The sequence below is a fragment of the Chlamydotis macqueenii genome, chromosome 3 (assembly GCF_036417535.1).
Source record: "Chlamydotis macqueenii isolate bChlMac1 chromosome 3, bChlMac1.mat, whole genome shotgun sequence".
NCBI classification, from domain to species: Eukaryota; Metazoa; Chordata; class Aves; order Otidiformes; family Otididae; genus Chlamydotis; species Chlamydotis macqueenii.
This window is the reverse complement of record NC_141558.1, coordinates 85,751,905-85,896,083: the sequence shown is the minus strand read 5'-3', so window position 1 is coordinate 85,896,083 and position 144,179 is coordinate 85,751,905. Positions and strand designations below refer to the sequence as shown.

General features: G+C 40.9%; 1 protein-coding gene and 1 long non-coding RNA gene across 2 annotated transcripts; one reads left to right on the top strand and one right to left on the bottom strand.

The window, feature by feature from the left end:
- Positions 1-60,346: 60,346 nt before the first annotated feature.
- Positions 60,347-94,830, bottom strand: KCNK5 (potassium two pore domain channel subfamily K member 5). Its single transcript, XM_086745585.1, has 5 exons — positions 94,297-94,830; positions 67,364-67,475; positions 65,732-65,898; positions 64,372-64,540; positions 60,347-63,539 (listed from the first exon to the last, which is right to left on the bottom strand). Exons 1-5 carry the CDS (start codon positions 94,480-94,482, stop codon positions 62,719-62,721), a joined length of 1,455 nt encoding a protein of 484 aa, XP_086601711.1. The 5' UTR covers positions 94,483-94,830; the 3' UTR covers positions 60,347-62,718.
- Positions 94,831-96,642: 1,812 nt separating this feature from the next.
- LOC147601340 (uncharacterized) lies at positions 96,643-121,146 on the top strand. Its single transcript, XR_015258260.1, has 5 exons — positions 96,643-96,709; positions 97,515-97,560; positions 104,202-104,309; positions 106,079-106,335; positions 121,010-121,146. It is a non-coding gene; the product is annotated as an uncharacterized LOC147601340 (long non-coding RNA).
- The last annotated feature ends 23,033 nt before the right edge of the window (positions 121,147-144,179 follow it).

Here is a 144,179-nt window from a genome sequence, read left to right as displayed (position 1 = left end):
TAAAAGCAAGCAGACATCATAAAGAAAGGGGAGACCATAAGGAAAGCAAGCAGAAGGAGCACTTCAGTTAAAGTAAAATACAAAGGCTTTGAGCGCACACACAAAAAAGCCCCAAATAAAAAAAAAAAAAAAAACCCCACACCTCACCAATACCCATGCATAACATGCATGGAGGCAGGGAAGAGAGAGCTGCTCTTTGGGTGCGACCCATATATGCTGGGGCAGTACAGATATTGCAGTTCGGTCTTGCCAATCCTCCTGTCACTGCTTGCCATCTTTACCTTTTTGGAGGCATAAGGGAGGATACGAGCTATCCTGGGGCCACTCTGGTGAGCGGTTACACTTCTGTCAGCTGCAGTGGGCAGACTTATTTTTCAGTCATTTTCTGGTTTTTGTTCTACAAAATGTCTTTTTGGTTCTGGCAGATTTTTCCCTTTTCTTCCTGGTGAGTGCTGAGGTGAAGAATCTGCTCTGTTTCCCAGTACTATCTAGCGCATCCATGGACAACTTCCCCTTGGCTTAAGTAGTCTCTCACAGACCTTTTATTCCTGACAAAATTATAAAAGTCCCACTTTGTCTTCACAGACAGACTTCAGCCTTTGTTTGTCACATCTTTTGTTGCCTTCCTTCTGGTTTGGTTGACCTTTTTCTGTCATTTTCCTATTTCCTTGGGTTTGTGATGTTGCGTTGATCCTGCTGATTTATGGGGTTTTTTTAGTGTGTCTTTATCTATTCCACACCCCAGCATTGAGATAACTGTGGAATAGTTTCTTGTTCATCAAGTACTTCTGACTTGGGAATAAATATCTTGAAGTCCCTATTACTTTCCCACTCCAAGCTATTCTTTGCTGTGCTCAGTGAAGTCCATAGCCCTCCCTCAGAAGGTCAATGAAAGTCATGTTTGTGCATATCAGGACAGAATTTGGCAACAAAAGCTTACAATTTTCCATGTTTTACTTTGCGGAAACTTAAAAATAGAAATATAAAAAAAAAGTGATTTTTTTTTTTCCCAATCCACATTTCACATCAGAGCATAGATGTTTATTACCTTAGTGATGTGTGTTTCACTTGTATCTGCAATCCTGCAATCCCAAAAGCTCCAGATGGGTGTTTTTCAGGGGAGCAGGACACGTGAAGTCAGTGAGTGCTTTCCTGGGACACTCAGGGCCCCCAACTTCGAGCATTCACCTACCTGCAAACCTGAGATTGGCTGCTTTTCAAATATTTGGGAAGGTAAAAGGAACAATATGCATTTGGGTAGGTACCTGCATATAAATATTCAGTAATTTTTCCTCATAACAGAGTTGGATCGAGAGCTTCAGTTCCTTGTTCTGGATTCTAGCAACAGCTTACTGTGGGACACTGGAAACACAGAAGATTGCTACACTAGCACAAAGATCTTGAACTGGAAGATTCGATTAAAAGGCAACAGAAGATTAATTAGTATCATGTTATCATATGTGTTGCAGGGTTTAATGCAGGGAATGGATTTAGTACAAAAGATGAGCCTGAATGTCCTCAGTAGGCAAGAGGACATTCATGGAAGAGGGACAAATAAAGGAAATTCATATGCAGGTGAAATCGTTTGAATTTCCTTATTTTTGTTTGCCATTGCATTGATTAGATAAATTCTCCATTCTAAGCAACATAACAGCCATATTTGTGCTCTTTACTCTAAAACAAACAACCAAAAAAGTGTCTTACCTGAGTTGTTTAGAAAGTTAAATTGTATGTCATAGGTATGAGTACAATACCACCTTCATTTTTTTTTCAGTCCTGGATGCCATTTTATTTAAGAGAGCATTAGTTAGGGCAAGTAATCAAGGTGAAGAGGATACATGATTCTTAACAGTTTGTTAGAAAAATTTTGTAAGATCAACAAGACAGACCTCAGGCTGCTGTATTGAGTCCCATCAGAGACTTTCTTATTTCATATCTGGTAATCGTGTACCACCTGAAGGCAAACCTTTATTTTTGTGCTCTGAGCTATGGAAAAAAAGTTTGCAATATTTTTTAAATTACTTTACCTGCAGATGTAGTTTACTGAGGTCACATAAACACATTTCAGTAATTTTTCATCAACATGCTGCCCAGGAATTTGTATTCTTCTTTATACAACACTAACAAATCCACAGCTGCTTGCTTACAGGCCATATTCACAGGCTAAGCTTCTCAAACAAAAGATTTCATGTTTTGTTCACTTTCTTGCTCTACTTTTACAAATTATCTATTTAAAATCGATTGCCAGTACTGAAACATGAAACATAATTGAAAAAACCAGAAATATTAAAATTGGCCTAAGGATATAGTCACAGCAATGTCTGTAGGTATAGCCTACATGGGAACTGTCTAGTGCCTCAACAAGAGAAATGCATTTTTCAAGAAGAGTTTATACTTGCAGGGGCATGCATATACACTGACATTTCTTCCTATGCAATTTTTCATAAATGTTTCTAACAAATCGCCCCACTGAAGAAGAATACAGATTCATTTAAAACAATGCATAGTTCTTGTTTCTGGTCATAACATGCATATAATATTTTAAAAGAATGATCATGTATTAATAGGTTTTGCAAAGCCATGGTAATACTTTCTTACATTATCTGAGAGCAAATTAGTAGGCCATGTTTGCAATTATTGCATTTCATATGGTGTTTAGTAATTTCTGTAGAATTGATTTTACAGACTCATTAAAACACACTCAGACTTGAGTGTTAAGAAAAAATATTTAATTTGAAAATATGAGTGTAGGGGTTTTTTTATGTAGTGTTGCACCTGCAGTAATGGCAAACAATATGGGAATGTACAGAAACCTGGATGAAGTTGTTAGTATCTCCCACTACCTATGGTTTATATTTAGAAACAAGAAATTATGATCGAAGCCATTGTTACAATTCTGAACTGTGCTTTGCATAGTTGAACATGTGTTCAAAGCCCAAGTTTGCCTAAAACAAGCAGTCAGCCTGAGATCAAATGTTCCCTTTACAGGGAATGGGAAGCACTGAGAAATTTGGACTCTGTGAGTTTGAGTTTCTGCTGCGTTGCTCTGTGTGCCACCTCTATGGCATGGGAGTAGGAGAGAAGGCAAGGATGGTGGGAGGGTTTCACAGGTGGTTTCTGATGGTCTGGAACAAGAGGAAGGGACTAAGAGGAGAGGCAAGAAAGTGACTCTGGTTGTCTTTTGGTCCTGAGTCCTACTTTGAGGTGTCCAAGTGAGAAGGGTAGATGAGTAGGGACAAGAGTTGCTCATTGGTAGCCACAGTCCCACCTGACCCAGAGGTCCTTGTAGCCTTGAGCACCCTTCTAACCTATCCTGCTTCTGACCTACACTCCTAGTCCCCAGTACTTTCCCTCTTCTGACTCCAATGTCATATCCCTCACTTCCCTGCACTGCAGTGACCAACTGAGAGCTCAAATGACCTAGCTGCGTTCACTCTACAACTTCTTCCTCTGTTCTCATCACCTCCTTTCCTTCCAGTTTTCCTCCAATCCCAAATCCCTTCTCACCACTCTTGTTTCAAATATCCCACTTCCCCTCTCCTCAAATGTCCAATAAGTTAACCACAGTGCCCTCAGCCTCTCTCATTCAAGAGCATCTCCTCATTAAGCCCTCTCTTTTTTCAAGACCAGACCTCGCAACTCACCCTGGAGCCTCTTACTGGCTGCTTTTCACTCCTCCCCTCACCCCTAATCCTCTATCTTGCTCTCAAATTCTCTTCCAGCTCACCTCCAGCACATACACACATGCCTTTATCTGCAGCTCCTTTCCCACTTATGCTCTTATCTCAGATCACCAAACCTGCTGTAGCTTTTCAGTTCTTCCTGCTTAGCTTTGGTGATGTGCTGGTCTGCCATACTCTTCCCCTGTAGCTGCGTGGTGCAGCAGCGAAAGCTTCCTCCTTTCTTGGTAGTCCTTACAGAATAAAAGGAAGGAATCAGAGCCCCTTCTTTTTCCAAGGTTTTCAAAAGCTCAGTCTGCCCTTACCAGATGCCGACAAGAACAAAATTTTCGAAAGAAAATATTGGGGTGAGGAAGAGGATGTAGAGTAGTCATATTTATCAAGAACAGTCTCTGCAGTCCAGGTATCTGTCCCTGATTTGTCATAGGAGGTGGAGAGTGGAAAAGGGAATTTGCCTAGAGGAAGAAGTAGGACAGGAAACTTTGGCCAGGTCATTCCCCTAAGCAAATCCCTGGAAAGGTAGAGGGGATCAGAGCAGGACATCTCCCATCTCCCTCAAGTCTGCATTTCACTTGGTTCTCCAGCACGTCCGAAGCAGCTCTACATGCATCTTGTTTGAGCTCCATCGCTGGTCAGAAGGAAATGGGGCCCTGGACCCCCAAGTCCTTGGGAACAGAATGAAGCAACCCATCGGGGACCTAACTGAACCAACAGGGGAAATTTCTGGTTTGGATTTTGAGAAGCTTGCAACACAGGCCATAAAAATTTCCCCAGAGCTATGTATGAACAACTGCAATGCAGCAGCCCGGTGTTAGTTGTAGGACATTATGATGGCAACTGGAGAATTCCTTCATGTATATTGTTGCAAAATGGTACTGAGCAATGTTTATGAGTATATCCTTGAACATTTTTCCATCACTGAAAGTGACTAATCCTGTGCAGGTTTAGCCAAACTTTCTCAGAATGCCAGGCAGTGCTGAGAAGCAAAGCAGTTGAACCATTACGTGAACTACAGTGTAGCTGTTAGCAAGGACAGTTGGCATGAGAGAAGGGAAAGGAAAAAAAAAACAAAACAGTCTCCCTTCTGCTTGAGTAGAATTTCTTGACAAGGTAAAGTTCTTTCCATAGAGAATAAAGGGGCTCTTCACAACGACTGAAGAAGAGTAATTTCTGCTGAGAACAGACATCCAGGTTCTGGAGGAGAAACAAAATAGTCAAATGATCAATCTATTGTGAAGAGCACTACTTTAACAAACTTACTTACCTATTTCCAGCAAATGGCTAGGACATATTCAGACACTCCAGATTCCTTCTCATAGATGTCACGTGCACAGACACTACCCTTCTCATTATTGTACACGTGATTTGTACATTTTTCTGCTGGTATTACTGAAATATCAGTTTTAAAACAACAAACAATATTTCCTCCACATGCCAAAGTAAACAGGAATTTTAACATCTTAAGCCTTCCCTAGAGATGGCAGGATTCCCTTGGTTTGTGTGTTTCTCCACAGAGTTGCACATCGTGCCAATGTGAGGGAGGGACAACTGCTCTGTTTTTTTCCACTTATTTCCCAGTGAGGAGCTCTTTGTCCACAAACTCCTATGACAAGGCTCCTTCTTTCCTGGATGTGCTTGTAATTTCTGAATCTCCTAGGTAGAGTAGTTTTGTACAGGGGTGTAAAAATGTTGCATTTGCCCACACTCATGTGGCGAACAGCGGGCTTGAAAGGAGGAAGCATGGCAGGTTAAGGCTAGCTGGGCCTCCCTCAGCTTTGGTCCTTCTTCAGGAAACTCCTTTCTTCCTACCAGGCAAATGTTTCTGCTCCTTATCTGCTCACCTCTCCATGTAATCTCTGGTTTCCCTCTGCCACCAAGATCTGTGTGTGGGCTGCTTCTCGAAGGACAAATGTTCAGTTCCAGCAGCAGCCAGCCGACCCTCTGCAATCAGGGCACTGCTCCTCTGCCTGACTCTGACTCAGAAACAGCTGGGAGTCCTCCTACCCTTGGTGCTTGGCTCCCCTTGCCCCACGTTTGTCTCCCATCACACAGTGCCATGCTGAGCTGCCAAGTATTCCACTTAGGTAACACTTGGCATTTCCAGCCCCAGGGCCTCAGCACTGACGCAATTTCCAAAATTATTTTTTAAAAAGCCACAAATATTTTGAATTCCTAGCAACTGAGAAACCCCAAAAGCAAGAAAGCAGCATTATTCTGCCAGGAAGGGAAGAGGAAAGGCAATGGGGAGAAGACTGGTGGATTGAGAACTGCTTCATCTTTCTACTCCCTCCTCCTCTTTAAACTTACTGGTAATGCAAGGTCAGGACAGAGGGGAGAAAGAAAGGGAGGAAAAACTGGGGTGGGGAGAAATAAATTCTGGAATCCTCTCCCCAGGAGTAGAAATGGAAAAGATCACAGAAAACAATGGCTGCATCTTTCCCTCTCTCTTCTCTAGCTTCCCACCTCCATAAAACCCATCTATTGATACAGGTGAGAGACAGATGTTATTAATTTTTCCACTTCTTCCTTCATTGAAAATAAATAATCAGAGGCATAGTTAATGGTTAATGCTGCTGAGTTCATGGAGCAAACAATTCTCTTTTCCCATCTTGCCTTTAGTTTAATGATGAACTCAGGCTGCCTTTAGGCTACAAAGGGCAAGAAAGCAGGGAATACATACACCCAGAAATGCAGTCAGTGTTTGATGTCTCTGAGCTAAAATTTAAAAAAAAAATGCGGTGGAGAATAAAAGCAATATGCAAACCATGGAGCTTGGAGTCAAGGGGAGAAAAAGAAAAAGAAAAAAAACCAAAACAAAACGTCTGAAGACAGCTGAGCAACTATCAACATGTAGGACTTCCAAATTCAGCAATAAGGCTGGAAACCTGTTTCTCTGAAGGTTTTTTAGTAAATGGTCTTCTAGGTAGTCTCAGATTAAAAAATAAATAAGTGAGCTGTGGCTTCTGTAAGCATGGCCTCTGTGCTTGCCAACACTGAACAAGCAAGGTAAGAGGAGAAAAATCAAGACCCCAGAGTCTGGAGTCAGAAGAGTGACAGAGAAACCCAGAAAACCTGTTGGGGGTGCAGAAGAGCCAGAGAAAGTGGTGTATCCCAGCACTCCTCCAAAACACACAGGGAACTCCAGGATTGCCTTGGAGTATGTGGTGCTCTGAAGCACTGAACATCAGACCTCAGTATTCATCTGTCAGGGAGGTGAAAGCAGAGCTGAAGGACCACATTGGATGAGGACGCTTATACAAATCTGACACTCAGCAGTGCCATGAGCAGTCACTGTATGACTTCACAGCCACAGAAACTTTCCAATTCCTGATGCTGCAGGAAGGAGAGGGCAGCTTTCTGTCTGGGTTATTCCATGGTGGGAGAGGACAGCAATTACAGAAGCCTGCCAGAAGGCAAAGAAGGATTTGGAACTTTAGTGCAAATCAAAATTAGTCCCCAAAATATTTCCTTTAAGTGTGATCCACATTTTTCTGCTGCCCAAAGCAAATTGGAGCTCCTAATCTCAGCATCACAGCTAAACAAGGAGTTGATCCAAAGTTCAGTAAGCATCAGAGAAGTGAATTGAGCTTGCCTTTGGATACAACAGGTGGCTGTTGTATTTATAAGGAATAGGAGACACAAAATAGCTGACTTCACGGAACGTATAAGGTCACTATTATTTGCAGAAGCCATAAAACATGATTAATAACATAGATATGCTCAAAATTGTTAGGAATGCAAAATTAATCATTATAAGTACCTGATAACACGTGGAAAGATTGCTTTCCGAAAGTCAGGCAGGTAGGTAGTCAGGCCGATTTCTAGGAGAAACTCCAGGGAATATCTCCCATAGTTTAACATTAAAAGAATGGAGAATGAGACTGCTGCTAGAAATCCTGCACATGAGAGAACTGTAGATACTGAAGACATAACACCTACAGACCGCAGATTCTGAAAACATCTAGCTGATGCAGAGTAAAAAGATACCCTAATTTTAACTAGTTTTGTAGAACTCAGAGAGCTGTCTGCCTGATCTGTGCCTTTCCCTGTATCATCTAGTGAAATTGCCTTGTTAATCGGCACATGAGTTTTCTAGAACAACTGAATCCTAAGGGAACACTATAGAAAGGATACAGTTTTGACACGGGAAAAAAAAAAACAACAAAAACATGGGGAAAAAAAAAAACAACAAACAAAAACCTCTAAAACATAAAAAAAAAAAAACCACAATCCAAATTGCTGCTTTACGGTCTTACCTCTTTAATACATAAAGATGATATTTCAATTTAGATGCTGGTATCCAGATCACAGGCAGTAATATTTACATATGCCTCCCAAAATCTAACTATCTTGATACAAAAAAGAGTCCTTAAGCAACATGAGGAGAAAGAAAAAGCAACTTGTGGCACAGCACCTCACGAACTTTGAAATGGTGATATACATTATATACATTTAAAACTAAGACTGAGTAGAGGGGCTTTCAGTGATGTTGGAAGCATATCCCTTGTTGTTAGAACAACCATGGGGTTTCAAACAGGACCCTGAGTGGGTTACTCAAGCCTCACTGCACATTCACAGTATAGGAAAGGAGAACCCAGAGACTTTTGTGAAACAAGATGGAGAGAATATATACTCCTTTCTTTGGTTTTGGAACCGTTAGCACAGGTGATCAGACTATAAGTGAGATGAATTAATTTTGGAAAAAAAGACAAGCACAATAGTGTATTAATGCATGGTCAAAGGACAGCACATCATTAACCTAATAATATACTTGAAATGCTTTATTAAACAAAACCCATAAGTACAATCTTTTCCCTATCAGAAAGGTGACTAGTGAGATTTTCATAAAAGTTGACATGATTTGCATATATTTTTATAAATTATTTTTTTTTTTGCCAGAATACCAAGTCTCTTCTCTGTGAAGGATCTGACCACTAGTTGGCATTGTTACTTCATTCAAATAAAGAGCCTTTAAATGAGGTGTTCAGCTGCAAATACCGACCCCTGCATTTTTGAGCTCTAAGTTTCGCTTAGCAACATCTGAGAAAGGTGATGAGGAAAAATGGAGGAAAAGGTAATACTTTACTGGAAAAAATATTTCCTCCTCCACACCTCATATATCTCTTTCAGCAAATTTTTAGTTCTACCTAGAATTCTGGAGGAAGGACTTTGTGTATTTGTGGAAAACAAACAAACAAACAAACAAACACCCCATAGCCATAGTCACGCTTCAGCAGTTAAGTCCGGGCTGTGAGTGTAGACCCTGTGGTATTCTCAGGTGAGGAAGCTTAAATAATAGAAACACAACTGTTGAATGCAAATGTGAAATAAAAGCACCATATATATCATTCCCGTGAGCTGCTCCTTCTGTTACAACCCCAGTGTTACAGGGTGCTTTATGTCCTGTTCTACCAGCTCTGAGCTGCTGGTAGTAAACTAAGTGACACCTTTTCTGCATGGAGTTTCTGTCATTTTTAGAATAAAAGGAAGAGTTTTTTTATTCATCTTGTCAGAAAAGCAGGGTGCTACGTTTGTCAGTTGGAGTGCAAAGAGGCCTTTGGGGCAGAGTCTGCCCGCGCTGAGGCTGCTCAGCCCCGAGTCCGTTCGATCGGAGGCTGCGTTATCACACACAGGGTGAGATGCCGGATTCCTCCTGGCTGTGCTACCCGTAGCTTGGCCTTGCACAACTGGGGAGTGTCTCCAGGGTTCAGCAACGCAAGTCGGTTACGGGGGTCCCTGCAGACAGGCAAGTGGCAAACAGAACAGGTTGTCTCTCTGTGCCCTGTCGGTGGGAGAAGGAGAGGGGATTTCCACCTGTTGGAGTCTAACTTCTAGGGCTGATTTTGAAACAGTTAATGTTTTGCTTTAGCTATAAAATGGGCTTCCTTTCAATTAAATTAACATTTCAGTAATGTAGAAGCAAGCTTTCAAAAATATCCACTTCTCAAAAGAAAATGAACACAACCCAAAAGAGCTGCTTTAGAACAATAAGAAAGATCTAATCTCTATAATACTGCAAATCCTGGCTCGTACACAAACCCACAGACTGACACTACTAGCACATTAACTGCAGTGAGTCACAGAAAGATTCTCAAATTAAATCCTCATCTACACTACTGACACACTTTATGGCCTTAGGTATGTCTCATTGACACTCCTGAGCTCTAAAATACACGTAACACTTACCCAGCATTAGGGAGATTAATTCATTAGTGACTGCAAAGTGCTAAGTAAATATTTACAACAATTAACAACCAAGTAGGATGTTTTCATCACCAAAACAAAAAGAAATGTAAAATGCAAGCAGCACCAATGTGAATGGTGGAAAATAAAATTAAAGCAAAAACTTCCTTCTGTTCTAATGAATGTTGGAAAGCCAAAACAACAACAAAAAGCAGTCAATCAACCAGACTGTGGGTTTGAGTAACTTGGGTAGCTTGACATCAACCCTTTAAGAACGCACTGTAGGCTGATATTTAAGAAAATTTAAACAGACTTTGCAACTGCTTTGCATATACAACTTTATAAAGTCTCCTAATAAAAAGCAGCTGATCCTACAATATCCAAGATATCCTCTATTGCCCTAGATTTAATTAAATTAAACTACTCATAAGATTATGCTATGCCACAGGGCAATCCGTGAACGATCAGAGAAGCTATAGTAAACCATCCCCAAATTTTCCACTATCAAATATCTTAGCTATTGTTTTCTTTTGAAGAAGCTGCACATTAGAAACACTCAATGGGTTGGAGATAGCAGATGTAATGCTGCTTAAGGTGCACAAGTCCATGAGACCTGATGAGATCCATCCGCGGGTCCTGAGGGAACTGGCGGATGAAGTTGCCAAGCCACTGGCCATCATATTTGAGAAATCATGGCAGTCTGGTGAGGTCCCCGGTGACTGGACGAGAGGGAACATAACTTCTATTTTTTAAAAGGGGAACAAGGAGGACCTGGGCAACTACAGGCCGGTCAGCCTCACCTCTGTGCCTGGCAAGGTCATGGAGTAGATTCTCCTGGAAACCATGCTAAGGCACATGGAGAGCAAGGAGGTGGTTGGTGACAGCCAACATGGCTTCACCAAGGGCAGATCGTGCCTGACCAATTTGGTGGCCTTCTATGACAGGGGCACAGCATCGGCAGACAAGGGATAAGCAACAGATATCATCTACCTGGACTTGTGCAAAGCTTTTGACACTGTCCCGCACGACATCCTTCTCTCTAATCTAGAGAAGCATGGGTTTGATGGACGGACCACTTGGTGGATAAGGAGTTGGCTGGATGGCCGCACTCAGAGAGTGGTGGTCAACGGCTCGATGTCCAAGTGGAGACCGGTCACGAGTGGCGTACCTCAGGGGTCCGTGTTGGGCCTGGCCCTGTTCAACATCTTTGTTGGAGACATGGACAGTGGGATAGAGTGCACCCTCAGCAAGTTCGCCGATGACGCCAAGCTGTGTGGTGCCATCGACATGCTGGAAGGGAGGGATGCCATCCAGAGGGACCTTGACAGGCTGGAGAGGTGGGCCCGTGCCAACCTCATGAAGTTCAACCAGGCCAAGTGCAAGGTCCTGCACCTGGGTCATGGCAATCCCAGGCACAAATACAGGCTGGGCGGGGAATGGATTGAGAGCAGCCCTGAGGAGAGGGACTTGAGAGTGCTGGTGGACGAGAAGCTCAACATGAGCCGGCAATGTGCCCTTGCAGCCCAGAAGGCCAACCGCATCCTGGGTTGCACCAAGAGAAGCATGGCCAGCAGGTCGAGGGAGGTGATTCTCCCCCTCTACTCTGCCCTGGTGAGACCCCACCTGGAGTACTGTGTCCAGTTCTGGAGCCCCCGACTGGACCAGTTGGAGAAGGTCCAGAGGAAGGCCATGAAGATGATAAGAGGGCTGGAGCACCTTTTCTACAAGGACAGGCTGAGAGAGTTGGGGCTGTTCAGCCTGCAGAAGAGAAGGCTCCGGGGAGACCTGATAGCGGTCTTCCAGTACCTCAAGGAGGCCTACAAGAAAGATGGGGAGAGGCTGTTCAGTAGGGCCTGTTGTGATAGGACGAGGGGCAATGGTTTTAAAATAGAGGAAGGTAGATTTAGATTGGATATTAGGAAAAAATTTTTTACAATGCCAGTTGTAGAACACTGGAACAGGTTGCCCAGAGAGGTGGTGGAAGCCCCATCCCTGGAAATGTTCAAGGCCAGGCTGGATGAGGCTCTGAGCAACCTGATCTCGTTGGGGATGTCCCTGCTCCTTGCAGGGGGGTTGGACTAGATGACCTTTGAAGATCCCTTCCAACCCTAACCATTCTATGATTCTATGATTAAGACACCCATGTGTGCAGTCTGCTCTCATTCCTCTCAGTGAGAAGCAACTGAAGCATGCATGATGGCTCCTAGTGTGTAAAACAGACTGGAGTCTGATATCCAGTTGTACTCATTATCAAAACCTATATAAATGCTGTCCAAATTATTTAGTATTAAAAGCTTCCATCCTTTGAAGATAAACAGGTTAACAAGCTTTAAAATCATTAATGAAGTAAGGCTTGAGGAATATCCTTCTGAGCTGCGTAAACATTGGCTCAGTTAACATCTCATGCCATCAACAAAGAAAGATCACTAGCAGACCCAGGCCAAGATGCTGTGGGAAATAAGTGGAAGGCAATAACAGCTGGAAATATTTGGCACATACAATAAAGTTTTGAAACCCTTTGGATACTGGGTTTCCAAGCTTTTTTTTTTTTTCTTTTTTAACCACAAAATATTTCATTACCACTTGCATGAGAAATAAGGTCAGCAGCACCCAGGTGTGCTATGACATTTTTGCCTGCTCTGAGATGGTACAAACATCCCTCTCCTTCCTCCCTCTCCCCCTCCAATTATCTGTTTGACAAATGCATGTAACAGTACATCTTCAGAGCTAATGTTATACCTCTGGGTAGGCATATGTATCTGCCTGTATATATTACATTTGGGAATCCAGTCTTCTTAAGGTGATTTGCTGATGAATAGTGCTGTGTATCAGTCCAGCTTTGCATTTCCTAATGGTTTCCAAATGTGACAGGCAGTTTTAGCTGCATTTGCTGGACGGATTGAGGAGTTCCCAAATTCTTACAGTGCTGCAGGAGATCTGCATGAGGATTCCAGCAAGTGCCCCTGTTGAGGGAAAGGCCGCAACAGGGAATTAGCAGCTTCCTGCTGAATTGGGTCAGGGAGGACACGTACAGCTCAGAACAAGGCATTGCATGCACTGCTTTTGCCTATACAGTAGTTCAGAGGAAGATGAGAGTATGTATGCAGGGAGCAGAAAGGCAGGGAACACTGAAAGGGGAAGAAACATATTGGTGGAGGGCTCCGAAGAGGTGCAACGGTTAAATCTGGAGGGTTTTTTAAAAATTAATTTATTTATTTTTACTGGTCAAAAGTTAGGATCTAGGATGCAAGACTTGGGGGAACTAAATTTCTGCTGCTCAGGAGAAAAACAGTTTCTTTCTACTGCAATAGTTCCTAACTATTTAGACATCTCACTCAATCAGATGAAACTGCTTGTTCCCTGATCAGTGTGATGGGAGATGAGAAAAGTAAGAACACAAATATTTGTCTACTGTGGTACAGTAGTCCCAGGCACCGCATGGACCTAGCTATGCTCTCTCCACAAATGTAAATAGAAAAGATTATTCCTGTCCTAAAACAAATTACATAAATATTTTTCCTGTCTGCCCTAAAATAGTGAAACCCAAACTAAACATAAACCAACCACCCTCTTTTATGATGATTATAGCCTTGCTGGATTCAGTGCACAATAACAATGGCTTGAATTATTTGTTAAAGGTTGCAAGGAAAAGTACAGCAGCAAGACCTTGTAGCTGGCAGTGTTTTTGTTCCTCAGCGTAAAGCATAGACAGTAGCTGGCTACATAGCAAGTGCTTTTAAACAGCAATCGCTACAGAAAAAAAAAAAGGAATTAACTACGCACTATTGAGCAAAGTAAAGCAGTAGATAAAGGTATGAGTGGTACTCTCTGAAATTTCATAGCTATTTCACCCGTGCAAAAATCAAAGTACAAAAGCCATCAGAGAAAAAAAGTAAACAACTCTGCTCCTTGCCTGTGTGTCCTAAGGAGGGGGATCACTCCTGCTGTCATTACAGTTACATACAGAGCTCTGCCATAACACTAGGACACAAGGAATATTTAAGGAATCCAGAGAGTGCTCCTCTCCCATGATTTTTTTTTTTAACGCACCGGAAAGGAAGAATAACTGAGGCAAAATCAGTACAGCATGACAACAACTCAGTTGTACTCCAGGCCTTTGCTTGTGTAAACAGCGATGTGTCTTGTGAAATGTTCAAAACAAAAATCAAATAGCCTTTAAAGACACAAACTATGTGTATAAACAGAGGGCGGGGGAACACTACTGGATTACCAGCACCTTTCGAGGGAAAAAGAAATCAGCAGCTCTCCCTTTTAGCAGGAGTGTAGAACTGGGATGCAGATGCTGCAGCAAGGCTTCCAGCAATCCCAGGAAAGCATGGGACAGATGTCCAGGTACCCACTTCCACACAATACCTGCCAATATTCATAACCAAACAAGGACCTAAGTAACAGCTCAGACAAAACCGCTGTAGACAGCAGACAGCGAAAGAGAGACTGAAGGCACTGCTGATGTGCTAGATCCCTGCAATAAGCAAGAAATCTGTTAAACAAAGTTTGCTAAATAGTTTAGAGGGACAAATCTCTGCTGATCCCTCCAAGAAAGGGGTAGAAGTCTTAGCACAGGATTACAAAAAAAATAAATACAGTGCAAGCAGTGATCTGGTTTCCTTTTGAACCTAGCAGATACACATGGATTCTTATCTTCAGGAATTCTCCAAATTAGTTACACAATCCCTTCCATAGGCTTATCGCACTCAATCTCCCAACAATTTAAACTCCTCACTCCCTTCAGTCCTCTTTGCATCTTCACTCTGCATGTGTTCAGGAACCTTCCAGTTTCCAGCCTAAAGTATCCATAACCAGATAACAAACACTCCAACTAGGGGTAATATTATCCTCTTATATAGGATTTTTCCCTCCTTGAAACACAGCCCTCCAATCCATTTACAAATAGTTGTCCTATCCGCTTATAAGCTTCTGCCTGCCAGGCTAAACAAATCAAGGCATTTTTATCTCTCTGTAAGGAGTAACAGGGAAATGTTTAATCCATTCCATTCTTCTAACCAGCCTACTAATCCTTATCTGCACCTGCCTGAATTCACAGTAAGCTTTGTTAAAGCCAGGTGATCTCAGCTGTATGTGAAACTTCATCATTGCCACATACAGTGGCTTGGACCTCTCTCCTAAAAACACCTCGCTTAGCGTGCCCTAAAAGCACATTAGGATTTTTGCTTCTGCTTCACGTGGTTTGCTCATGGACATCCAAAAATTTGATTAACCATCATATTATCTTTTTTTTTCTCCTACATTCTTACTTGTTTCAAAGACCCAGCAGCAAGTACAAGCAAGGCAGTTCACTGCAGAGGACGGCTCTTGTGCGGCTTCTGCCCTGCCGCAGGGCCTGCAAGATACGTGTTGTATTCTGTGCCGCTTTCTTAAATCAAGTGGCGGGATTAGCACACCAGGTGAATGGATTTAGGTATTGCAGAAGTACAATACTCCCCTGCAATAAGGAATTAACTTTCTCAATATTTCTACATCAACAGATACTTGTGGTTGTATGTAAATGGATAGGGAAAAATTCACCTAGTTTTGCATGCAAAACAACCAACAGGGAATAACATTTGCATACGGATAAGTAATATATTCAGCTATGGAAGAAGGAAATGTACACTTAATTTGAGATTAAAAAAAAAACCCAAAACCTCAAAAAAACCCCCACTATCAGGATATTTCTCAATGCTTCGACAGTCAGCAAACACAACAGCGTGGCACTAGTAGAGAGCACACTCAAAGCCCTAAATCGGGTAGCAGAACTAAACTTTTGTAAGTCAGAGAAATAGAATAATACATTTCCTAGGACAGCCACAGAATAGTTCATTATGTTTAATACAACATGTTCAAAAGGTTGTTCCCCCCTGAGAAACAAGGGCATGTTTTTATTGGTATGAAGAGAACATATTTACTCCAGCTCCAAAAAGACACCCCTGTCCAGAAACAAATCTCCAAAGCCAGCAACCAACCAGCCAGCTTTTTGCAGCAGCCTCTGGACTGATATTCGATGCCTCCGCCTCAGGTTTGGCAGGCAGGCTGCGGTGCTTCGGGTCGAAGGAGGGAACAGCATCACTGGAACTGTGCAACTGGAAAACAACAGCAGCAATCCCCTCCCAGAAGCCCAAGAGAAGCTCTGCAAGATAATTTCAGGAATGAGCAAAGTTAGATTGGCACCACTTTAGGTCAGGTGAAGCATTTATTTTGGTGAAGTTGTACTGATTTATTCAAATGGAAGACACAGTTTGTGAGTTGAAAGACTCGAGGAGAAAATGCAAGTCCATTTTCAACAGTTGTGAGAGAGGTGAAAGGCAAAGGATCTGATCTCAGAGATCTTACAAACTTAAATGAGACCCACTGGGATGTGAAGGCAGAGATCAAACAAGTGCCTAATAACGGGGAAGACTTGAAGACCAGAACGGAAAGTTACAGGAATTTACAGAAGTGTGAAGGCAAAACTCTAGAGACGTCTTTGAAAAAGACATTTAAAACTGCCGAATGCAACACAAGTGAATGACAAAGCTCAAATGAATGACTGAAAAGCAGAAAGGCACTCGCAACATTGAAAATTGGCCTGCCAGCTGCACTGCCCTATCATGGCTACTGAACACCACCAGAAAGTTCCCAGTCATGACTAACAGTATAGAAGTAAGAACAAGATAAATTGCACAATTCCTTTTTAAGGTGGTGTTTGTTTTTTTTTTTTTTACTTTGAGTATACAAGTATGTAAGACTGAAGTAACACATTTCCAGTAAAACAGTTTCATTAGCTTCAAACGCATACACATGCTCGCAATGGTCTCAGGGAAAAGTATAAGGTTTTGGCCTTCAGCAAGTCAAGGACATATCAAAGAATTATTAAAGAAAATGAACTTAAAGTTGAGGAGAGCCAGAGCTAGGATTTTAGCTGCTTCTTAAATTTGAATTATGGCCTGCTTCTGGATAGCATGGCGCCACAGGGGAGAGAAGTAAAATATTACATAAAAGGATTGTTTTCAAGTGAACTCAGACACCCAGCTCTTCATGACCTGCAGGCAAGTAACTATGAGAAGTGATCTGCTATAACTTTTGCCACAGGTTGGTTTGGTTATAGCACAGACTATAACAACAACCTTCTAGGAAGCTAGGAAAGATCTTCTTAGGCACCTGGCTCATGAGAGGAGCGTACTACAAATACACCTTACTACCTGTCATGCTAATTAACCAGAGAGAAGACTTCTGTGCTACTCTGCCCCTGCACAAACTTAATACCACTACTAATTTCCTTTCTTTCCAACATTCACATTTATTTATGAAATACATAAGCAAAACACTACCGAGCACAAGAGGAAGCGCTTTCTATGGTCATGATGCCAAGCTTCCTTCCAGCTGGTAGCTGAACCTGGAGAGCTCCTTCCCTCTCTCAGCTTCATGCTTCAAATAAATCTGCATTATGTTTCTGTAGGCTTTCCTTGGCTGCTGCTCTCCTAGCCTTACACTTCCATAGGAAGATCAGCACCAGCTTTGGTTTTTGTTTGGCTGCTCAAACTCTGCCGACACAGTTTGCAGTGTCATTGAGCTTTCTATGAGACCTATACTTTGAATAGTGCTGCTTGTTATTTCATCCATGCCAGAACAGAGACAAATAACTTTCTTACACTTATCATGGAAGTTTCACCTAACTCTCCTACCACTGATTTTTCCACAGACTCTATTCATGCCCTCCCCCAAGTCACAGAACATTTCTGATGATTGGCTAAAAGACAAGGCAGAGGACCATCCCCTTTTCACCTTTGCTCGCTGTGGTTATTTTCTGCACAGGAGTCAAAGGGGCAATTCTGGTCTTGAGCTTGAATCTAGAGTCAAGGCAAGCTCTGTGTTCCCATTCCTTTGAAAAGGACCAGTCACCAGAACTACTGAGAGCGATGGAGTTAGGCAGAGCTGAATTAATCCCCTCCCAGCCCCCTCACTCTCTCACTAAAAACCTTGGGAAAGGTCAAATACAAGCTTGATCTCTAGGTACAATATGTGTCAAGGCCACAAAGTGCAAGCTTGCAACTAAAGGTGCTTTGAATACACAACAGATTTCCCAGATGGGAATTTCCTCCATTATTATTTTTAATTTTCCATTTCCTAACATTCAAATACCAAAGAATACATCCAAGCATACTTGGCTTTGAAGAAAGCAGTTAAGCAAGGACTAAACTAGGAAAGAACACTTGGCCATCTGCAACATGGCCATTACATTAACTCCTCTGAGAGCTGGTCTTTTGAATCCAAATACAGTTTGTTTTTTTAAAGTCACTAGCAATTATCAGAGGAAAAAAATAATTGTTGGGAAAGGCTTGTTTTATTCACTGACCAACATAACATTTAACTCCATCCCAAGCTCTCTGCAGCATGATACATTACAAGATGATGGTATGCTGTACTCTGAGGATCAGCTTCAGGAAAAAACAGTCACCCAGAACATGAGTTCAAAGGAAAAGCACAGTTAATTTTTGGAATGGAATGACTGTTGGGCACATAGCATTAAGATTGAACTCTGGCAATATAAAAAAAAAATACTTATTTTTATGTATAAATGAATTCTATGTACAAGTTTAAATAAGGAATATTTCTTCAGGCTGTTCTGTGGGCTCCAGGACCAACAAAACCAATTTTTTAGAGCAGCATTTAAAAAAAGAAAACCACAAAAATCTTTTCAAGAAACCCTAAAGATATGCAGCTAAAACCCTAAACTATCTCCGTAACTTGTTTTCTTGCTTTCATTATCACTAAACATCAGAGAGAAAAAAAGCCAAAAAAAAAGAGATTTTTTGTTTTAGGACCCTTCCAGAGCAAGCTGTATGCATCAACTGCAGACTCACAGATTTTCCTCTTTTAAGCCAAATTTGCTCCAGCTGAAAGCTTTTTACAATCTGCAGCTAGATCAGAAAGCTTAGATCAGAAAGGATCAAAGGGGCAATGGCCAATATAATGCCAGGCCTAAATGTAACTTGAGGTTTTGACAGTGAAAGCTGGTATTTTCTGAAAGGACAAGCACATCAGTGTCATCCAAGTCTAAATGTTCAAATTAACTGCAGCTGTAACCCTTCTTCACCCAAAATGAGGTATAAGTAGTGAGACTAAGTCTAAGTGATGATAGTACTGCCCATGTCCGGGAGAAAAGGCCATGTTCTTCCAAGCCCACAAATATAGAAAGAAGCCCCATAACTTTTGATAAATGCAAAAACATTACATGGAAATATAAACTCAGCTGTTTGTCTGAGCGTATCACCACAGTAAAATGTGCTTATAAGCAGAAAACTTGATCTTTAGTCAAGAGATGTTATAATCATTTCAGTAACTGGATGCTTCTGCGATTCCAGGACTACATTTAATTGTATTTACTGACTGTGTTTTGCAAAATGGTCATGGAGGGCCAAAAGAGGTTCTCCTCCACCCTGTGTGCCTCTGCCAGCATAACAGTCATTGCTGCCTCATTAGGTACTGCAAAATACGATGATGAAAAGAAGCACTCTCATGCCACATGAAAAAAAGGAAGGAAAACAGGTGAAATTGCCCTGAAATATTACTAGGGAGGAAAAAGCATTTCCTCCTCTTTTCAGAGTGTTTCTAGTTTTTGGCTTTTTATTATAGTGCTATTTGTTTTAAATATCAGAAAATGTCATTCCCAGGGTGAGGTGAAACTGAAATCCTGAAAAGTTCCTCTGATCGTGGCCCATCAGTGAAAGCAATTTTAAATGTCTGCTTCTACTAAATGTTTTGTTTGGGTAACTTCCACTAGGGATTAAGTCTTAATGCTTTACTTGTATTAGTATGTCCTTTGCACAGGATTTTATAAAAGCTTAAACAAAATGAGAAAACACTTTAGGTCAGAACTTGTTCATAGCAATGTTTCTTCAAGACTTTATTAGCCTGGGATTGAATGAGCTGGATTGTATCAGCTGACAATCAGTAAGTAAAAGTCTGGGTAATTCTGATTATTTTTTTTTCAGTTCAGTGGCCCTTCCACAGCAACTCCAGCGAGGGACCTTGGTAAGCAGGAATGTAAAGTCCTTCACTGAGAAGAAATCGGAAAAAGGTATAGTTGCTTGCTGGTACGCATACAGCCGTGCATACATGGTACCTCAGAATACAGTCTGCTGAAAATAAGTGCAGCAGATTTTGCAGTCTGCAGGTCAAGTTTTGTTCACATTTAGACAGGCTTGTATCCAGGTCACATCCATAATCTCACTGAATTTAAAGCCACAGCTAAACTTTAAACTGGATCAACAAAAGCACTGTCTGGGTCTCCAAATCCAGCAGGGAGAATCAAAAGGAATTTAAAAGTGTTTGAAAAGAAAATCCTCATCCTTTAGCATTTCATTGTATGGATTAACAAATAAATTAACAAAAAATTAATGAAACTGCCAGTAGGCAAGTGTGAGAGAAGGTCACCCTCCCTATCCTGCACACTTTAAGACTTAATCCAATTTCTAGCTGCTAGAGATTGGGATGTATAAATCACAGAATCATTACAGAAAATGACCTCTAAGATCATCAAGTCCAACCGTCGTCCAAAAATGTATCACCCTTTCCAAACTTTTGTTAGTATTATTTATTATACCTCTTCTGGTATCCCCTTTTCCTTTCCACAGTGGGCTGCAAAGAAGTGAAGTATACAAATATTCCCCTGGCCACAGAAGGCCTTAACAATCTGCTTGTACAGAGTATTTCCCTGCAGGATGCCCCAGCCGGTTTTCACCATATCAATGAGGCAGAGAACCAAATCAGTAATCCATAAAAGGGGAAATATTGTCATAGGAAATATGTTGCCAGAGCACACGTGCTTTCTGACAGCAGTGAAGAGGTTAATCGTGACAGCACTGGAGCATATGATTCCATGGTTACAGCCCTGAAAATTAGTCCTACTATGAAAGCCTCTCTATATTTCTTCTTACATTGTAATCTTTAGTGGAAAAAAAAAGTTAGTCCCCTGATTTGCAGTAAGTTACAGCTCCGAGCAAAAACTTCACCAGAAGAGAAACATTTCTGACCATCAACTTTTATCTATACACAAAATGCAATCAGTTTCTGTTGCAGAAAGTTTCCAGCACACTTTGTTATAATTTCATCCAAGGTTAACTAGCATCCCCCAACCCTCCCCCCGGCTTCAAACCCTGGACTTGCTCTGGAGCTGCAGCGTTGCTCTAGAACATGCTGGTGATTTTCCACTGTCTGTACAACATGCAGTCTCTGATGTTTCTCAGGTGTCTCAGCTACATGGCTTAGGATTTTCTACCCAGACAATCCATTTCTTCATGATGCACCATGCTTGAAACTACGCCTTCTTCAGCGTAGGTTGCAGGTTCTCACTTCTGATACCAAGTCTTACCTGTTTGTTCAACTTGTCCCAAGAAAATAAGTTATTAATAAGTTATTAAAATAGCTTCCGCTTCCTCACGACAATTGCTTTTTGTAGACATTCTTCCATATTCATCTGAAGTCTTCTCAAAAATCACTGCCCTTTACTTTTTTTTTGTTACATGTAGGGGACAAAAGGGAAGCATTTTGTAGGACACATTTAGACAAGTGAGGGCTATGGAGGCGGCTCAGTTTTGCGGTGCTGTGAGAAAGGCAAGGTTAAATACTGCATGAGAGATTTGAGACTGTCCTTTTTGATGGCAGGGGGAAGTGTCGTTAAACGGAGACCCTCACAATACAGCCCTCTGCTCCCTGTGCTTGCTCTTCTATTCCCCACCAGCCTTTAGCAGCCCCTAGAAATGCAACCTGCTCTTAAAAAAGCAAACAAAAAAAAAAAAAAAAAAGCCCCATTCCAGCTCTTTGTGTTCCTATCCCACCCTGACAGCACTGCCTCTTTCCAGCCCTGGTTTCATCTCCCATCCAGTACAGCTTCTCTGCTCAACCATGAAATGTTACAATCAGCCGCAGCCTTTCCTGCCGTCTGCCCGATCATAGGGAAAGGTGAAAGAAATTCACTCAGACCAGCTGTCAGCCTACTGTCCTAACAGCACGACTCTCAGGTACACAGATGACCTTGGTTATCGTTGCCTTTTACCTGTACTGTTTACCTTAATTCCAAGTGCTTGCAAAACAGCTGCCAGCAGCTCCTAAGGGAGGCTGGCAGACTACACACTGTACGGAGATTCCAACTTGGATATCCCAGGAATCCCTCCACCCTCCAAAAAGCAATATGTGGCATCTGCTCTGGAAAAGAGCAAGCTTATTTACAATCTCAAATCAACTCCATTGCCTGCTTTATTTGTCTGCATCAGGCACAAAAAGGTTCAGAGGGAGACTTTCTGCTGCAGCTCCCATGCAGGGAAAATGTTTGCCAAATGCAGAACTCGGAGGTCCTCTTGGAGTCAGGTTCAGTGAGGTTTTCTTCTCATCCTCACAGAGGTCTTGTATCCTCCAACCCTTTTTTTTTGCCCTGACATCCCCAAATTTGCATTAAACTTCAGTTGTGTGTTTGAATAACTGTAATGTGACTTCTCTGACTCTCTAGGATGGCCCCTAGGAGCTGCCAAGGAAGATACCTGACCAGTATCTTCATGTTTTTCCAGATTTGACTGAGGGGCTCACAGAATCTGAGCTTATCAGGAGGCATACAGAGTCAAAAACATTTTAACTGTTCTGAGTTCAGAGTCACAATCTTAAGACATATTTTATTTGTTTATTAAACAGCATTATGATGTCCTGGGAAACTTTTTTAGTTGCTTATATCCTATGAAGTGACATCACTGAAATGAAAGAGCGGGTCACAGTGTCACAGCTGGGAACCTTGAATCCATCATAACAAGATCTCCAAGTTTCCAATTCAAAAGCTCTAGAGTGCTGAAGTATTTTTCCTCCTGAGGGTATTTAGCTCAGGATTCCACTTTCAATGGTTCATTGTGAAGAGGATTTGGTACTAAGCTATATATAGGATTACTTCTCGAAACCATAGCAAGAGCACTGTGTATGAAAAAGGGCAGTGTCAGAAGCTATGGTACAGTCCCATCCAGCCCCAAAGGCAGTGTTACATTGCCATGTTGCCATGCCACAGGGTCTTTACAAGCTTCAGAAGTGTATGAAATACAGGTAAACAGTCCAGGTTTGATGACAGATAAGTGCAGGCTTAGGTGAGGGTGCAGACGTATGACACAGACATGGCTTGGGGCAAAGCAGGAGTTACAGACTTAGGATCAAATAAGAGATCCAGAGAGATAATGGAAGAGGGTCTTCTAAAATATGTACTGTGTCAAAAAGATGTTCATCAAGACATAGAGTGCAGCCATGCAGATAAATGCTTGGAAGAGGTCCCTTATACAGAAACATCTTATGCTCAGCTTTTTCCTGTTTAACACGTGGAATTCAATGTTCTTGCATCTTTAGGAGGTTACAGATGACAAGAGGGGTACAAAAATCATGTTGAAGTAATTTGGATAGGCCTAGGGACTAAACCCTTCAGATTTTTCAGAAAGTGGGTAAACTTGGACAGCAATGCATACACTTTCTGCAAATGCTTGTGGATGAAGTAATTTACAGAGAACTTAGTTCAGCCTATCTAGCATCAGTTGTCTAAATATTCTCTTCTCTACTAAGACAGCTAATGGGGACAATATTTTTGCTAATAGACTTGCCACAAAACTAGCATCTAATTAATGTGGAAGCCCAAATCCAGCAGGAGATTTATGCCTACTCCTTGGAGGTACAAAATTCCACCTTGCCTCACCAACCACAGAGTGGTTCAGGTTTTCCCTCAAGCCCTTTTACTGACTATAGTTCACTTCTGAGATAAATATTTTCTTGAAAATCACTTAAGATGCTTCTGGGGGGGGGGCAGAATTAAGTCACATGCTTCACCAAGAGAAACTCCTAAACCGCTCAGAAAAAGCTTCCAAAGATAAACAGATTTCCCTACATGACTTAATGGCCCAGCTAGGATTAACCAGCCCAACCAGAAAGATTATTAAAAATGTTTTAACCACAAAAACTACCTGAGAAATTTCAGCATGATCTGGAGGAAGAAAAGTTAAGTAATGAGTATTCTTACCCTCACATATAAAATACAAAAATACAAAGATAAAAGCTGCAAGAACAATTATTTTAGTGCCAGCTCTAGCTGTCTGGAGAACAAGGAGTAACCTAGTAAAATCTCAAGTAAGTCTGATACTGTCGGCTATCCACTCACTGTAGCCCCTTGTTATTTTTTTAGCCCTATGGCTCATGTCTCAGTGAAACAAAAAGAATGGGGAGATGGTCAGAATTGAAGGTGTCCTTCAAGAAGGAAAAGAAGCATGAAGCAGCTAGGTGACTCATGTGAAGTCACCAAGAAATTTTGGACAGAAAGAAGGAATGAAGTCAGCTCCAATTTCAACGTTAGTGACTGAGAGAGAAAATAGTAATCTCTCTCATCTGTCTGTATCTACATACTGGCACCAAAACTCACTATGTACCAGCAGAAAATTCTGCCTATAGAAAACTCCAGAATGAAAAACAATTAAACATTCAATTTCCCAATACATCAGGGTAAAATTAATACAAAAAGATGATTTTACTTCCTGAAAAATTGAGATTTCTCCATCCTTCAATGCAGTACAGCGGGGGGTGGAGGGAGGAAAAAAAAAAAAGACAAATCCCCCCCCTGCATAAACCTGAAAGAAATTTTCTTCAAGAGCTGCACAGCATTCTGCCCCTCTAAAAGCTATCAAGAGAACAAAATAAAATCTCTTCCCAGTATTTCACACTCTTTCATATAACACATTTAAAGAGAAACAAACAGGTTGTATGGGACACTGATGAGCCTCTGAACAATCCCGCTTTTCATCAGGATCCAAACTGGGTTTCAAAAGCTGCTTGGGATATGCCTAGCTATTTCTGTTTCACAGCAATACAGTCATGGAAAGTTTTCCATGTACCACAGCAAGGCCACAAAGCAAACAGTTTATCACTGGAGTGTCTGAGCTTGCACGATAAAAAACAAACAGGGAGTAATATATGACAAAACCTTGAAAGCAGAATTTTGGACTCTTAATTACCTGGTCAGAGGCTCTTTTGAATGGGTTGTGTGGGCTAATAAATTTCTTGTTTAGAGAACAAGAATAAGTCTACTTTGTCTGGACTCTAATCTTGGTTTTATAGCAGATTGTTATCAGTGCTTTTTCCCTGGAATTTAGTTTCTCTGCAGAGATTTAAAAGAATTCCTTCTATTCCTTCAAGGCAATAGCATGTTATGTAGCTGCTCCTGTATACTTTTTGCCCGTATTTGGGGTGAATAGCCACTGGCTTGATTCTCACTTATGCTTCGGTTTCCTTCAGCTTTCCGGCAAGATGAGCCCACAGAACACCTACAGAAGGCCTCCCTCTATAGCACTGAATTGGCATTGAGGTTCTACAGTATTTTTTTCCTTTTCTGTTCTCCTGTGGAAAGATTTTAGTAGGGAGCCACTTGACACATCTCCTGTACCTTCGGGATCCGGCAGTAGGGAGCTCAGAGTAGTTCACAGGCAGAAGGTGGCGGGGCTTCTTGTGACCCAGAGATGTTGCCTGGTGGGACTGACAGGCAGCTGCGTTCAAGAGTAAATGAGCAAATTCAACTCAGTGATTCTTGCTGTGCCATATCTCACAGCTGAGGACCTGCAAAGCTCACAACTTCCTGCTGGTATACCTTGCCTGGTCAGATGCCACAGCACCAATGTGGGAGCAACAACATTGCTTAAGAGCTATGGGTTTGGCTTCTCCCAGGCCATAATGGTTTAAAAGCATGAAGGACAGTGAGAATCGGGACATGGGATTTCTCTAATTTTTATACAGATCCAAGGGAAAACACAGAAAGCAAGGATCACTTGCCCCACTTTGTTATCCACCTTAAGGGCATATGGAGTCAAGAGGACAAATGGCCTCATATTTTCATGCATCTCATTAAAGTCTTTCCATGTCTTCCCTTTGTTTTGTTTTCTACACCAGTCTCACTGAAGTACGTAGGGAAGGTCCACTTGACCGTTCTGTGATCATGTTATCACAAATGTAGGACTGTTCCAAAAGAATAGATGTGCCAAACCAGCCCGAGGATGCCGAGTTGAATGGAAAGTACGTGCTGATCAAATATTTACTATTGCTGCTGGAGAGGGAGCAGAGAGGTGGCGTTTCCATGACATTTTGTTCCTGTAAAGCCAAGAGCTGTTCTATAACCTTTGAATGTCCCTTGAAATTGTTAATGCCACACCAGAAGCAAGTTGATAGATTTAGATTACTTAGTCTCAAGCCATGGTATCACACATGAATAACACTTATTAGTGAATTTCATTAATAAATGAATCCTCATTATGACTATGAGAAATAACTGATTGTAACAAAAGAATTACAGCTTAAGAGTAGGGTTACATAGAGACTCTGGGCAAGGTTATCTTCCTCTCTCCTGTAGTAATAGGCACATGTGCTTAGCTGAAAGTTTACTTTAAAAAGCATACTCATATCAGTAGTTTACAAATGCTAGGTGTTTCCGTATCATCTAAAAGCCAGAGTTCCCAGGGCACTCTATAAGAATCAGTGAATTTAAAAGTTTTTACCACCTTGCTTCTCATCATCCCTTTGAAAGTTGCTGTTAGAGATGTGGCCTGACGTCCAAGCTGGTTGGACTTGCGTAGAAAGGAAGCAGGGACAAGAAATATAAAATACATGCCATGTTCAAGGAAGTAACCATGGAGGGACTCAAAATACAGATGAAATGTTCAGAGATTAAAATAGTTCCAGCAGATGATTTTTCTGGTAGAACAGAAGTCCAGTTTTTCTCTTTTAAAAATGCACTAACAGCTGCCTTATGAAGCTGCTTCCTTTACCCACTTTTTTTGTTCCTTCAGCACTCCTCTTGGGATGCAGTACACATATACCTACACCTTCTTTATCAGGCATCACAAAATACCTCGATTCTATCAAGTTCTTCACCCTGTGAAAAATGCAAGACTGCTACCTATCCTACATGTGCCAAGTGGTTTAAAACTGTCATGAAGGATAACTCAGTGCATTTGGTAAATGGTCTTGTGTAAACCTGTAAGAGCAGGCTTCTACTAAGGGAGATCTGTTATGGAAGAGGGAATAAAGGCAAAAAAAATCCCAAACCAAAACAAGAAAAAACTCTAATGCAAACTCACAAAAATCTCTCCCAAAAAAAAAGAAAACCATGTAAGACTAGAAATTAAAAAAAAAAACAAACCCAAAAAAAACCCTGTTTACCACTGAGCCCAAGATGTCGCACCTGCAGCCCGTGGGGACTACACGTTGGTTTAAACTATGATTAGTTTTGTGATAGATGCCAATTTCACTTATCCCTTTATACCTTATTTTATATACAATCTCCATTTCATTATCTCAAGTATCCTGTCATTGTTACAACACAGAAAAGAAAGTCAGGATTGTTGGGGTGACTTTATACAGCTGTTTCTACTCTGCACCCCTGTGCCTCCATGCTTCTGCAGAGATATGGAATTTATCACAGTGGGCACAATACTTCTAAAATTGCTGTTAATGAAACAAGAGTCCTACACTGTGATTTCCCTGAATCAAAGTCTCCCATAAAATGGAGATTTACATAAAATTGCTTTCATTCTGCAGAACAGGAGAAAGCAACAAGTCAAATTTTCGAAGAAAGCAACAAGTCAATTTTCAAAGAGAAAGATTTTTGCAGATTCTGCCTGCTTCTCACAGCAGCCCAGCTCACCTCCAGCTAGCGAACATCACATTTTTTAAAACAACTTGGAGACGTCTTTGCACCCCTCACTAAAGCATCATCAAATTCCAGTAAAAGTGAAAAAAAAAAAAAAAAAATAACCAAACACTGCAGTATTTTTCTTGAACATTTTCCAAACAACTCTGTACATTCATCCAAGCTCATGCATACAATATTTAGCTGTTTTCACTAACATCTGATTTAAATGTGGCCATTAACTTCTGGAGAGTACTTTAAAATGCAAACTAGAAAATCCCTTTTTTCTGTCATTATGTTGTTTTTGTGTGTAAAGACTCTTCCCTCTGGGAATTTGCTGTGGTCAGAAGTCTTCATCACAATCTCACTGTACTACATTTGCTGTAAAAACAAGAAGTCGGAGCCTTCTCCATTTCCTTTTCAAGAGCCATGGTTTATGATGCTTTAATTAATCTCCTCTTAGCTTAACAATTTAAGAAGTAATTTGAACATGCTTTCAGTGCTTTATTACTACTACAACTTCAAAGCCCCTGGTCATTGGTAGAGGAGCCTGGGTGCTCAGTATATATCCCTAGGTGGGTTCATTTCTGGATGTACCGTGCAACAGCCTCCTCTTTTTCTTCCTCAGGATGGTCCCATAACATACAGATATTTAAAATTTAACAAGCATGAAAAGACCAGAGACTGTGCTATCCTTATCATCAGATTCTGGGAGCTCCAAGTAAAACAAAGATAGCTTGAGCTGTACCATGAAATAAAAGCCAATTGTTTCAAAATCAATGCTGAGACAGCTTTGATATTTTCCAGGGATGATTTATAGCAAAACTTACAGTGGTAACAAGGATGTAAGAATGCCCAGTGTAGGCAAAGCTTAAGAACAGATGAGAGAGAGAATCTAGTGTTTCAGATAAGAGTGAGAAACAAAAAAAACACCCAGTGAATCCAACTGTACTATCTGGTAGTAGAATTACCATAGGGCTAGAGGAAGCCCATCACTTTTTTAGTCTCCCAAGAATCAGAAGTATTTGGCAGACACTTGAGACAGGAAACAAATAAGTTTTATTTGAGGCCTCAAACATTATTTATAAAAATGTCAGCTCATAGTAATCTTCCATGAAAACCTTATACTATCACAGCTGTAAAATGTATATTTTAAGGCATGGCTTTAGAGTGGCAGAGTTTCCTGAATCCTCTACTTCTCTGTCTCATATATATATATGTGTGTGTGTGTGTATGTAGGTAGGTATACATGTATCTATAAAGCAATTTATTTGCCTTTAAAATGTATTTCTCGTAAGTCAAATCATCCTCTTGATTGCACTAAATTGTTTGGTTTAAACATTGATCTCTAGGGCACTGATAAACAGTATTTTTGTGGGTTTGGGAAAGCTGCAAATATTTGCACTTTAAAAATCCCATATTGCAGAAAAGCAATGTTTCAGCAATTAAGAACATGTCCCGTTCTCTGAGCATGATTCACTGTAGCTAAGCCCCCAAAGAAGCAGAGCTAGTGGACGAACGCCAGTAGTAGCGTATTCTAGAAAGGTTAAAAAGCCCTGAAAACATAAATTGGTGCTGTTTAAAACAAATTATGCACAAGTATCATTCACAGACCGGCAGCCAGTGTTACACTGTAGTCCAGCCATAGATTAAGTTTCTTCTTGGTGAAGAGGAGCACTCCTGTGAGACGTTCTTAGCCAAAGCAACAAAGATCCAACTGGGGCCTGATATAAAAAGCGGTTTGTCCTTGGCTGAGTTTAATCTCTTCTGAGGATCTCATCCTGGGAGCGCCCTGCCGTGTTGGCTCCTGCTAGCTGTGGAGGGGACAGCAGACCCCCACCTCCGAGGTGACATGCAGCCCCACTGCAGGATGAGGCTTCCTCGTTAACATTTGCCACCTTTGTCAGTCACTGGATTTTTGTCAGCAGTTTTGCAGATCATATGAGGGCTGGCTAGTCAAACGCTTCAGCATTTGAATGACTCCCAGCTACCTCCTTTTGGCCCAGACTCAGCACAGCTCAGTGCAACCTCAGCAATAGCATTTGATATACAGCAGCGTTAAGAACACAGCACCTGAAGCTTCTTACCGTAAACCATGTACCAAGAAACACAGTACAGGCATTTAGCAGCCATATAAGGAGCAACCCTGGCACTGACCTGCCGCTTTCCCTCACCTCGTGCCGCTGCAGCACAGCTTCTGCCTGTACAGACTCCCACAGACTTTTGGGTTGCACAACCCTGTGTCTGAAAGCAGGAGTAGATGATGAACCCAGTAACTCAATGACCAATTCTACAATCTGCAACAAAGCAAAACAAAACAAAACAACAAAACAGAAGAATCCCCTACATCTGTGGTTAGTTCTCAGCCCTGGTACATTTTTGCCAGACGCCTCTAATGTCAAAGAGTTCCTGGCAAGGGGTATCTTCTCTGCAGCCCTCAAAGTGAGTAACTCTATTGCTCCCTAATTGCCATCCAGAAGCACCTGCAGTATGAGTATTCCTACACCTCCAGATCCCCCATTCATAGCAGAACAGCTCCACATTGAGACCAGCTTGGGCTGAAGCTGCCTTTGTGCAACTCCTCCTGTTCCAACCTGCCCAGACAAACAGGTCCTGAAGAGCTCATTCCTCTGCTCGATTTCTATACAAGAGAAGAGCTGGTTTTGCAAAACAGACTGAAACAGGATGAATTCTACCTAGCCTGTACAGCACCTGTAGGAAAGCATGGGTTATAGATATGACCGGTGCTTCCACAGAAATACTGCTATTTTTCGTTCCTCAGGGTCCAGACGGGGAGAGAGGGACTGCCATGGCAAAGGGCAGCAAACATTCCTGCCATGTTTGTAGGGACTCCTACACCCGGCTTTTCTGAAAGGGGAGCACAAGCATTTTCCTGCATTCCAGAACAGCAGGAGACCAGAGAGGGCTGGGGCAAGAGGCAAGGGCAAGTAACCTCTTTCACCACAGCATTATTGGTCTTGGGAAGCTTTCTAGTTCTCAGTGCAATAGAAATGAGATGTAACTGAAACTCACCTGCTCTCCCTCGATCTCCCTTTGACAAACCATTGTAGCTTCTGCAGCTTACCACCTAACAGAATATTTAAAAAAAAATCAGAACAACTAAACCAGACATACTTCTGTGCTTGATGTTAAAAATTTGATCTGACTGAGGAAGAAACAGATACCTTACTGTTGGACAGAAAGCACAATAATCTGTAGAGCAAAAAACTTGTTTCTGTGAGTCACTGCTAAAACACCAGTTTGAAACTCAGCTGTAACTAATAGCAAGTAAACAAGTGCCCAGTCAGCAGGAATCAAAGCAAGCAGCACAGCTGAGCCCATGAAGCCTCCTAGACTCAGGTGTCAGATACCCTGCCTCAGGTGAGGCAGTAGAAGTCCCTGTGAGCCCTGGCATCTCATGTTCAATACCCCCTGTAAATGAAACCAGCAATGACAGCATGTCTATAAGGGGCAGCCCAGGAAAGCTTGGAGAAGGAGAATAGCAGAGGAGAATATCTGAACCCATTCAGGCTTTTTGTGTTGGCACAGACATTGTGTGACTCCTGGGGAAAATGAAATTCTCCTCCTCAGGAACATTTCAGAGTGAGATGAACCTCCGTAGTGTTCTCAGGGTGAATACTGCTGAGAAGGACACAAGTGAATGAATCTGGGCCATGAAGTAAATAATATAAAAGAAAGTTTCTGCCTATGTCAGAGGAAAGGCATATTTGCAACTCTACTTATATTTTTAAACAAGCAGCCAAAGGCTCTATATCTCCCATATGAGAGGCAGACAAGGAAGAACTTGTTTATTTAAACTGCAAAATTTTATAGGTGGTCTGAAGTTGGGGGAAGCATTTTAACCAGCTGAAGCTTGAGCTGCTGTAGGGCTGGGAAAATACTTTATCTTCCATGTTTCATCTGGGTGGCTGTATGAAGGGACAGGAAGGTCTGATTTTGTAATGCATCCAGGCAATCCTGTTTGTGAGTGTTCCAACACCACCAAACAATTTTAATTTCCCAAGTTTTCCTTCCCATTGACCAGTTTCCATACTCACCCGTTTATAAACCTAGTTGTTCATTTTCTCTCCAAAGTCAGATTTTATCAGACTATAGTAAAACTACCCTACATATTTGTGTGCTCCCAAAGATGCTCTCTCCGCTTCCAGCCTGTCTCACCTGGCCTTATGTATGGTTTATTCTGTTTATCTTGTTCTAGCTCTAAAAACGTCACAGGGTGCATCTGAGCTAACCTGCGTCTTGTCTCATGAAGTGTCTGCTTCTATGACCTGAGGTCCTTCATATGTTTGTATCGTCTTAATAAACTATTGCCAGCAACATCTCGGAGGTTTGTTTTATTATTTGTTCCTTCCATCATATTTGCATGTTTTTCTTTCAAGCCTCCTTGTCTTCTCAAACTTGATAGCCTTACACACAGTTCCAGTGCGTAACATCATCAATAAAATAAACCATCAAGTGAAAGAAAACCTCACCTATATTATCTGTTTACAGTATAAAACAAAGGAGCACGTGTCTTTCTTTTACCTTAACTAGAGTCAATGCCTGATAATGCTAGATATTTTCAGCATTTTCTAGCATTTCTAGAGAAATATACCAAACCTTTGTTTGGATTTATCAGTAAATTTTAAAAATCAAAAGCAGCTCACTCATAGACAGGTGAAGTGATTTTTAAATCTCCATTCATGTTTTCCTCTTTTGTGCCTCTTATTTTCTGCATTGTACAATCAAAAAAAAAAAAACAGGAGGGCTTCTCTGCCTCTGCCAAGACTTGACACATAAATGATTGAGGCATGTGTTTAAAATAATTCAGATGTCTCTATCTGTTCCTTTAGTTTTATCTACTGGAAATAAATGTGACTAGATAGCTAGCAGTCTTCTCTCCTGCATGTTAGTTATGGCAGAGATTTGATAAACCATGTGCACTTTAGACACTGTAGCTTTACCAGGTTCCATCCCATTCAAAATAGCTAATCCTGAGGTTACCTAGACACCTTTCCCCTGTGCTGCCTTTGGAGATGGAGAGATGCTAAGAAGAGTTAAAATGCTGGAAAGGGCCTCCTGTTGAAGGAAATGCATGGATAGCTGGGCATGGATTTGGTGAAACCTAAAGAAGACTTACAGTTCCTGGAGTGACCAGAAAAGTTTGGGCCAGAAGATGATCATGCTCTGAATTTATATAAAGGAATATAAAGACACCAGAAATATTTAGGATGCTAGTATAGCTACTGATACACGTTTTTGGGTCCATTATTCTTTTCATTATCTTTACTTCTGACAGCACCTGTGGTCCCTGCCTTCTGATACTAAACCTGTGTGTGGTGGGGGTGTTTAAATTCTCTCCACTAGTGACGCTTATGGCTTTCAGTCCAGCCACTTCCTCTAGCAAGGCCACACAATTTACAAAACAGATTGCGTCTTACCCTAAAACCTTTCTCAAAATCTCACACTGACTCATCCAGGAAAAAACTGACACCCACAGGTTTTTAAACTAGTGCTTCTCCTCTGTCCAGCCCGTGAAGGTAGAACTTAGGATTCAATCTGTATTTGAGCATAAATTTATTAATTAGGCCTCTTCACAATGACTTTTAAGAAAATGTAGCATTCATCAGATATGTCAGATTGATTTACTTTGGACACAGGCAGCCTCTGCAGAATCAGAGGCACCACAGGGCTGTCTGCTATTCTGGAGTGTCCTCAGGAGGTAAATGTATGGAGCACTGAAACAATTTTTGTAGGCTTGATAGTGCAGAAAGGAATGCACAAGCTTTTTCCCACCTTATCTCCATGTCTTTAAGGTTTTGTAAGAACAGACCACTTCCTATCATGTGTTAAATTACATTAGAAAAATTGGTACTATTTTTCCCAGCTTTTTATTTTTGTCTGGTTTTGTTTTGAAAATTCAGCTAGGTTCTTTTTCTAGCTCAATACAACAAAATGCACAAAATCTTTTGGTAACAATTACCTGTGCCCCAGTATACAAACAAAATGGTCCACAGGGACTGATGAAGAGCCTTTCTCCCTGCCTCTCCTTCCTCTTACTTCCACCATACTCATACATTTACAAAAAGCATAGTTTTGACTTTTTTTTTAAATTATTGTTTACTGTCTTGTGGTTGAATAGTGCTATCTCCAAAGCTGTATGCTGACCTGGCTTACTATCAACGTTCCTAATACTGCTGCTGCATTGAGTAAAAAGATTCCCCATAAACCACCTACACACACAAAAATTCCTTTTGGAGAAGAGGCAAAGCACCCAGTTGGGAAAGGACAAAGGTCAGATCCAAAGCACATAATTGCTTGGCAAAACCATTTGGGGTTTTGTGGTGTACAAGTGACATGGCTTTTTCATCATACAGTGATGCACTGCTGCTGTCATAGTTTTAGAGATTGTTCCACTTCTTGACTCAGCACTGTCAAATGACCTGAAGAGCGACTTCTGAAGGAATAAGCAAGTTCCATGATAACTTAGTAGTGGATGAAAACTATTTGAGCAATCTGAGGCACACAGTGTCCCAACCCACAAGACTGCCACCAAATGTCATTTTTTGTCACCCTGTGACTCACTTAAGAGGCAGCTATGAAAACCATGAAGTTCTCTTATGCCTCTTCTTCCCCGTGAAGCTTGAATCTGTTTACTGGGAACTTGGATGACAGTGGAGCTAATATTGGGTGGTTTATAGCGTCAGCCTACTTAGGAAATATAAACTAATGCTAACTTCCTCTGTTCAAAGTCTTTATGATAAAAGTTTTAACGTGAGCCTCATTAAAGCTAGGGTTGCTCCATGAGTAAAAGAGACTGAGCACACCAGTCACTTCAAGTTTGCTGTATGCGGGACTTGAAATGTTAGTGTCCAGTTTCCAAAGTGTGCTGTATTTCACACCTTGTTCTTCTGCAAAGCAAAGAAGAAAAACTTTTTATTTTTTTTTTTTCTGAAATGAAGCTGTCAGTATTTCAACAGATGAAAAAGCCCTTGCGGAAATGTGGGGATGTACACAATATCAGGAAATAATATTCAGGCAGCTGAAATGTCAGGGGTGGACCTGCTGCTAAATGCTAAGCCATCTTGTCCTGACCGACACTGTCTTTATGAAAAGCTTGCGTATGAAGAGGTAACTTCCATCACTGTAAGAGAACTTGTTCTGGTATGTAACGAAATCAGATAAAACTCTCTGCAAACAAGGACAGCTGCAAACACTGTCTACGATGAGAAGAGAACAGGGCAGGAAACTCACTGGACTGGGAGCTTTACGTGCTCTTTGTCAGCTCCTGTAAATTGCACTGAAACATGCATGAGAAGAGCAGGTAAACAGCCAGTGGAAGAAATGTTCTTTGTGTCTGGTCCAGTCAAGAGCTAAGGCCAAAGTCAACATAAGGAGCTAGGTTTAGTCATAAAACCTCTCAGTCTGTCTCAACGGCTTGGGTTTTTTTTTCCTCCTTTCTTACTAATGTTGTGTGCAACAAAGAAAGATTTCATGCAGTTAAATATTACCTACTTACTGATTTGAGGAGAAAACAGTAACCACAGGCTTCGCATAAATATTCTACTGTTAATATGCCAATGAATGACACATAACCCCTCTTCTGAAAGGACGCCCTGGTTACCCCTTCTCAGCAGTATGCAGAAAGCTGCAACTACTTGGTTGGTAGGAAGAATTGCTTTGTAACCCTATTAAGAGGGAATCAGAAAATTATGGTAACACGATATGCTAAAATATAACATAATGGAGAAAATGAATGAAAAAGAAAAGACAATACCTGGACTAAGAGCATTAGAGTCTCTGTGGGAAAAAAATGCTTGCAGACTGTACCCAGTGTACACTGAAAACAATGAAGCCTTCACAGAAAACAGATGGATCTCATCTAAACCTCCTTGGGAAAGAAAAACAAATACATTTCAAACCTTTACTGAAAGTCAAGAGGAGAAATTTGAAACAATGAGAAATATTCGTGCTACACTATTACTTTTATCATTTTCACACTGCAGTAAGGACATCTCCTTTTGTGAGTTTCTCCATTCCCGTGCTTGCCAAACATGAAAGTGTATAATTGAAATGGCCTCTTTTTTTACAAATTACCTGATTTAGAATTGCCTGAGTGGTCATTTAAGGCACCAATTCAGCATCATTTTCTGTCCATCCAAATCCAGTTCTGGTGACGAAGGCTGCAACAAACACGGAGAATTCACTTATCCCAGGACCAGAGCAGCTGCTGCCCGCCTACCACAGCATTTGCTCTCTGATCCCAGGTACCGAGGCAGGACCAGAGCATGTGCAGCATTTGCATTGCCAACATTTAATGCTGATGAGCCATATGGAAATTAAAACAACTCACCGAGAATACCCATCATTTACACCAGAGTGAGTAGGTGAGTGGGTCCACAGGGAGCCAAGGGTATATGTAGCACAAAACATTTTTGTTGCTTTTTTTCTTGGGCTGTATCTTCTGTGGAGCATAAAGCTGCCTGAACCTGAAGTAAAAGAGCTTGAAGACTAAGATATTATGGTGGCTAATCATAGCTGTATAAATGCAACTAATGAATGTTATTTAAGTGCTGCATTCATCATGAACATATTATATAACCACATCATTGCATGCTTGGGTTTTCACTTATGTCCTTGTTGTTTCAATACCATGACTCAGCGGAGAATAATTCTTAGCTTATTTTCCAGCTTCTTTGTGGTCTCTCTCATTGATGCGTATAGTGTAAGACAGAAAAAAGACAGCAGTGAAACAGCTCAGACCCTGCCACTGGATGTGGACATGGAAGCCAAATCTTTGGTCATTTTTGCATCCAGCATCACTCACTGATGGCAACCGTTGTGCTAACTGTTCATCCCTGGTCTCATTCATTGGAGCTGTGCTACCAGCTCTGTGGGCTATCAGGACTGAAGCGAGTTAAATCTTTCTCCACCAGCCTTTGTATAGACACTGGCAGTGGCATTTCCAAAATTAAGAACAATATGAGCACAGGGTATGATGCACCCTTCTTCACACAGGATTTGACTCAGATGCTCTTACCCAACCAATCCCCTGAGCAAGTATTACTTCTCCTGAGTCAAATTCCTAAAATTTAGCCCCCTTCCTGGACCATGGTGCTCATCAGCTGGTGTTGCTCCTCCCTCCATTCCCACCAGCTTTATGGTGAGTGTTCACAGGGGCAAAGCACACACAGCTCGGCACAGACATGGGCTTTGCCATGTATAGAAGACAGTCGCTTGGATGCCCCAGAGGTTGAGAATAGCAGAAGTAAATAATTCCTGGATCTCTGATTTTTATTTAAAGATTTAATGATGCCACATGACATTTTCTATTACAAGATTTCTCCAGCTGTGGCCTTCTTGAATCAGGTCAAGGCACCATATAACCCCACATCTTCAGAGCAATCAGCTGGATCACTGAGGCTCCTCCACAAACATGTGGTTTTGAGAAGATGTGTGTGTGTGCGTGAGATGACGATGAAGCTGTACAGTTCAGGGAGTCACTGTTGACCAGGGCAAATGGATTTCAGATCTCCAGATGTTTTGAGAAGACGTGCCTGTTCTTTTTGGTGTGATTTGAACTAATTTAACAAACGAGGTGATTAAAGACAGAATGGTCACTGCTCCATTCTATCCAATGTCTTCAGCCTTTTCATAGTGCTAGACAGTTGCCTCATCTTCAGTAAATTTAACTCTCTTATCGTACACTCCCCAATCCTTCAGGTTTTAAAGTCACTCAGAGACTCTGCCTCAGTTTTGGGGACTAAGAAAGAATTTATTGCAAACAGTGTTCTTTGTGGTTTTAAACCCTACTTGCTTTTAGGTAATTTACTTGGAGCATATTTCAGATACGTGGTTTCTTCCAACTGTGATGACTAGACTAAATATTAGTTGTATACTAAGTAACAGCAGCTACAAGTGGAGTCTAGGAAAAAGCAGCTGCAGTAGCTGCTGATGTTGAGCATCCATCCAGCTGCACGTGTTGGAGGCCTCTGTAGCCCGCAGCCTGGGGGGTGGCAACCACAAGCAACCTAAACAAACTTCCTGATTATGGAAGATCCTCACAGCAGTATTTTCTATGCTTCTCTCATGCTAAGACAACATGAAGACAGTAAGAGACCATTTAAAATAGCCTTTTTAAAATTATTTGGTGATTTTTGGAAAAAAAAATTGTCAGAAAATGGCAAATGCTCAGAGCTGAAACTTCAGGAGAGTATCTTGGAATCACAGAAATTTAAATCTATAAGGACCTCAAGTTATCACCTACTGCTTGTTTGATGCAGACAAGAATAGCTGGACCGAGATGTTCCCTGGTATATATCTATCTCATCTGTTCTAAAAACCTCCAGTATCGGAGTCTGCAAACCAGAGACTGTATCTAGCTTATTTCTGAACTTAGAAAGCTCTATCCAATCCTGCAGATGAGTGCTGATCTTTTCACTTTTATGTTCTGCCTGTACTGGGTAGGGAGAGGAATTGATCAGTATCATTGTTGTAACAGCTTTTGTATATGTTTGAAATCTGTTACTAGACAACCTGATGATTTTCATCCAGACTAAATACCTTCCTTCAGACTTCCTCCACCTTCCACATAGCTCTTATGATCCTTCTTGCTCATTGCAATTTGTAATACGTCTCGTGAACTGTGATGCCTTTGTCAAAAGATTTTTGAAGGCCTGTGCCACTGGGGGTGCACATTTACATCGTCTTCATTTTGTACAAATTGGAGACTTTGAAATTTTGGGAGGCTCTTTTCATAGACCAGGAAAACTATTTCCCCTCTAACTGAGGATTTGAGCTTCAGATAGATAGATTTGTGCTGGCAGGCTCATATAATACTTCTGTCCAGCAACATGTTAATTCATTGAACTTCCCTTCAATTCCATTTGCTCAACACAACAAAAGTCAATGGAGATACATCACAGGTTAATGTTTCCATTGTTTAAGGTGTCTAAGTTGTATATCTGTGGACTGGGTGTTTATATGATGTTTATTAATAGTTTTGTTACTGAATTGCTGTCCACAGCAGGGGCAATTCCTTGATTTTGCACACCACTATCTAACACACAGTAAAACGGGATTAATAACAGAGGCGGGTTGCGAAGACTTGCCAATGATTCTGAGTATTTTTGTCATCCTTGTTCTTGTACAGCGTTTGGGCATCTGTCAGTTGAAAATGTTGTGCAAGTGTTTGGCAGCGCTGTGCGAATCGTCCTCTCGTGCAGTAAGAACTATTGGCATTCTCTGTGGTAGACTTTGTTTGTTTAAGGCAGTGATCAAAAGGCACATTGTATTGCCACCAAACCCTGAGTCACCCTCCCCAAGGAACAATCACCCTTTCTTTCCATTTGGGTGGAGATAGTATATTTCTTACTAAGGGAGTGGTGATCTCAGTCTCAAATTTCTTGATAATATTTAGAAAGCTGAAGGGGGAGTATTTTATATTGAGGAGACAGAGAAAGGAGGCTTATTGCATACATGCCGGTAAGCTTTTGTCATTGCACTGCTAAAGTGACAGCAGCAGTGTAGTGTCTCTCTTTTTCCTCGCGCCGTTACAGAGGGAGAGGGAAGGAGCGTCAGTATAGGTGGTGCTGGGAACTTTGCAAAAACATCTGCTAGATCCTGGCTGTAGCAAAGGAATAGAAACATCTCTTGTTTTTTTCCAGATACGCTGCCTGTGCACTGCCTTAGTTTCTAATGGGGACATTCTTCTTTGGAACCACTGGTTTTGGCTTTTTTATGGTTAGGAAGATGCAGCAACATCAGGATACAGCAACAGTCACCCTGACAGTGACTGTTTGCCTGCTGTGGGCAACAGCACATGGTGGCAGAGGGAAACGGTGGGAGGTGGAGGGTGATGAAGCTTCCTGTCATGTGCTAGGGGACAGGATTTCAGTGTGAGGAGGATCGGTTTATCCCATCCTAGAGAAGGTTGAGCGGAAGACTTTGCAGCCGGATGCCACTTCCATATGCCCCAAGATGAAAAGCAGGAGGAAGAGAGGAAGGGGAGGAATGGCAGGGTTCAAAGCCAGGGTTGTGGCAAAACCCACCGCCGGGGAGCTCCCCATTTCTCTCCCGTTAGCTACTATAACTCTCCCAGTGGTCTGGTCGGGGGAGAGGGAAGAGAAGAGCAACTGAAGGAAAGCGCAGGGGACATAGGGTGGCACATTAGAAATTTGCTGGAATCGGTCAGTTGGGTTGGAACCTGACAAGGCTCTGGAGAGTTACTCATAAGTTTCGAAATATGTACTACTCACGCTCGAAAAATGGCTTGTGTCTGAGGGTGGGGAACGTTTTCCCCAGCCCCTGCTCGCAAGAAAAATAGGGAAATGGGGGGAAAAAATTACTACAGTAAACTATTTGTATAAATAAAGATAATTGCACTGAAGTTTGCTCAGGTAATGGTTATTCTTGCTGCCTGCTTCCTGGAGACTGTCCAGGGCAGTCCCTGATGGCACAGCTGGGTCCTGGAGGGGCACAGAAGTGGAAGAGGAGTGTGCCTGAAAGCCTGAGCCCGGGCTCGGTAGGGCTGCCGGAGATTTTTAATGGGTTTTCTTATGAATCAGGAAAAGTAATACTGACTGCCTAGGGCTTTTTTTTTTTTAAGACTATCTGCAATCAAAAAGATTATTAATTTATTTTAGCCACATGGAGACACTAGCTGGTAGGTGAATAGTTGCCTTTAGCATATTTTTTTTTCTTATGTGAATTTTTGCTTTTGTTTCCCAAGTGCATAAAAGTATGAATGTCCTTATACACAGCCACACTTCTGAACTGTCTGTGTCATTACTTAGATCAATGGCAGTAAATTCTTCTGATCTGCGGTATCAGATTTCTTCTAAAAAGTTATTGGATCTTATGGCTGGTCCAAATTTTTACCTGTGCTAAACTGGGTATCGCTGCCAGTGCTTTACCATCACCGACCTGGAGTGATCCTCTCAAAGGCATGTCTGAGTAGATACCTCTTGAGTGCTGCAAGTAATTCAACTGTGTCAATCCTTGTATGATTGTGGTATGACTGACAGCAACCAAATACCTGGATTTCTCATTGTTGCAGGACACAAAGTGACAGAACCATGTTTGAGCCTGATGGGAGGAAAGCTTCTTCCCAGCCTGTCTGACTTTAAAAAGATCTTTGCTTGCCTCAGCCATGTATCAAGTCACTCTGACCTGCTACAGTAAGATTTCCATAAATACAATCTACAAAAGGAAATACTTGCTCTAGCTAATGCTGTGGGAAATTACAGGACAATTAATTTATCATACTCATCAGTATAACACTGAGTACACACACTATTCTTTTGATTATTCAGAGTATTGTTCTAAATCACTCAGAGCTCAGGACGTGTTCCTTCAGATGGCAAGAACCAGCAAGTTCAGGCTAAATCGGGGAGTCGTAATTTACTGTCTCTGTCAGTTACCCTGACAACTAGGTGGGAGCCTAAGCTGTGGTACAACGGGCTCTAGTGCTCTCTTCAGTGTAAAATTAACCTCTGGGTAATGTCCAGATTAGATGGATGCCAGGAGTCAGTGAAGACTAATCTCACCTGAAATGGGGACGCATACTGATGGGTATTTTCCCCCGCTTTATCTCTGGCTCTACCCCTTCCATTTCCTTCTGTTTTCACCTGAAACAGCTGATAAGATCTGCAGTACTCTGCCTTGCCTTTTCCGTAGCTGCCGCTCTGGGGAGATGGGGCAAGAAGCAAAGAGAAACTAGCAATACGTACAAGGAGTTTGCCTACATAGTAGAGTGATAGTATTGTTCTTTGCTTTGAAGCTCTTTTGATCTTGCAGATTTCAAAGCACTTCACACCAGGGTGAAATCAGAGTGCTTTACTCCTTTTTCAGCACAGAGTTGCTCCAGAACATGTTGTAAGTTAACTGGTGAGACACACAAGACTTCTGAGCCAGGACTTGGTGCATCCAACACTCCAAAAAGCACTTGCTTTTTCTATTAATGAAAATAATGTAGGGTGGGTAACTCAGGCCTGGAGACACATTTAAGGAAGCAAATTGCAGTCTTTGCAAAGGTCACATACACTCTGTAGGAAGGACTCTGTATGAGCTGGCATCTCCTTTCAAGCTCTGTTAGTGTCTCTCCCAGTATTTCTGCCTGTTGCATTCTTTTCCTGTAGAGGGTTTGAAACATATATTAAAAAATGTCTGATGAGTATCTTCATGATGGATGCTCAGCAGTTCTTTAACAGGACTCAAAGCTGAATCCTTGCTTCTGAAAGTCTGTTTCAGACCTGAAATTCTCTGTACGAATAATCAAAGTCATCTACCCCCAGGAGAGAAGAAAGATATGCCAGAGTGATCCAATGTGGGCTAACATCAGCACTCAGATTATCTTTGTACTGGGTATTTCTATGAACCTGCCTCTTCCAGAAGCAGAGGACACCTCTAAGTGCCACGTGAAGTTATTGGGAGCTGTTGGAAGAACAGCAGGTTCCCTTAAGCGGCTTACTCTGTGGTGCTGATGTTCCCTTCTCCCCAGAGCACTTCCAAGTATTTTCATTTGTTTTGTGTTTTAGGAGCAAAGAAATCGTTGAATAATAGCATACCCAGCCACATCTTTAAATACTTCTTTGTGTTTGCAGAGTGAACATTTTGGTGGGGAGAAGTTTCTGGTGTTTTAAAATTTTTTCACTCTAGAGCCTTACAGGTTTCCTTACTGTACACACACTGGGTGAGGTTAAAAAAAAAAAACCAAAAACAAAACCAACAAACAACAAAACCAGTAGATTTCACCTATTTGCCAATGAAGTTCTGTTTTTGTTTCTCACACTGAGGCCTCAGAGAGTTGTAGTCCTTTTTACATGCAGCTCTTTATGACAGGAAAATGATGTTCCATAACCGAAAGTCTTCAGTGCAAAGATCCTGATAGTGCAGTTACACTGGATATTTACTTAGATCAACTATTCTTTAGCAAATTAGACCCACTTTTGACAGCAAGGTGTTCAGATTTGGGGGCATATAAATTGAAAAAGAGAAAATTCAGCTGCTGGTCAATTAAATTTGTATTTATTTACTGAACTAAGCATTCATTGAGAAAGCTGGTAAAACAATATTTCAGTGCATAAGTGCAATCCGGTTTATAGGTTCTGCATACTTCCAAAATTTCAGTGTGCCACAAAACTGGGTTGAAAACACTTGATAATTGCAGAATTATCAAAAGGAGATAGAGCTGGCGTGAGGACAGCTGCCTACTTAAGCAGCTGTGAAGGAATGAGAGGCAGTGTGGGATGGGGATGATAAACAATTTAGTTGGATCTTCTTCCTAAAATCCACCAGTATTTAATTTTCTTTTCAAGGCGCTAACACTCATATACCTGCTAAGGGGAGCAGAGTAGCTGAGAGTGCTATTTTTCAGGTAGTAAATACCAATGCATCAGCTTGTGTTCAAGTTTCCTTCCAATCGCAGTGGTTGGAAACTAACTTTTTAATAAATGAAGGCTAATTTCTGGACAGATTTTACACCAAGGGTGAATGCCATATTTCAGGGTCACAGGAGTCATGCAGCATGCACAGGTTTGACAGGAGAAGTCTGGCTGATTCCTCTCCAGGCTTTTGGGTGATTACAGCCTTCCCCCTTGGGAAGGGTGAGCTCAGTGTCTGGGAGGAGAGACAGGTCACCAGAGCTCCAGACCTCCTAAGAGTGTCTGGCCATCGGTGGCACGAGGCACCACAGGGAGAGTAGTTCCTCTCACTCCTTTGGTGACAGCATCCCTGTTTATAAGGTGTCTTCAAAGACTCTTAGGAGAGACATTTGAGATGTGCAGAGCCTTTCTGGGCCTGCCTTTGGTGTTCAGCCTGCGTCCCCAGCTCCCACTGTAGTCTCAAGTACTCTGGTTTAGGGCTTTTCTCCAGATTTGGGGTGTTGTCAGCCACCTGCACCCACTACAAGAGGTACAACACTGCAGTGCTTTGCTAACATAGCTCCACTGAATCCCCCATGTGATGTAAGCTATACCAGAAAAAAAAAGACACTTCTTTGCTATTACTTTGTCTGCATCAAGACTTTTGCAGCTGTAGTTACTGAGGTTTTCCTTCCCACACTCCTAATTGAGACACAAAATAATTATTTTTTTTTCAGAGGAAAAGTCTTGTTTTTAATCTCTGCTCTGCATCTTGTGGGGCTGTTTCCTGGAATATGTAGGGTTTGGTTTTGTTCCCTAAGAGAAGCTTGGGAGGGTTCAGCTAGATTCTGAGTTAACACTGACCTAAAACGGGATGTCAGCTCTCATACACTGAAGTATGTTAAAAATACAGTGTGAATCATTAAGAAGGATCTGGCTGGAACAAATGAAAGTCAGTAAACTAAGGCGTCAAAATGATACTTCCGCCTTGATGAGGTGCCTTTTCAGGGCACCTTGAAAGGGGAGAAGAAAGAACTAAATGCATCAGTGGATTATAGTATGAACAGGACATGCAGTATAGTTTATTACTATTGATAAAATAGCAATAGTATCAATAGCAAGAATACCAGGAGTTTATTGCTACAATATAGTTTTCCTTGTTGAATTTCTTGGCGTGCAAAAAGAGTCTTTATTTGATGAGCTTTAATCTGAAAAAATACCTGATTACTTCTGTGCACACTGTGAGTGGAACAGAGAAAGGCAAATCTGCTAGTTAAGGAGAAGATAAAGGACATCAGCTTGTTTAGTCTAGCAAAATAAGGACAAATTACTGGAGTGGGGATACAATTACTGTAAGTAAATACACCAGGACATAACACTAGGAAAGGAAGAGAATACTTAAGCTAAAAGACAATGTTAGCATACTAAAAATAGCTAAGAGATGGTCAAGAATAAATCTTTGCTGGAAATCAGGTTTCCAAACCCCAGAGGAATGAGAATTTGAAACAGCCTTCTTCTAGGCTGAAACCCCCTCACTAGTTTTAAAGGAAACGGGATGTATTTGTGAAAACGATACCTGTGATGCCCATGGAATATACCTGATCACACAGGAGATGCTCTCTGCTCTGACATTTTTATTTTCAGCCCTTCCTTTTGGATGCAGCATGAAAAAAAATCTCAGAAAGTACACAGGTCAGATATACACCTTGGGATGTCTTCACTGTACAATTGCAGGGCAGTGTGTGTGCACCTCTTGTGAATCTGTCAGTAGGACAGAAGAACCATGGCCTTGCTCAAGCTCAGAGTTGTTATCAGTCAAACTAAGAAAATAAAAATCTTCAGCAAGTGAAAAAGTTACTTGTTTCTCCCCAAGCTGTATTTTAGTTACTTGTTTCTCTCCAGGCTGTCTGTTGTCCCCAGAGGAAAGAAGCCAGGAATGTACTCCCTTGGTAAGAAGGATAAAAGGGAGAAACTTTATCACTTTGGAAATGACCTTGCTGAGTTCCTGCAGGACAGTATTTTTTTACATCTATCAATTGCAAACATTAAGTTATTAATACATGTTTATAGGAGCTTAAGCAATCTTCCCTAGTATGCCTAGGCAGCAACAAGAGAGAGGAAAAAAAATGCCTAATTTAATGGGAGCTGGTGAATCTGAAAGGCAGAAGAGTCAGTGGGGATTCAGATCTGCCAAACCTTTGCTACATCAGACTGTTGAGGTAAACTACCTCTTGTGTTTTTCTGCTGCCAACATGATTCCTCAGGCATCAGCTCCATGAGATCATTAGCCTGAGCAAGGTATCCCTCTCAGCAGAATTAAGTCACAGTCTCCAAACATTCAGACATCATGACTCAGGCCTCTTAGAGGCACAAGATTTATCTTTAAAAGACCTTAGATTTGTTAAGTATATGTGTGTCTAATCTGATAAATCTTTAAATGCTGTTTTACCAGTCTTGTGCACAAAAGATGAGGACAGATTTAGGCTATGCCTAATCCTTAGTGGGAAATGCTGACAATGCTGCAGGCAGTGGGAGTTCTGCTGCTGACTTCAATAGACCAGATGCCTCTTTTGCTTTCATCTTGGAAACTCCTGCTACTGGTGAATAAAAGCCTTGTTTGTGAATTACAGAGGAAAAATAGTTCTCTTCCCATGTAATTTAAGCAATTGGTGACCAAAGGGTCAATTTGGAAGAAATTGTTACCCTATACAAAATCAGGGCCAAAAAATAGCCAGTTTTTGTTTGCAATTAAAATTAAATTACCTAAGATGTCATTTCTTAGATCCTATGGAAGCAAGGTACATTTGGAGTTTGTTACAGTCAAGCAAACAAGCAAGCCAAGAGATGTTTCTTTGATAAGTAAGATGATATAGTGACTCAATTTTTAGACATCTATTGGACTACCTCGCTATGTAAGTCATTGGCCAGTGGGCTGCCTCCCCCATGGAAGCTCTGGTAATTAATGTAAGCTCACCAAAAGCCTTAGATCTTCTCTGTGGTGAAGCTTGATGCTGATTTGAACATTCATATCCCAAACCGGAGCTTCTTCAGTGCTGCAGAGAAGACAGTAGCAAAGAAACATCTCAATGCAGCAGGATCTTGAGAGAAAGACCTCTAGGGTGAAAAGGGTGCGAGAACAGAAGCTGGAGATAACGGTCAAGGTGATGTAAATAGCTGAGCACCTACATCTGTTCACTAGTGGTAGTATGGGACATATCTGAACATCTGCATAAGTAAGAGGAAAACATGGCCTTTGGGATAACTGAATGCAGTATCTCAGATACTTATACTTGTCTTTTTAGTTCAGAGGAGCAATCACTTCTACAGGGCACAAGAGCTGTAATGGTTTGATTTTGGTAGTAAATCAGTTCCACAAATTCCTTATGATTTGGAGATGGAAAAGCATTGACAGAAAAGAAACAGCTTTTGAAGCTTATGCCAAGGTCTCAAAAGCTTGTCTTCCTGAGAGCCACCAGAGCATTAGAGCATCCAAAGGCAAAGCCACGTGGGGACGATGTCTGGGATGCAAAGTTAAACATGGTGGTTCTGCCAAAACATGTTGCAAAGACCAGTATCTGTTACTGTAAAGACTGATGAAGTTTCAAAGGAGGATGGGGAATGCTGAATATTTGCACTAGGTACTGGTAGAATTCTGATGAAATTCTGGTCATATCTGTCTCAGACGCAAATTTGGGTGGCAAGGTGATAGGAAAGGTTGGACAACCCAGTGTCACTGCAAAGTCAGGTGTTGATAAATCAGATAGTTTCAAGGTAAATGCTTATACTGCAGTTAAGCCATTGTGGACAGAAGCAGGACAAAGACATCTTCTCAGGCTGAGCAGAGAAAAAAACAAGTTGATCTAGTGCTGGGGCAGGATCCAATGGCAGCTTGGAGCCTCCCTCTCTCTGGCTCAGCATGATGTACCAGCACAATGGCAGCTTCTGCTGGCAAAGATCAAAGCAGAAAGCTCCTCGTTAATATCTTAGTACCTTTGAGGTACTAAGGTTCAGTTGGTTTTGAGGGTTTGAGGTCAACTTGTGGTTGCAAAAGGCAGAAGCAAAGGAAAAAGGTGGAGGGGAAGTCCATCCTAAGTATGGAAGCTGAAGACTGATCAACATGGGTAGCAGAAAAAGCGCACTAGGAGCTGCCTGAGAGAAACTGAAGAATGGAGAGTTTGCACTGCCCTTCCTGTCATCAGAGCTAAGGAGGATGTAGCACCAATGGCACTGCTGTACAGGTTTTGGCAATGCAAAACATCTGACCTTGGCACACGGTATGCTCATATGCCTGTAGTAATGTGCACATTGACAATCTCTCAAAGAATAATCCAAGTTTTCTAATTGCTGTTTTAAGCCATGATTAAAATTAGTTATTTTCATAAGTGTGTTTTAAACATATACAACTAAAGAGTACAAATAGGATGACAATTTTGAATTACAGCTGCCATTTGAACATTTCTTTTCCAAGAAAACAATTGCTGTTCTCTGTGGAAGCTATTTGTGCCATTGCTGGAGGTGTCCCTCACTAGTTTTTATTCTTGACATACAAATCGAGGCAAGAGAACAACTATTTTCTGAAAATTGTTACTTGCATGTAGTTTCATATTTATTTCTGATACATTGGATTCTAAGAAAAAAAAAATGATAGTGACTAACAGCAGCTTATTTAGCATTAGCTACCTAACTAGTACAAGCTGTTTTATATTAACAAGCTCTTCCGTGAGTCTTTTCATAGTGTATTTTATCAGGAACTGGAAACTATTGGATTTTACAGTTGGGGCTGGTAAGAAAGATCCCTCCGAACGTTGCAAGACAGGAATGGGCCAGCCTGAATACTGTGGTCTAAGTTTTCAGAAGTGTTGGTGTGCTGATTCTAGTAATCTGTTGCCAAGCTAAAGTGTCCACATATCTTCAAGTGAATAAAATGCTTTTTCTGCTTTGTCCCAAACATGTACATACTGTTGAGCAGCCATTGCAATCCACCCCAAAGCTGTTTTCCAGAAGGTTTCAGTGGAATGTTTGAAGTCTAAACGATGGTCAAGTACTCTGTGATCTGTCGAGATTAGAAGTGCCACCTACGATTACCAGCCTGCTCTCATGTCCATGGTAACCATTCAAGTGATTTTCTTCGACCATTCTTGCTCCCCTTCCCTGAGCTGCAAACCAGCTGGAGTGCATTGTACCTAGAAATGAAAGAAAGAAACACTATGAACAGCAATTGGCAGAGCCACTTCTCATTTTCTAGACTGGCTTCTTAATAAATAACCTGAAATCAAACACCACTTTTAAAAGTGACTGGTTTTTCCCTTGCAAACATCTGAACAGAGTGAGGGGAAAAGGTTTCCGTACCCTACCTCACTAGGACGTTACTGCTAGAGGAGCTGTAGGAAGTTGGTCATGGAGCTTTCATGCAGGTTTGCTCCCCACCCCAAAAGCACAGTCCTACTACTGACTGCATGTAGTGTCTGCATATCCTTTCCTCCTGTGCAGTGATCTTGAATAGCTGAAGTGATGGAGCTATTGCTTGATGTGCTCCTGTATTTCTACAGCATGCCAGTAGAGGGCAAAGATTTCTTTAGGCTTGATGTGAGAAATCGCACAGGTTGCCCTGCAGAGCTGAAAAATTATGCGAGTTAGGGAAAAATGCAAGAATGAATGGATGTTTGGGAAAAAGAGGTGTCCCAGGCCTGATTTTTTAGCTCTTTCCCCTGTCTTTTGATCACAAGTTTCCATGTGACACAGCAAAGCGCCATGAATCATGGTGGTGAGCCCCACGCTGCCATGAGAACGTTGCAGAACCCAGGGGGCTGTCAACCTCAGACCCAGAGAAGCCCATCTGTCAACGGGACAGATGTATCCCTGCCTGGCTGAGGGGCTGTTGGTCCCTGTCATGCCTGGGAAAGGGACAGGATGGGCTGCTGCATCTGTTTTGAACAGAGGCAGCTCTGTTACACCAGTCCAACCCTTGCTTCTTCATCAGCTTTCCCTCCCATCTTTCCTGAAAAGTCTGTTTAACATGGGCTACTAGGAATTGGTATCACGTGGGATCTCTCATGGCAGCTGAATATTTCCCATTTATTTACCAGGAAAGCTTAAATACAAGAGTGAATAAGTTTTTTAGCTCAAGTCTGGGGAAGTGTAATTAGCTGTAAGGCTAATTTAAAGACCTTGTAATCCAAATAACCGGAGAAATTAAGACTCTGAAATAGAGATCTTATTTAGATCATTCCCCTGAGCTAAATAAAACATAATTTATGTCAGTAAGTTTTTCAGATGGTCTCTAACATACCTTAGTAAAGTAATTTTTTTCTCTTTTCATTGCAATTTTGAATCATACATCCAGTTGATTTGTCAGTTCATTATAATATGCTTCTCTTCTATACAAGCAAATCCTAGGTATCTGAGAAGATTATTCCTCTTCTCCAGAAACAGAAATAGCTTAACATTTTGTAAAATTGTAGGAGTCTGTCTCAGGAGCTGATGTAAAGCCTTTCACAAAAAAAAAAAAATCCCAACCCAGGGATAAAATTGGAACTGAATTGTAAATAAGCTTCTTGTTCTTTTTCCTGAGAGAGCTGTTTTTATAAAACTTCCCAGCAGTCAGAGGTTTTGCCAGTTCTCTCACCCACGAAGGCAATGACATTCCTCTGAGACACCAGTTGCTACTTTTTAGCTCAGGCTGTGCAAAGCATCTGTGCTACTCTGGAAGGCACAGCCTTTCACCGAATTTCATACCTCTTTTTCCATCCCATCTGTTAAACAGTGGGATAAATGAGCAGGGACTTCCTATGCAGCAGTGAAAGGCCACCAAATTCAGAATCCAGACAACTATAATCAGGAGATGACTTTCCTAACTTCACATGCATGACAACTGATGTACAGTACAAACCCTTTCTCCAAGTCACAAAATCCATACACGTGGTTGGAAAGCAATGGAAGGTGAATAAGGAGCGGAAGGAAAAGCTATGCAAGAAGGACACACAGTTCAAGGAGGAGCTGCTTGAAAATAAAAAAAAAAATCCTTGTTTCTTTTCACGAAGAAAAACAGATGGAATATGCTGGCCGAGGCGTAGCAAACTTTGCCTTAGCACTATTATATCCAAACAGTCAGCACTGGAAAGGGGAGCCAGACTGTGAACTAGACAATCCCATACAACATCATTTTACAATGGCCTCGACAGCTAAGGAAGCTCAGGAAATAGAAGTAATACGAAGACTCCTTGTCTTTTTATTATTTATGCTTCGTTCTTTTTTATGTTAGTACATTTGGACCATGTTAGGGCAACAGTTAATTTTGGTAAGTGAAAGAGAATATTTTATTTCTAAGATGGGTGTGAAATATTGCATAACCCAATCAGGGTTATGCTGAGTAACCCTAATTGTACAGTATAGGAATAATGTTAGGGAGCAAGAAAAATGTATCAGGCCTCTTAGAAATGGACACAAACAACAGAAATGTAAAGCTGAAAGGGACCTCAAGAGATTACTGAATCTGCCCTTCTGTACTGGGGACCAGTAAATCTAGCAAGACCATCCCTGACAGCTGTTTGCCTAAACTGTTCTTAAATTCTCCAATAGTTTGAATTCTATGTCTGTCTAGGAGAGTTTATTGCTCTTACAGTTGGAAAGCATTTTGTAGCATCACACTCTGTCTTGTTTATTGCAATGTGGACAGATCTCTTTTCTTATTTTCTCCAAGGTCTAGCTCCTGCTTAGCACTCTCCAGCAGTCTTTTACCCATTAGAAAACTTAAGTAAGTGTACTAGCTGTTTTGTTTTCTTTTCTACTCTGAATAAGTCAATTTTTCAGCCTTTTCTAATGATTTTCTCAAACATCACCCTTTCTTAAAACATTTTCTTGTTGCTGTGATACAGAAGACTTTCAGCTTATCTACAGCTTCCATAAAATCTGATGATCTGAGTTCATACTAGAGCTCATACTAGCCCCAGTGTCCTAGAGAGTGGAATAACACCTCCCATCTCTCACACATGCTACTTGTGCTCATACCTCCTAGGAAAACACTCATCCTTTTGGAAGTCATCACATTTGTTTGGTGGGGGAACTTTTATACCTCCCAGATCCTTTTATGCAGCCGTAATTCTGACACTATTCCAGATCTTTTATTTTATGTTAATTATCTTTAAAGTGTTTGGGATTACTTTCTTGAGGTGGGAGGATGGGATTTTAAGAATTTCCTGATATGAGCTCTATACTGACTCATGCTGGGTTTTTTTCTCATGAATTCTGTTTTTAGTTTCTTCCTATTTTGCTGCCCAGAGGCCTCTGCACCCAGGGCAGCCAATAATTAAATTTAAGATGAGAACAGGAACTAATTATTTCTACTTGCTAATGAGAAAAGAAAATGATAATGAAATTAAACTTGAGAGTTGCATATTACATATAAGAAAAATTAGGCTATCTGAAAAAAAAATCTGCCAAGGGAGGTGGTGGAAACACCACCAGTAGCTCTTGCCAAAGCTATGACTAGCTGGCTACTCATTATCAGCACTGCTAAGAGTCAGAAGTTAGGGGGGAAAGAGGTCTGCTCACACTCTTTGGCCTTCCAAGGCTATAAATAGCACTGAACAGCTGAGAGAAAAGTAAGTTTGTGTTAGGGATCCTGTAAAGGACACCTACCCAGGTTCTGGTCTGATCCTGAGGGAAACAGTACCACTGCCTCCCCTGTGAGAGGATGGATGAATGAAGAAGCAGCAACAAGACATGAGACACCTCCTAGTTTGGAGCAAGAGGGAACAAGGTTATCTCTTGATTAATTGTCAGCTGCCCTCCTGAAGAGTCTTCTCCACAAGAGAAGGTTGCACACATCTCATGAAGCATATGCACATCAGTTTTTTGTTTAAATTTCATAAAATTGAGACGTTCAGAATGAACATGCAGGCTTAGCTTCTTTTAACCCTTGAAGATCACTGTGCAGATTCGGTGGAAGAGAGGAACCACTTCTCTCTACTGTTTGTTCCTTGTGAGTAGATGGTCATTTTTCCTTCCTCAAACTCCTTTCCCAGCAGGTAGCACATGGCACATGCTCTGCCCTCCTCTCTTGTAGACTCCTGTTAAGGCAACATGCCACATCCCAGCATCTCAGGGCACACGAATACTTGAAGAGAGGGTTTTCAGCTCCAACAAGAGAAACAAGAGAAAGTGTCCTAAAGCTGTTGCATTCACCAAAACCTATGTTCTTACCCCTCCCACTTCAAATATCAGCCAGGCCTAAACATAAGCCAAAGCAAGCATCTGTTTAGCAGGACATGGATACATAGAAGAATCTTTGTCATCCATAGTTAACAGGGCTTCTTATTCCCCCTCAAGTAGAGTACCTACTGTGTGCAGATGCTCTGGAGTGAGGGTCATCCCATTGTCCTCCTCTTTTCCAAAGCTCTAGATGGTGACTGTCCCCAGCTAGCCCTTGTTTTCTTGTTCCCAGGGTTTCATTTCTGTGTAAAAATACAAGGACTTTGATGGTGCTAGCTATCCCTGGTACTTGAAGAAGACTCCTCTATGTCAGTTCATGACTAGGCAGCCAAGAAGTATGCAAACTACATGAATGCCACCAATAACTCTGCTTGGGGCCAGTGGCACCTGCTATTCATGGTCAGTTCTTCTGTATCTGTAATCAGCTGGTTGTCCCTGTCTAAAAGTTCCCTTTATGCTCCCTGGCACCAGAATACACTAGAATTCAACTGTGGCACATGGTACCAGCTATGTTCATGCTATGAGCTTGTGCTCTCATGCATCACTAGCTTTCAGTACTCCTTGACAACACAGATGGCAAATCTCTCGATGGGGTGTGGTGTGAGACCCCGTACCTGCTCCTGCCCTCTCACTGGTGTTCTGGGGCCAATTACATTCAAGTGTTAGGAAATACACAAATGGTTCCTGATATCGATTCAAGATATTTTTAAGTCACAGTTTTGGCATTTATTGGGAATAACGGTAACTGGAGAAGTAGCGCATATGGATTTCTCTAGTGCTTAAAAAAAATCTCACCGTGGGAGTTTTCTGTACCCTAAAGACTTGACGTGTAGGCTGTCTGAGTGATATTGGTTGCCATCTGGCTCTCAGTCCCACTCTTTGTTTTCAGTCTCCAGGCCATTATGTCTTTAGTAAATAATCAAACATATTTTGTTCTATTCAACTTATTTTCTTCTGTTGAATTGTTGATTAGGAGCCAAAAGTTTATTTAAACAGGTGATAACTTTGCTGCTTACTTGGTGCAACTGGAACATAAGTCTTAGGTCACATCTACATGACAAATGTAGTTAACTCAAGCAGCTGGAACACACAGCAACAAGCTAAAGTGTTTCTAAGGCTTTGGAAGCCTTCTGGAGAGTTCCAGACTAAAAAGAGGTAAGCTTTATCCTCCCAATTCAGAGGCTGGAGTGTTAAGGACAAGTGTGGTCATAAAGTGGGATTGGGGAGTGTAGGAGTGGTGGTAAAAGGGAACTGGAGGGCTAAGAGGAGGAGGAGGAATATGGAGATGGAAAGGCTGCAACGACAACTCACAATAGGCACGGCCTCTTTCAAAAACTATTTTGAACCCCAGCCTGGCTAACAAGTCTCTGTGAGTATTTAGGTGGCCTTGCCCAGTCCACTTCGTGGCCCCATAGTGAACCTATACCCTTACCCTTACCGAACCACCTCCCTGCAAATCTAAATCCACAGCAGATATAAATAGTGTGGCTGAAAAAGTGCAAAAGCCTGAACTTTTTCACTGAAGGAAGCCATGACTGCTCAGCTGGGTGTCTTGGTTGTTCAGCTGCTGTCTCCTTTAGCTGGAGCAGTTTAGGCTGGCACTCTGAGCAGAAGCAGCCAAATCTATCTGCTGGCTGTCAGCCTGAGAAGCCAAGTGGCCGCTGCGTCCTGCCTGCAGGCAGCCGTGACATTCCTAGGGGGGCCACAGGAATTGCAATGGGACGGATGCAACGCAGCAGAGGAAAGAGAAAATTGAAGACTTATAAGCAAGGAGAAAAGTGGTGGGAGCCAGAAAAGACAGACAGAAAGGGTGGCAATGGTGTCCTTCTGTGAAAAATGAGTTGGGTCATTACTGTGTAGGTCTGAGTAGAATAGTGTTTGAAACGAGTCACTGCTCTCCCCATCCTGAATCATCTTGTTGTTGTTTTAAAGAGTGGTCATTTTACAGTAAATAAACTGTGATAACCCCAAAGCCTTTTCCTCCCTCTCTGTGCCAGAGGAAGCTAAGTTTATCCCAAGCATTTCCAAACCCACATAGCATTTGAAGGCACAGTAATATATGGGGTCAGAAACTTTTAAATAAAAGCCAGTTAGAGCTTCAGTCCATTTCCACCTTATTTTTTATTTTTATTGCACTCTCTGAAAGAAAAAGCCTGTCTCAAGCCTATACATTTTATCAGGCTGCCAGCTCTTTCCTGCACATTTTGCAGCTTTCAGCTATTATGGCCCCGTAAGATTATACTTTTCAGCTATTGCTAAACATCATAGAATTAAACTCCTTCAGAGAAGTCAATATCACTTGGCCAGACAGTATCTTCAGAAAATTGCTTTAAATTATTTGCCAGAAAACTTATTTCCTAGTGTTTTAGAGCAAATCTCCCTACAACTAACAAATTCCTCAGCTACTATAGTTTTGGGTCTCTGATTTCTTCCTGTATGCGATAAAAAATTGTGTCTCTTGCCCTAAAATATTGTTGTCAATTGAACACCACATCCCTATAACTTTGCTTGAGTGACACGCTAGGCTCTCTCTCTCAGTTTAAGCAGATGTTAAGGATGAAGAACTTGCACCACAGAACTACAGAGAACTTGGAGGTTAAAGTTTAAAAATAGGTATTTGCTTTACCTTTTTGCCTTCGTCTGATCCCTATTGTAAATCTCGGAGTCTAGCTGGATATTTTAGATTAATTCAAAGAGCTTCATTTTCTGAAGAAATGCAGCACAGAAGAAAATCTTAAAACCTTGGCCTTTTTGCTTACATGAAAGAAGGCCTCCTTTGCAAGCCTTTCTCACTTTGAGTTAAGCCACCAATTTTCTGTCATTTATTAAAAACTGACACCCACAAAAGCAGCCAAAGAGGGCAGCGTCCCCCTTAGATGTCCAAGGCGTATTGCTTACTCCTGCTGTTGTATTCATTTCCTATTCTAACCAGCAATTAAAAAGTAGACCAACTAGCTTACTATTTTTCCTTCCTTTCCAGCCATGCAAGAGATGGAGTTGGCAAAAGTCCCAGGCTGAGAGGAACAGAAAATATCAAGAGGCTGACTGTGTCTCAAGTCTTGGTTTGTTCCTCTACTTTTCACTAACTGCCAATGTATAACCAGTAAGCAGCAAAAACAAAATTTGCCAAAGAAGGGCAACACAGTTTTATGAACTAACACTTATCCTCTAGCTTCAGAAGCTTGTGACTTCTATTTCAACACGAACATGGATTTATTTCATGTTTGCATGCACATTTTTGCAGTTCTGCCCAGCAACCAGGAGTATGTAGGAACAAGTGCTCCTCTGCACCCAGTTTATTTTGATCAGCACGGATGGGGCCCAACCCATAAATAAGCACACAAGAGGACTTTTGTCTCTGATCTTGGGGGCATTAGGAATTATGATACTTCCTTATATGCAGATACTTAACTAGATAAACAAGAATGTGATCAACAGGTGCCCAAAGCCATAAGTCCACAGAACACTGCAAAGCTTTTTTTGCTCTCTGTTTGGGACTAAGGTCATTACTACCCAATAAAGAGGGTATTAATTCCCCTTACAATTAAAAAGCATATCATGGTACCACACCTACTTTTATATTCAAATAAAATTAAAAGTGTGTCAAAGTACTTATTTTTTTTTCCTGAATAAATAATGCATAGATCTAATTTGAAAACACAAGTATTGTTGTTTGGCCTATTTAGGAAAGTATCCAAAATAATTTTATAAAAGGTTAGCTTGGGAAATTTCAAAGAATGTCTATGGGAAAAAAATGTTAACTTTTACTTCAGATATCGTGCATTTTAATATCCTCACCACAATTTCAAAATTCATAGTTTCAGGTTTTTTGTTCTGCTTTCTCTGTCATTCACAGCCCTGCCCTAGTAAGGAGAAGAGGGGGGCAGAGTATATTTTGCATAACTTCCTCCATGTAGAAAACAACATAACCACCAAAATATGAACATTGAGTTGTCACCACCTCTCTCCTACTCTTTCCTATGAGCAGCAAGGTTCTGGCACCCCATAAAAATATGTTCTTAAAATAAACACTAAAACTCTTGTATTCAGTTGTTTCAGTTCAGCTTGTAAAATCCAAAGTGATTATTAAAATATTTCAGTCAGAACATTTCCCATATGTTGATATATTTCTTACATATATATATATATATTTTTTTTTTTTTTCCACCGGAAGGAGTTCTGGCTAAGGGCTGTACTTGGAAACTTAGCTGCCAGAGGAAGCTCTCCTAACTAGAGCATGTTACCTGGTTTTCAGGGAGCCTCTGTGCAGGATAACGTTTCCAGCATCCCAGTCCACCTCAACGCTCCCTTTCCAGATAAGCCCTTCTGATGTGAAAAAGCACATTTCCTTGGTCAGCAAGCTGAATCTTTGTGGGTGTTTCACTTTGGACCTCTGTGCTCCCATCAGTTGCAGTACCACTCCCTGTACTAGAGTAGCCGTGTAGTTCAAGATAACCACTGCTGGAATTTGCTTTCATCCCAAGACACAAAACATCACCTCCCCGCCCAAAAAACCCACCCCTTATGAATCTGAAAAGGCAATGCCGCAGGTTTGGTGTCAGAGAGATGTGTGGCTCCTGGCAGGACTAAGTTTGCTCCCACCCACCCTTTGCTCCCTCTTGTTCCTCAGGCATGCAGTCAAAATAAAGCTACCGCCTGCAACCATGCTGTGAAGCCAGGCAAGGTATGTGGAGGAGACCCCGTCTGCATGCAGGTTAGGGGAGTTTTCTGAGGGCTTTCTGGAACAAAAAGAAGCCACAATCTGATGGGTGCAGCACTCAGCTCAACCTTTTATTCCTAGATATTACAGTATGAGTTATCTTAACAAGGAGACGTTGAGGCTAAAAAAGGTTGTTAAAAATCCCAACAAAAATCACAACCCTTGCTACAGGCACAAGGTACAAGTAATGAATTTAAAAAATTTCTGTTCAAACTATAGGGCAGCAGACCTCCTTGACCTCCCTGCAGGTCTTTGCCTAAGAGTTGAAAAGAGATATTTCATGGGTTCTTCAGGACTTAAGTCCAGCTACACGAAACTGCCCTGAAGGGAGCAAAGTAGCATTTTCCTATGTAAAATGGTCCTGAACAGCAACTCTCTACCTGCTCTGTCACTGTCTTCATCTCCCAGAACTGAAAGTCCAAAGTTCTCCGTTTCCATGAACTGCAGGTTGCTGGTATCATGTTGCACCCCGCATTGTAAAGACCTATGGTAAGTGTTCGGTGAAAAGATTTGAGTTTATTTAAGTGTCAGCTGATCTGTGATTTTATCTATTAAGCTATTGTGTTCAGAGGAACCTGCAGCCAGGCATGGACCATAGGAACAGGCACTTAACAGATACAGGTTTGTCCTGTTCTCCTACTTCTTGCTACTCTGCCCCCTATAAATTACTAACACTATTCTAAAATAGTGAGGGCAGAAGGTGAACAATAGTCTGTGGGCTCCAGTGTGTTGGGGAGAAATGTTATCAGGTGCTTACCAGACTCCTGCCCTTAGCTCTGTGAGGAGACCCCACCTCCTCCTTTTTTGGCATCAGTTACTGGTCAGGCACCTCTTCCTCTTCCACTACGCCTCTGTTGTAGGGCTGGAGGGAAATGTAGAGATTGGCTACCCTTACTCCAACCATGATAGCATCCACCCTTCCTCTCTGCATCTCCCCACTTTCCTAGCTCACACCTTGGCAATTTCACTCAGTTGCCCGAAAGCTAAGGTTCAGTCTCTGCACCCTCAGGCTGAGGTTGTCCCAATTTCTGCAGATGATTCCATCTCTACCATAGGTATCACCAAGTCACATTTTGTACCTCATTAAGGTAGGTAGTTATCTATTTTCCAAGGTGTTTTAAGGAAACTGTTTCTTTAAAAACAGCCCCCTGAAAAAAAAAAAAAAAAACAAAACAGCCCCTAGAATAAACTTCCATTTATCTTTCAAGAGCTGTCCAAAATCCTAATTGAATAACACTTTGCTGTGCTGCATCTAATTGAAGACCAGATGCCATTGAACTGGAGTCATCAATACTCCATACAAGTACAGGCATCTGCTTGCATAAAACAACGTGCTTTAGCAGCTCCTTACCTTTGAGCTCTTTGGACCAGCACCAGCCTCATCTGTGAGGTGCACTACAAGTGCAGGGAGTTGTAAAAAGAAATCTCATTTCTTGATTGCCATTCTCCTCGTGACAGAGAGGATAAATTGTAAATTTTTATTGCAAAATATTAAAATAAATTACATTTTACAAAGACTTAACAAATATTTACATACAGTGTGATTCCAGTGACAATCAGCAACAAAGAACAGACAGACAGGCATATTATGGAGTGTTAAGAGTCAGAACGGTACAAACTTCAAAAGTTGTATGAAAGACAAGCTAATTTTTTTTAAAGGTACATCCATCACAAATGGAATGAATCTCATGAGGCACAAAAATTACAAGTCTACAACAGAGTTCTTGGGGTGTTTAGTTTAGATCAACAAACTTGCATATTGCTTTTTGCTCTCCTCAGTGATGCTTGTCTGTCTCTACACATACTCTCCCAGATCAACTGGAGAAAAAAAAATATAAATCTCAACATATACAACTGTGTCACCATGGATCTGTAATCAGTCTATGGTTTTATTTAAGCATGTTTTGTGACATCCATTGCCAGCAACAGATTCACAAATCATTAGTTCAGAAAAATTTAACACACCACTTTTTGTATTTCCTCAGTGATTTCGTACCAGTGTATCAGATGTGTTAGACTGCCTGCTGTGAGATATGTATCTGAAAATGATGCCCTTCTGGTAAAAATAGGCTTCAATAGCACAAGACAAAATCAAGAAGTGTTACAATGATGTCACGAAGGATGTGGTCACATAGTCTATAGCACTTAAAATGGCTTTTGTAGGAACACACTTGTTGTCACATTTTAGGATTTTTACTTATTTTTTTTTTAACTAAGCTTTTTTTTAAAAAAAAAAAAAAACAAAAACAAAAACAAACCAACCCCTTTCTTCTCTTTCCAGAAAGAGATCTGTCTTACCTATAAAACTAATTCCATAGCATGAAGAGAGCTGTTAACATATTGGTTAGCCAAATGAGATCTTACATGGCATCCAAATAAACTGTTTCTAGACTGACAAGATAATTGAAATAACTACAAAACCTTACCAAGTAACACTGGGGAACTCACTCAGAGGCACTTTGGGGGCTGAATAGCGCAAAACTCAGCCTGGACACCCCTCTAACTCACTACATATAAATCTGAAGGCAGAAAGACATTTTATTTAGATCCCCCAGGCACCTGCTTTTCACAAGACATGGAAGACAGGCAGGCAAAAAGCTGTCTTGCTTAGCACTTCGGCAGTTCTGAGACGGCACCATAATTTTAAAACCCCTGGGAAATGGTTCAAAGTTTTGGAGAGAGCCAGTATGAAAGCTATACGCCAACTAAACCCCTCCAAAACACTGAAAACAAGTAGGGCTTAACGAGACCAATTGTGTTGGCCCCTTTGTAAAGAGGAATTTTTTCCCAGTGTTCAGATTACATTAAGGCACGTGGTGGGATGTCTTGAGAACAGTTTTGTGAGGTGTGATCATGTTTCCCAAAAAAAGCGGGAATATTGTACTTTGTTTTAATAAATTTAAACTATTACTTTAAATCCCATGACACTTATTATGCAGACTTAGAGTCTACGCTGACTACACTGGGAAAGGCCAGAGAGCCACATCTAACTTGATAATATGAAACAGATCCCATCCATTCTCAGCTCTGGCGTACAAGTGCACTTTGCTATGGAGAATGGAGAGTCTGGGTTCCAGTGTTCAACATCCCCTCCCAATCAAAGCAGCCCAGCCAAGTGTCTGGGTTGTATTATTTCTGTATTAAAGAGAAATTTATCTTTTTTTTTTAAATGACAATTGGACTATGCTTTTTCATTTCATGCACTTTCAGCAAGCCTTTTCTCTCCTCACTGTCCTGTAGCTTTCTAACTGTCACTAAAACTTTGATCTTTGCATGAATAACGGAAGACAAGTTAGAGGACAACAAAAGCTATATGGAGTTCCTTCTCACTTTCCTTTAAGCTAATGTGGACAAAAAAACCAACCAAACAAAAAAAAAAAAAACCCAAAACGAAAAAAAAAACCCCCAAAACAAAAAAAAAGCAAAAAAAAAAAACCAAAGCAAAAAAAACAACCAAAGCAAAAAAAAAAACCAAAGCAAAAAAAAACAACAAAAAAAAAACAAAAAAGAGAAGGCTAGACTTGCTACACAAGCATCCTGTGTATCGTGCATGCAGTCTTACCTGTCATTTCTTACAGTTACAAGGTATAGCTGTCAACCACAACCCTTCACATATACAGAAATACTTGAAGGGCTTGGAGTCATTTTAAAACAATGAGGATGGAGGTGTCTTTAGAAGTAAATTAGAATCGTCTTGATACAGTCTTTCCTGCTTTCCTGTCAGATGCAAGTCAAATTCATCCAGCCACCCCTGCTCCAAATACCAGTAATATAATAAACTTTGATTTCAAGTTAGGATCTCTCTTCAGCAGTATGATAATAAAATACAGATTAACTACGGAATCCGATGATGTTGATTCCATATTTTTGCCAGTATAACAGAGTTAGCCCTAGCCTTGTGTTCACTTTCTATTAGAAAAAAATATCATACACATGGAAAATTCTGCAGAGAAATGAGTAAAGACAGTCCCCTGTTTCACAGTAGAGGACTTCAAAACTTCCCATCAACAGGCTATACAACCAGAGTGCCAGTTTCCCATATGTCCTCCTTCTTCCGTGGAAGAGGCCAGCAATTGAAGCTGCAGCTAATATTTGGAGTTATTAGAAATATCTAGTAATTCAAGGTTAGCATTGCAAGATTCCCTAAACTCTTCTTACAGAACTAGTGAGTCTGCCAGCATTACACTGAAAATGAGAATGAGACAACTTTTAACTGTTCAGTGAACTTTGGAAACTTTCAGACAAACTGGAATGACTTAAGTATTGTAAAACTAAACAGAACTTGGCATGTTAAGGTTCAAAGGTCTTGGCTATTTTCTGTTCCAAGTGTATCAGATACAACTGAAGTCAGTACCTTTTGCCAACATGTAATCAAGAGCCTCATTTGAAAGAGTTGTCAGGGTTAACGTGTAGATACAGAAAAAGAAAGAAAAATAAAACCATGGTATAATTTTCTTTGTCGCCAAACAATTTGCGCATAAATGTTATGAAGAGACATACTTTCTTCTCAATGAGAAACCCATTTCCAAGCCAAAAGATAGTACTTTCAGGAGCTTAGGGCCAAAATTCCTTTTTAAAAAGTGCCTTATGGCCTTAAGTCACTTGATCACATCTCAGTTTGCTCAAGATTTGACACTGCCCAGCCTTCTTGCAAGTGAGATAGAATAACCATAACCATTGTATATGCACATAGGTCATACTTTAAAATAAAACAAGTAAGCAAAGTGTAATCAACTGTTTCAAAAATAACCTCTCATTCAGGTCCAGTCTGAAGTACCAAGGCAGGGAGGAACATCAAATAACAATACTGACTAACACTGCACAGATCAGCAGCAGTGCTACAGGTCCCTTCTGACAGGCATTAGGGCATTTGGAGAATACCTGTGCCTCCCAAGGTGATCTTTCCTCAGAAGAACAGTGTCAATAAAACTTCACCTGTACATAGATACTGTATAAGGTTCATTCAAGTATTTCCTCTAGGAAATGGACAGTGGAAGGACACTTTCAACATTAAAAAAGTTCATTGCATCCTGCTTGTGCTCATACATGCTTTGATCAATAAGTCTTCCAGTCACTTTACTCTTAACAGTTCTGGGGCTGATGTGCAGTTTAGCAGCGCAATTTCTGAGCTTCATCCCAGATGATTCTTCTTTGTTAGAGGGCTCCTTCTCAATCCATTCCTTTGGAATTTTTAATTTTAATATTATATTTATGAAATTACAATTCACTATAATTTGACAAGCACTGACATATTCTAGACAGATGTTTCAAATGCTTCCTCCTCAGTCTGCCAGTGCACTTCAGCTCAGATCTGGGTGTCCTGGTATTCCATCTAAAGTTTCTCATTAAGAACAACTGGTGGTTGCACCATTTCTTTATGGTAACAACTTAACAACGGGCAACTTAAAAAAAAAAAAAAGCAAACCCCTTGCTTTCATTTGTGATCAAAGCAGGATTCAAATCCAAGTTTTCAGAGGTGAAAAGCTAATGAAGTAACCGAACACATTTGATGCCCAAACCAGTCTCTTTGCAACAGTACAGTTACACTCCCAAATGAATTCCTCAATGAAATGCATAAACGCAGAACAGGTCCAGTGTATTAACTAGTCTTTTCTTTTCTACTTTGTCCAGGAACCATAAAAATCCCAAGAAGGAGCAGGACTCTAAATTCAACTGTTATTTTACAGGTTTTTCAGATAAGCAAAGCTGATGGGCTCAGAAACCAACTAAGGATAGGAAAAGGACACTGGAGTTTTAGTTTGGGACTTGCTTTTGTTTTCAAAGAGACAGGAGAAGATGCAAAAGCATGCTTTTCTCCTTGCTCTGTTAATTTGTTCAATATGCACTGACCACTTTCAGAAAACCATTGTCAAATATTCTTCACGTTGCAGCCTTCACATTGCTTACTGTATTATATTCGTTCATCAGTTGTTCATAAGGCACAGAAAGTTCTAGCTCGTTATTGGTAAAAGTGGAATCATCAGAGGATGGGAATTTTACCAGTTTTTTTGCAGTTTCAGATTCCTCTGCGAGATTATCATCCATAGAGGATTTTGAAGTTTCCTCATCATCTGAGATATCTTCCTCTTCATCATCATCTTCATTTACAAATGTTATATTGGCATTCTCAAATATTAAGGGTCGATAGTCTCTGGAATCCCACACTTCACCTTCTTCTTCACTAATCCTGTCTAGTTGGTTTACAAACATGGTTCCTTCTAAAGGGCTGTCTCCAATACGTTTATCATGCAGGGGTCTCAATACATGACCATTTTGAATGTCCAGAGAAGCCTCATCGTACTCAAATGACTCTGTCTTTGTGTAAGTCACCTGGACATCTATACCAGCATTCTGCATATTTTGTTTGGTATTTTCTACTTTAATCATTTTGTCATTGTTTGTCTTCAGGGCCTTCTTCCCAATTTGCTTAATAAGATCATTGTAGGTCTCTTCTTTCTTTGAAAGGAAGCTGAAGATGTTTACATCCTTTGAGGTACCCATTTGAAGAGGTTTTTTAGACCGAGGATGGTTGTCAAATGACTCTTTTCTTTTTTTCCTCCGTTTCTTGATTGCTTTGTGGACTTCCACAAACATACTGACCTTCCAGTTAACGAAGAGTGAAAGCCAAGCTAGTCCGAGATAAATCCATAACTCCACAAAATATCTGTAAAGGGCATGATAGTTCGCATCTGGATTTACACCTACAAAGAATTAAAAAGAAGAACATTACTGAAAAAGGACTCACAGCTGATAAACCTTTTAATTTATGACCCTGAGAACTACTCCCTTCCACACTAACAGAGCCTAGTTGTTTGAACACTGCTCTGAGAGGTGGTAAGTGGGGATCTGAAATCCTTCTGACAGAAAAAACTTGATTCCAGGTCTTCCACTTCTTGGCTGCATGTATTTTGACCACTGGACTACAACATAAAATGCAAGCATATTTATCCTCTCCTTTTAAGCTATAAAAGTGAATTTTTTTCCTCTTTGAAAATTATAAGCCTTCTCCCTGCCATCAAGGTATGGATATCGGTACCTTCCTTGAAAAAAATGATTCAGAATTCCACTCACAAGGACCATCTCCAAAGCCGTGAACAAGGCAGGGGATTTTAGAGAAAGACAGGATTTAGAAAGGAGACATCAGTATGCTCAGCATTTCCTGTTGACTAGTTCTAGACAGCTGCACAGAGAGCAATGCCCAGTACTTATGCGCCCTGCTTAGTACATTGGATCCCGTTCAAAGGTGCTTACTATCATGGTGGACAGGATAGCTGCTTGCCTGAAACAGGGACCCGGGACACCTGAAAGAGTTATGAATACCAGAACTTGGCTCCAGATTTAGTCCAAGGCCTCAGGTACCTAAACAAAGACTGAAGAGCCAGCTCTAATCCATTGGATTAGTACCTAGCTTTACTTGAATCTCCATTCAGCAAAGTGTTTCAGAAAAGCTTAAAAATCACCTTTTTTAATTATGGAAATGGACTTGCCACACTATGCATGTAGTGAAATATTACACAAAATAGAGTTACTGACCAGCAACAAAATCTCCAAATCCTATGGTGGTGATAGTGATGAATGAGAAATAGAGGCCTTCAATGTAATTCCATCCTTCAGTCACCATAAAGACAAAGGGAGGAATAACCAGATGGACCAAGACACCCCAAACAATGAAAATAGCTGTGCATGTAATTTGTGCTTTCCTCTGTAAAGAAGAAAAAAAAAAAAAAAAAAAAAAAAAAAAGTCAGTGAAAGATCTCTAAATTTTCTTTTCCCATCCATGGCTCCAAGGATCATCTGACAGTATCAGACATTTCAGAGTTTTGTGCTAACAAGCTCATCAGCCATAACTAAAAGTTACCGACTGAAGTAATCACACAACTGTTTTTTTTTTTTTCCTTTATGCAGAACTCACTATTCTTTCAACTACTTGCTCAAACAGGATTATTTCCTCATACTTTTCATGCATACTCGAAAAGTTTAAGAAGTTCCTGGTATTTTATGAATAGGCATGGGATACAGACATAACACTCTAGTCTAAAAAGCAGTCAGTACTTCTGATTTTACTTTAATTCATTTTAGTGCAGAGGAACAAAAACATTTCAGATGCTTCTCTCCTATTTATGCCTCCTACCCTTTGCCACTGATGTAACCATTGCACAAAGCTGCACACACACATGTATTTCATCATAATTTTCTGTACTTTCTTCTCAGGTGCTGAACCAAAAAATTTCTTGCTGTTTCTGAAACTATGACCTAAACCAGTCCCACTGTCCTCCAGGCACTATGGCCCTGCATTGCCTCCCATCTCTGTGCAGAGTTAGAACTGACCGAGATAGAACTCACTTGGGGAAAAAAACCAACCAAACAAATAAACAAACAAACAAAAGAAAACAAACAAAAAAACCCCACCACAAAAACAAAAAACCCAAACCACCAAAACCAGACAAACCACCAGCAAAAAACCAACAAAAAGCCACAAACAAAAAACCCGCAAGCCAGTAACTCAGAACAAAACATTATTTTCCAGTTGGTTCACTGCACAGCAGGAAGCACTCATGCTAGCATAGAAATAGGTGGGAACAAAGCAGGACAGCTTATTTCCATGTCAGAGGAGTTTTCATGGAATGTCTGTGAAATGGAGCCTCACCTACATTTGTCCTACAGGTTTCTAACATAAGGAGATACATGTGTCTCATTTTGCTAAAACTTCTTGCAGAACTAGCATATCAGACCCAATCCAACTTTCAGTCATTGCTATGCAACACCATTTTTGAAAATTCATATTTGTGCAAGTATTCATTTACTACCATGATTATCAGGTAAGTTAAGAAATGTAAACTTAATTCATGCATCAAAAATACACAGCACAAGGATAAACAAGAGAGGGCCTTACCAGGCTTACTCCTCTTTTTGTCAGAAATTGGCCCAGCCTCTTGGCACGTCCTCCAAAGAACTTCCCCAGAGCACTGATCCACGTCAAGCAGAGAGGAACTCCAAAGAGCCCATAAAATATGCAGAAGAGACGCCCAGAGGGTGTTTTTGGTGAAACATTTCCGTAACCTAAAAGAGATAAGTATGTGCACGGTCTGTTCTTGTTGCAGAGAATTCAAGGCAATTCCACCTATGCACAAAACAACATCGCATGGGCTTCTGCTGTATCAGATGCTCCTTACTTCACCATCTATAAGAACTTTAGTCTACTCCAGCTGCTGAGCATCTGAATCTAGATGCCTTCCAATTCTACTCTAGCAAACGTGCATTGCATTAATGCAGGCTGAGAAGATTACTGCATTTTAAGTGTTTCCTGGATTTTGTGCATCTTTTTTGAGACAAGATGAGATAAATATGAAATAAAGCTCATCTCAAAACTTCAAATATGATTCCCCAACCTTAAGTAGCATTGCTAAAAACCTGATTGAATCAATTTTACAGAATAAAAGCTCAAAATTCATCCTGAAGCTAGCTTGCATGTGCAAGAGTCTCTGAACACATTTAACTTGCGACCTTGTACCTTTCAGGGTAAAAGTTTGTGAGTTAAGTGCAAGGTGAACTGTAACATAGCAAGGTATTTCAACTGGTTTTAGTTCTTCCCTGGTCACAGAACCCAGCAGGGCATTACAAACCCAAGCTCTAAAATCAGCAGCCTATTTTCTGAACTTTTGCCAGAGCTTTCTTATTCAGGTGTGCTCCTGACTTCAACTTTTTGTCGTAAGTTATATTATAAGCTGGGTATTATGATCTTCAAATAACAAGGAAAACCACAGTGCTGAAGACGGTTTAACAGTAAGACTTCCATTTCTGTATACCTCCAGCCTTCTCTGGTTATTTTGCATTCGTGGTTTTTTTTGTTTTGTTTTGTTTTTTTCATTGTAGGTGTAGCAAGGGTGCAGCAACACCGTGCAGCAAACATTTTTTTTCTCTAAAAGCAGAAGGCAGATGATATTGAGCTCTGAAAATCTCTATATCAAAGGAGGAAAAAGTCTTTCAGTGTAGAGGGTTTTAGAAGCACAAATCAGTAGTGAGATTTAGAAGACAACAGTTGTTCTATTTGCCTTCTTAAAGAGATAGATAAAAAGTCTAGATTGTTCTGCAAGCCAAAAACACTGATAAATCAGTAGCTTAAGAGGATGCAGGTTAGTAACAGGGCAGTTATAGAATCATCTCATATGCACATGCTTTAAGTATTAGTTTAATGGAATGTTTTGTAACTTTTTTGAGGGGATCTTATGATTTGGAAATTTAAGTGCATGAATTAACAGAACTGGAATGACACCACTTATCCTCAACAGCACCTTGAATCCATTACTTATTGGAAAGGGAGACATTTTTGTACTATATACCTATGGAGAGAATGCCAAGAACCTGTTTTTTTCCTCTATGAACCTGTGAGTGAACACGTACTGTAGGTAACTCCAGCCATTCGGACTTCATTCAGTGGCTCGCTTGACACACAAATGGAAGAGTACAAACACACTAGAGCAAACAGAAAACTACAGTTAGGAAAGTTGACATAATAAATACTTACCGATTGTAGTGATCACAGTAGCAGCAAAGATCACAGCGTTAGGCCAATTCCAGTTGTTGAAAGTATTGTTCCCAGTGATGGCAACCCCCTGCCCAGCAGCATTTGACACAACCTGTAAGAAAAGAGTTTACAGTCATTCTTGAAAACTCCTGGCAATCTGAAAGAGAAATGTGTCTGTCTCTCTCATGTTTTGCCCCTTTGTTCACACTTTCAAAATAAACACTTAGGTTTTTTGGGAAGGCTAGCCTAGTATATGCAGTAACAATAGTTTTATGAAATATGTAAACTTGCTTCACCTAAGAAAAAGTAGCACAGGTGCTCTGACATTTAAATAGGAGGTTTTAATTAGATAAGCTTTTACTTGATTTACCAGTTTAACCCAAATGGATCTCTTCCAGAGACCAAACACACTCCTCCAGACTGAACTAGCATTTAACCTCCAGTGCAGTTCTTGAATTTGGTTTAATATTAAGGACATCTTCAGAACTACTATCCATTTCAAAACACTGTTACATGCCTCAGCTTGACTTTGTTATGAGCAGGACATCATGGAATCCTTGGTAAAGCTAGTGTGATTAATGTTAATTCACCTGCTGTCCCTGGCAAAGTTAAACCATCTACAAGCCAATGTAAAACTGTACTTTTCAAAGACAGACAATTTAACACTTTTCTAACACTTTTCTGAAGTATTTCATGCAACAGGACTCTAGTCATTGCTCTTGAATCAGGCCCCTTTCTTACCCCATCTTTGAATCTAGTATGCCACGATGAATGCAAAGCACTTGTTTACAATGTTTTAGGGACGCAAGCATAGTTACTAGCATTTCCACAGATTCAGCAAGCCAATTTTTTAACATCTGGTCAGGTCTTCAGGTGCTCAAGAATTATTAAACATCTTAATCTTTTCTACAAAGAAAGAAAGACCCAGTCTCCCCTACCTTTCCAAAACTAGACTGTAGAAGACACATTGATAAAAAAATGTAATGACTATTTAGTGCTGGAAGTCAAAGTTTCAGATCAAAATAATGCATCTTGCCGGTGCTGACATTTCTACCTACGCAAAGTAAAAGAGAAAAGCGATTCATCATATTCTCTCCTAAAAATCCCTAGGTATTTAAATCTTTGCTCTGTCACATCATGCTGCAGTTAAAGCCTTCTCAGGTTACACTCCTTTTTTCTCTTCAGTGTAAACTAAGGCTGTCTGAACAAAACTCTGAGGCTACATCCATATACAGGAGAGGTGAAGTTGTCTCAAAAGTTGATTCATAACATTATCCCACTTTCTGTGTTTCTCCCTCAATAAGTGTTGAACACAAAAAATATCTTGAGCGAAATATGTAAAATTGGAGGCAATATACTTTTTTCCTAATAAACATGACAGGTGAGTTTATCTTAAACTGTTAAGAACTTAGAGGTACCTACAACCAACTCTTCCTTCCCTCATCATCCCTTCCTTCCTTCCTACTTGAGTAACATCTGATCTTGGACCCAGCAGACTCAACACAAAGTTCAATCGCTACCGAAAACATACACACAAGTTAACACAGGTTTTAATTGTTCTTGAGACTTATTACATATCACCACCCTCCCCCTGTAATAAAAATGTCCTCAAAGTGAATGTATTGTACATATACAAGATGCAAACAATTTAATTAAAAATGCACTTTAAACACACAAGCTATTACAGAAGATAAAAGGAGAGGCATTGAAAGCGAATGAAGGTACAGAACTAGATTTTTTTTTCTCCTAGTAAACTCAGCGTGTGTGCAAAACCACATGCAGTGTCTTTCCATAGCCTACAGGATCTGGGTAGAAAAGGATATAGAGTTCTCACCAAGGCAGTCATTTGTCATAAGAAAGTAATGTTGAAATGAGTGGTAGTCCTAAAATGGGCAGGTTGAGAGCAGGCAAGTAAACACACAATGCCACTCCCTTCCAAAAAAAAATTTGAGGCAGCTACAATGGATCACAAGAGTTCATCGAGTAGAGATCAAAATAACTTCATTTCTGCTGCGATCCGCAGATGAACATCCTAAAGTCTCAAAGGACACTGAAAGTACCTGATAGACACAATCTGGGATGTGTTATCCCTGAAAAGATGCCTTGACTTCTTCCACTGCCCAGCAAACTGCACTAAATGTTACATCAAACACCTGTTCTCCAGTCATTTTCCATGCTATAAGTGCACTTGGATTTTTTTTTTATATTTTTTTTTTTCCCCTCACAGAGCAACTGATCTCATAGAGACGCCACTGAAGTGTCTGTTTCCATTGTCACTGAGCCATTATCTCATCGCATTACTCCACCTTCAGCCTGAGCTAATGTGCTTGGTTTCCCAGTACGTGCAGTTGCTTCAAGATCTGCCAGCGTTTGAGGTCCGGAGGTGTGAAGGGGGCCCAGACTCTAGAGGAAGAAGCTGCTGGACCGAGTAGCGCACAGCTGCCCTTCACACCCAGGCAGTTAACATTTTCGGGGAGAGATGGCCAGCGCTCTGAGTTATAAAAACACTTTACATAGAGTATCACAGACACTCTCCAGCCAAAGCTGCCACTCTCTTCCTCTCCCTATTTGCACACAGCTACCTGTTATTAGTGCACAATTATCTACGATCTATAGTTTAGGATTTTAAGTTACTTTATGCCTGTAATAAGCCTGAATCCGCATTGCCGCACACAATATATGCATCCCAGCTGCAGGATCAAAGATAGTCACAAAACATGCTTAGATAGCTTTGGTGCAATGGGAAATATGTAGCTGCTTTCCAAGCAGCATAACTCTTGCCCATACTGAAATAATCAAATATTTTGGCTTCTAACAATGTGAGTGGACACTAAACAACTGAACAGCAAATATGTTTGGTTTTTTTTTGCTTGGCAAACCTGTTAGGCAATGTCAATGTCAGAGATGCCTTTATTTTCACATGCTAGGATACAGAATGCCTCATGTTGCCTGTGCTGGATACCTTAAACTACAGAACATTTGCTCTAAAAAGCCATTGGATGGGAAAATAGGAGGCAAGGAGGGAGAGGATGAAGAGAGTAGACGGTGCAAGTGTTCTTAATATCTTGAAAGATGTCATTTAGAAAATACCTTTTCAAGTATGCCCAAATTCAAAAGCTGAAAATAGTTAACTGTGAATTTACACATCCCCTTAAACCCCACCTCATGACAGTTTGTACTGATAAAGGCAGGACTTCATTTTCAAACTATTTTTGCCTCATAGGAATCAAACCTCCTCTTCTCTCTCACTCCCCACCACCTCAATTCCACACTTCGGCAAATGAAAGAGGAAAAGAAGATCTAGAGTCCCTGGAGCTATTGCTGAAAGCAAACACTTGCAATTTCGGAGGGAGATTTAAGACACATAAAACTAATACATCTTCTGATGACATTAACACAAGTAGAAACCTCGATGCCATTTGAACATAATCAAGCAGAAAATCTGCTCCATTTGCAGGTACTTCCCCACCGACAAACCCCAGCACTGCTCAAATACAGCCTTGTGTTTCCTGGGCTTGGTGACATTTTTATTAACCTTCTGATGACCAGGTTCACTCAAGATTTACCAGATATCACAGGAACTAGTTGTTAAAATCTCCTCGATCTTGGGAGTTTCTCTCCAATACTTCGAGCACGTGCCACTTGCATCCCCCTATATGACTGAAAAGAGCTGAAAAGTTCTCAAAACAAATTTGAAAATAGCAAGGAGAAGCCTTGACCCATATAGATATTACGGATATGTTCCTACCTCTATTTATTCTACTTCTCCATTTTCCGCTGGGGGCAAGCCCAGAAAAGCACCCAGGTTTTCCCAAGCTGGGAAATCACATACTAATACATTTCTTCAAATTGCCTGTCCAGGTTTGCTAGGGCAAGTCTCTATGGTGGCTTAAAAGCTTGCAATAGTCAGCAGATCCATCTCAGCTGTCCTTGTCTGTATCAGCAGGAGGGATGGTCAAGTTAGACATTTGATCAATACCACTGCAATGTAAAATTGTTCACAACTGAATGACATTTAGTTTCTGTAGAAGTAACATGAGGATACAAACTAAGGGAGCAAGCACATTGGAGACTGTCTAAGTATGTTGAATATGCCATTTTACTTTGGCTTCTTTGCCTTCAGAAGAAGGAAAAATGGGATGGAACCATCACCTTTTGCCTTTGTGCACAAGGCTTTATTTTCTTTCTAGGAAAAGAAGAAGGTATTATTTTACATCGTCCCTTTATATACTTCGATACATTGATGGGATCCCTCTGAGCTTTCTCTTATCCAGGCTGAACAGTCCGAGCTCTCTCAGCCTTTCCTCATTGGAGGACTGGAGCATTCCCCAGTCCCTTGCTCATCTTAGTGACTCTTTGCTGGACTCTCTCCAGCATGCCCCATGTCCCTCTTGTATTGGGGAGCCCAGAACTGGACGCAGTAGCCCAGGTGTGGCCTCATCAGTACAGAGTGGAGGGGAAGGATCACCTTCCTCAACCTGCTGGCAATGCTTTGCCTAATGCAGTCCAGAGTACCTTTAGCCACCTTTGCTGCAAGAGCACATTGTTGGCTCATGTTTAACTCTGTGTCCACCAGGGCCCCTAGGGCCTTTTCTGCAAAGTTTCTTTCCAGCTGAGCGGTCCCCAGCATGTCTTGGTGCATGGGTCCACATGTAACCACATGTGATGTTATTCTAAGAGTTAAGGAGTGCAAGAAAGCAGGTTTTGCATAGCAAGTAGAAATCATAGAATGGTTTGGGTTGGAAGGTCATCTAGTCCAACCCCCCTGAAAGGAGCAGGGACATCTCCAACTACATCACATTGCTCAGAGCCCCGTCCAACCTGGCCTTGAATGTTTCCAGAGATGGGGCATCCCTCACCTCCTCTCTGGGCAACCTGTGCCAGTATTCCACCATCCTCATCGTTAATTTTTTTTTTTCCTAATGTCTAATCTGAATCTACCTCCTTTTAGTTTAAAACCATTACCCCTTGCCCTATCACAACAGAATATGAACAGAAAAACACCAAGAATTACAAATATACCAAGTATTTGAGAGACCTGCCTACAAGAAATAAAGCTTCACCAACAATCTCTTTTCACATTGATATCCAAATTTCTGATATAATTTGAAGAAACCAGAAAACCGTGGAGTAGTTATCTATTAACGGGTACATACAATACTGACAATTTAGCCAATCATAAGAAAATTGTCCACAGTAATAAGGTTTAAATTTATAATATCAGATGAACTCTATACTGCTGTTCATCTTTAAGCAGATTTTAATTTTAACCAAATCTAACAGCAGCAGACCAAAACAAATAGGTGAAGTGGTACAAGAAGCTTTATGGACATTTTCATGCCTTTTGAAAATCAAGAAAAGGCTCAGAGTAACTCATAAGTTACTTTAAAAAAAAAAAAAAATCCATGCCATGCAGATTGCACATTCTTCTACTTGTACCCATGTTTTTTGTAGTTACCTGGGGTTTCTGGCTCCAGCTATGAAGTTACAGTAGCAGTGAGCTGTTTATAATAAGCAGATTTTTAAATGTAATCAAAACATATTTAATTGTTAATGTTTATCTTTCCAATAATAAAAAATTGAGTCACATGTTAAGGCTGTCAGGTCAGATATACACTACAAAGTTCTGCTGACCTAGATAATATTGTCTCAGGATTACGTGTAAATAAAGAGAAGATAAGCCTTCTCAGTCAGTATCCCTTTTGGAGTACTGAAGTACTGAAGGTGGTCACAGCTAGACTGACAGAACAATTTCCTCAGACTCATGCAGACAGGCAACACAGTCACCATGGCCAGAAATTTCCTGCCCTGTTGGCATATTGCACTTTGACATCTGCTTGCACATTAAAAGCAGCAGAAGCTATTTCACAGATACAGTCTGAATTTGTCAGTACTTTATAGGCCGATCAAAAGTAGTGGATTCACAATCAAACTAGGAATATATTAATCCTAGCTGACAGCTGTCATAGCTCATCTATTGAATTAGCTTGCATGTCAAGTTTTTAAGCAACAAATATATATTTAATACAATAATACTCTATTGTTTTGAGTTACAGTAGTTGGAGAAAGAGAAAAGAAAAGAAAAAAAAAAGATTTAAAGCCAACTGCCTTTCTCCCAACACCTCCTCCTCTCATGTGTCCTGACTGAATGGAGGATACTGTGCCTGAGAGAAAATATTTTCCTCGCTAGAGTATCTTGGCAGCTTGGGGTTTGGGTAAGGAAAGGGAAAGAGAAGCCAACTATGCAACTAATGGTTTTACCAATGAATAAAACTCAAATAAACTTTTTTTTCCCCCCAATTACTTTTCATGTCTAGTTATATGAGGTGTGTACATGCAATGATTTATTAAATTTTTCTGTTTGAGGTCTCCAAAACCTTCATATTAACCTATATATTCTTGAGACTAAAATATTTCACCTCTCTTCCCAGCCTTCACTTCCAAAGACAGCTGCACTACTGCTAAGAAAATCTTGCTATGCCACGATGCTTACTTTGGAATCCAGAAACACAACATGGCAGAGTTGCAGAAAGATGAGAGTATACATAAGGTTAAATGATTTGATCAAAGCAGCAGAAAAAGCAGCTATTCCAATATCATTTTTAGGAGGACTGCTATACACTTGTCTATGCGCAGAGAAATCAAAGCTCATTGCTTCTTGGAGAGGAAAAAAAAAAGAAAAAAAAGTCCTTTCAGGATTAGAATCCAAAAAACCCACAGCCTAGAATCCAAAACAGTGGCACTCTATTTGGATATGTGTATTTCTGCTAGCCACTTGGCACCTGGCACGTTTAGCACATAACTGGTTCAAGGCAAGAGTTCTCAGGGAAAGATGGTAGTAACTATCCACCCCTCCAGAGCAGCTCAAAGTCATCAGAAAAGCAAAGACTTGTGGTTTCAGACATCCTTTTTTTCACCCCCATCTCTAGTGTAATGACAGGCTTATCCTGATTGCTCACTTGGACTCCGAGTTCCCAGCTGACTGAAACATGCTGGCGTACGACCAGGGCCAGCACACGGGGCCAAGCGAACAAGCCTCTCGGGCTGCCTCAGCCACTTGACAGTCTCCGCAGGACTATGCTAACCAGCAGGACTTAGGATAGCTGACCTTTCATTTCCCTCTCAGCATTATCTGTGTTCACAATATGAATTTCATGTTTGTCAGGACAAGAACCATGCCAGCTGTAAAACGAAGTCTTTTAGCTGAGTCCTGAATTTCCTACTTCACTTCTGTGGGGAATGGTTTGCGACCTTTTTTGTAGAAAGAAAAATAAGACAAGTGAACCATATTGTCTCAGTCTAACAGGCAACACCCTTGTGTCTTACTAATTGTGAAAGTTTTACTGTCCTTTACTGACCTATGCAGAGAGTCAAGTTGGAAGGTGGTTGGGGCAATAGGTGCAGGATATGAGTCAGCAGCACCTGCATTAGAGAGGGATGGTGGGATTTCATAAATTCCACATTTATTAAAGCGGACATCAGTTGACTACACGTGTCTGATTCCAGATCAACTGAGCATACAGGAGTGAATCCACAGTTAATTCGACTGCTGTCCTGTGGCATTTCTTCCCAGCTGGCCTATACTAAGAGTTGCTAGGTTCTCCAAGACGCTCACTAATCCTAGAACTTGTACAGTCTGTTTTAACAAATCTAAAATGTAAGGTAGAAACAGCTGGTTTCTAATAGCACAATGGGGTTATGGCCAGTAAGTCACCTATCACAAGGCTGAAGTTGAAACTGAGTCAAAAATAAGAAGTAGGCTTTGAGGGAATAATGGTAACTTTCACTTCTAAAAGAATAAAAGCCCCACAGCCCTCATGTTCAGTGTTGATAGATGTAAATAATAAACCTAACCAAAAGCAGACCTTACGTTACTTGAAAAGCTAGAGACATCAATATGGGTATACAGGATTCCTTCCCCCTTATCTATGAACTGAAACAAAAATAAAATCAAACTCTGGAAAGCAAGTGTTAGTCCCAGTGTTTACATTCCTACATAGATCAACTACAAAGAGCAGGGACAATTCTTCCCCTTGCTGTCATACACTGCATTTACAAAAAGTTGATTAAGTGTTACTGCGAGTAAAAACATATTTTGCATTTTTCAATCAACAGTTTAATCCTAAAATACAGTTCCTATCAAAGGGCAAACTTTTGAAAATTCCCAGTTAGGAAAAAAATTAAAAAGACCTGGCAAAATATGGGTTTACATACTTCAGGGGAGGGTTTTCCTTCCAGCAATAGCAAGATTTAATCCAGAATGAGATGGTATTTTCACCCTCCTACCAACAGGGCAGATAACATTCTATTTTGTAAGTTTTCGACAGTTTTCAGAGAAAGGAGAATTTAAATAAGTTCTCCTCAACTCTTCTTTTTAACTGCTTCAGCAGTTTTTATTGTTTTGTTTTTTTTTTTTAACAGGGCAATTATAACAGTTACTTAAATTTGCTGTAAGTGACTTTAAATGATCCACAAGTATCTTAGCATACAAAATAAAAATGTATGTATATAGGTCAAATGCACTGTAGATACCACATTTTATCCAAAAGATTATAAAACAAGATTGAACTTGCTCTGCAGCAAGAAAGTTTACCTAATCTTGTTGATTCTTCGTTTACCCAGACAATTCTCAGTGTTTCATTCTATTCATGCAACAGTGCTTCTCAATGCATAAACGAGTAACAGAACCAAGACACTCTATTGCTTTCCCTTCATTACGCTTTACTTTGGTCTGTCAGCATCTTGGACTTCCATCTAAGCATACCTTTTCTTACCTAATAGAGCCTCCAGCACATGCCACTTCATACAGAGCTGTCCCTACATCTAAGCCTGATATTTAAAGAATGCACGTAAATACATGCCTGGATTTCACTTTGCATAGTTTTGTTATGTAACAAGAGAGCAAACCAGACTTTGTTTGTGTCTGTTAATTTAGAATACAGCACACCTAGTTGGCTTTTTACATGGTCTTGATTTCTTAATTTGGCTGTTTTGTCACAAATATTTATTTTTTTTTTAAGTATTGGGGAAACTCCTGTTCTTAGACTTCAACATGCCTTGCACTTTTTTCTTTTTTTTTTTTTAAAGCAGTCTTGCTAGTTTTATTAGCTGGAGAAAGCACAGAGTGGGATACATTGTCTGGTATTGGACTTTGAAACCAGATTCCAATGAAAGTAGCTAAGTACATGCTATGAAGCAAGGTATGGATTAGAGCTGCAGATTCCTTTAAATTTACTGATTAGCCAGGAAAGCAGAACAGGCTGTCTCGTACAAACACCTGATGATCACAGCACTGAACACAGTTAGGCATACAAGATACTACAAAACACGGAGAAACAGAGAACTGATCTTCAGCAGAGGGAAAATTCTCTTGACTAAACTGCATCACTCCACTGTAAAGAAAGCCTGTGTATGTCCTTCGAAGAACATGACTGAGCTTGAGGAAGGACTAGAAGGCATTCATATCTTAACCCTACACGCATACTTTTATGCTGGAAAATATGTGCTAGTTATTGTAGTTCTGAGAAAGCTTCATCTGAGGTTTATTTAGGTGCTCTGAACTGAGGAAGAACATAGAAATATCCCAAAGCAAACTGGAACTGCTCAACAGTGAGCTCTAAGATACCTCTGCGAAAGAGACAGTTTGTTGGATAAGCCAATGAATTCCTATTTTCACCTGAAGTTATAAGGTTAGCTGTTCTTTTTAAAATTCACACTACCCAATCCCTGAATAACCTGTACGTACAGAGAGGATTCAAACAAGAGCGTTCTTGCTATGGGTTAGTGTACTACAGCATACAAACTCCAGGACATTCCAAAAATGCTGTAAGCTAAGTTTTTCAAAAGCACTTGGATTTGGATGCAATACCATCATAAATAAAATTGAATAGATAATACTGTCTCAGGTCCCTACCTTTATTAGGCTAGGGGCCTAAAAATTCATCCTGACCTTGTAGAAGAGACCTTCTTTCTAATTGTTCTCTCCTAAGTCGAAAGGAGTTTTCCCCCACCTTCTCCCAAGCACTGATGACTGCACTTTTTTCTGCCCTCTGGCATCATTAATTTAACACATCACCAATTACGCATGTTAAACAATGCAGGAAGATCTTCAGTGGACCGAGTCTCAAAATGAATAGAGTGGAGACTTACACGTAAGCCTGGGCACTTCTGGGTTTTTTTTCTCCTGGGTTTTGTTGTACCTTTTTGCAAGTGCAATGCATGTAGGGGAACAATAATAAAAAAAGATAAATTTGTAACAGGGACCAAACATCAAGCTTTCTTAATCCATAACTGCTGACACTGAGAACCTAGTGTTTTTGCATGAAAAATTAGAAGATACACGCTCTGCCCTGGTTTTAGCTTGTTATCTGAAGGTCATGCAATAAATCATGGATTTACAGGAGACAAAGAACCATCTTTTTACTTGCTGAATCTGAAAAAACTCATAAAATTTTGATTGTGGCTAATATTTATGAGTCTGGAGTCCACAGTCCAGTGGGAACAATTTGTGAGTCTATAGTCAAATTAATTCCATGTTATTGCTTGGGAATAGAGAAGGTAAATAACTGTACCAGCTATTCCCTACTTGGAAAGATGATCAAAATTAGACAAAGCATGAGCAGAGTGAAAGAGGATATGGAAGAATTGAGGATAAATATCTTGGTCACTTTTGTAGTGCCAGCATTAGATATATAAATATTCTTCTCTCCCTCTCCAAATTAAAACCTGACATTCATGTGCTGACCATTTTAGTAGTTCATATACATGTAAATGCTGATCACTACAATAATTCTACTCCAGCAACAGCAAGTCCTTAGGGTTGCTTGTACTTGGGGAGACAGAGTCTTAGTATCGCTGTAAGGTACTGCGCAAGATTACCTGCTCAGTCAGCACTGGTAACTGGCACCATCACCTCTTCATTCTCACCAGGGTGAACACAAGCTTCACAAGACGTATCAATACTTGAGTTTTGCATGGAAAGTTACAGCCGAGTAATAAACCTAATCCAGACAGCTTGCCTGAGGACATGATGCTTCCCAAGATGCAAGTGCGCTCTTTTTTTTTTTTTGTCCCTTGGCATGGAGAACAAGGGCTGAGAGTTTTGAAGTTAATGGAAAATATCCTGGGAAATAATCACCATTGACGTGAGGAGAGAATTATCTCCTGTGGGACAAACAAGTGGGCGGGGAACAAACGCACCACTTAACCCTGCTAACTTCCCAACTTCTGCAGTATCTGAAAATTAATACAAAACCAGTAGTTCCAGGAAAGGGTTGATTTAACAACAGAAAATGCCTGTCTTTAGAAGAGAACCACTGGAAAACCATCTGACTTAGCTAAATGATACACTTCCACAAGAGAGAGCTGACTGGCAAAATACAGATGAAAATTGATCTCATTTTCATAATTTCCTCCTTTAGTCTATGCTATGAACTGGATCTCTCCTTCAATTAACTTGAAGTAAGAGGAGAGTCCCTGAATTTTTATATCTTGAAATTTAGCCTATTGCCCTTGAAAGCAATACAGGTTTTGCCATCAATTTTATTTAGAGAAGATAAGGTCTTATACAGGTAGCACATGGGTTGTGATAAGCCCCAGCAGTGCTGTAAGCTTAAAAAAGTAATGACAGAGCAATCAGCTGGCACACTGGCTGTATATTTTAGAGTCATTTACTGGCATCATTTCAGTCATTAGCAAGGATGGCACCAAACCTTTCATTTATATTACCCATGTACTTGGGCACCTTGTAAATCTGGTGACATATAGACTTTGACATGCCTTCAACATATAAACACTTTTTTTCAAATATTTATTGCTCAGTTGATTTGAGAGGCCTGCAAATGGTCCTGGCCAATTATACACTAAATCATTACGGCTTCAGTTTCGTGGATAGCATATCCTAATGAAGAACCATGTTTCAAAAATTGTGTATTTTTGAAGTCAGCTTTAAGATGTCCTGGTCATCCACTGCAATTTATTCTCTCTCTCCCATTCTCTGGCATAAAAGTGCTATTGTAACCTACAGCAGTAAATACAAGGGGAAAATTTTTTTTATTACATCTCATCTGTTCAGTCATACAGTTTAGGCATCTCAACAATAGCAGCACATCAACAAAAACAAAAGGGGAAGAACTTCAAGGAATAGCTAAATGCTTGAAATCCCTTTCCTGATGTCTTGCTGTCATTCTGCAAATCACTGCTGAAACTTTGCCGGCACTTTCTACAACTCTGGTCATCTGCCTTTGAGAAATGAGAAGAGGCAGATAAGGGCTAGAAGAATGAGGAGACTGTTATGGGTCAACCAAAGCAATCTGTACTGCAAAATAAAGGCTGAGAGGGGATAGCATTGCTTTCTTTTGTACTACATCAGAAGCTATAATGCAAGACCACAAAAGCCATTTAAACCAAACCCCAGTATTAGTATAGAACAAAACAAAACAAAAAGACAAATCGAGTGAAATTAAGCTGTAAATTAAAACAGGTTCTCAACCTGTGCAATAGTTTTTAATCAAAGCATTCAGCATGCTATTGTAGATGAACCTCCCTGTCTAAACCAAGATGCAGCTTAACAGTGATTGGTTTAGTTTAATGTAAATATTTCCACAACATGGTGTTAAAGGTAGGGTTTTGGATCTGAAATCTTTATTAAAATTATAATGCATTGGAGAGTATATTATTGTCCTACAGTAAAATCCTCTTAGTAAGAGAGAAGGAGTTCTTCAGCCAGAAGTTGTGAGAAAGAGTAAACACTTTCACTACTTTCTGTGGCACTGAAGGCATGCAGTTCTTCCTCAAGGATTGACATGATGCTGAATAGGCAAAAGATAAATGCTAAAGAGTAAAACAGATTACTTGGAAAGAAACAACTGTACTGATAAATAGAAGACAAAAAATTTTGCAGCACCAGCCTGATTTATTTTTTTTTCCTGGCAGACTTCTAACAAGAGTTTAAAAAGGTCTTTCAATAAAGCTTGAGCATCATAAAATAAGCCATTTTCTTCACTGAGTACACTAGTGGTTCTACAAAGTGGACGCATTGCCCTACTGATTTTGTGAGGCCTCATCTTAAGGCCACATTTAAGAGAAGTACAAGTCAATATTAGTGATTTTGTAATTATAAAATTTTCACTCGTTTATTGTATTAAGTGCTGTTCTACTGAAGGTTTACAGATAGCTCTTACAGACTACAGCTACAGACATAATACAAGAACTATTCTCTTCAGATTAAGCAAATTTTGCATGAAAATATTCCAGCTGATAATGGAAACAGAACACAAATCAAAGACTGCAGCAGAAACACTACATAACTGGGCAGAGGTGGGGGAAGGGAGGGTGAAGAAGGGTAAGTTTTTGTTTTTCTGTTTTGTAAAAAGCAAAGCAAGAGTTACATTTATCCTTACAGCTTTCCATCATAAACCTCTGTTTTACAAAACAGTATTTTAAAAATGGGCAGTTTGAGAATTTTTCAGTCAAAAGACAAATAAAAGAGTTTTCTAAAAAGCCCTCACATTGTGTACATGTGTGTTTGTGGAAACCTGTTGTACTCTGCCAGTCAGGATTTGGATAACGCTTATTGATTTCACAGTCTGCAACAAGTTCTGTGTTTTGGCTTTTTTTCCATCCTCACGAAAACTCCCCACTGCTTTCCCAAACTTCCTCTACTGAAAGGAATGCCCAAGTCTGAGGCTTCAGTTTTCACGCAGTAAATTCAAGAATAAGGTCACAAAAGGATGTTCAGCCCAAACAAGGCTGGGCCTAAGCACATGTCCAAGTCAAGTCAAGTCAACTTGACATTAACCAAGTCAAGCTGAGGCCAAACCAGCACTGCTCATGCAACTTGACAGAAAAAATTGTGAGTAGTCAGGTCTTTGGAAATATTTATTGCTGTTTCTGTACCTTAAGCATGTAACAATGAACTCTTGTGGCTACATGGGCAGTTTTCATTCTTAGAAATGAAATAATGCACGCAATCAAGCCCTTAAGAGAAAGCACGGATGAACTTAAAACCACTGTTTGATCAGAAACCAAGCAGTTGTAAACAGCTACACAGTGAATTTTGAGGTTTTCTGGCACTGAACCATTAAAGTTGAATTACTAAGTTTCCCCTCACTACCAACCCTTGCTGTCCTGCTCCTAACCTTCTCTTTGCCACAACAAGCAGCTAACAGCGTGTTTTATTAGTGACCTCCCAGCCTCGATGTGTGAAAAAGACGACTAATGGTAAACTATGGCAATGACAGAACGCATTAATTTTGCAATTAATTTTCCTGAATTTTAGGATGAAATGTGAAGTCAAGTGAGACTTAAGTGATAAAAGCCTGTTTAGAAAAAAAAAAAAGTTTGAACAAATGGATCTCTACTTCTATTCTGCAGTACAAATAGATGTTACTGTTTCCTCTGGAAAAATGTTCTAATTTGTAGGGATATTAACCTCTTAGAGGCATGTCAATATTTTTACAGCATGCACTGTTTAAGACTTGCTTTGTATGATGTATAGCATGTACAGTTGATTTTTCCTATAAGTCATAACTCATAGGACACACAATGTGAAATATATTAATGGAAAGAGATCAACAAGGTTATTTCCTTTTTGTGGCTTTCTGCAGAGTGAAATAATAAGTGAAACTCATAATTCAGCAAATTAGTTAACTGGAACTATTTTGTCATGGCAGAATTTAATGCTGAAGCCTACCTATTTGTGATACTTGCAGATCCTATGCTTGAAGGAACTAAAGCTGCTGAACTTTATTTTTCCTTTCCACTTACATGCAATGGACTTAAACATCAACAGTTTTGAAAGGACAGCTGACTTCTTTGACAGATCATGACTACAGAATTTAACAGTTGATATGGATTTTTTCACCTATTAATTTCAGGACTACATTCCAGTTTAATGAACTAGTTAATAAACTATTTTGATGAAAAGCATATCCAGTGCTTTACCAGCATTCCCTTGCTCTTCTGATTAATGCAATTATAGAATTGTTTCCTTTTCACTTTCCCAAGTTCCACATAGACATGTTTTGAAGACAAATTAACTAAAGGTTGCTGCTGCATGAGAACTGCAGCTGTTCTGCAGATGCTAAGTGCCCCAACTTTTCTTTGGCCTCTGATTACTCTCATTCAGAAATAAAACCTATCAGACAATTTCATAGCTTTCATTAATACAGCTTAATTTTGAGGGCTTCTGTGCCAATATGCTTATAACACACTTTTCCTTGGCTGGGGGGAAGGATATTTCAACAACTTTTATGTTGCATCAGCTGAAATTAAGAAATTGAAATAATCTAGAACAGCAGATTAGGCTTCCTTCCTATCTCAATATGTACATGGTCACTAATGTAGCCAACTCCCCTTTAAAAGAGCTTTAGAAAATGCTGTTGTCCCCATTTTAGAGATAAGAAAGTGGAAGCAGGAGAGTCAAGAGTTTAATCAAGTCCTCACACCAGTTGGGGACCTATGTCAGGCAGGGTTAGAACCAGACAATGTTTACATGAGACTACTGCAACAGAGTTGGTACCAATTGCATAAGCAGATGCTAACCCATGCAGCAGTCTGAGTTTCCAAAAGAATATATTTTAGTTTAGCTGCAATTGATTTAAGTAGATTTAAATTAAACCAAAATAATCCTACTGTCAATAAAACAGTTTACTGAGATTAGTTTACTACATGGGGAGGGGTTAGACCATATCTTTGAAGTGTTGTCTTTTTTTTTTTTTTAACCCTTATTCAAACAAAGCCTCAAGTCCTGAAGCAGCAAACCAGCAATCTAGTTAATATTTGCAGATTTTCACACCCTAATAAAATGGTATAAACTGGAGTATTTGGACGGAAGAGTCTTGATACTACACAGGAAAAGCAAAAGGGGAAGCTGAGTTTAAAATGAAGCTTTCCCCCTCTACCTTGCATGCTTTCAGTGTGTAAGAATAGTTCATTAGAATAAGTCAAAACAACGGTGATCCAGGCTTGACAACTTTGCTTACAGAGGTCTAAATAAGCTTTTCAACTCAGTGAATGAATTGCAGCGTAAGGTAACATTGCATTAAGAAGCCTATTATGCTCTCTCCTATTTATAGCTGTGCATAAAAACATGCTTCAGATAAGAAATTTTCAGAAAGTCACTTTGTAAGAACACCCTAAAAACTGTTTGGAGTTTGTTTCTTAGTAGCTATGACCAAAATGTTATAGACTTTTGGTTTCACAAGCATTTTTGTATTCCACCCACAAATTTCAATACAACGTTAAAGGTCTTGCTTCTCTGAAGACAAACTAGAAGATGCTGCCAAAGTGGGCTAGTAGCATCACACATCTCATTTCCTATTTAACAACCTATCTTAAGGAGAAACAAGTTAAAAAAAAAAAAAACATACAAAAGCAAGTCCTGGTAAAACTGTTGTTTGTCTGACAGTTTGGTGAGCTTCCATATATGAGAAAAAAAAAAAAAAAAAAAATCTTGTTTGTCCCAACAGCATCAAATCAATGAAATGAAACTAAAAGCAATCAGTCTTGGGCGGAGCAGAGTGCTAAGTGTAATGACCTTTGTAATCAAGTAGACTTTTGAACTACAGAACAGAAGCAAGTGTCACACTGTTGGCTATTAAGTCTTTGGGCCAAACTCACCCTTGTTAGGCCAAACAAACAAGCAAAGTTTCCAGGGCCAAACAAAAACTTTACATAACCTCAACCACACTAGTCTCTCTCCCTGTATCAGTCAATCAGACAGCAGGAGGAGGAGACAAGGCGAGGTGGGCGTCCAATGTCAACATGGTCAGGATGCTTTGTACGAATAGCAAGGTGATGGATTTATCTTAAAGAGAAGTAACAAGGGAAAAAAACCTGCTGCAGAAACACTATTTGCTTTGAGGTTTCTGTTACTATGTATTTAGCTTTATTCAGGGCTTTACCTGAAACAAAATGTTGTTATCTTACTACAAATTCCTTCAACACTAGATTAACACAAAGATCAACTGATCTTTGAGGAGGATTAGGGAAGGAGAGGAGGCTGCTCCGGACAAACATTTTCAAATACAGATACAGAGATCTGCCAGCAGGTATGGCTGGATAGAAAGAAGTGTGATGAGTAACTAAGATAAGTGCACTGAGAAACAGTCTGATCTAGACACTCTCAGACTAGTAATAGCAGAGCTTGCCTAGTCTATCTTGTTTCTTCTGCTGGGTGAGTGAATTATACTGGTAGTAGCATCACTTTGCTGGTAAGAGCTGCCTATGCATTAGAATATTTCTTAAACACAGTTGTACCAGCATACACATAAACTCCATTTTTGCAGGAATAGTATAACATTAAAAACCACACACACAGAACACGTACACTGGACCACGATCTTTTGCATTATGTTCAGCACAATATTACTTAGTACACAGAAGGGGCTTTCTTTCCAAGAAAGCTTCCAATCAATAACTTAGATGAACAGCAGAGCATGTACTGCTTCAATAATTCTTCAATAATCTTTTCAGTCCCGTGTCACATTTAGTTCCTGGGCAAAAAACAACTGGTAAACAAGTGATTGCATATATTCTGTAGAAAGTGTTTTGAAGAAGTGAAAAAATTTAGTCAACTGAGAAATCTTTCAAGACTACCAAACTGTGCACACTTCCAGATTCATAAAGTTTCCCATATATTTGCAGGTCATGTAACACACATGTAACATGAGACAAGTTGAAGACAAAGAGTAATGTAGAGCATTGACATGTGGCAGGTAATTAACAAACTCTGTGCCCTGTCACTTCTCAACTGTCCCATCCCTGAGGATGTATGAAAGCCAAACCAATCTACTATCTTCTTGCTACTGAATTAAAGGGAAGAGAGATCAGCTGGCAGAAGTACTGTAGTTGCTGCCTTCTGTCTTCTTTCCTAGCCTGGATTTCCTGCAACTGAGATCTCTTAACCGTTCAGCAGGCACCTATTACCTTCTTAGAAGCTGAGACAGAGGAAGCACTTGCACATTGCTAAGTGGAGAACCCTCAAGCTTAAAAGCTGCTCGGCATACGAGATGCTCAGAAAGTCAGAGCCACAGAAAAGCTGCAGTTACCTCAAATAAGTAAGACTGTTTTCCTAAGAAGCGTGCACAGAATTCAGCTCAAAGCATCTCATCAATGCCTAGTGTGAAACTATTTTATTGCAGTGTTTCTCTGCTAGGAAACAACAAGCAGCCAGCTGTGGCAACATCTGTCCAAATAACCCACTGTCTGATTGTAGCAGAGCTGAACAAGCATTCTTAAAACACATGCGAATAAAGCCAAAGCACTCTCAGAGTGTGTACTATATTTTATTTCTCTTAAATGCAAGATAAATACATCTATGCTTATTTCATTAATCAAGTTGACAGCTTTAGGACCTTGCAGAGATTATGCAGCAGCTTCATAAAAAAGCACAGTTATCGTATAGCCACAATCCAGCTAAGCTATTACCTGGAAAATCTAGTATGACAAATCATGCAGAGACACAATAAAGTTAGCTACTGGTTTTGCTGAAAGAAGTAATATCAAAGTTTTACATTCTTCCTCCCCCTTCTCTTGCCTGCCACCCCAAAAGCTGTAAAAAATTAAAAAAATATATATAGTATTGGAAACATGCAAGTATTATTTTTAAAGCACAAATTGATAGTGACATCAGTGAAAAAAACTTCAGAGTTCACTGTCACCAATAAGAAGGAATGATTTTCTAAGCATAAATGTCAGTGCCCTTCAAAAACCCTTGTGCCAGTAAGTCAAGCGTTGATTACAGAACTGCCCTCTGTCATTCTGCAGTCACGTACACACCATTTACACAGACCTGAAGGTTGAAATTCTAACTTAACTGCCAAGTTATCATAGTTCAACTGTTTAACTTGATTTTAACATATTTGCATTACCGTCTGTGAAGCTGGTTAGCAGCAACTGTAACAGCTGAGCATGTAGTAAGGTGAGGGTTCCAGCCAGACTGCTGCAAGAGAAGCCATGGGAGAAATCGGTACCACTAGCAAGTTTGATTAGACCCTTTCTCTTTATACAGCTGCTTGGCTCCAAACACCTCCCCTGTTTCTTTGGTGCCTTGAGGAGCCTGATCGGCCTTACTTCCCTCATAGGCCGGAGCAAACATATACTTACAGCTGCTGTTTCTCTAGCTAGGGACCACACATGACTCTTGAGCAACTTTCCTCCAAAGCTTTTTTTCTCCCTTGGAGTGGACTGGGAGTAGAAAAGAGGAGCAGCACTGTGAGCACTTGGAGGTCACACACAGAAGTCATCACTGATTAATGTGATATTTTAGCCAAGACACCAAAAATACTGTACCATATCTGGCTATGCTTTCCACTTCTGGACCTTCACAACTCTTTGCAGAATTATTTTCAAGTTCCATTAGCTATCACTCATTAGCTGCCATTATCTGAAAAATCTTATGACTTAATTTAGAGTCCAAATTAATGTTAAATAACTGACACCTTTGTTGTTAAGAAGGATCAGAATTCAGAGACCTGTGATAGGTCCAACTGGGACTTTTTTGCACCTGTTGCAACCTCAGATACTCAGGTCTGGGTTTTGTTTCTCAGCAACTGGAACCTGTTTACACAATATTTGTAAGATGCTGACACAGAACAAAGTCAATTTACTGTTTGCCAGTTTGCTCAATCACAATCTGCACCTACCTTTTCCTTAAGGCAGAAGTGTAATCCTACAGATAAGCTGATCTGTAGCAATTGATCCCACAACAGAGGTTTAAAAAAAAAAAAAAAAAAAAGTCCATCACAAGAAAAATTACAGATTACACATATTGTTAGAAAAGGAACCTGAATCCAAATTCAACAGAGGCTATGATATTAGTTTCCTTCTCCCTATTCACTCACTGTTTCTTTCTCTTAAGAAAAGTGTGTGAATTTTTAGTTTAGTTTAGTTCGACTTCAGAAGCTACTTTGCACCTAACAGCAACTTTGATCCACTGCAGTTCACACAACAGAATGCAAAAAAAAAAAAAAAAAAAAAAAACCAAACCAAAAATAAAACAAAAAACACCACCAAACCAAAAAAAAACCCAGCCCACCAAAAAACCTTCCTTACTGATTTAACTGTAAATAGAGCTGCCAGGGCAAGGCATGCCTAGGAGGGATCTCTCCTGCCTACAATTAAGATGTTGATGAGTACATAATTACCATAGTAATAGCCAAGACCTCTAATATAAAGACATGATAAAATAAAATGGGTGGACACAGAAAGCAAACTGCCAGTCTGAAGTTCTCTGCTAAAGAACTTGGTGTTTTAAAGAAAAAACCTAGTAACACTAGAACCAGCAGTGCTGTTGAGGAACCTGAACCAGAATGAAGAGAGGAAATAAAGGAAGATGAAGTTATGCCTTCAAACCTAAGCCATCCCTTCAATAAATAGAGCTAGTAAAAATGCAGAGTGCATATTGCATGCTATATTTTAGGGGTTCAATCTGCCTCAAGTGTTGCTCTCCTGAGGATGTCTGTAGCACCATAAACAGCTTCAGGTTGTGACCACAGTGGTATTTTAATTTAGATGAAAAGTGCAACTCTTCCAAGGTGTTCCCCTGTTACCATGCTTTTTCATACTACAGAGCAGACTCAGAGCTTATGAGCTGAACTCATTTGGGACTAAACAAAACTTAAAGACTTACTCCATTAAGAAATTTAACTACTTGCTCATAGGCATTCAATCCATAGGATCATACAAGAGTCAGCACAAAATAAAATCTCTGCAAATACAGTCACTGCGATCAGCAGGTCTATAGCACCAAAGCTTAAAAGCATTCTTGCTTGCTCCCTTGCTATCCAGACTATCAACTGCCACTTGCAATCCAGCTTGTTTCTGGTTGTATGTTACTATGTTGACATCTACTTGCAGCACCAGCATGAAATGTGATTGCTCTGAAGGTCAACAGCATTCAGAGAAAAAGCAAAACAATTCCTTTTGTTTAATTAGTATTCATAGCAAAAACAACAATTTGTTTTTAAAAAGGAAATCTGTACAAAGTCATCATTACACTGTGTCTTCACTGGCTACAGAAGATAACTTACAATAACCATATATACACTATGAACAAAGGCAGGGGTTCCAAGATCTTTTAGAACAACAAGCTGTTGATAACCTGTAAATCTTCTTGCATGCCATGGCCTCTAGAGCAGGGCTTGCCAGAAAACACACCTAGCAGCGGAAGGTAACATGTCAGATAATACAAACATTCTGTGCTAAAGTAACAGAAGGACAACATACTACAAGCACTCAAGGATTAAGTCCGCAGCAAGAAAAAGGAAAAGCCCATAGCAGGAAAATTATAACTTCTGATCGATTGTTATTGCTCCATCAGCAGAGAGAGTTCCAGTGTATGCACTATCAGCTTTGTTTAACTATGTTCCAAGAAAGTTTAAACAATTTAATGGTTAAACAGACAAAAAGAAAAAAAAAAAAAACCCAAGCCACACAACAGAAAAACATGCTTGCTTACATATGATTTTGCATGTAGAAACACACAAAGAAAAGTTGTGGAGTAATGTAGTACTGCCTCTCCCCAGTTTTCCTCTCCTAACGCTGCAGTGGCCATATCCATAACTCGTAGTCCGGGATGCCACAGAGCACTGTGAACAGTGGTCCTACATTTTCATCTCAGTTCATCCCTGCTGAACTTAGAAGGTGCATAACAAAAGAGATACATCTGAAAAATATAGCAATACCTATTTCTCAAGCATAAGCCTTAATTTGTGCTGTCAAGTTTTTATAATTACAGGTATTAGATGTAGTTGTTAACTTTGCAGCTAAAGATTTTCCATCGGCAGTCGCTTGTCCTTGTCTGATAGCTGCTCAGCTTTACTTTGCTCAGCCCAGGCAAAATTCCTAGTCTTGAAAAGGACAGCTCATCAGTCATTCCAACTAAGGGATTCAGTCCACAAGTTGTCTCCTCCACCTTCAATACCTTAGATAGAAGGGATCAGGAAGTTAAAGACCAACCAACCAAACCTTAGTAGTCTAGAATCTCATTTATGCACCTCTGGAAGAACACAGGGGAAGGGAAAGATTATGAAAAATATGCCCCTATTAACTTTACATTGGAAAGCGAATCATTCTACAAAGCATGAACAAATGCCATAATCTCTTTATTGAATATTAAACTAATGAAAAACATTTAAGATGTAGCTCAGGTTTTTAAGAAAACTATAGTTTGCAAATCTCTCAAGAGTATTGCACATAGATTTAAACCTTGAGGTGCCAGCTTGGAAGTAAAGCACTGTGGGAAACAGCACTCAGAATCAGAGAATAGTTTTAAAATTCCATAATAAAACTGACAAACTCCTAGAATAAATAAAACCAGAAGCAAACTTCCACATCCTCAAACACAAACCAAAATCCTGTAAATGCACCTGTCAGCATTTGTGAGTGGAGAAGACATCCTGGCTTTAAGAAGCAAAAGGGAGAAACTGGAGAAACTACTATTAAGCCACTTGACTGTTATTTCCTTTAGCATAACCCTTCTGTGTGCCATGTATATCCTAGCAGCAGCTCTCCTTAAAAGTCTTCTAAATGTTTGTTCACAGCACAGGGCTTTAAGGCTAAACATTTAGGTTTCTAAAGTTGTCTCTCAGGTCTGTTTAGAATCTTGTATGCTTTTCAAATAAAGACCTCAATTATTTCTTCTCGTACTCAGTATGTTTGTCTACTTCTCTTAAATGAAGCCAGCAGTTTCTCTTTTCGTTTTATCTCTGTGTTTTGAAAGTAACTATTTTCACTCATCTTCAAATTCCTCCCTTTCTTTTCACTAGCTTTGGTGTTTACCAAGGGGAAGCATTTAATTTTTGTATGACTCTGGTGGGCCAGTAAAAGAGATTTCCTAGTAAATAACATGTGGCCTAGTGTTGCAAACCTTTGCTCATGTGAACATTGACATGAGGGTCAAGAGGACTCCTCCTTGCATGAATAGCTCCTTTATCATTAAGCTGATGTTTCACAATCAGGATGGAGCAATAAAGAGTAAAAGTAAGGAACTGGAGAAGAGGGAAATGACTCAATTGCCTTACATTTGCTTCTGTCTCCAAACCTTATTCCTACTGCAGGGTAGGCGAAGGTGTCATTACTGTGGATCTCAGCCTTCTCCCTCTTCCTGAAAAGTCCCAGGACTTTGGGCCACAGCAGCGAGCGGCAAGGACAAGCCATAGGCTTTTATCAGCAGACAGACTTTACACTACTTTTAGGATTCTACAATGTCAAGAAATATGGCATAGTTATATCGCTATCAGAAAAGTTTATTTTTGCAGATATTCCACAGATATTCCACAATGTTACGAGACATTTCTTTTTCAAGGTAATAGAACATAGCAAGGAGAGATTAGGTAGTCCCTTGTGTCAATACATGGTTGTGGCTGAGCATCTTTGGAGGCCTACATAAATTGTAATGTGAAGCATCTCAGCCACATTTTCATTGGAGTGATCAGCTTTACCCAGCATGGGCAGGCAGCAAGCAGTCTATACACTGTCCAGAGTGAGTCACCTTTAAAATCAGGGTGGTCTACATAGCTTTACTGCAAGAAGAGTTTAAGTACATCTTTTTTACCCCTTATAGTAATACAGTAATACAGTACTTTAATTAATCAAAAGCAAATGGATTCTTCACATAAGAGATTTCCAAAAGCTGTTTTTAAACAAGTTTATTTTTAGGCATTTCTCAGTTAGGATGAGGGAAAAGGCTTTCTTTCTAGCATATGCTACAATATTCAGCTTCCAAGTTTTCTGAAAGTGCATTAAACATATTTTGATAAACATTCATTGCAGTGTATTTCTACTGTAATGCATTGTGAAATCTTTATTACAGAATATAAACTTTAGACGGTATTTGACCTAATACAGCCCACTTAATAATCACTTAAACTGTTGGTACAGCAATACCAGTCTGTATATGAATTGAGAATCTGTGCTGATAACCTATTCATCTTTTTAAGTGGTTAAGATCACACTGCAGATCTAACTTTGTAGCCATTCCACACAGACTTTCCATTGCACTTACAGCTACCGTTAGGCTCAGATGAACACAAGAGCTAACCTGGGTGGGGAACAAGGGCAGCAGAGAGACCGGTCTCTGAATAAGTCAGTCCTTGTCACCTTTCAGGCTGCTTCTGGAAACAAAATCAGTATTGTTAGTTCAACTTGAACATTTCTTGGCATCCTTGCATTTTACTAACAACCATTTAAAATTCTATAGTTGGTGATATTTGTTGAAGAGCTTTATCCAATGTGTTTTAAATGGGGATATTAAGAAGAATATCAGTGAAGTAATAGCAAAGCTCAATGTGGCTCTGTGGCTCTCACACACATGAGTGCCAGTGGGGACTGCAAGCAGAGTGAGGGAAAAGGCTCTAAGATGAAGACTGAAAGCCATTTAAAAAAAAGAGACAAGAGCAAAGCAATGAGTCAAATCACGCAAAATCCCAAAAGTTCAGGGAGTCCATAGAAGAGGCTAGAGGAAGAGGCTCAGAGGAACTAAACAGAGGTAGGGATTGGGATGGGGTGGGGGTGTGGTGAAAATGCACGTTTTCAAATCAACAACATTCTGGATGTATTATAAGAAAATTGATTTTGAGGTTTAATATGAAAACAGAATGATCGGGATTTGCTGAAAGAGACCAGATGTTAGTAATGTTTTAAAGATTCAGCATAACCCAACAGAAGCAGCATGGATAGTGGTCAAGAAAGGACAACTATGAAGACTATTTCTGCTATACTTTACAGCTGACTCCTGATGTCCTTACATGATTCCCCCCAACCGCAGTTAGCTTCGACTAGGCTAGATTTCACCTTGCCATCCTCCTCTCTAAGAAGTGCCACTCCCTTTCTTCCCATTACTTCTCTCATAGAAATTGAATAAAAATAGGAACAAAACTACACGTCTGGAAGAAAGCGGGCAGTGAGGTTTCCAGTTACAAGTAAAAGTGAGCAAGACAAGACTTACATTTTAGCTAACCTGAGCTTAAGACGACAACAGAATATCTATGAGGGGTCATCAGACCAGCAAGACTGGACATGGAAAGTAAGGTGTGATTGGAAGTAGTGCAGAGGCAAAACTGCAATCACATGAATATGAGAATATCACCAGGAGCTAACAAGCACTGAAGAGGGAAGGCTCTCCACATTGTGCTGTGGAGAGATACTCACACCAAGTATTTTGATCTAGCCACAGTTTGCCTTATACTGCTTTTTTTTGTCCTCATGGCTTATGCCACCCATCCCCATTCTACAGTGTGCTCTATCACACAGTCCATTCCAATGAACTGTCCAATAATTTTTCTGTTTTCAGTTTTTATTTTAAGAAAAATCTTTGTGCTGCTTCTGAATTAACTGTGATAAGAATCGGGCGGGGAGTGGGAGGGTTGGGGGAACAGACCAACCCTAGCAATTCCCTCATGCCAACATGAATTTCATCCTGAATTGAGCCAGAATCTAGATTCTGCATTATGTCTGCAGCAAGTTAAGCACGCCAGGCTTAATGTACATCCCAGTCCAAATAAGGGTCTTCTTCTTGAGGATGTTAAAACAGGTTTTGGATCTAACCTGGTGTAAGATTCCAAAACAGCAAAAGTATACTAAAAAAAACATAGCATGTCTTTCATTTTCCAACATCCCCTTACAGTTTCAAGCCTCCAGCCACCCGTTCCACTGTACGCCACAAAAACACAGTTGGTAGGGTACTAAGATGGTAACAATAAGGACACTACCACCTGAAAGCTCTGCTATCTGAAGCACACAGAAAGCAGCCACCAACTGAAGAAAGAGTATTTAAACCACAAACTTTTAGGATCAAGAAACATATCCTCTTCTAAGCTTGCACAGTATTGATAACTAATGAGCCATTTTCCCAGTCTTCTGTGTTTTAGCATTTTAGTAGACTTTTAGTGAATTTTATAATAATAATTAAGAAAAATAAATCCAAAGCACAACGATCAGAAGATCTAGTCAACATAAACACTTCTGAAATAAAGTCCCAAACGACTCGTTCTCACCACTGGAGCCCCACACACCTGGGCAGCCTATTTTTCATGGTTCACCATTGCTTGTAACTGCGTTTAATGGACAGCACATCCACCAAAAGGCACTAACCAAGTTTATACTGCTTTATGATTTAATACATGCAATTGATTAATAATTAGTTCTGAAAGGGCATTCTGCCAGACGAGCGAGATAGGACGATTATCAACTCCTTATGGCTTGGAAAGAAGTCGTTCTCCGAAAGTAAAAGTAACAGTGCGGGAGTTGCAAGCATCCCTCTGTGCGGGCCATCCAGCCTTTCCCCCTGGCACCCCGACTGACCTCCGGGACCCCCACTCAGACCCCCAGACCCATTTTCCTTACAAGAAGAGTATTCAGTACGGGGAAAAAAAAAAAAAAAAGAAGGGGGGAGGGAGAAAATCAGACCCAACAGAAGAGGATCAAGACGCTTGGCTTCGCCTTCCCTTCCTCATAACACAACATCCATTGAAGCAGAAGAAACCACCCTGGGTGCTAGGACAAGAACCGCATTCACGGCTGCCGGGCTCAGCAGCAAACGGGCGTGCGGGAGCACACTCCGTGCGTGACCTCCTCCAGCCCTCCAGGACTTGCCAGCTAAAAATCAACCCCCAGCTCCTTTACCACTCGGGGGGTGCGGGGAGGGGAGAAGGAGACGCGGACACATTTAATCACTCTATCATTAACGGGTTAGGCACGATTAAGAGTTTTCCCCGCGCTCCCACTCGAGGGACAGTTTTTAGGCACCACTGGACTTTGCGAGGACGCACCTCGGGTCGGGTTTTCCCGGGCAGCCGGCTGCTTTTCCAGCCCGGCAGCACCCCTCCCGCCCGCCCAGAGGCGCGGTGTCTTCCGCTCCGGGGCGACCGGCAGCACCTGCCGTCGCTCGGCACCCCCCGGCCCCGGCCCTGTCCCGGCGGCGCCCGCTGTACCTGCAGGATCTTGTCCAGCCCCTCCTGGCCCAAGCAAGGGAACTGCTTGAGCAGCTCCGACTTCTGCCGCTTGTAGTCGTCGGTAGCCGAGCGCCAGTGCGGCTCCTCCAGCACCTCGAAGATCGCCGCCCCGATGGACAGGTAGAAGATGATGGCCGAGGTCAGCAAGGGGCCCCTGTCCACCATGGTGCCGGCGGGAGGGAGGGAGAAAGAGACAGAGAGGAGGGCGGGCGGGCGGAGCGCGGCGGGCGGGCCGGGGCGCTGCCCCACGCTGCGGTCGTGGGTGCCCGAAACCGCCCTGTCTTTCCCCTACCACCCCTGCCTTGCCCCGCCGTCCGCCGTGCCTCCTCTCCCGGCCTCTGCCGCGTTCCCTTAGAGTCTTCCACACTCCCCTCCCACTCTCTCCTCCGCCCTCCTTTTCTCCCTCCTCCGCTCCGCTCCCCCCGGCTGCCTCCTTCCCCCGGCTTTCTCCCCTCCCTCCTCCGCGGCGGTTTGAATTTGGTGCCCTCCCGCTTCCTCCCCTCACCCGCCCGCCCGCGCATGCGGGGCTGCCGCCGGGGGGAAAGGCCGGAGGGCCGCCCCCGGGGGTGCTCACGGCCCCGTTGCGGGGTGGGTCCGACGCGGCGGCCCCGGTGAAAGGGGTGGGTGGGCAGCCGGTCCCGGCGGGCGGGAGAGCGACGGTGGGGTCTCGCCGCCGGCACCGCCCGCCGGTGAGGGGCCGCCTGGGGGAAGGGGAGCGGGGCCGCCACCTCCCCTCTTCCCGCCCTGCCGGTGCGGCCGTTAGGAGCGGTTGCGGGGGCCGCTGAGGTGAGCCCGGCCGTGGGCAGGGGTGGGCCCTGCGCCCGGAGCCGTGTTTTCCCCTACGTGTTTTTCCTTGAGTGGAGGGGAGAAGGGGTAACGTCCCTCAGTTTTATTTTACTTTTTCCCTCCTGTCGCCAGGTCAGCAGTTTCTCGTGTCGGGCACTGGAAGGCTGTGAGCGGGGAGCTGCCGTGCCTGGCTCCAGTAACGTGCAGGGGCGAAGGCGAGCAGGAGCTCTTAGAAAAGAAGGGAGAGCTGTCGGTGGGTTTCACTCCTTCCCCAAGATGTCCACACGCGTGCATTGCAGATCCTTCACAGCAGGAACTGTGTCTCCCTTCCTTCATGCATATTGTACATTCAGTCAATAAATGTTCCTGTCTGCACCCCTGTGTGTGTGCCTGGGAACATGGGAGGGAAAGACTCCAGCTAGTGATTTTCCACAAAATGCTCAAAACCCCAACTGGGCAGAAGCTCTCTTGAAGCTCACCGTGTTCATTAAGCCCTTCCTGGGAGAGGCTTACAGCTGAGCACAAGTGCACGCTCCTCCACCTTCACACCTCAAGGCAGAAGGAAGACAACCCGACTGTTTTGAATAAATGGGGCTGGAAATGCGGTTAAATGGATCAGGGAAAGAGCAAGTCAGTGACAGGCCAGGGCAATGTGTTGTGTACCACGGCAAAGGGCTTGTGGTGTGGACATGGTTTATCCTAGAAACACAGTTTTTGTGAGGATAACTTATTTTCTGCCTTCTTCAGCCCGCACCCCCTAACAGGAAAAAATAACTCAGAAATATGGAGTTGTCTGTGTCAACTGCATGAACACTAAGGATTTGGGGATGTATAGGTATGTCAGTCCACACACCAAAGGGATGAGATGAACCAGCTGAAATTTCTTATGCAGACATAGTTGAAACGGGAGGAGGGAGAACAGAGGAGAATGGGAGAGAGAAAGGAAACAAGTAAAAAATACGCAACAGAGTATGAGTAAACAAAAAGGAGAGCATGTGGAAGGCAAAGGAAATGCCTTGGTAAGGAGGTATCCAGACACCTATCTGTAAAACTTTGAATCATGCCCAATGGACGCTCTTGTGAGATTGCCCACAGAAAATTACATGACCCTTAAGCAGCCCTTCCTAATAATGTGTATAGGGCTCAGTGAAAATACATCTGCGAGAGGTTCCTGGCAGCCTAAGAGCAGGACTGGATAAACAGCAATGTTACAAGCATGTTACATGATCAGCATCGCTGTCTTTGCATGGGATTCCCCAGTTATGTAAAGGAAACATTAAGAAGAGAAAAAGATTGACAAAGTATAGTAGTAAAAAAAAAAAAAAAGGGGCATTTGTATGTGCTAGAGGAAAAATCAAGTAGAAGGCATCATAATAAACATTTAAAAGAATAATGAGTGTCATAGAGAAACTACAGTAACTTTTTTTTTTTTATTAAGGCAAAAATAAGGGATGTTTCATGAAGTTGTAAGGCAGAACCTTTAATTAAAAATAAAAGAAGTATTTCATGATGCATAATTACCACATGAAAATTATTCCCAGGTGTTATCACTTGGCCCAAGACCTTTGCAAGACTTGAAAAGCCATTGCCCACATAAATGAATAATGTGAGTATCCATCATTGCTTCACTTACTGATTTAAAATTAAAGTTAAAAACTGTAAAGTATGTAAATACTTACGGCAAGTGTCTGAAAGTATTGAGGAAGAACTCTTCCCATAGGCAAACTATGATATAATTTTCCTTTTGGTGCTCTTGCACCTTCTGAGTCACCTGCAAGTGGTTAGGTTATTCCAAAAGCAGGATCAGTAGCCTGACACCTTATAGCAATATTACACTTGTGTGTTCCTGACCCTGAACATCTGTGCTTCGTAACTAGAAGGTATTTGATTAAATTTTGAAACTGTACTCTTCTCCATCTGTCTCTAAGTCCCTAAAGGCCCATTTATACCACTGAAACACTATCTTAAAGGCACAAGGAATGACATGAATGACCCTGAACCTACTGCAATTATGAAGCACAGATGAGAACAAAACCACTTTCAGGCATTTTATAGAAAGCTTGTTTGCAATTTTTCTGTGATTCAACTTTTCTACTTTCCTCTCTAAACTTCCAGTCACTGATTGCATAATATTAGCGCTCTCAGTAACTGAGTCAGTCAGTGTTTAAAAACAAACCAACCTGTAAATCACATACCATTTTTCCCTGTGTTGAAATGCCATTGCACTTGTTAGACTGTCTCCTTGTGTTTCTCTGAGTTTCAAAGAGGCTGGGTAAGGAACACCGTCCAGAAGAACAGTTTATTCCCCAAGGAACTGCAGCCAAGTACTCCTACAAGTAGAGGTGATCCTCCGAGTATCAACAAAGTTCTTGCATTTAGATATTTCACTTTGATTCCTTTGTCTTTTGCAGAACACATTAAAAGGCATAATTTCATGCTGCTGTGCAAGTGAGTGTGGTAAGAAGGAATGTTTTCTGTAGCTGGCCTCTCTTTGCACCTCCTGATCTAAAATGCCTCTCCTGACCTCATAAAAGATCCCATATCCTTTTATTCATGGCCCTTTTCTACTCTCTGTTTCCCTTGGATTAAACAGTACCCCTATTGTTAACTCACAGCACCTGCCACATAGGCCCCACAGCTTCTCATGCTAGCTAAATTAATGAAAAGGCTGGGGTTATTCACTCAAAGACTTTAAAATCTCATTAAAAAAATCAGAGGAGAAACAGCAGATAGCACTGTGGTGAGCAATACTACAAGTATCAATCATTTGTATTATTTGCATGGGTCATTATTTCAGGCTGTCCAGTCCAAAAGGAAATCTCTTTCATCCAAGCTGTATGTCTAAGACACATTTGCTGTACAGATGTTTCCTAGAACAGCCTGAAATGAATGAATAAATGTCAGAAAATGTTTTAGATGGAGCAAATAGAAGACATTATTTCGGCGAAGGAAAACTGACATGTAGTGGCAAAGAGTGCGTGTTGTACGGAGTATGAACTATGAGCCTCTCTTCAAGCCCGTGCCATTTTTCACTTGGAAGGCTATTTCTGGCTGGTTGATGGCTCTGTTCTCGATGATGCCAGTGAGCTCTGCGTCTTTCACTTTTCTTTATCCATTGGAAGTTGAACACCTCCAACATTGCTTTCAAGTGTTATGCATCTAGCCATGTATGGTTTTAAGTAAATTAAGAGGTGTACCATTGTGACAAGCAGTTTTGCTTCTTTGGTACAGCCCAGTGTGTACAGAAAGAGTAAGGCTGGTCTGCAGATGATGCAAAATTTTGTGTGAGACATTTGTAGAAAGTTCAAAAATTTTCCATGAGATTGTTCACACCTCTTGGCCTAAGTATTTACACATTGCACATTTTGTGCCCTGAATGTAAAGTAACACATACTAAATAATAATAAGAAGAAAAACCTTTACCAAAACAACCTGCATACCACTGCAACAGACTTCTTCACCCATGGACAGATAATGAGTGAACAAACACCACATGACACATGTTAGTCATGCTGCTTAATGAATAACTGGTGATGAGTACAATACCTGTGTGGAATGGCTGTAATGTGTTTAAGGAAAAATATGTGTTTGGATCATCGTTTTTTCACTGAGATACCTGCAGTGTTCAAGAGAAATGTCTTCATCAGGGAGCCCAAGTATTTCAACATCTTTTCTGCATCTGTTTCCTTGACTGCCTTGTTCCTCAGCCATCCACAGCAGTCACTGAATCTTCAGAACTTGATGATGAAACCTGATTTCTTTCAAAATATTTTACAAAGGAAGATTCTCGCCTTCTCTTTCTGCTTCACCATGGCCTCAGTCTTGCAGACAAACACTGGAAGTACCAGATGTTTGTCATAGTCCTTCACACGGATATTCATGTCAGTGATCTAGACAGTTCAGTATACAACTACAAAAAAACCCAACTTGGACAATATCGGTCCTGGACTGGGTTTTACCATCATAATACCTGGAGCACATTACTATTCTAGATAGTGTGCTCAAGGCTAGCTGAGCACCATGGTAACAGGCAGTGCATAACGCAACAATCTGTTATTTTGTTATGTAAAACATCCCCGTTGAGTCTTATCTTTGTGTCATTAAGAAGGAATTAAATTCTATTTGTGTATAGTAATATGGATGAATGTCTGCACATTGCTCTGCGACTTGTTTCTCAAACCAGTTTGAATTAACTTTTATCAATCTCATGTCACGCAGTGCAAAAGTCTTCTGCAGTGTTAGTGTGGCAGGGGCAGATTACAGGGGAGAATTCAAGGAGCGGTTAGCCTCCCCCGTCTCCCAGTTGGGTTGCGCAGCTGCATGTCTGTGTGCCAAGTTGAGCAAGGGAGGGCCTTGTGTGTGACCAGGCAATTCCCACGTCCACATCGGGCTCCCGTCCATGCCCGGCGTGTAGCGCTCCTGTTTTGTTAGTCAACGTGCCTGAAGCGCTGTTCCCACCTACCTCTTCCCTTTATAGAAACAAAGTCACAACATTAATTTTGGCAGAGGAAAGGCAGAGAGAATGATGATTGCTTTTTTTTTCCCCTCTTGGGAGAGTATAGTCTTGTGGATAACAAATGAGGACAGCTATACACCCTAAAAACATTGAAAAGGATTGTATTCTTATAATCTATTGTAGTGTTCCAAATCCTGCAGCAACACCTTGCAAGGTTAGCTTGGGTCTTATCTGGGGGGAAAAAGATTGAGTAAGCAAGCAAGCGAATTGGCTACATGCAGTTGAAGGAGTATGAATTTCAAATAATTTTTTTGCTATGAATACTAGTTGCTTTTGTGCTTGGTGTCCTGGAGTGAAAGAAGGATCATGGCCCATGCTATCTCCAGGCATGTGCCTCTTCCTTCTATGCTTAAAGGAGTTTTGTAAGAAGACAAGAGTTCCTGGCATGGTCTACCTCCACAGCCCCTTCATCTGTTACGTGGTCCTTTGTGGTCCCTCCCCCATCACATGTAGTATTGGGAAAAAAGACAGCAAAGGCTGAACCATAACACCCACAGCTGTCCTGCAAGTGAAGTGCTTGCAAGCTGTTTGTGTCTTTTAACTTATGGTTTGTACCTTCCTAGACCATTCTCAGGAGAGATATTAAGAGCGTTTGGAGGGAACTTGGATTTCGGTGTTTATTGCCTTCCAATGGTGCCTCCCACATGCCAAAACCTGGTGTAAAAATAGCAAGCAAATCCAGGTGACTAGCAGATATGACTCTAGGGAGGCAACCTGGCACAAAAATGACTGAGTTAGAACATCAAGAAAAAAACCCACCTGGTCAAGTGCTTCAGTCAACAGCTAGACTGTTGTCACTGCTGTAAACATAAAAGTTGCCTGCCAGTTGTGGCTTGCACTGGTCCTGGTCTCACGGTGAGCATCAAGTTCTTGGCTCTCAATGGCTTTTCAAGGATTTGTTTGGAGAGTCACTGTCAATTGCAAGATAACCCATGACTGAGGTGGTAAAGCAAATCAGATGCTGGAGGTCTTCCTCTTGTTGTGTAGCACCTCAGTAGTGCTCTGTTCTTCATTCTGTCCAGTGGCCTGTCTGTCTCAGAATTGGAACAAAGTCCAGGGAAACGGAGGAAGCAGTGAGTGAATGGGAGCAGGTTCAAATTGCCCACGTTGCTGCTCTCCTTTGGGAGCTCATGGAGAAGTCCTGATAACTCAAACTGGACTCGCAATGTTGCCAGCAGAGAGGTGTGGGAGAGGCCTGGCAGGAATCAGAGTTGAGGGAAGGCAGAGAGCATATGAATAGGCGACCTCTAACTATACCTGGAGATCTGATACATCTGCAAAAATCTCTGGAGCAGTCGGTGGGGAGAGGGAGAGAACAGGCATGAGGAAGGGAACACTGACCCTATCAAGATGAAGTGATGTGGTGCTCTCTAAGAGCATCCAAACAGAGGTAAACACCCCTAGCTGCTTCTTTCACTCAAGAGAACCATCTAAGCCAGCCAGAGGTCTCCAGTGAATAGTGCATTGCCAACATTGGTTATAGAAACTAATGGTTAGCAGGCTGTTAGAGGTTTCACAACTCATTCCCTTTGAATATTAGTTATTTCTTTTGCCAAAGAGAGAAGGAGAAAATGGAAGGAGGAAATAAAAAACTACATGGGGTAGTTAATTTATTTTGAAAGACTGAGTCAGTAAGGAGATGGGTGAACTCTGCAGATGGCATTGCTTCAGTCAGGACAGAAAATTCAGTGCTTTCCTTGCATGTGTTTAAGATTTATTTGGAACAAGGAGGCATAATGGGACCAGTCTGCAAGCGCTTACTCAGGTCAGCAGCCTTTGCTCAAGAACTCTCACTGATTGAGGATACTTGTAACACTAAGGATTCCCCAAGCTGGGGAGCTTGGCTCTTAGGTCTGCCTCATCTTCTACCCTTGCTTCACTCCCTACTCTCACCCCCGATCTTTTGCAATTCAGTGACAATCAGAGGTAATAAAAGGTGTGTCTGTGATCCTGTAAAGCAATTTGCATCATCATCTTTTGTGATGAAATTTTCACAGGGGAAGGAGGCGCAGCAACATTTTGCTCAAGTTAAGGTTGTCCTGGCAATATAACAAGAAGCCTGAAGCCCTTAATTTTCATAAGAGAGATCTGATTACCGCAGCCCGTATTTGAGTGCAGAAATGTGTCCTGCAGAAACTACAGCCCCCCACCCCTCCACCTCTTTAGATAAGTCTAAAAGTAGTCCGGAGTGTACAGTCCTGCGTTACTGCCGCTGTGTCACAAGCACGTGGACAGGTTCAGGCTGCCTTGCTGAAGTTATTGTGCTACGTGTACAACAGACCACGCAACAGCTGCCTCTGCCCTACCAAAAACATAATTTTCCTTAGCTGGCTTGAAGAAACCCTGCTGCTTTCACTAAACAGAAGTGGCCAGAACCTGGCAATTGACGTTAACTGTGTTGTATGTTATTTCAGTGTGTGTCTATTATAAACAGATGACAATGCAACTTTCATTTTGAGTAAAGGAACTGATAATTGACACAGAGCTATTAAAACGCCACAAATAATCAACGTCTAAGCCAACTGAATAAAAGAACTGTCAGAAATGGCTGTCTTCTGCTGTGTTGTCTAGTGCAAATACAGCAGCCTTGCTTAATAAACAAGGCCTCATTTAGTTCTGGGCTTGCCTCAACACTGGTCTTTTACAAGCACTTGGGACAAGATCATTAAACCTGTATGTATCAGCTGAAGACCTGCCTCTCAAATTTCCTTCTAATGCCAGGAAAGGCCCTAGTAACACAATTACACATTAACTAACAAATAATTATTCTCAGTAGTGGGAAGTGAGTTATTTTGCAGCTCTCTATTGGAGTGTTTGGATACCTTGCATGAAATCTAGAGAGATTAAATTCCTTTGCCTTTCCTTATAGTTGGACAGCTTGCAGGGCATGCTGCAATGCTGGCATCTAAATCTGCTTGGAGAGCAATGTGGAAAGATTACAATTGGAATATCCATTATCATGATAATGTGTGGAAATCTGGCACCCATTAACAGAGCGGTGTGGGAAGGATGTTATGGGGCTCATAGATAAAGCAGAGAGGGGATTTTGATACCTAATGTCCCTAGTACAGCAGAGCAGGGAAATCTGATGGGGTCCTTCCCTGGCAGTGAGGAGACCACTACTGCAGTAAGTCGGGCCCTGTAAAGAAAAGATGGCGCTGGAGCCTACAGGAAGGCTGGTGCAGGCTGGCTGCCATTGCAGGCCCTCGCTGAACGCGTTGTAGGCAACAGGGCCACACAATGAACAGATACTACAACTACAGAAATAAGTGGGCTTTTGTATCTGGAGTGACTAAACTAAAATGTTTTTTATCCAGTTAATCTTGATGCAAACTCATATCTGTTTCTTAACAGGGACACCAAGATTTAGGATTCTGTTCAAATCTGAACCTTTTCTTTCCTTCTGGTCTCCACTTGTAGGAGAACGCCTCTGAGTCCAGCAGTCTTCTGTATCAGAAATCTACTGTTGTTACATTGATCGTGATCTAGACATAAAGCCTGAATTCTGTCTTGTGTGGATAGCAGGTTTTAATACCTTCAAACAGTGTCAAAAAAAAAAAAAAAAAGGAGAATAAAAATGCCTTGAATAATTTAAAAGGTGCAATCTGGCACTGCTAAGGAGATGGATCAAATAACCTCCTGGTCTTTTCCATGTGTGACTTTCGCAGTTCCGCACAGGCTTTTCACAACTGTTGAGTACCCTGCATCAGGGCCAGTGTGCAGGGGTAAGGAAGAGCTCACACGAGCAGCTTGACACTTTGCCAATGCCTACAGAAGCGGTATGCACCTTTCAGTTAGTAACTGAAGTGAATTATGTTTTTGGTTGTACCTTGCAAAGTGAATAGCAAATAACTTTAGGCTATAACACTGTCCAATCTGTTCCCCCATATGCACTCCGCTTCTTTTCCAAAGAATACACCGTACCATGCAGTAATGAGAGCATTCAAATAACAATGGAAAGAATGACTCTGATATTCTCCTGAACTAGCTACAAAGCTGCATATCCAGTTCTCTGCCTTTTTTGGTCAGTCTCTTTACACCATTTATGCCTGTTTTTAAACAGACTGGGTAGAAGAAGAGATTCCAGCACACCTGATCCAACTTTTAAACTCAGCTCCACAGAAAGGCAGACATTACACAGTCGTAGAGGAAAAGTCAGTAGAACTTCCCCTGCTCCCAGCACATTTATATTTCTTAAAATTATTCAAACATGTTGATAAAATAGGTAAAAATGAGAGTGGGAGGTTACACACAAACTGGACTGCAGGACACAAAAAGTCATACACTTCTGTAACACTAAGTATTATTTCACATGTGGGAGGCCACTTCCAGGCAATGTGTCGGAACTCACAAATAATTTTTAAGGCACCTGTGAAAAACCACTGAAACCAACACAGACCACCTGCAACATGCAAAGCCCTCAGCTGAAACAGTCATATTCACAAAGCAGAGCTATAAAGTCCTCTATACTAAAAAGTCCTCCAAATTAGAAAGATTTATTGTTCTTCCGGGGGGAGTTTTAGGCACACAACTTACTCCCATTGAGCTCTGAGAGTTTCTCATATTCTGTTTCTTCTCACAGTATCTTCTTTATGGTCTGTCCTGCAGCCTGCTCCTCTTCTAGCTGGATAAGCTGCCTCTGCTGTAATCCTAGCACTTGTTGGGCCAACAGGGAAGACAGTGGAACGAGGTACATACATAGGATAAGAATGATAATACTGGTATATTCTTGATTCTTTGTATTGACTTTCTCACTGAAGGACTGTGCACAGCACAAATACTGAGTGAATTTCAGTCCTGTGTGTTGGGCCAGGATGCGGTTTATACAACACCTGAGTTCTACTTAATCCTCAGGTTAGGATATAACTCTTGTGTTACACTTCTGCACATGGGAGAATTTTGATTAAAAAGTTATTTGGGAGGAGTGAGGATGTTTACTTTTTCTTCTTCTTCTCAATCTGGAAAGGACCACCGAAGCTCTTGTACCTACTGAACTATGAAGACAAAGAATTAAGGTTGCAACTAAAGCTTTTACACCACTGGTCTGTCCTGTTTGAGTGGTCCACCTCCATACATTGTTTGTGCTTGAACAGTGCAGTTTCTATTCTGAAATGTTCCCACTTGTGTGTCTGCTACATGCAGCAATAGTTAACAGAACATTGTGTCATATATGGTGTCTGGCACAGAGCATTGGTCTGCCTTTCCAACCTGCTGCAAAGGGGCTGAGCTGAGTACAGTGGTCATGATGACATGAGTCAAGGCTCCCAAGTGCACTTGCTGAAGCAAATATATTTGTCCAAAAATAGTGTCTTGGAATAGGACAGGCAAAACCCAACAAGCATCTCACTGGAAAATAAACAGCCTGTTAATTCTTTCAGATTTTTCCTCGCCTGTTGGTCCAGACAGGAAGCTGTTTTATCTATGGAAAGAAATTCTGTTTATGCAGGGGAGGGATACAAGCCTTCCATACCTCTAAAATCCTCCAGATCTTACAGACAGACAGATCTTATTCTAACCGTCTTCCCATATATATTTTGTCCTTAATACAAAATGAGGCTCAACCCTTTGCAGACCTCTGAACTGTCAAAAGTCTGGAACAGCAAGGCTCCCGGGTAATTGCATCACGTGAGAGGGGAGGAGGTTGAGGGAATCATCACTTGAGAATGCATGCCCACATCTCAGCTTCTACACGTGATCTGACAGTGGGCACGTCAGATCACGCACGGAGGAGATGCACAGGGCATGCCACTGCCGGTAGACGCGTGCTGCTTAACAAGGTTGCTTTGAATGCAGGCCCCCGCGGGGTCTCCTCCACCTGCTTCAGCTCCAGGCTTGAGTGCTTCCTCTCTGCAGCCGCAGTGCTGGCAACAGCTGTTACCTCGGGGGTGCTACCAGGAGGGATGGGTGCAGCAGAGGAGCGGCAGCAGAGTGAATCTCACTCAAAATGCCTCAGGCTCAGCAGGGCTTCTCTTGCCATCTACCAATGGAACACGTCACTGCCATCACAGCTGCAGAAATAATGACCAAAGTTGACTTTTCCTTTTAAAAATGGAGAAATTTCATGTAGTGAACCACATATTTCTTGGATGTTATTTGGCTTGCCAAATGGCTATAACCTGTCAGCCTTCAGTCTCTTTTTACCACATCAGCCCAAAGCCTTCTCTAATCTCCTAAAAATGCTGTGTTTTCTATCTTATTGCTGAAAGATTAGTTTGTTCATGCTAGGCTAGACAGGCTTTTTTTTTCATGAGAATGTTACCTTATAGGTTACTAAGCTCCTTGTATCTTCCTCACAAAGGAAATATTGTTCCCTTTTTCCCTAGAAAAACATTGAAATTGTCAAGGGATTAGCATATGTTAAAGAATTTTAAAAAAATTCTAGCAAGGAGGTCAGAGAAGTTCTTTGCGTTCCTGTGTTTCAGAGCCAAAGTACTGAAAAGCACGTCTATTCAAATATAGGAACTGTGGCTCTCTGTGCTCTCAGAAGGGTGTCAGCAATTGGAGAAGTGTGGAAGAGGAGAGGAAATCTTGTGGTGCCAGCTGAGGGAAGGAGAGGAAGTGAGATGAACAGTGCCCCTTCAACCAGCAAGACAAAGAGGAATCATCAGTTCCGTTTCTCAACCACCAGCTCTCTTTTCTGTGCTGGCAGGATGCTCCTCCCAGTCCCAGCTTCGATTTAAACTTGTGTTTCAGAGCAGTAAATGCAAATGCCCCAGGTGAGGACTAATTTATATCACAGAAAATGAAAGAAACTCATGAAGTCAAGAAAAGAAGGACTTGAGAAAGGGCTGAGTTTCATTGCCCTGCACTTTGCTTTGAACTTGCTGAAGTTCAGAGCCATTCAGAGCTGGAGTTTTGGAGCAGACCCATCTCTGTTGTCATGTATTGTTTATTACAGAATAGTGTGCGCAAGATACCACTCAAAGTAAAAAATGTAGAAGAATGAATTGTGAGTGCAGTGGCCATAATAATTTCATTGTTTAAAACACTTTAGAATATATGGTTAAGAAAGGTGCGGACAAGTACATGTGAAGATATACGGTTTAAAACAGTGAACTTTAACCATGTAGGCCTCCATATTTGTACAGATAACTACGTCATAAACTCAAGCGCTCATAGGTTAAAACAGGCTGGATGCATCAGGAACTCTTCAGCTGTGGACAGAACATATTTCAGCAAGTTGGAAGTAGTACCAAATGATCATGGGCTGAAAAAGCTTTTACCCCACTCTGAGTTGCAAACAGAGCAGAATTTGGTGCCAAAATATACCATCAGAAGCTCTTTGAATTAATATAATAATAGAAATATGGTGGTTTTATACCTTTTTTCTAACAGTCCTGAATTAATTTATAAGCATTATTTAGCACTAACTACAGCTTTGAGTTATGGGAATGTATTTTCACAGGCAGCTCTGATATGGTTGTGTGAATTACCCTAGGTCACAAAACTAAAAAAAAAAGAAAGCAAAGCACAATAAAACAAAAGCAAGCAGGGAAAGGGAAGCAAGAAAAGGACTGTGAGAAAAGGGCCAGGGAGTCCATCAGGACTGGAACTTAAGAGTTTCACCTCCTGCTCCTGCTGGACAATATTCTCTGTCACTACCATTTTCAGTAATTTACCTCACCAGCATGATGTCATGTTACATATTGTCATGGCTCTACATAATGCTATTTTTGAGATTTTATTTGCATTCTTTTTGAATGCTTACCAGCTTCACTCAGGGAGGGATATTAATGTCTCAGCTCAGAGAAGCCCAAACTGTATTATTATACTCTAGGAATAGTTTCTGAACTCAATTGCTCCTTAGATATTAAAATAGACTGTATCTGTCAAGCCATCCCTTTTAACTTTCCCAAGCATTGGATGTTTATGCAGTGCTTTACATGCATTTAATTACAATGACACGATTGAAATACGCATAAAAAGGTAGTTTTATAGTAAGCTTCTGTGTTGTTACTCAAAAGAAGGTACTTCAGTTTCTAGCTTGTCAGAAGAACCAGCCACATAGGAAATGTATGGTTCTTCTCATATGGGAGCAAAATTACTACTGGGAACTTTGTAAATAAGATGTTGAGAGATGTACAACCATTAAAGACTCTGACTAACAAATCAGGGAAATTATAGCAGACCACTGCTGAGAAAGATGCTCTTACAGTTTCCCCACCCAGTAAAGGCTGGGTCCAAATGTTTGTTGTCAGTTGCTAGAGAGCCTGTAACTTGACATAACCAGGCGCTGATGTCAGGGCTTCAGGGCTAATACTGAGCTAAGATCTTGCCAGCATTTATAGTTAACCTGTTTGTACTACAGACAGATACCACGAAGCAAACTTAAGTCAGTGTTTACCCCTACTGTTAAAAGCAAAGTGAAGGGGAGAGGACAGTTTGTGGCTCCAAGAGGGCTTGATAGCCAAAGACTAGTGTCCTTGTAAATCTAATAAATAACAGACAGTCCAAATTTTTGTAAGAGCTCCAAGGTTTCCTGTGGGATTCCTTTAGATAAGAATTTGAAGGGCGCTGGTCACTTCTGAAGGTACATTCCCCTGTCAAGGTCCAGCATATAAGGAGAAACAACGCTTTTTTTTAAAAAAAAAAAACAAACAAACTATTTTTCCCTTCTTTGCATAGAGATGAATTGTCTACACTCTGTTAGAAGAAACAAGCAGTCAGTGGGTGTGTAAAGCAAGAGGAACAATTAGACATGATAGTGGTGAGCAGAAATATAAAAAGCAATGGAACCGAAAATCAAACAAACTCTGCCATATGTAGCCTCCTGAAGCAGGGTCATGACCTAAATACACAATACTCTCTGAAAGCAGTGCATGTAGTATTTAAGTATCTCAATATACACTTACTACATACTTGTAAAATATTTTCCAGATCCAGTGTAATATCCTTTTACTTGTACAATATGTTCCTTTAATAAGGAAGAGACACCAATCCTGAACCTGCAGTCAGAGGTGCTTGTCTTAGAGAAGGTTCCTGGAACCATCTTGGCTCAGGTTCAAAGGCTGCTCAAATGTTTAGGCTCAAACTAATCAGGTTATGTACCTGACAGATTATTTTCTCCCTTTCATAGGTCTCCCCTGAGGGATATTAGTCATAAACTCAGCAGAACGCCTACACTGCATTTACACAATTTGAGGTAGCTGTTAAAATAATCCCCCACCTGAGCACACAAGTCTGGTAACTGTTCAATCAGTTATGTAATTTGCATGTGTAAATGAATTTTGCATTCACTGATGGATTTATATGTGTATAATGGATAGTTAAGAGGGGAATCTGAAAACTGTTCTATAGCTTTCATTTCCTATAATGGGATTTTATCACATTAAATTATAACTGTATAAGGTTTTATATAGATAGGTATATATATAAAGATGCACAGAACATATCTGTCTGTGTTCACTTTACTTCTGGAGCTGTAACAGTGCTTAGCCAATTGAGAATGGGATGGTGGAGCCCTGCCCAAGGTAGTCTTTGCGTGTCACATATTGGAAAGTGAGTGGAATAGCAAGACTGGCATTTTTGTTAAACTGTAGTGCTTATGAGAATAGCTGTTTTCATACTCTGGGTGTTTGGATTTCAGTATGCTCATCATTGCAACTTTTACTCTATTTTTTTTTATGCAAATCTTCAGATTATGCAATGCACTATTAAAATTCTGTATTGTCAGTGCCCAGAAAGGAAGTGTATCACCAGTACCACTGGCCACTCATTGGCACCAAGTTGTTAGCAAAGGGTTGTGTGAGTGCTGGGTTTCTGGCACTGATCTTTTAAAATATTTTTTTCCTTAGAGAATAGACAAACACACAGTTCTGAGCTTCACGGATGAATGTAGCAAAATAAAGCATCTTAAGGTTTGAGTCTGCCAACTCTCTGTCAGTATTATCAGTTTCTGTAGTATAATAAAAAATGAAAGTATTTTTGCATGATCAGTCCGGGGTAAAATTGGGTGGTTACAATGACCAATACTTCACGTGACCTTAGAGAATTCAACTCTCATCAACTTCTCATGGAAACAGAAATATCTTCCAGATAGTCATATGTTAAAAATATAACACCTCTCACTTGCATGTTTACAAAACAGTTTCCCAATGCGATTTTCAGTTTCTGTATGGCTGAGAATTCCAACAAAGATCTTTTTAGAAGTCATCCTACATTCACGTTTAGTTTGGGTAGTGGTAATGTCACATCTAGGCTTTTCAAATTTCTCTTAGGAACCACAGAGCTGCTACTAGGAGCCATGAACGTGGCTTTGCCTGTATGCCCGTAGGCATAGATTTATATTATAGGCTTATAGGTTTAGTTATTTGAATATTCACTGTCAGATAAAAGAACATTAATCAATGTAAGATGTTAGGAATTGATCAAACCACTTTTGACTAATTCTCCGGGGGCATCTCTCTCATAGTGATCTGGTTTTGGATTAAATTAAACGTATTTAACTCAAATTCTATTACCGTATGGCCCTTAAAATCTTAATCTCAAAAACTCCCAGCAAATTTTGGAAAACAAAAATCCCCAACCAAACCTGCAATACTTTTCTTCAGTCACAACACAAAAAAGATTTCAGTACTTTTTCCTTTTACAAAAAAAAAGAGCAAAATGATGTCTCTGAATTTATGGATTCTCTCCATTGTTGGTTTATTTTTTAGGGAAAAAAAATGTTAATAGAAACTTTAGAATTATAAAATTATAGAAAAAGTATTATACCCGTGAGCAGACACTAGCATAGGACATTAGCCAACTAGAAAAATGAATGCTGATCAACTTAGGTGATGGGGAGTTTTTTTCTGCCTACTTAAAACTCAGTTTCTAGTTTGCAATTCTAATGCCCTGTAAAGAGTTAGGAAGCAAAAAAGTCTTTGATAAAGACTTTACATTTTCTTCCTTCCTATTCTCTCACATTATTTAATGAGAGATTGATGCCAGTAATTCAAACAAACAAAAATAAAAAGCTCACTCTAAAACATCCAAGATCCTCAGAGAGTCTTATAGGTAAACCAGTTTTTTTTTTAAAAAAATAGCATTGACAGTTCCTCTTAGTTCCAGAACCTCACAAGAACTAGAAAAACTATTATTTTCCCTTTGTAAATCACTTTAAGGTCAGGGCATGTTACTTTACTTGAAAATTTCAACCCTAAAAAAGAAAGTGTCAAAAAGAATGTTAATCCTGCCCACTGATTATTGTAGAAGACGTGCTGTTACGGGTACTCTCTGTCCTTTGCTGGTTTTTGGTTCCTGCTGGCTGCCCTTGTTTTTACCTACTGCTGGCATACAGCACTATCATATGAGGTTGCTGTATTATAGTGCTGCTTCCTACTGGTGTGCTCTTGTTTCATTTCTTCAGTTACTGTCTAATGTTTATGCCATTCGCAATATGTGAATGGAAACAGAAACCAGGGCATGAAAGACATTGACAGTATAGATGAAGCTGTAAATCTGTATCTTCTTTTAGTCCCCTACTTCAGTCTTTACAGTCCTCATATTTATTTTATTTTTTTTACAGCAATATACTGCCTAAAAAAAAAAGCCTAATCATTTGGGAACCCTTTGGTTAACTGAGAAGTAGGATCATTTTTTTTTCAGGCACAGCAAACATTTTTCCATCCAGCTCTGTCTTCACAACCTCATGATGTCTTTGACAGATGAGGATATTTGTTCTCTGTCATTTCCAGTGTGGAGTATTTAGTATTAGTATAACATTTTGGTCCAAGGCATGACTTTTACCAGCACAACTACATAGCTGAAACCTATAGGAAAAAGCAGCTGAAAAAAACTCAGACATAATGTTCTGCTTTTCCTATGGTAGTGAGCTACTCTGATATAAACACTTCACTGTCAATATATCTTCATCTGCGCTTTAGAGGAAAAGTTGGAGCAGTGCAATTTCTGTGTGGAAACATGGCCCAAATGACTTTTTCATGGTTCCTTTTAAACCCAAATTGTTATCCTGGTCAATGAGGAATTGCAATTCCGTTTGATTATGGATATATTTAGTTTAAGTGTTTTCTTGAAAAGAAATGTATTTAAACCTTGAGTTAATCTAAGATTAAGCGCTTTGCTGCACAGGAATTTAGGTCAGTGCATAAGAGTTCTGCTGAATCAGAACCCAATGAGTAAAGGAATACCTACATGCTTTTATAAGTTGTACTTTTAGAGTACACATTCTCAAGCTCAAGAACTACCAAAGATTGAGCACAATGATTATTACACTTATTTTTTTACCAGGAAGGACATTAAATTAGATCGTAAATATAAAATAGTAATTGTTCTAAGACATTTATGGTATTAATGATATATTTTGCTATTATTAAAGTATCCCCCACTATATTCTAGATGGACAGAATTCAGAAAAGAGGTACGCTTCTTCTGGGAAGGCAATTGTCTAAAGACAGATAGAAAACTTAAAAAGAATTATGGGGAGGGAAATGGTATATATAGATTAACCATAATCTATATATAATGAGTAACGTGATGCTGAAGCAAAGAGTGTCATTAATATCTATAAGATAATTTTGTCTATTCAGACCTCAAAGGCAGAGAAAAATGAGAATCTTTGTGACAGTTACCTTTAATTTTTTTTATTGTCCTTCTTCCTTGCAAATGAATTTTTAGGCAATCTCCAAGCTCTAACAGAGTCAAATGAATCAAATATGTGTGCATATGACAAAAGTTGATTGTGAAAATTGAACTGTTGAGAGTAGTGAGAAATGTAAAAGGGTTTTATTAGAAAACACAGAATCATAGAATAGTTTGGGTTGGAAGGGACCTTTAAACATCATCTAGTCCAAACCCCCTGCAAGGAGCAGGGACATCTCCAACCAGATCAGGTTGCTCAGAGAACCGTCCAACCTGTCCTTGAATGTTCCCAGGGACGGGGCATCTACCACCTCTCTGGGCAACCTGTTGCCATGTTCTACCAGGTCAAGCACTGTAAGGTCTGACAGCTAGCTCTGCTCAAGGACTGTCTCTGAGTGACATTGCTGGGAATGTGGGAGTCTGCGTAAAATGAGATCTCTCTGCTAGGAAGAATTTCAGGACTTCCAGAAGTGGTGGGTGATCATATTGTACCACATCAGTATTCTCACTCTAAGTGTATGTGATACCAAATAGTTAAGATCATTTAATTTAGGGTGCAGTGTGACTTTATAGCAATGATGATCTAGGGGCTGGTGTCCCTGAAAGAATTGTTCACATTTCTCAGAGCAGTTCCTTGTATAAAGTTACACTCACACAGCTATAAAAGTGTTAGGCAAGTAAGTCTTATATTTGTATAGAAACTGATGTTAAACTGATGTAATCTGAGTGGACATAGCATTTTCTATGTTGATTTAGCTTCAGTTAATCACCAACCGACTTAAGCTAAATCCTTAAAGCCACCCATAACTTCCTATGCGTCAGGGTGTATTCTGTCTAATCATTACAGTTTTCTCTTCTGTAAAGAGGCTAAGTTTTCAAACACACTTCAGTGATTTAGAAGCCTATCACTTCTTTTAGAAATTACTTGCATGTCTAGGACTCTCAGTCTTTTTGCAAGACACTAAAACTTAAGCTTATCTTGAAAATAATATCGGCGGTCTTAAAATGGCAAGATTCTGCACCTGTGTTATGTAGCGTAAAGCCTTAGATTAGAAAACAAGTCCAAAGTAAATATTTAATTGAGGATAAACAATTAACAGTTTAGAGAGATCAAAGAGAGAACTTACACTTCTGACTAGGATTGTTTAAACTTGCCCAGCTGCAGGCTAGGAGCAGTGACCACTTCGAGGTTGCCTTCACATTCAGAAGTGACAGGAACTATAACATTTAAGTAATCTCAGATCTCCAGGCATAAGATCTGTGGAGAGCCCTGAACTCTGAGCTAGCTACACATTTGCCATGCCTGGGGATTTCTAATGTCTCATTTAATAACAATCTCCAACCATGAAAGCCAGTGGTGATCACAAGTTCTTAAACTTAAACTGTCAGTTATCTGGTATTTGCATCTCTTGTTCAGGGGAAAGAGCAGGGCGTGGAAGAGGGAAAGGTGGCATGCAAAGTGAAACTGAAGTCAAAGAGAGATCTGTAAACACACAGGCTAAAAAGCCAGCTGCTAAACTATTCTATAATATGGAGATTCAGGAAAAGTTAGGAATGGAGAGATATCTTCTGGCAGTGTCAATACACTGAGAAAGCAAAGTGTTAGCTTGGCTTCAGACAGCTTAATGAACTTCATTTTCCTTCCTGGCCTTATACTTTAATTTTATTAATTTAACATAAGGAAGGAGATTTAATACTTGAATCTTCTACCTCTCTTGGACGTGGTGATATCTATTCAAAATCTGAGACACAAAGGTACCTCATCGTCATATATTCTTGGCTAAACTGAAAGACCTCATCTTGTAATATGAGTAACAACAATATTAGAATTAATCCTAGCTTTCTGGCAAGTATTTTCCACAAGGAGGGAAGATGGTTTGAACAGAAAAATATCTAAATATCTGTATAAAAGACTCATAATATATCCTCTTTCTATGCCTTGCTAGTGGAACGTGACCAAATGTGTCAGGGCTTGCTGATGGATCTGGTGGTCTGACCACATCACCCCTTTATATTTGTACCATGAAGTTCCAGGATTCTGTTTGAGGCTCTGGGACAGCTGGGCAATGCTATTCCCGTCAATGTTCCTCTCCAGTGCACTGCCTTGAAAATATTAACAGCAACAAGCTATGTCTCTGTCAATAGAAAGGGCTATCATATAATAAAATGACCAAGACGAAGGTAAGGTCCAAGAAGGACCTTAATGTAGTTTGAAAACAAAGACTACCCTGTCTGTGAAACAGTGTGAGAAGTACAGAACTGACTTTTTTTACAGTTCAAAATGGAAAAGTCAGGACTCCAAAATCATGATTAAAAAAAATTATGTGTTTCTTGTGCACATTGTACAGCCTTTACCCCCAATCTCATTCGCCTAGCACATGTGCCAACATGAACGAGATGACATGGTAGACAGCTCGCAGGTGTCCCTAAGATTACAAAGTCCTACATTACTAAGGCTTTATCCCATGGCCAGTATCTCTCCCCTGTCCCAGTGCAACTATTCTTGTGGCTGCAGGTATTCTTTGCCTTTACTTTTATCTTTGGATAGTTGATGTACAGCAGCTACCCTAAGGTTAAAAAAAAAAAAAAAAAAGGTAGAAAAAGCAGTTCTTAGCACGGAAGACAAGCCCCAAGGGGATACTGACAAGCAATCTGTCTTGGGGGGTTAATTTCCAGATGGATCCGGTGCAAAAACCACATTCCTGAAACTAGTAGATGAAAGCATGGCAGCTGATACAGCTTAAATTTTTTGACTCAGGCAAATCTGTGTTTACCCACCTAGGATTAATGCTGATACCAGCCAGAACTGCAGTCACTTCGTGGCAGCAGTAAGGGTTCTGGAGTAGTCCATCTAAAATGACTACTTGCTCTACTGACTGCTGTGAATACACCATTGATTTCTTCATTTATTTAAAAAATGACAAAACAAACACTCTCAATACAATCTGGGCTTTCATTTGCAGGAGGACCGAGCTGGTTCAGGCAGGTTACGGTAATTTGTCCGTTGACATTCTTCTGATGGACAAAATGCCTATTATAAATAGGTTTGTTGCTTCTCCTGCTCTAGTGGCCTCTCGCCAAAAGCATGATCTGATTCTGGCTTGAAGAGTTTGCTCTGCAGATACAGTGCTCTGAACACTAGGGGAAAATTAATTAGACATACCACTAAGTAGAACAGGGAATTTTAGAAGGTTAAATCTTCCCACAGCTGAGTGGAAGAGATGGGAGACACGTGTCCTTCTGCTGCTGGTGGATTCAAAGCCTCTGAAGCTTTTACATCCCATTTACCATGGAAAAACAATGTAAATGGTCTGTAGGCCTGCAAGTGGCCTTGGCAATTTGAAAAAAAAACAAAACAAAACAAAAACAGCTTTAAAAAATTATTCTCTTTAAATTAGATTATCTCACAAACCAGGTCATATTCCAGACATTCAAATATTAGTTCTAGCACAAGGAAGAAGGAAAGAATATGAGGCTCAGAAGGAAAGAAAGGAGAAGTTAACACTAAGGCTCCCAAACTTAAATTAGCTCAAGGTACCTGAAACCATCCTCACAGTTTCAGCATATGCCTTTCAAGGTCTCGCATGCATTTGCTTTGAGATGAATGCAACATTAACTTGAATTGTACATGCTTGTTGAGCTGATCTATCTGCAATTTTAGCAATTGTATCAGAGAAGACAAACCTCACTCATTTGCCAGGGTCCCAGGACCTTTCGAATTACAACTATCACTAATGAACACTTTACTCAAAAACCCTTTACACGTTTAACTACAAACTATTCTCAGGATAAAAGCTTGCAGCAAATAAAATGACACACAGTGACAAAAAGGGGCTGGGAAATTCCATCCTTCTTCCTGAACCCTCTGTTTACCAGGGGGAATCAAAAGTGGAGAGGCACCCTGCTGTGCCCATCACCAAACAGGATGGCCAGGCATGGCCATAGCACCGTGGCCAGCCATGTTGCAAAGGCTGCTGCAAATCTGGAATGGAAAACAGAAAAGCATGATAAATGATCAAAACCTCTCACAGGAAGAGAGATTGGAAAGAGTGATATTTTCATAGGTTGGGGGCAAGTGAGAGCCTAAGAGAGTGGCTAAACCACCACAAAGAGCTACACGGGAAAAGTGTGTAATACTGCAAGTGGTCTGGAAAAGAGACACTAGGAACTAAACTAAAAGAACAGGAGAATATCTTTGATCTTATAGCCCCGTGTTTAAACCGTTCTGGAGCAGATGGATTTCCATCTGCCTGCTGCAAGGCTTCTTCTGTCTGCCTTGTAAACCTCTGGTCTGACCACAGTCTCAGGTGGGCTTGGACTAGCTGGATGTTCAATCTGATTTCTCATGGAAATTCCTGTATTCTTCTAATTAAACAAGGCTCTTCATTCAGTGTTCAAATCTAATTGCTGTGGTGATATTTAAACATATGTTTAAATGCCTTGCTAAACTCGGTTTAGGGGCACCTGCTTTGGGCACTGCAGAAGTTGCACCACTCAGAGGAACAGACCTCTGGCCAATCTGGATGGGAAAAGATGCAGGCACATGACTGTTAGCTCTGCTGGGTTTATTAGCATGTGTTAACCACTTGGGTGGATGTTTATTTAAAACCATCTGCTCAGTTAATCTATGTAACTATCTGAAACAACTCAGGTCAGTCTTTTAAACAAAAGGATTGGACAGATGGTCAGCTCTGCAATGCAGGTGGAGCACTGCAGGTTTGAGGAAGCAGATATAATTCCAATACAAGCTGGAATTACCCTCTTGCAGTTGTTGGATTGTTAGATCTGTTGCATCACTTACCCAGGTAGTGGTTCTGGTAACATAACCATATTCATCCATGCTGCTAGTAAGGTCCAACATCTGAGATCAAGCATTAGGGTGTCTACATTTGTAGAATAATTTCAGTACAATATATGCATTTGTACAATAGCTCAGCTTCCAACTACCACCTCAGAGCTAGCAGCTGCTGCCCATTCAGCTGAAAACCCGCAACTATTTGAGTGTGAACAGCTTTAGATCCCTTCTAGAGGACATTCAGACTTAGTCATTGCGCTGCTATGACTGTTACTATGGCTGTGATCGGTTGCTGTATCTTATCTGAAGTTGGTGAAACTAGCCTCTGAGGGCTGCTAACTCCTTAAATTTAAGGACAATAAGAGAATATCGGAGTCTACACACATATTACTTCTGCAGGCTTTGCCCGGGTAGAGTCAAGCCTACAATCTACCTACCTATGTCTCATTTTCTGAATTTACAAAATAAAGTGATAGCACATATCTGGCTCCTTAGTGGTGCATGCAACATAATAATAAAGTACACACATTTTCTAAAAACATACATAGAAACATAGATTGTTCTCCAGGTTTTGTGAGGATACCACATGTTGAGCATGGAAATCCCAGCAGAAAAGGAAAAAGCTATGTTTGGATGTTTTGATTGTCCTTGAAACCTTACAGAAATGTGGGAGTCAAAGGGAAGGTAAATAGTTAAAAATATTTGTTTGGCAATGAGGTTATCTGTTTGCAGAAACACAGAAGAACTGTGTGATTTTTCGGTAAAATTTGTTTTGAGCAATTTCATCAGACTCATCTTCTAGATGGTTGTCCAAATAATTGTTTTGTGGCTTGGCAGTCAAGTAAAAATTTAGGGGAAAATTCAGCCGGAATCAAACAGAATTTGAATCTTCTTGCCAAGCAAAAATTAGAAATTGATTTAATCTGACATGTAATTTTCTAGCTAACATGAAATATTTCATTTGAAGAATTTTCACAGAAGCAGAAATATAAATATGTAGAGAGGGAGTAGTTTTCAGAAGTGCTGCTGGGCAGACAGTTGCTCCTTTATTCAATATCTCAAGTGCTGTAGCACTTACATAGGACATGAGCTATCCAGATTCAACTCTGTCCTCTGTCTACATTGCTCACCTCCCAGAAAAGTGACATAATTACCACATGCGGTTAAAGAGCTGCTCTCCAGTTATCTGCTGATGCACTTTCACTTCAGATAAATATTTGCAGGAGCAAAGATTGGAGCTCCAGGCTTACAGGGATTTTATCACACATCAAATGGAGGCTCATTCCTGGACACTTTTCTATGGTCTTTCTTTTGTAATATTTAAATGTTTTATGCAAAGTGGAGTTGTGGTGCTAACCCAGGGTTGCTCACAGCCCAGGTAAACACTCTACTCCCAGGCTGTCAGATAAATCCAGTATCTGCCACATCATCCTTTATCTTTGTCATAAAAGAGGAGGAGGACCAGGTTCTAGCCAAAGGTACCTAATTAATTCAAACTGAATTTGTAAATAACATTGGGATAAAGAATCCAAATTTTGCTGAAAATGTGTCTAGCTCTTGAAATTTCTTTGCAAACCTTTAAGGAAGGAATGCATGTTATATTGTCTGACACTGGAAAGCTTAGAGGACCTAAGGAGATGGATTGTGGTCAGAAAGGTTTAATTTTAATTGCATTGAATGTGTACAGTATGTAATAGTCTGCATGAATATATATGAGTTACATGAATTAGGTATAAAATACATTCCTGGTCTGGGCAAGACAAATTGAATGTAAAATTTGTATTAAAGTGACTGCTATAAAACATTTTTACATTTCAGATGTAGAGAGCCATGCCTCTTGAAAAAAAATTAATGCAAATTCATTGAGAATATAGTGATCCTAGCCTCTAAAATATGACGTCTGTGTACTCCTTATCAAAATCAGTGTCAATCACCTATGTTTAAATTCAATAAACTGTGTAGAGAAGACAAATAGAGGAAATTTTTAAGGGGTCACTTGAAAAAGATCTAAAGAGGCATGCTGTCTCATGTGTTGCTGCTGATGCACGAAAAAAATGCCTGGAAGAAGCCAATACAGTGTCAAGAATGCTGGCATAAGTAAATGAATGACCAGTGCCTTTGGGGCACTGATGTTTCATTACATAGACAAAAATAGACAAGACTGTCACATGCATTCACATGTAGTGGGAATGAGGAAAAATTCCAATACTTTCTCAATGTCAGGAATCTAAGCCAGGAGACTTTTTGAAATACATTGATAAATCACAAGATGAGGAGGAAAAAGGAAGGCACACAGTGGCTTTCATCTTCATTTTTACTCTTGCAAAAATAAAAAAAAAAAATCATGAAAATAAGTAATTTTTTAGAATACACCAGGAATTACTGCAGTCTACTGCCAACATCCTTAGACACAGGTTGAAAAACAAACTCTGGTCAAAAGTAATATCAAGACCTTTTTATTTGGATGCAGCAGCTTTATAACTGGGACGCAACTTAGTGCTGTATATTCCTAGTGACTAACGGTGGCGGGAAGACAAAACCCAACCAAAGCAATTTCTGCTTTGTGTAAAATTCCAGTCTGCTAACATTGTACTTAAGACAAAACACCAGCAGCCAAGTTTCCAGCAAATGGGAACAACTCAGTCCACTGGCCAGCCGAAATACCTGCTCGGCTACAACCAGGGAAGCCAAGGAAGTTGGCTGGTTTCCTAAGAAGCTAGCCAGACTGTGAGCCCATCAGGCAGTCACACCTTTAGCCAGGCAGCCAACTTGCCTGACTTCTGCCAAAAGCTTTCAAAGTGCCGTTGTGTCTCCAGGGGAAGAAAAAACTAAAAAAATGTTTAAAAGTTACCAGTGAAAAAGAGTTATTTTCTGGAAAATATGTTTTGGTGGAAAAATTGTGATCAGGTCAAGAGGCAATTCTGTCTGTAGTGCTTAAACAGCCTCTGTTGCCTGAGGCCTGGAATCATTACAAAATATTGCTGATGCCAAAAGGGAGGTACACACTGGAAATACGGTACGTGATGTTGAAGGACTAACTGGTGAGGTAGACGATAGTAGGACTCAAAAGGCTAGCCACAGACAATGCACAGAAGTCTACCCTGCTAACGGCACTCCACTGAATAAGAAATTACTGTTCTTCATATTCTCATTACTAGCTGTTTTTACCCATGGGACTGGAGCACTTGAGAAATTTTGCCTCTAAATTTGCATTCTTGCAAATACAGAGAAAGAAAAACATTTACTAATATTTAGACTTCATAGGGTATGTTTAATATGTAACAGGAGTAAACCAAGAATCACACGTATGAGGTATAGCTGACTCCAGCCACAGTCCAAAAGTTGGACATTTTATTTTGGTAAAACAACCACTTTAGTATTTCTTACACTTGGCTTGCACACTTGTGTGTCCTAGGCTGACCCTCACTTGGGGTGAGTATTGAACAGAAATCTTCTCTTCTTATTTGCTTCACTCAGTCTCTTCCTAAGTGTTCCTTTTAGGCTACTTCCATCACATGCCATAAAGACTTAGTGGCTGTCACTAGAACTTTATGGGATTCCAGAGTCAGAAATAAAAGGGGCCATTGAACTGTGATGGACCACTTACAGGCTCTTGAGTACCTTGGTGTACTTTCCACTGACAGAAGCCAGCAGGAATATATAGCAGAGATGAGGCACATTCTTTGCAGCACAAATCACACAACTGTGACAAGCTAGACAGTAAAGTGCTCTGTGTCACTGAGAAACAGCAACTTTACCTTTCAAGAAAATTTTCACTAGTACTAAATAATATTAATGTCCTGATCAGAATTCACAAATCCTGCCACATAGCCAAAGCCTTTGATTTAGGCAAGGGAGACCTTGACAGCATCCCCATTTTCGTCCTTATATAATAGAAATACTTTGCATTCCTCTAGCACCTTTTATCAGAGGATTCATCTCCTTTACAGACAGTAATGATTTAATGCTCGCAATGCCAATGTAAATTGGGATTTGTTTTACTTGTTCTACAGATGGAAAAGAATGAAGCGCAAAGATGATGCAACTCATTTAAAGAAGGCTTGGCAGAGCCAGGCACAGAATTCAGATCTCCTGATACCTGAGCCAGTGCCTTCACCTTGCTATCTATCATTGCCCTTTTACTTGCATGCTGTGCAACAGGCTGGACACAAATAAAAAGAAATGCTTCACCTCCTTTTAAAACTGGATGCCTAAACTCATGGGTTCATAGCTAGACACCAAGTGTGCTAAACGTCCAGAACATCTTCAGGCATGAGATTTCACTAGTTCTGAAAAGCAGAACTTAGTGACTAAATAAGGGTTAGGAACCCTAGTTGTATTCATGTAATTTTTTTTTTTTTAAATCTTTCTCTTTTTCTATTAAGCACTGCTAAGTGGCTCTGTTGAATGCAAAAGTATCACAAAAAAAAGAAAAAGATTTTGTGAGAAGAAAAAGAAACTGCTTTTGCTTTACTGGTGTCTGTAAGTCTATCTGAGATGTCACTATAACCAAGGCTAATTTTATTTGTAAACATTTGGCAAAGTTTCCAGGAAATATATGCATGCACTAGACCTGACAGTAAGTGGTTTTGAACATAGGAGCCGAAGCTTTTTCGTAGGTCGACTATCAATAGAGCATCCTATACCATGTTGTCAACTTTTTTACCCTGTCCAGTGACACTACCTCATTTCCCACTTACACCAACTCATATTCAAATATCATGTCCATGCCAGCCAAACAAATTACTAGTATTTAAAAAGAGATAGGAAACTATAATTGACTTAATGTGACACTCAAATTCTACATGCACCAGAGACTTTGTTGGTTACTGTGACTTGGGTATATTCCTTGATGCAAGGAACATGTGCAAAGCACTATTCCAGTGAAAATACACAAAGCCGGTATCCAACCCTAACTATTCTATGATTCTATAACCTCTAACATGTCCCCATCCCTGCCCCTCCAGTAATTCTGTGGTCCTGAGCACTCTTTTCTTTCATGTTTCAGGGTGTTTCTGACGCAGTCTGCCTGTTCTTGTTCCTCCTCACACACACAGAGACATTGCCTACGTGAATCCACTGATCTGAGGGATGTAGCCTCAGATCCAGCCTGTAATGTGAACCTCTTTGGGGCTGAAGGTTGCTTTCCAGCTCCTGTTGTTTCCTAAAATCATGCTCAGAGAAGCGTTCTTGAAACTCCTACTGGTTTCATACAAAGCCACAGCTGTTTATTGTAAAAAAAAAAAAAGGCAAGGATTTAAAACTTTCTAGCTTAAAACCAAGATTACTGGGAATAATAGACCATCTTACAACACAGGGAGCTTTCTTTTGCTCTTGTAGGCATCATTTGAGAGGTCAGCATGGGTTCCCCCATGACAACACTAAAGAAAAAGTCTGAATGCCACTATTTAGCTAGGTTTTGGGCTTTTTTTTTTTTTTTAAACTGTGTTTGCTTCATCTTTGTCATAGTTACTGCTCTGTTCTGCCAGAACTTCAAGTCATGTGGAGACTACCTACAGAATGAGTACACTCCTGTCAGCTATGGCTGTTCCGTTTACTGAGATCTGAGGGAGGAAAAAAAAGTTTCAGCAATATTAAAATACACTATGAAGGCAATTCACTCTAGCTTGAAGGTCTTGTCCTTATTCTATGGAATCTGCTTTTCTACATTAACACTGCCTTTACTTTCCTGTCTGAATGGGCTTTTTGACGTTAATATTACATTGTATTTCTAGTAAAAATCCAATCTCTCCAAGAGTCAGTTTTTCTGATTTCATCTCCGAGAGAAGTTGTTGACAGTAAATACATCAATAGGTTACCATCCCTAACATAACTCTACTGTGAGATTCAGGTCTTGGGGTTGGTGGGTGCACCGCAGTGCTGTACATGCATACGTGTGCACAGTCCAATCTGAGAGCTGTTCAGGCATCCAGACCAAATTCACAAATTCTGAGCTTCCAGGATCAAGAAGGCAAGTTGTCTGCAGTTAGATGTTTGACTTTGATGCATGAATACTTGATTTGTACCTGTACTAATGTTTATTAGTTGCACTGAGTAGGCACAAAATTTGATTTGGCCACTGATTCCATGTCTTTTTTGGAAATCACTCTGATCCTAGCATGTCCTCTGATCCTGGCTCTTCCTGCCTTGTTCTTTATGTTTTCATTAGTAAGAATGGTATTGCACCATATATTTGTACAGCAAGTGACCACCACAGTCATTCTATTTTTTTACAGTCTATTTCCAAGTCAGGTTTGTGCTTTAGCCCACCCTGGACCCCTCTGTTCATTCTGCACAAGGATCTGAGTTTTTCAAGATATAACCCTTGCCCAGGCCACAGACATCCCCCACTACCCTCAGGTTTGTACTTGGTCCTTTTCCACAGATATTCTTGCCACTTGTTTCCTCATTCCTCTCCTCTCTCGCTCATAAAAGCGGTCAATTAACCTTTGCAACAACCAGCCCCAAAACCACCCCTGAGGACAAGGCAGAAGCAAAAGCCTCGCAGCATGCCTCTCTGGAGGGAGGCAATAACCAGCAATCCCAATACAGTCTTTCCATGGAGACTGGCTACAACATTGCACTGCATGCAGTGATTTAGACTAGGTGGCACAAAGCCCTTCCTTCAAGCGGAGATGTTTTTCCAGTCTTTTGATTTTCCTAACCTGCCACTGATCCCTGTTTTCCTCCTGTTCAGACTGTCACCAGCTCTCAAGCAAACCTAAAATGAGACAAAATCTGGACTAAAACCAAGTGGTTTAGTGGCTTTAGTTTACACAACCCAAGGATGCCTCAGTTACTCTTTGCCATGGGAAGCTTTCTGAAAGGCAAGCCTCCTGCAGAAATGTCTCGCTACAGAGAGCACTTGTGTATGTAGCAGAGCTCAGGCAGCAAAAATAGCCCATCTTTGGGACAGTGAGGTCAAGAAGGCAGGTCAACATCAACTTGTTTAACCTATGGCAGGGCCAGAGGTGTCTCTTTTTGGCTTACAGAGCGCCACATAGACTAACAATGCAGTTCCTGGGCAGAAGAAAGCAACAGGAAAAAATAAGCACGTATTTTCCTTTGAGTTCTTGACTTTATAGAGCACTTCTATTCAAAATTTGATTTTCCATCTTTCATCATCTCTGTTCTTTCTTAGAGGTCTCACTGTTTAGCTTTGAGAAAAAGCTACTATTCAGCTCATTCTTATCAATTGGCATTTTCAGTTGTTTTTTAATTTAAATTCTGAAGTATCTCCCCTAATAGTATGTTTAAGTTTCATAGTCATATCATAAAAATATTACCACAAACTGATGAAGACACTATATATGCCTGACTTTAACCCTGTTACTGTGCAGCACTTTTCCTTCCATGCTAACAGCCTGAAATGCAGTTGCCTTTAAAAGCCCCCAAAAATAGATGTGCATTTTGGAAGATGAACTCCAGGACAGGCCATTCAGTGCAGCTGGGCAATGAGGGTGCATAATCAGTTAATGCAATTCCAGCCTTGCCATTCCTAATGTCCAAAGAAGCAAGCAGAAATTTGTCATCCCGTTAGTTAACCATGTTAGCTAATCCTAATCCTGGGTTATGTATATAGCAAAGGTATTTTCTTACCTCATACCAGGGTTTGAGGCTTGATGTTTGAGTTCTTTTTGTGGAAGATCACTGACACATTAATTCAATGTGCTGGCTAAAGATCCCTAGCTGTTGAAAATCGACAAGTGGAGGGTGATAGTGACAAAATAGATGGTTTCTATCTCGCAAGGGAAGGTTGCGAGGCTTCTCAGGTTCTTAAGCAGTAGAGATAGTACTGATCAGGAATATGCCATTTTGAACACGCAATTAGGAGCTGCAACTGTAATCAATCTTTGTACAAATCTGGGACTGTGCAGAATACTTCCAGATTTTCCACTTTCCATTTTTGCATTTCTCAGTGAGATGCACTTCATAAAGATTGGATTTCTTCTAGCCAATGTATACTGTAATACTAAGCAAAGACATTCTCAGATAGATACCTGTTATTAATGCTTGTCTCATCAGAATGACTATGTCTGGGCTTTTGGTTCTGCTAGACATATTTTAATTTTACTTATCCCGGGACTGGTGTACGCTAAATAACGGAAAGCAGTGCAGAGATTCCGAATTTAGCATCTCCAGGTGGCTCTGTGTGGAGGATAAGCACTCAAGACACAGAAGCAATATAGGTGCACGACATACAGGGCTGAAAAGACCTGCCACTCCACAAGTCTTATTACGACATTTGGGACTGCCTGGATTTTTATAGCCCTGTCTAGAGTGCATCAGAGATTCCTTGTGAAAAGTGATATTTGTAAATAACATCCCTGGGAGGTAGGCCTTAACCTGGGATGAAGCAAGATGCCATGAAGCAGCTGTCCCACGCTGCGGAGCGCTGTGCAGTGGGGCAGCCGCTCGCAGAATTGCTCCACTGCCTCACCCCTTAGTGCAGCAGCAGAGCTGGGCTGCAAGGCTGGGGGGCACTGGGCTGGGGGGCTGAAGGTAGAAACGTGGAGGAGCTGGAGCCTGGCTGTGGAAGTGGAGGAACCATAGGCATATCAGAGACACACAGTGACATGGTGGAAGAGGTTGCTGAGGACTCAGACTGAGGTTTGAGGTAAACACAGTCTAAGGAGGCATAATTCCCTCTGTGTCTGTGTGTGTCCAGATTTTCAGCAGCTGCAAGTGCCTGTCTTGGCTGAATGCCGTCCAGTAACAGCCTGGAGCAACAACAGCTCCATTCCTTTCACAGCTCCCTGCCCTGTGCCACAGACACCATACCAGTATAACTGTGCTAAAACCAGTGGCCTTGACTGCAGACACCTGAAGCAAAATTTAAACTCGTGTGTTCAGTTCACAGTGTATGTTTTTCACTTGTCCGCAGCCCTTCTGCACTCAGATGAGTATGTCCTGGGTACACGCTGTTTACCTAGAAGGAATCTGAAGCATTTAGTGGCATGCCAGCATCAGGGCAATTACTGCTGTGCTGGAGCTGCCCCTGGCTCTGATGTGATATCCTGTCTGAACTGTTGCCAGAGCTCTGGTCTTCCCATCCTCTTGATCCATCTAAATTTATAATATTCATTTGAGGGTGAGCTGAGGCCACAGCATTTTGTGCCTGTTTGAAAAGGTCTGTGTGCATCCTATGCGCTGTGAGGTTCTCCTAGTTTCATCTACCAAATAGTAATGGTTTTTATGTGACAGCATAAGGATGGCTGGAAAAAGTAATTCTAATTTAACTTGAGAAGTGAATATATACCAATATGGGGAAACTGATATGGACACTGCTATCACAGCTTTGACAAATGAGCACCAACAAAACTCGCTGCTGTAGTTCAAGACTACGACTCCAGCTATTCCCTTTGCTCCAGATTGGCTTATTCGGTTGGAATAAAACCATGATCGGGGTTTACTTTATCCCCCGCCCCCCCACCATGAAGAGGGACGTAATCTCGATCCAGATAGATACTTTGATGTATAATTGTATAATTTTTTCTCTCCAGTATAGCTTTGGGTGCTTTGAATAATTCAACACTGTAAATTGAAGTGACACTTCTCTTCTATAAAATAAGGTGCACGGGCAGCACATATTCTAGTTTGGGGAGGGGTCCCTTTTTTCTTTATGGAAATTCCCTAGCAGAAATATATTTGTTTCATGAAGTGCACAAACATCCAAACTGCATGAACATGAACTGCACAAACTCTGTAGATTTGGTCTGTACAAAACTGGTAGAAGTTTCTTTGGGTTTTCCTCTCTCACACAGTCCAGGCAGAGCTGAACTACTTTAGTAACTGGGCAATGGGGCATCTGGACACAACCTTTGGACAGAAAGAGAGTACACACCTGGGAAGACATGGAAGGAACTCCTAAAACATAGATATCTAAGATAGGGGCATACACCGTGTTGTTATGAAGTCTGCAGAGCAAAATTGAGTGTGCCAATAGTACTTCTCTGCATCAATTGCATAATTGCCTACCTGTGAACACTCTCTGGGTGCCTACGTGAGGAAACTGTACCAAGTTTTTTGTTAGCTACTTATGTGAAGATAATGAGAAAAATATATTGCAAGCATTTAGGCAAATCTATATCTACGCTTAAATTAGCCACTAATATTCTGAAATACGAGTATCTGCATAACCTTGTATGTTGTTTAAAATCTCTTCGAGTTACATGAGAGTAGCCTTCCCTTGCAAAGAAACCATGAGTTTCATGTTGCAGTGTAGATGAGTTGCTTTGCACAATCTTTTATTATCACTGATTTGATATTTTTCCTTTTCCAGGCCCTGAAAACTGCTTTTATTTCCTGATTTAGGTTTGAGACAGGAATCATGTTTGTGTGTGTTTGTACAGCAGAAGTGGGTCTTACTGTATGACTGTGGTCTGTAAACATTACCACAATATAAATAGTACATTAATCGTTAATTATATTGTTGATATATTGCTATGTCTTAAGCAGTGGCACTATCTATGACTCTTTGGCTCCTCATAGAGATGAGGTCAAGATATTTCCATAATCAAAACATTTGTCTGAAGTCATGGTTTCCCCAGATCTTCCTGGAACAGATTCAGAAACAGAGATTGACGTTGTATCCATATCACAGATTGACATATTTTGTGAAACTTCAGAAGATTAACAATTATTAGCTAAGTTATGTGCATTAAGTTATGTGCATCTATACATAATTTGATGCATGTAAGAATCTCAGACTGCTTTGCAAACATTATTTGGCTCCCTGTAATGTACAGAAATATTATAATCTCAATTTAATTCCAGGATAAACTAGCATGTTTAATCAGCACATTCACAAAATGTAACAAAGCAGGTAAACTTGTCCACTTGTTGTGTATAAGAAATGTGTAAATGCTGGACTCCACAAATTAGGTGCAGATATATTCCAATTTCTTGTGTTAGCCAATGCCTAAAACATTGAGTTCACTGTTATTTGACCTGAATTGATTTGTTTGCCAAGGTCATGCTGAAAATCTGTGGCAAAGCAAAAAAATGAAACTAGATCTCCTAACTCTCACTAAATTATGGTTTCTGAGTTACAGCAACTGATGGTGCCATCCATAAGAGCATTTAACCACATAAAGAGCAATTTAAGACGATTTCTCAGCTTCTTGAGGCAAATAACTCAAATCTTATCTAAACTGCCTAGGGACACATAGGTTGGACTGAGAAGCCAAGCGTCGCTCTTCTATCCATAGAATAGATCAGGAATACAAAATACCTAACCAACCGTGGCCTAGGAGACACAGGTCCTCCCTCTTCCTGAGTTCCCAGACACTGTGGTGGCATACAGTGATCCCTGGTTGCCCTGTTGCTCCTTGCCACATGAGTTTTGTAGTCCTGACCCCTTATCCTCAACAGGAGAGTAGAAGGTGTCCACCAGGAATGGCCAATGCCTAGCGACTGGCTGTCCTGCAGAAAGGGAGCCCTGGGTTCAATACCCCTGGGGTTGAAGAAGGCCAAAAAGTGACTGTGCAAGAAGCCACCACTGGAACGGGCTGTTTTTCCACCTAATTTGCCTATGTTCAAGTGCATGACTGAGATGTCGAAGCTCAAGAGCTGGTTTTGGGTTCTGCCTCACAAAAGCACCTAACTCCATAACTGAGTTAAACTATAAATGGAGACAAGGGAGAGAACTTCAGATACATCCCTTTCTTCAGCACTTTCTGCTGCCTGTCTCAGTGGTCTGAATACTGGGATGCCTGTTGTCAACCTCAACTTTAAACATCTCCCCCTGCTTGCTTGTTGTGTGGGACACCTCACTCAGCACCAGAGGTTCACTTCCTAGGAGTGGACACACACAATTTGGGTACTGAGCATCACAGCTTTCTCAACCTTTTTAGAGAGGGCCTTCTGAGATTCCTCAGTAGCTAGGCATTGTATTTCAGGTGCCCACAGTCCCACTTTGATATAGGCCACCTACAAAGAACTTTAATACACAGAGAAGATGCAGCACTTAGTCATCAGGGGAAGCAGGAAGTTGCTGTGGAAGAAATGGCTGGACTAGCAATCAGGGACTTAGAAAACCTTGACTCATGTTATTACTTCTTGCACAATAAATCTGTGTGCAAATGATGTCTCAATGCCTCAGTTTCTCCTCTGCAAAAGGAAGAGGAGTACTGGTGTTTCCTACATGAGTGCTGTGAGGATGAGCTGAAGTGTGGAGACAGGATGGGAAGAAAGGTCAAAGCCAGAAGTGACAGTCTGATTATAAGTCAAGTTACAAGAGCTAGTCACATGGGGAAAATTACTGTGAACAAACCCCACCTTGGATGAGGCTTTTTAATTTGTCCAGACATTGTCATGTTGCAGCAGTTTATCTGCTTCTGGGGACACACTTAGCAATATCATGAGTAAATTCTTTGAGCTTTACAGGGAATAAGAATCTCAACTTGCGAGTTGTACCTCCTTGAGCCTTTCTTTTCTGATCACCATGATCGTCTGCTGCTATTTGAGACCTGGTAATCCTACATGTCTTTATATGTAAACTACAGTTCTGACCCACATCACCTTCAGGTTGCTTCCGTATCAGGTGTCTCTAGAACAGAGGTGTCCAGGTTTTGTCAGATATGGACATTTCACAGGCAGTGTTGCTGAGCAAAACGTTAGCAGAACATTACGATCTGTATGAATGCTTATTTTCTTTTCCACCCTTATCAGGCACATGTTTCTAAGCCTCTTGAAGTCAAGGCATAAGAGCACAATGTTTGTTCATTATTAGAAATAACTCTTATCATTCAGTAGATGTGTTGATGTTTCTTAGAAGAGATCAAGGGCGGCCGCATGTCTGGAAGGGATATGCCTAAAGGTTAAATGTCAAACAACCAGTGAAAGCATCAAAGTAAATGGAGGGAGAGGAAAGGTAGGACAAAGGTGACATTTTTCAGCTGGACAGCTATAGAAAGTGAATACCCAAGTACTTTTCTACCACTTTAAGAGCTTGTATTTAGTAGATAATGTTACAGAAACAAGGTTCTGGGAGAGGTCTGGAAGGAAAGACAACAGTCTGAGTAAGCAGAGGGAAGGGGAGATGTTTCATGGTGGAGAAGAAAAGAGAAAAGTGAGATCAACAGAAAGACTGTTCACCTGAGAGACTTCGTTCACAGTATGCAAACTACCAGCCTGCCCTTGCTGTTCATTTAGGGGAAACCACTGAACTTTTCTTTAATAGCAGTCAAACATTTTATAGGAGTGTCTTAAATTCACATGTTTATCATATTCTGTAAGTGTACTAGAAGATAATTAACTAATTCTAATGAACCTTGGCACAGTCAAGTATTCCCTTTCAAGATTCAGCTGGGTAAAGGTCACCAATTCTGAAAAATTAACTGCTTGGTCTAGTAAGGCACTGCATCACCTCTCATTTTGAAGTTGAACTTAAGTGATCCTCAGATATTATTTACCTACCATTTACTCAAGATCAATTCTATCCTGTTGTTTCTAGTGCCATACTACAGTTAAGTTCTTTTGCAGCATCATTTTCTACACAGTATTCACCTTATTCCTCCAGATAAGTCTCCTTTTCTGCCACCATAAAATTGGAACATTTAGCATCAAAGTTCTGGAAGAATAAGGTGCTCATTCTTGTTATTACTGGAAATCACAGTGACATTACAATAATGGTAGAGTAGCAGCAGCATGCTAGGTGCCCAAGAGAAAACTCCTACTGCTATGGAAGCTGAAATACACCCAAAAGCAGTGTGCTACACTGTGTGCAACCCAATTTCATATGTAGTCTAACTCTTTAGCCAGTACAGAGAGATAGGATCAAATGGGAAAATCTATGGTTTTAGGGCACTTGAAAGAAAGAGAGGATTTAAGCATAGCTAGAATGAAGAGGATGAAGCATGTGATTAATACATTAATGGGAAGAAATTGGAAGACCAGAATAGCACAGGAGTAAAAGAAGTGCATGAAGAGAGAGAAGACTAGGATTAGGTGTACTGGAATGTTGTGGTTTAGCCTGTCTTAAAGATACTCAGACTTGAATTCTTCATCTGAGCTACTGGTGGACAGTCCAGGGTTGTTTGATACATACCCAGATGGAAACCCTGATTAGTTCTGCTCATCCCTGACAGGAGCCCTGAAACTCAGACATCCACAGCAGATCAGGGAAGCCCTGTTTGAACAAGGGGCTAACTTGCATGGGCTGTTTGAGTGTAGCTCAAAGTTTGCAAGTCATACAGTAGTTATCCCAGCTAGTGCACATCACTGTCTCTTTAAGGCAATCAATATCAGCAACCCCAAATATTTCAGTCCCCACTCCTACAAATAACAGAAGAATCACTTGGAGATCACGTAGCTTCCTTTATGTTTAACTAGTTGCCATAGCGTCTCTACTGTAAAACTGTGATAGCTGTGGCTACCTAAAGGTTATTTAAACTTTGTCAATCTTGTTTCTCTCTCCACTTAGAGAAAAGAAATAAAGATTGGAAATTAAGCTTCAAATAATTTTCTTGAAGGATAGCTAAGACTATCTGATGAGGTCCTGTGCATTTTTAGAAAGTATCAAGTCATAAAAATTCAAGTTCATCAACACCAGGAATGAAGAATTAAAGTACATGTTCAGGCAACCTTTACCCTGCCTGGCGTGTGCAGCCCCTGCTCCAGGAATAGCTCCCATACCGGAGGGTGTCTTTGAACTGTGCAGGGGGGGTGGCTACGCTTGCCCCACAGCCAAATTCCTGGCGCACCTGATCCCCAGAACACCAGATCTCTCACATTTGATAAGCCCTTTGCTTCTTTTTTATAGCCTCTTTGCCTTTATGCACTTGACGCAATCTAACCCTACAGTCACCTGCCATTAAACTTGTCATGCACAGACAGCTACGCGCCAACTGTTGACATCCTTATTTATAGGAGTGGTTCAGTGCCGTGCTTAAGTGAGGTGTCCAGGAGCTCTTGAAGATACACAAAGGGCTCCTTTGGTCAAATGAGGGTCCTGTCAAGGAATTTGCTCCCCTTTTCACAGATGGAAATGGTCCATCCAGATTACCTTTTAACATGAGTCACAGCTCTGTTGAACTGCTGTGAGTAATCCTGGCTAATCGCACTTCGCACAGGCAAGGCAACTGTAATTCCAGTGCTATTGACAGGGAAGGGTGAGTATCAAGGTTTCACAGATATGTCCTTTAATCCTTTATTTTCCTTTTTTTTTCAGATCTGGGAATTAGACCTGAAGCATGCTTGAAGGGCATGAAATGCCAGTGGACAGCTTTAACTTTGCATTAATCATGCCTTCTCCCAGTCATTATAAGATCCATCAATTAATTTATGAACCTCTCCAATGTGGGAGCTGGCCAAGGATCATGTCTCCCAATCTAAAATACTAAAATGAAGCAGAAAGCTGAGCTGGGAGATGCTAAATCATTTAAGTTTCATCCTTGTGATGCAAGGATTAGAAGACCAGGGAAACTCAGAATGGCCTTTGGACTAGATGAACACAGGAATTCAAATTATCATGGTCTGAAGTCAGAAAGATTCTTTTTCCGCTTTTGTTTTTTTAATGAAAAGACCTAATCCCCAATAAGTCTACGGCAAACCATTTCTCAGCATTATTGTCTGGAAAGGAGTGTTTAACAGTTTGTCTCTTAAACATATGCATCAGTTTTTATATAAAAAATAATCTTTGGATTAGTTTAATGATTTAAAAGAGGATGAAATACAAAAGAGGATGACATGTACCTCTACTTGTGACAGTCCTTCACTATTTTAGAGTTCCCTCTGCTTTAGAAGAAATTGCTTTTAAACCATACGAATGGTAGTTTGGGTTTCCTCTGTACTCTGTCATTGAGCACACTTTAGCTCTATATGGGCTAAAGAAAAAAGTGAAACCAACTGTTCAGACCAATAAAAACAGCCTCTTGCTCTGCTGTGTTTCCATCACCTGGCTGCTTGCTGTAGGCCCCTTTGGTATGAGTCACTGTGAGCAGGACAGTTTGCTTAGCTGAATTATCTACCAGAGCTCAGGCTGTGTTGTGAGCAATGCGTGTTATTAATGAAGTTATAGGCAATATGATGCAACCAAATATTTGCATACCACTGAGGTATGTGCCTATAAATACATAAAAGCAAACAGACATGATGTTTTCCCTGTGGTCACATTGGTTTTTTACTATAGCAGGTGTCAGCCTCTTGAACAATTAAGATACCAACTAAATTTAGAAATGGTTTGTATTTATTTATGTCTGTCAGGTATGTGGGTAATATTGGGAAGTGCTGCCATTAAAGGGCATTAACCAGCATCATCTTTTCCAAGCTAAGTCTGCTGTATGACAGCAATACCTCTCCTGAGCTGTTCTCCTGGTATTTTAGTTTTTTTCATTAGCACATAACAGAACATTCAGGTGCTGCTATTTGTTTTCTGGCTTTTGTGGGCATATAACAAAAAGCAGGAGGAAAACTAAAATTACTGATTCTGCAGTCAGTGGCTTTGTCTCTGTGCTTTCACTTGCAAACCAATTTTAACTGATCTCACAAAGCACTGTGGTTTCCTAACTGCAGTTACATGTGGCAGTTTTAGAAAGCGTTATGGAGCAGCTTTCACTTTTAGATATGTTTCAGATCCTCCTTCTCTTCGAAAGCAGAGAAGAGAGGGCAATTATATGCTTTCACTAGAAGCACGATAGAGCCTGTAATTAAACTAGGCACGCTCTGGTAGATGGAAAGAGTTAACAAAGCAGATCCTCATTTCCTACCAAGGCTAACTTGATACATGAAGTGACAGTATGTGGGGAAGGAGACTGCTAAGATCACAGTGACAGAGGCAGTGGTGGTGATGCAGGAGTCTGGGAACACAGGAGAAACTTTGTATTTTTTACTACAGATGTGCAGTTTCCATATGTGAGTGCCATCCATCTCTGAATAAGGTATAGAGTGCCTGCATTTCAGTTTCAAAATGCTTAAAAGATTTTTTTCCTTCTGTTTCAAAATACCTATAAAACCTCCCTCAGCTCCTCTCTGGCTATGCTGGGCTGGAGCAATATGCTTCTATCCCCAGAGCCCAGAGCTGTGGCTCTGACAGAGAGAGGGCTGGAGCTGCCAGACTTACTTCAGAGCTCCAGGATCGGGAGCCAGCAGAGAAGTGTCTGGCAGTGACAGCGCAGCGTTCAGCTGTGCAACACTCCTATCCTCCTAATGCATTTCACACTCAGCAGATTGAATTGCTTTGGTCTTCTCATTTGTTTTTCTTCCAGCAAACAAAACAACTTTTTCCCTCCTTTTCCTTGACAAAGAGTTTTGCCATATGCTCCAAATCAATTGCAACCTTTTTGATGCTTTGTTACCGCCCACATCTTGGGCTGCATTCAAAAAAAAAAAAAAAAGCAGCTTAAGTGTTTCTGCTTCTGCTCCAACCGAACTAAAATTGAAACATTCTGTTCATTAATGCAAGGGTTAATGCATCTTATCGCTCCTCTTATTCTGTACGAGCAACTTCTTAACTAAAACTGAACCAAGTCCTTGCTGTAACTAACATATATTTTTGACACATTTTTGTCTTTCTGCTTGGATAGTTGTCCTGAATAGTAAGGAATTTGCTTATATTAATTCACCGATCAACATTATTTATTGACTTAAGATATACATCCCCGATTGTCTTAATTAGATTTAACGCTGCACTTCATGCAGTTGTGTCCCTCCCTCTGTGCTGCCACTAGTCCTTGTGTACCTACACAGGCAGCTTGGCCAGGTGGCTGATCTAGGAGGAAATAAAACCTTTTTATTAGTAAAACTCATTTTGAGCAGGGGCAGTTCCCATGTGAGCATCCCTTAGTGAGCATCACCGTGGGCCAGAGAATGGGCAGAGGTAGGGGTGCCCTCTGCTTTCAGCAGTGGTGAGGTCTTAGATGAACTTCAGCTTCTACCTGATTCTGGCAAATAGCTTTTGGGCTATGTTATTCTAGGCATTACTTAGGGCATAAGGCATCCATATACCATACTAATGCCTAGTGAGGACATATTTATAGCAGTAGAATAGTCCTGCATTCAGATATGGTGAACTACCTATTAATTAACTGCACTGACAAAAGCACGCACTTTGGGGAATAATTGGGTCAACCCTAGGGTATCTGCTGGCACAGGACTTACTGATGAGAAATCGTGCCCCCTTCCTCCCTCCAGCTGATAAAAGTAATCAGAAATCTGTTGGGTACTTCAGGATGTGATTTATTTAGAGGGATAGGAATAAGAAGGCAAATATTCAGAGCATGAAAATTTGACTGCTTAGGTTTGACCCAAGATTTCTATCTCTACTACCCCACTTCATTCCTTCCGCCTCTTCCTCCAAGGGTATAGGCCACTGGCGAGGTCGCTCTGTACCTTGGGACGGGAAGAAGTGATGCCAGTGCAGTCGCTCAAGCTATGCGTTCAGCCTCTGTGTACCATGAGTTTTGCTTTGTATTCCCCAGCTGAAATGCATTTTACAGGTATCCTGGCTACTACTTCTCAAACTGGTTTCACTAAACCTTCCAGTTATTTAATATGTTCAGGTTTTTTCTGTCCCTGTATGCAGTCGTTCCAGGAATGGAGAGTTGCATTTTCAAGTTTTCTATTCATTTTTTATTTTTCTGGTATTTGCTGCAAGTTGACTTTGTTTCTATTAAACTATTTGAATTCAATGGTGAGAATTTTCATGGAAACCCAAAAAGAAGGGATGCAAGCCCAGAACAAAGAATGAAAGATAAAATCATACCTCTACTGATACAGATGCAGTTAAAACAGAATAAGGAAAAGAAGGGGAAAAAATTAATCCTTTGAGTCATCTAGTTTGTTTAATTCAGCTCATTGATTTAGACCCATAAGGTATGGCTCCATTAGGAAGACTATCAGTATAGCTATCCTAGTATAATTATATTCATGGACAAAATCAATTTAAATGTTGCAATGCAAAGCCAAAGCACATTTTTCCTCTCCTACTCCAGGTCTGCTTTTGCATTATAAGAGAATAAGCAGCCAAAGTAACCTAACTTAGTTCAATTTACATCATGTGATAGAAAAGTGTTTCTGTCACCTTTTAAATCATAGAAGTTTTTTAATAGCCTTAGTACTTGCCTTAGGTAAAATACATTAAATACTTTCCTTATGTTAGTCCTCAAAGACAGCATAGGAATGTTATATGACTGCAAATAGAAGAAAGCAGGTCTTCTGAAAGGAAGGAAAAAGTGAGCCATTCACTGGAAAATTTGAGAACAGCTGAATATGTTAGATAACACTTCATGAGGAGATGCGAATTCTACCCACCTCTTCAGCTCAACAGCCATCTTAGCCCCGTTGAACCTGTGCAGCTAAAGCCTACAAAACAGACTCTGATTATCTTTCCCTTGCTATCTGGAGTGTTAGGAGTTAAGTTATTGATGTTTGTACAGTAAGTTGGCTTCTGGAGACACAGGCACCATAGAAGTATTACCACTTCAAAGAGGTCAGCAGCTTAAAAAAAGGATGAGCTGAAATGACATGAGGCAGTGGGGTGAATCTACACTCATCTGAGTGAGCAAAGACATTATTCAGATTCACTTCAGATTATTATATTTATAAGGCACAAAGCCTGGAGTAGCCGTACTCATTCATTTCCATTCAGTGTTTGTTTCCAATAGCTGTTTCCACAAATTTGCAGTTTACAAAAATAAAGACTAAATATTCAACCTGATTACATGGCTTGAGGTTTAACTTCAGCCTAGAGCTCAGCGTTCTAAGGACTTTGTTCCACAAATGTCGCTAGAATTCACTATGTCTTAAGGCACTTGACACATTGTAATTACAGATGCACTGCACAAGTGTAAAGAGGGAGCTACACCAGTGTCAATCATGCCTGCAATTTTCTAGATTAAAATTTAAAAATGTTGGTCTACCCTAGACAGGTTATAGATATGTTGATCAGAGGTGCAATATCTTGGTTTTTACCAGATAAATGCTTATGCCGTTAGAAGCCCTAGATAAAGTTGCCTGACACTAATATAAACTAAATTGCTTCTCAAGCCAAAATTAACTGTGCAGCCCTTTCAGTTGATATCTTAATTTTTGTGATAAAGTATGGGGAAAGGTCGCTTGCTTTGACTATACAATTACAGTAAAAGCTGCAAAACTTCCTAGCATTAAGAAGCCTTTGCTCATTGAGTCTCCTTTTCCTCAACGCAATGCTTGTTATTCTGGTAAGATTTTTTTTTCTTCAGCATAGATAAGGTTTTCTTATCCTTCTCTTGAGTGCCAAATGGAGGGGCAATTGCAATTAACCCTTTGTTGGCTGAAGACAGCTGCAGGGTGTGTCCCTACAATTTCCAATTTTTCATAAGCATCAAAGCTGGAGAAGAAAATTAGTTTCTTTGCCTGCTCTGTAAGCAATAACAAACATGGAAGAGGAATGCTGTTTATTTGGTGCAGCTGGAAAGAATGAAGATGATCTTTTTCCTTTATCCCTTTCAGGAATTCAGACTGCTGTTAGGTAACAAGAAAACTATGCTAATAATTTTCCACCTAAGTAAGCAAGCATTTCACCACTGATGCTGCAGTAGGCTTTTCTACTGCTGCCAAGTTGCACAGGTAATGCATGAAGCTCCTATAGTGATCCTAGATCCGCAGAGAAGCTTTTCTGCCTAATTGCACTATTGAGATTAAAACATTTGAAGATGCTGAGCAGAGGAATAGTCAATTATCTTTTTTTTTTTTTTTTTTTTTTTTAAAAAGGGCTAACATAACTCAAGTGTTTAGCTTTAGGACAAGATCCATTGCTAGACTCTATTCCTTTCCTTGCTTAGACTATGTTCCTTTTTATACCATTAGATGTAAATCTTGGGTTTCTCTTCTTCAGGATGAGATTCTCAGAAGTAATGTTTTTAGTTTCTTTACTCAAGTCTTGAGGACTTGGGGCTGGATATTTTACTCAAGACTTGAGGACTTGGGGCTGGATGTTGCTCTCAGTGTCAGGACAGCTGGACATTAGAGTCTGCAGTATGAAGTAGCATTCTGCTTTGTAGATTTAGCCTTTGCCTGCTAGCAATGATGAGGATGTCTCTAGACAGATGGGTGCAGATGGTCCCAGTGCTGGTCTGCTTGCTTCCCAGGCTGCCTGGACGTGAGCCAGTTCTGATACAGAAGTAATGGCCTCAGCGTGGCACTTCCATCTGAGCTCAGATCCCCTGCCTCTCAGTAGGGCTTATGTGCTCAGGGACAGGACCATGGTAAAATGACTGCATGGTTTCTGGTTTGGATCTGGCAGCTGGGAGACACCATGGGGATAGCAGATGTGTGGATGTTTGCACTGGACTGAAGCTGTGCTTCAGTTTCATCACTAATACCAGAAATTCAGTTTCAGAGAGACCTGAGAAGATGACAGAGATATTTTGGTTTGGGGCAGACAGAGACTGTTTTACTCCAAATCGCACTGTGAAGACCATGACTATGGAAAAGCGGTGGTAGTGCACTCAGTAGACCAACCCATGAGCTACTCATGTGGGTACCACTATCAGAAGACTGAGGCATGGAAAGAACGGTCTGCTAGTGAGTTTTGTGAGTACCCGTGGAATTTCCAGAGGGATTTTAATGAAGGTCCTGAAGAAAAGAATCATTGTAGGCAGGAAACAGTGCTAATCATGAAAGGTTCTTTGTCACTCCAGAAGATAAAATAGCAATAAAGTTTCAGGAACCTGAGATATTCCTTATAGCTTGTTGTGAAGTGCTAAAGATGGAAGAAAAGCTGCAAGGGGAAATGTTGAGAGTCTCTGTCATTCCCTTTAACATGCAAAAAAAAAAAAAAGCCAAGGCTAACAACCTTGGTTCAGTACTTCCTCAGTTGCAGGCAACCCTCTAAGATATCTCTCCCTCAAAAGACTCCACTCGCCATCTGCTCCACATCCTACTACAGGCCACAAGTCTCTCTGCTGTACTCTACAGCAAACTTCTGTAGGGAAGGCTACAACACAAACTGCGCCATAGGAAGACATCAGGGTATCAAAGGGCATTACTAGTGCCCTGCATTATTGCCCTATAAAGGATATATTAGATAAACAATATGCAGAAGATTTAGGAGTGTGGCCATACATTACAGGAGACAAAATAGATAGATAGACAGACAGATAGATAGAAGGAAAGAACAGTTCTTAGCAGGTTGAACTGAGGGAAAGTTCCTTCCAGAACTCACGTTTGGTAATTGATTGACCTTCCTCTCGCACTGGTGGCATTTGGGTTTTCCAGTGCCAGTATCACTGTGAGTAACAGTGTGTGCCAGTGGCCATCTGGCCAAACTGGGGGTCGCCAGTAGACACAGACCCCAGCCACGTGATAGAAAAGAAGAAAAATCTGAAATGGGAAAACTGAGCTATTATGTTTCATCTTTCAGGAGATGGCTTACCTCTGACATATGGTGAGAGTTAAGGGCAAACACAATGTTTTCCATCATCTCCTGCTGACTTTTGAAGCATTTGAAACAGGGCCCGTCTTACTCTCTGCCTATAGCTGTTTGGCAAAATGGCATTCTGCTGTCAGTGCTACTGTAACACACCTCTGAATCACAGTACAGCCCTTAAAGCACAAGTCATATTTTCCCCTCAGGACCTTTGTCTGATAGATGGTCTCACTATCACAGGAATAGCCCACATCTTTTCCTTATCTCTCCTGAGTCAGCATAGCTGGCAGTAATTCAGTACTGACCCGCCAGACCTCACCTTCAGCTGGGACTGGGTGTTGGTTCACTGGCACTATCTGCCCGGGCTGCACTGCCACAACATGTGGATTTCAGCAATGAACCCATCTGAGGAGCTCCTGCCCCCATCCCATCCATCTCCAGCTGCTTGTTCATACCAGCCCCTCCACTGCGTCAACACAACTATTTGTGGGGCTGTGCTGGGAACCACAGCACTGAAATGAACCTCAGTAAAAATACCTCTTTGGGGGCAAGTAGAGATGAACCTATTTGCAACTCATCTCCGTTCAGTGGTCTAGCTCATGGCATGGCTGCACGAATAGTTATGTCAGCATGAGTGAGGGACCAGTCTGCGGAGGTGTGGGGATGGTGCTCCCCAAACAAGGCAGGGCCACCTTCACCTGGCACTGTTGACGGATTGCTTATACTGCTGTATGACAGCCTCTGTTTGTGCTACCAATTCTTCCAAATACAGGAGGAAGGAAATTCCTAATGGTCATCTTGTCAGCAAATATGTAACAAAGAGGCAAAGACTTATCAAGGAACTCTTACACACCATTAATTACTTCTTTTTTACTGACTATAAATAGCCTGAACTCCCATTACCAAGTTGAGAATAATCTTTCATTTTGTTATAAGAGGACTTTGCTCATAGTTTTCTGTGGAGGGTTTCATTAAACATGAGCTGAAGTAGAAAAATTAATTAAGCATATCTGGGTGTGAGAGTGGGAAGGGAACAGCAAGCTCTAAACAGGAAGGTGTATCAGTTTAACAAATAGTATGATGCTACACAGATTTAGTTAAACAGTGGGATTCTGCACAAGGACATTCTGACATTGGCTTATGTCTTATTTTCACTGGATGTATACCACAGAAGACAGATATAAAATAAAACTACGTGTGCCAGTACTGGGGGTTGAAATTATTTAAGACACAACAACATCATAACTTCAATTTAAATACAGCAAATCCTTTGAAAGATACATGCTTTAATTCTCGTGTATATCATGAAACTATGTCTTCTTGTGGGACTTAATTAGTTCTTGGTATGGTTAGGACATATCTTGATCATGCATTAAATACTTTTATGTAGTACATTTTAACCAGCACTTGTACCTTAGCACAGCTATTGTATAATCTACATCTATAGAATAACTTAACTAAAATAAATCTGCAGTGTGATTTGTGCTATAACCATGTTTGGTGCAGTGTGTGTGAACTGAATTTTATGTCTGTCAGCTGAAAAATGCCAAAAAATAGACCTACAGTCTGGTCGATTTCTTGGTCTGTAATTCACAGGGAGAATGACCAAAGCAGAGAAAGACAGAAAGTCACAGCATGCCATTCAGTGGTCAGTTAACATGCAAAATCATTTTGCTTCGTTGATGGCTGCTGACAACTGTGTGATCGCGAAAGCTGGGTGGCCCTTTTTCAGTTTATATAAATAAACACTGCAAATTCTGCTATGGCTGGACCAGCGTGTCTGTGAGTATAAATCCCACCCTCACAAGAGAAAATATAGGACGCCTGCTTTGGTAGCAGACATTTCTCAAGCTGGGCTTCCAGATGGTAATTCCACTTTCAGGTAGATAGTCATGGATCAAAATCATTGCAGCCTCAGGATGCGAGCTGCTGAACTAATACTTACTCACTTTGCTGGCTCAAAGATATTCACAATGTTTCGAAGGAGTAGCTCAGCAGGTAAGATCTGCTCTCCTGCAACTAATCGGCCCAAAATAGCATCCTGATCTCATGACTTGTCCATATCAAATGTGCACTGCCACATGATCCTGCAGAGCACAGAAACTGGTATTGACGACAGGGAACTGCAGCCTCCTTGTTCCAGCTCAGCTAGAAGACCATGCAGTGCAGAGTTTCTGTTCCTTTTTAGTCGAGACTCCATTTCAATTAATGCAGGAGCATTTTGCAGCACAATTCAGGGCAGAGTGGGAACCAAGTATGCAACCTATTGCTTGTAGCACCTTGGAGATAAATGTGCCTCACAAACTAAGAAAACCTTATGGAAAGGAAGGAAAAAAAAGTCAAGGCAGACATTAAAAGATTGTCTGCAGTAGGTAGGTATGGGGATAGGCCCCTATCTTGAACATTGTATAATTTCTGAAAATAAAAAACGCCTGGAGATGAGGACTGTTAGGGCTGGTAGTTGTAGTTAGGATTCAGATTCCTGTTTGTTGGCTGATCAGAATTACAAAATATTTTGACACTTAGGAGCATGGTTCTGCTATTTTGGCAGGCTCTTGGCATAAGAATGAAAGTCATTTCCTTAATATGAAGACAGCATGAGGATAAATGCTTGAGATGGTGGAGGTTTGGCCTCACTGCTTGCTTTGGGGATGTTTGTATCATGTGACATTAAGTGCATCAGTGTCTGGGGTCCTGCTACAATCAATGAAGAGAGATAAGTACTCCTGCTCTCCATCACTCTGAAAGACCTTATCTCTCCCTAGTGACCACAGAGAAAGCCCAAGAAGATGAGCTAACTGACTTCGGCTGCAGTTTTACATTACACACAGCTATTCTGGCTTAAAGTATCATCTCCTTCCTCTCCATACAGACCCCTCCCCAGAGATGCCTTCTCTCATTTATACCCCATCCAGTGGCACGCTATCCTCCAGTCATGCAGCTGTGCTGTAAACAGCCTTGTGCAACCACTCCAGTGAGCAAATAAAAAAAAAAAAAAAGGAAATTATTTTTCAGATGGAGTCTTCCAATCTGGTTCACACAGTGGCCACACAAGCAGTTCTATCAGCACAACCAGTGCACTTTTGTCAGGGGCAGGATAAAGCAGCAGAGGGGAAAAGCAACAACACTGGCTTAGGGTAGTTATAATGTCCCACAGCGCCTTAATCTGCCTGTGTGCTTCTGGAAAACATATCCGTATTTCTGGGTCTGGGATACGTCCCAGCTGTGTCCAAGGCCCTTAACAGGGTAAAGCTTGAGCATGCACCAGCCTCTCTCCTCTCTATCTTTTTGCATTGGCCCTGTGTTCATGGGAAAGAAAGCTAGAAGCATGGGTGAGACCAGAGCAGGGGTGTGCTCCTGTGAAATGATGCAGGAGCAAGATCCTCTGGCACCTCTTGTGAATCTACAGGTATCTACTGTAAACCAAATCAAATGCCCAAAAATTAAGTTGAGCAATTTCAATCCCTCCACTGATGTGTCACCTTGGGTAGGCATTGGCTTGAGAACCTCCTTTTCCCATATCAAATGGGAACAATAACACTTTTTCAACTTTTCAATTCGTAGCAAGAGCTGCTATGAGGACAGAGACCACCAGATCAGTCAGGTTCAGGCAAGCTCAGAAAATCTAGAAGATGACTGTAGTTCCTTTGACAACAAATTTGATGATAAGAGAATTCAGTGTAAGTGGGAGGCAAATTCTACTGCGTGCCTATTAAAGGCAGCTTCATGACAGAGCTTTCTTGTGATGTGGCTTTACTCTGTAACTGCTGATTGTCAGCCTCTATTGTAACATTATTCTGCAATAAGGCATCCATTCCTTGCGGGCAAAAGAAAATGGATGCTTCCTATCAGTAATGAAAGTGCCATTGATTTTGTTGAGAGTTGTTATTACAATTGTAAAAAGGTCCCTTCAGACTTGCACACTGACACATGAGGCAGTGAAAATCAAAATCACCCTCTTAACTGCAAACCAGCAGTGTGCTGGAAAGGGGAGCAGAGTAGTGGGAGTCAACTGAAACAACTATGCAGTCATATTCTGAGATATTGCCAGAAGCAAAGATTTGCATTCAGAAAAAGAAGGGGAGTGATGGCCTGAGTTTGATGGTATGTCCAAAATGCATTAGAACAAAACCACCAACTTACACCAGTATTTTTAACTCCTTGAACAGAAAGGAGCAAAAACAGTATTCAGAGGCAAAGTTTTAAACAATAACAACAAAACCCCTTGCCTTCAAATCAGTCTACAATTCAACAGCCAGCAAATATGGATGTAGAGTTCTATGATGGGAGGAAACTCTGGCAACAGATATTCAGAAAGGATGCTATGATGTGCACCTTCTGCGCTGCTTAAAACAGTTACAGGTTAATTAGGCATGCAGTAGATGCCAGTTTTCACCTCACAACAGCCTATGAAGACACAGTAAAATGCATGTGGAAAGCAAGGAGAAGGGGTGAGTGGGCTGTAGTTGTCTTTGTGGGTCTGTGTCACTTGACCAGGAACTTGCACACCAGACAGGACTATGCTTATGGGAAGAGTACGCACCTGCACCTTGCTACAGCCGAACAACTCTCCACCAACATAAAAAGAGTGCAAACCACGTAAAGTGGTCTCTATTCAATAGCTGGATTTCTACTTTCTCAGGCTAAAAGGTGACCTAGCACAAATGCATCAAGCACCACTGGTATTGCAAACAAAGTGGCAGAGAGTACATCCCCTGTGAACATTGATTTAGGCTCAGAAGTCATGCACAATTTGTAGGAATCCTTGATGCAGCAATGCAGAATTGTCCCCTGGCATTGGTTGGTTTGTTTTTTTGTTGGTTGGGTTGGTTTTT

Excerpts from the sequence above, each read along its gene's own strand:
- KCNK5 (XM_086745585.1), bottom strand. The coding sequence starts at position 94,482 with ATGGTGGACAGGGGCCCCTTGCTGACCTCGGCCATCATCTTCTACCTG. Across the intron at positions 65,899-67,363 it reads TACTGTGATCACTACAATCG|GTTACGGAAATGTTTCACCA; the intron begins GTAAGTATTTAT and ends TATCTCTTTTAG. Across the intron at positions 64,541-65,731 it reads CAAAAAGAGGAGTAAGCCTG|AGGAAAGCACAAATTACATG; the intron begins GTAAGGCCCTCT and ends TCTTCTTTACAG.